Consider the following 113,426-nt stretch of genomic DNA (forward strand, 5'->3'; position numbering starts at 1 on the left):
AATTTTTTGGACTGTTCGACTATTCAGACTATTTTCCAGATCCTGCCAAGTCCAAAAAATCAGTTGTTGACTGTGGCGCCACATCTCCGTAGATGAGGAGGGCGAGAGCTAAGTATGGGCGTTGGATTCCAAGATTGGGCACCAAGACAGTGTTTGATAAACTTGCGGGAGCCCTGCCGCATTGCCTAATCGTGGAGCATTAAAGGGAAGCTGAAGCACTTTTCGAAAAAATTGAGTTCCACGCGGCATTTTATAGTTCTTAGTCCGCTGAAAATGAATATCGCATTCGAAAAGGGCGGAAATAAACGCAAAAAACTGTTTTTTGGAAGAAAATGGGCACCCGCGTCTCAGGGTGCCGAGCGAACGCCGCAAATGGCCGGCATCGTTGTGACGTCATCTACGGGGATATCTGGCCAGCACCGACTGCGTTGCTGCGTAGCGCGTTTCTTCAGCTGGCTTGAGAACTGCGTTTTGCAAATTACGGATCCGTCGTTCACCAAAGCGCGGGCCGAAAAGCAGTAAGCGAAGCAGGACGGCCGGCAGACTACCCGTGAATGGCGTCACTTCCGCCAGTTCCTTCCCCCCATTCGGTGCTTCCGGAGGCGAAGAGGGCGTGTCGGCGCCGGGTTTTTAACCAGCGATTGCGGCTCATTTTGCGAACAGAATCGAGAAAAAATTTACACACATGATTTTCAAAGTCCCTTCTTCCCAACCACAGCGTTTCATGCAATTTGAAAACTGTTTCAGCTTCCCTTTAAGAATTCCACCACACAGATGGACTGCGTTGTGGTGCTGAATCTTCTTCCCGTGCCCAGCTTTCCTGCACCTTAGTGTTCCTGTACTGCCAACTACTGGAATCTGTTGACAGCCTGTATCAAACACCGTGTAACTCAATCTGGATATTTTCATTTCTAATTGTGAGAGAATGACAGAGTCCACTGACAGACTTAAAGACAAGGAGTCCAGTTTTCTAGGCCCACTATAAACACGTCTTTTTTTTTTTAATCACGTCTGCTTTTAATTCTTGTTCTAGAGAACTTTCAACTTTTTTGACTCAGTTTGACTGTGAATGGTTGACTCAGCTTTTGCGTTGCGTTTTGTATTGTTTTGTTATGCGTTTGGCCCCGACCCTGCTTTTAGCTTCGACTTTTACTTAGTGTTCGGTGACTATATTGTTATTTTCGTTTCCGTTTTGCCTCGTGCTGCATTGGCGGCAAAGGTCGCTGACTGATCATTTTCCATGCGTGCACCTTACGGTTCGTCGTGGTCCTCTCGGTTTTATCGGTTTTTGGCTGACATTGCGTTACCTAGATATGTATCACTTTGATATTGTGTACTTCGTTTTGTTTTTTTGTATTAGATAGTTGAACGCGTTTGCTATTTTCCTGGTCACGTGGGTGTTGGACTGCGTTATATAAGCTGCTCATCTTTCTGAATAAATGTGTTGGTAGTCAGCGCCCTGTCCTGTCCACTTCTGTTTGTCCTTGTTTTTTCGCGCTGCATTCTTTTACCATGTTCACTGACCAACAAGCCCAAACAGCCGCTTTAGTCCACTGATGTCCTGCATGAATGTGTCAATTACAAAGAACCTGTTTTTCCTACTCACTGTAGAGTTGTACTTGTAAAATCCCTCCTGTGCTCACACCTTCCTTTGACTATACTCTGTTCCATACATCAGTCGCAATGCTGTCAAAGGTATGGAAGCTGCATGAAAAACTAAGGGGAGGCGTGTTACTCCACACTTGCTTAGCAACCGAGTGGTCCAAGGCACAAGAAGCACAAGGCACAAGCACGTCATCAGCATTATAAGCGCATTCAATCAAGCTCATCACAAGTGTATCATGTTATAAGCCTGGAGGCAAACTATTTATCATTTTTCGCTCACAACAAACGCACTACTTTTTGATCGCGGATGTAGGCAGCGCAAATAAGAGCACTAGCTTTGACTATGTTGCACCTGATGTGAGAAAATGAGTAAAGCTCCCGACTGCCAAACAAAACCAATGGGGTGAACTGAACATTCAAAGTTTCCGCGGTACTTTTTGATGTTTAGTGCCATGCAGCACATTGTAGCAACCGCATTAACTAGAAGCATTTTGCAGACTGATCGAGACAGCGTGGGTCCCGATTTTGCAGCAGTCATAAAAGAAAACTACACCCAGCCTTACTTGAACTTTGTGTCAGTTATTCGAAAATTATTCCAAAACTTGATTACATATGCAATTCCTTTCGAATAATTTAAAAAAATGCACTATGTATTCATTCAGCTAATCAAATAGGAAGACATTTTGATTTGCTATTTAAAATTTTTTGCACATTTGCACATCCCTCCTTAAAAGTAATCACTGATCATCACTGAAGGTGTGCTGTAGGACGCACACTGCCTGACCACAATCAGTAGCTGATGGAGGAATTTTTTGAGTAAAAGCGCAGGCATGCAGGGATGGACTGGGATCAATGGCGTGAGTTAGTAAGCTGATCAAGTTTGACGAGAGCCACTGGACTGCTTTCAGACAGGAAAAATGGTTGCGATGTTTTCTGAACCCATCTCACAGCCACTTGCAGTGACGGAAGAGACAGCACCTGTCGGGCCTTGGCACAGTAAGGATTGTAAAGAAAAGGATTCTTGGGAAGCTGCAGTGCATTTAGCCTACGTGTCTCTCTTTTGCCACATTTAACACTGCACTGCCCACTGTGCATCACAAAGAAAAAATCAGCAGTTCTTTATCTTTTAATGCAATAGCATTTATGTTGTCATCTTACAAAAATTTCGAGCTCCTCTGTCACAAAATTCTTTGATTGGTCGAGAGGGTTGTGACATCATAACACCATGTGGCCACCAGTGGGCCAAATCTGAAAACCTGAGGACCCCGAAAATTTGGAAGCAGGCCCACACTAGGAAATGAATTAAAGTGGATTAGTGGGTCAGATTAGTATAATCTCAAATGATAATCCAACAGACTGTATTCGAACGTTCTAGAAAGTGATTACTTAGACATATATAAATAAAGGCAATGGAACCGGTTGCAAATGGAGTTTTGGCAGAAAAATTCCAAGAAGAATGCTAGACACTCATTGTAAACGCCATAGCAGGTAACCTACGTGCTATCGCATTTTCTTCTTTAAGAATCCGGTTAAGAAGGCTCCCACGTTTTCAAAACACTAGAGCAGTGTGCTGAAAAAAGAAAATCACGACAACAAATTAACCCTCTACCCTCCTTCTTCATTGCAAAGACAGAGACCTGGAATGTCGTTGGCAGCCAAACTGGTGAACTTTGAGGGATCTTATGGCTTTCCTTATCATTCCTCCTTCAGGCAATGTACAGTCAGGCTGGAATGAAACGCAAACATAGCCTGTGAACGAAACAAAATATCTTACCTGCGTGCTTTCAGCTGCACTTTACAACTAGCCTGATGCATGTTTCTGGATAACGGGTCTGCCAAAGTACACAATCATAAACTGGTTGAACAGGAATATCTTGCTACAAAGTAGAAATGGTTGTGTTTCATTCCAGCCTGGCTGCACACCCTGCAACAACAAATGGCCCCACAGGCCACATCAGGACACTGAAGCTGCACTTCCAGACATGCGGCTGTGCTCAGTAGACAGTGAGGGACGCCTCAAACAGCTTGGTCAGGTCTTCCTCGGTGTGCGTGCGCGGCGACAGGCGGGTAACACGCTCCTGCAGAAGCCAAGGAAAGATAAATCACACAACAATCATTCAGTCAAACTTCACCATTTCAAATTTTTGATAACTCAAACTCTACTGCTTTATTTATTTTTTGCTGCACTAGCACTTATAGTGGCCATTCCCGCATTTAGCCATTGTCTGCTTGTGTGTTTGCCTGTTTATCTGAAGCCGGTTTTGTGGCAGGCTGTTCACCTGCCCACCGAGTTGTGGGCACCCCTCCCTGGTACAGACTGCTCGCCTGTGAGCAACCTGCCCACTGTGTCAGGCGGCAGCGCAATTAATCGTGAGTGGCTGCTCGTGAAGAGCAGCCTGGATCGCAACCCAACCCGAGCAGCCCCGAAGGCAGCACCTGCCATCACAGGGCAGTGGCGCATCGCTTGACCACTGTGCCAGGAGTGCTGGGAAGACTCCCAGGGATCTGTATGAATGTAGAGAGTGAACAATTCCGCACATAGGGAGATTAATCCATTATTGCTACCCGAACAGCTGCCACCATTAGTGAACACTGGATCTGAGCACTGGAACCGAAGTGAAAACGCAACTATATATAACGCATTTAATTCGCATTTGGCCTGACTACGCAAACCAGTCATATTTTCTATTTAGACTTCACCCTGCAGTGCCAATTAAAGGGACACTGAGGAGAAATTGAATTTGGCTTGTATCGATAGAATACCAGCTCCTAAACGTGGAGGCTAACTAAAAGGGTTCAGCTTAAGTTAAGGACAACGCAGCGAGCCATGGAAAAAAAAAAGTGATAGGTGAAATGTTACGAGACCGAAAGTGGGCAGAGTGGGTGAAGGAACAAACGTGGGTTAATGGCATCCTAGTCGAAATCAAGAGCAACAAATGGGCATGCGCAGAGCATGTAATGCGAAGGCAAGATAACCGCTGGTCCTTAAGAGTAACGGAATGGATTCCAAGAGGAGACAAGCGTAGCAGGGGGCGGCAGAAGGTTAGGTGGGCGGATGAGATTAAGAAGTTTGTGGGCATACGGTGGGCGCAGCTGGCAAAGGACAGGGTTAATTAGAGAGACATGGGAGGGGCCTTTGCCCTGCAGTGGGTGTAGACAGGCTGATGATGATGATAATGAAACACAAAAACATCACTCTTTCTGAGGAGCCATTCGAGAGAATGGGAAGCAATTACGAACACAGGCTACAGCGTTGGCGAGGATTTTTCTCATACAGTCAGAAATGTTCGCAAGCACCTTCTTGCATTTGCTAAAAAACAATTCTGGATATTATAAACTATGCTACAAGACTTTGCAGATGGATTCAAAACATTACAATTATGATGAATCATCAGGCATTGTAAAGTAAAACGTGTAGCAATTGTGAAATCGGACAACTGTCCGTAAACCGCCGCGCACTGCCGTCCGATCAAATTTTTCTTCTTCAGTGAACTATACTAACATATGAAGCTTCCTTCCGAAACTTGCTGCCTTGTCAAGTCTTGTACTATCATCCCAGAGTAATGTAAAAATCCTAACCAAAACGTGGCTCACGGATGACGTCACTGACACTGAATTTTTGTTGGACTTACGAAATTTTGATGTTTTTAGCAATGACCATACAGGTGCACAAGGCGGAGGTGTCCTTGTTGCGGTTGATCAACAGTTATCATGTTCCCGTATTAATATCAATTCAGGACTGGAAATGCTATGGCTTATGTGTTGCACCGTACCGAAACCGTCTTACTGGGCGTATGTTACAGACCTTCAAAAAATAATCCACAGTTTCCTTGCGAACTTAATAGCATATTGATCCACCTCAAGTCTAAATACATCAATGCCGAAATTTTTCTTTTCGGAGATTTCAATTACCTCGACATCTGCTGGGAAAACTAAACGTCCCTGATGAGTGCCTCCGAATCAACAGAATTTTTGGACGTTTGCTCATACTTAAACCAATACTAATTAGTGTCCCAGCCAACATGTGTAGCCCATGGTGCCTCAAATATTTTAGATCTGGTACTAACCGCTGATCACCAAGGTTTATCATCTGTAACCAACTTATGCGAAATTAGTGACCACAAAGTTATTCATGTCATCTTTCAGTTGGCTCCTGAGCTGCGCCAGATGCATAACAAAACTGTCAGACTTTACGATCGAGGCAATTACAATGCAATCAACAATGAGCTGGAAGACTTTCTGGTGGAGTTTCAGTGTGTACTACACGATCGCACTGTTAATGATAACTGGTTGATATTTACCAACAAGTTCACTGAGCTAACTCACAAACATATACCTCAGATGGCCATCCATGCCAATCACCAGGAACCATGGTTCACAAACAGATTGAAACGGTTAGAAAGAAGGAAAAAGCGTCTTTTCTGAGCGGCAAAATTAAACCAAGGCACATGTGCTTGGAACAGATTTTACGTAGCCGAGGACGCCTATTATACTGCTATTCCAGACGCTGTGAGGTGCACAAAAGATCCTCGGAGGATATTTGTGAACGCAGTGCGTCGACAGTGGTGCATTGAACAGCGGAGCTCTGCGCGTGCCAGCCCAGCGGTGCACGTGTGCGCGTGTGAAGGGTGTGTGCGAAGCAACGGCGACAAGGAGCGTGGTGAGCACGAGCAGCGGAGAGCTGACATGTAAAAAAACCGAGGTGTGAAGGAATACAGCGCAGCGGAGGTCGGGTCATTCAAGCGTGGAGGTGGCAGCCATCGGACGTTGGGTCCGGGCTGCCGTGATCTCCCTTGGATCAACGACGCAAGCCTACTGTGTTCCTTACAAGTGTGGAGGTGGCAGCCGATGGACTGAGGGTCCGTGCTGCCTAAAGGCACCCTTGGATAGCCTGCTTTGAGCCTCTGGCGTTTCGTGACACCGTCGACGGGACCTGGCTACGTTTTTCCTATTGCTGCCAAGTTCTTTGGGTTCGTGACGGGAGACCAGCGGCATCTCCGTGTTCCTCTCCGCTCCTAATACCACCTGGCTCCTTTTCGCCGCTTCCTTCGACGCATTGCCAGCAATGCGTCACACTACATCGACCCGACCCGCGTTCACCCTGTCTGCAAGGCATCCCCACTTCATCTGGGACGCTCAGTACCTAGTGAACTCTTTCCTTTTATTCTGTAGTGTTGTGACAACACTTGTTGAGTGTGTGTTTTTCTTGTTGCCGTGTGGGTTTCTTATTGGCCCCTTTTCCTTTAAATTATAAATACGGCTTCGTTTTGTTTTGTTTGATATCTTTGTTCACTTGTTCGAACGCAATAGTGTTCCCCTTCGGAAAGTCGGGGACGCGCTACCAATTCGCGACAGACGCTAAGCAATCATTCTTCAATCTTGAATTGCTTCAAATCCTTGACAACAACCCCAAACCTGTCACACACCGATACTATTACCCTTACTGACACAGTGGGCGAGGAGGTCAGTGGTGCTAAATGTGCTGGAATTTTCATCTGTTTTTACTCATGAAGCTGGCCTTCACTGCTTACTACTGCACTTTCCCCTCTATCCTGTCTGTCGTTCTCTTATGATGGTATTTTGACTCTAATGGAAATAATGGTGGCATCGATGAAATCAATTCAAAACTGTTAAAAAACACTAAGTACATCACTGCTGAATACCTGTCATTGTTGTTCACACAATCCCTTGCCACAGGAAGCCTACCGGATGACTGGAAAGTGGAGAAGGTCATTCCAGTACACAAATCAGGTTACAAGCAATCTCCCCTTAATTGTCACCCCATTTCTCTAGCCAGTGTCTCCTGTAAAATCATGGAACGTGTCGTTTACTTCTAAATTAGGAACCATCTGGATAATAACGAGTTTTTTCATCCTTCACAGCATGGCTTCCGCAAACGCTTTTCTTGCGAAACCCGGCTCATACTTTTCGTTCATGATCTGCATACTAATCTTGATCGTAATATCCAAACTGATGCCATTTTCTTAGATTTTGCAAAAGCCTTTGACACAGTACCTCACGCACATTTACTACTAAAGCTAGAGCAGCTAAATTTAGATCCTAACATTCTTGCTTGAATCAAGGAATTTCTGACAAACCGCTCCCAGTTTGTTTTCGTTAACAACCAAAATTCTAGCTCTCTCGTAACATCAGGCGCCCCATAATGTTCTATCCTTGGTCCACTGCTGTTTCTAATCTACATTAACTATTTAGCAACGCATGTAACATGTAATGCTTGCATGTTTCTTGACGACTGTGTCACTTATTGCACAATAACTAACATGTCCCATCAAGCAGCTCTTCAAAATGATCTTAATCACGTTCATTGCTGGTGCGACCAATGGCTCATGAGGCTAAATGCTAACAAATGCAAACTTGTCTCCTTCCACCGCTGCCAAAAGCCCCTGGTTTTTAACTGGGGAACCACGACAAGTGGTAACATCGAAAAACTTCATATACTCCAAAAAAGAGCTTTGCGGGCATTAGAAGGACTTTATAGAATACCGTTAAATTTGCCAACTGCTCCACTCTTCAGAAAATATGGTTTACTAAACACTAGGCAGATTTATAACTTTTGCCTGCTAGAGCGTATACAGATATCGATTATATGGCACCACCAATAATACTCCGACAACGAGATGCCCCTTTCGCAAAATAATGAAAGTATTACCAAGAATCCGTACAAACTACGACAAACAGAGTTGAATTATCAGGTAATAGCTATTCTCAATATGTTTAGCCTTAAAACTAAATTTTTACCTTTTCCTTAATGGTTTTAAGAAAAAAATCAAGAGGTATTTCTTAGAAGCTGACCCTCTATTAACATGAAAATTTCAGAACGTTTTCTCGTTCTTGGCGTACATTTGTTATTTTTTTAAACTTACTACTCTTTCAGTCAGTAAATATTCACTGTTTGTATGGTTTCTGTTTTCAAAGCAGTGCTTTTTCACCTGCTTTGTATAATGTTATCACCACTATATTATATTTATTGTCTACCTCATGTTCCAATGACGTTGTCTCTAATGCAGCGCTTTTTTATTTGCATTTTTGTTATGTCATTACATTTTCATATATAGATATATTTATTTCCTGTGTGTTATATACCGAGCCCACACTTTCTAATGCAGTGCTTCGCCATCTCGTTTTGTGTACATAATGTCACAAATTCTTTGTATTTTGTTGCCATAATATTATTACGTCTGTATAAGTTTGGTATGTGTTGTGCACCGGTGCCAGTTTCAGGTGCCAAGACCTCGTCAGGCCAATTGCCCTTTTGTTTCCACTCCCTCTTTCTGTTCTAAAAAAGAAAATAAAATTTAAATACTATGCTATCCTCAATTCTGCTATTGAACTTGTACAATCTTATAAATACCTAGGCGTAACCTTAAGCAGTGATCTTTCCTGGCGCACTCAAATCACTAAGCTCATATCATCGACAAACTGATCTCTTGGATTTCTGAAACATCACCTATGTCATGCACCACCTCACGTGAATCTACTCGCCTATAAGTCGCTCATCTGGTCCAGGCTAAAATATGCATCTCCTATCTGGCATCCACATCAAATTTATCGAGCTAGCGCCTTTGAAGCCTTGGAAAAAATCGTGCTGTAAGATTCATTCACTCCGACTACTCTTTCAAAACCAGCAGAACAGCATTGAAACTTCAGTCAAAACTTTTGAACCTACGTTCTCGTCGTCATATAGCTAGTTTTTGCCTGTTCCATAAGATATTTCACAGTTCGCTTAATCATTCCCCATACCTAGCACCACCTTCACGCATATCCCACCGCACAACTCATCCATTTCATGTTGCTCAACCGCTCACTAGAACCGCCACATTTGCTGGCTCATTTTTTCCCGAACAGCTATCATCTGGAAAGGCCTTCCCCACGTCACTGCTGCCATCACCTGCCCATCGACGAGTGTTCCTCCTCACATTAAAAAATTGTAATCTTCACCTATGATATGTAACCCACCCTTTATGTAATACCCCGAAAGAAGTCTTTAAGGCAATAAAACGAAATGAAACGTAAGTTCCTTAAGTGCAATCTGGTAATTTTATCAATCACCCAATTAATGTGCTGAGTGAATGTGAGCTGTTTGTTTGGCGGCAGTAATACTTAAGTACTTTTTTCACACATTTTCAAGTAAATTAGCTCCAACTGTATATGAATGAAAGCTATTCACTCTTTTCGTAAAAGATGTGGTATTATAGCATTGTTAGTTTTTAGCAGCAGCGCCCAAAATTGCCACCATTCAGTTATGCATTTTAAATCTTCCTGCAGGATTTCTGTATCGTGGTTACTTGATACCATTCGGTAAACCACACAGTCGTCGGCGATTAATCTAATATGAGAACAGATATCGGCTGCAATGTCATTGATATATATTAAGAACAGGAAGGGTCCAAGAACAAACCCTGTGGAACCCCAGATGTCGCATTTATGTTTTCCAACTTACTGCCACGTACAACCACATAATATTTCCTTTCATTAAAATAGCCTTCAATCCCACTGAGAACTTTGCCATCAATTTGTAGGGCAGTCATATTAAATTTTAAGAGCTCATGTTAGACAGAGTCGAATCCTTTTCAGAAGTCTAAAAAATGGCATCCATTTCGAATCCGTTTTCTAAAGCTGTGCCTATATCATGAAAAGTTTCTACTGTGAGAATTCTATATCGTGGAAAATCTCTGAAAGGTCTGTTCTTGCTCTACTGAAGTCATACATATAAAGTGGCACGTTAGTTTCAATGCAATTTGGTTCCGCCTAGAAGCTGAACAGCGGTGCCATGTGTGACACCAGAGAAGAGTAGTGCCACAACCAAGAACGCAGTTGCATACCATCCTGTGAGAAAAGTGGCACTAAATTTTGGTGGTTGTGCCCAGCATATTAAAGCAGGATTCACGCCTTCTGTCAGCTGGCATGACTGGCCAGCAAAGTCTCATGGGGCCTGTGCACTGACCTGGGGCAAAGTGCCCTTGACCAAGGCGGGTATGTCGTCGGTGCCATAGCCCAAGGCAGTGAGGCCATTGTCCACCTTCATCTCCTGCATGTACTGACGCAGCACGTCAGCCAGGGCACGGCCAGCGTCTGCCTCCTTGAGGTTGGTGGCATCTCCCCCTGGAATTCACAGCTAACCTGAGCACACTTTGGTAAAGCATGAAAAAAAATTAGGAACCTTCTTATTCACTTTTTTAAACAAGAAAAATTGTAGGCGAGGCTTAAGCTCCGCCTTAAAGGTGTACTGAAGAGGATTCTGAGCTCATCTTTTTACCGCGGGAACACGATCTACATGCTCAGAGCATTCTTAGAAGCTTCGAATTATTGCCCTAAGTGGCCGATTTCCCTATTACATGTATGTTGATGCCAAACACAAGACCCGGGACACCATCCTGCCTTCCGTCGTCTTCTCCTACAACACCGCAGTGCAGGAGACCACCCAGATGACGCCTTTTAGGCTCGTCCATGGCAGGGGGGCAACGACCACGCTAGACGCCATGCTGCCCGACGTTACCGAAGAAGAGAACGTTGACGTCGCCGCCTACGTTCAACGCGCAGAAGCTCGAAGGCTTGCCCGATTACGGATCAAAAACCAGCAGCGGACCAACGCCAGATGCTACAACCTACGAAGACGCAACGCGGAATACAAGCCAGGAGACCAAGTCTGGGTTTGGACGCCCATTCGCCACCGTGGATTGAGTGAAAAGCTTTTGCGCCGCTATTTCAGCCCTTACAAGGTTCTTCGTCAGCTAGGTGAACTGGATTATGAAGTCATCTCAGACGCAATGACTGCATCCCAACGACGCCGCGTATGACCAGAAACTGTCCATGTCGTCCGTCTGAAGCCCTATTATGTGCACTAAAGGAGGCTGCATTTCCACACTCTGTGTTTATTTTCGCACGATCCATTTTATCTGTAGCTAGCCGCATTATTTGTTTTAATGCATCTGGTTGATGCTTCTTTGAGAGGGGAGTAATGCCCTAACCTCTCGCCGACGTGTGTGGTGCTTGTGGCCTAAAGGCATTTTTTACATGCACCGTTCTAACTATTCGCGTTCCTTGCTTCTCTTTATGTTCCTATATTGCATTGTTATATTTTTGTGACCTTTGTTTTTCCACATCAACCTTGTATATGCTCCCCCCTTATGTAATACCCCAACAGGGGCCTTTAAGGGACAATAAATGATGATGATGATGATGAATCTTTGCAGTGTCTGCTCCTTCTTCAAATCTGCCGCCACGCCACTTTATAGCTTTGTTTGCGACGAAAGACGCGACTAGATTTATCTCAATTGATCGCACCCAGGCACAGCTGATTCTACGTTGTTCCGGAATGTTCTAGTAACTTTGCACGCTTTATCTCGAAAGTTCACTTTCAGTTTTGAGCACGGCCGACAGCGGCGGGCATTCTGTTCGCTGACCGCCGAGCACGCTTGTCGCTTCGCCGCCGCCGAGTGTTTTAGTCCATTTTGGGTGCAAGTCAGCCCAAATAAAAAGTTTTGGTTAGACACCATTTTCGCAGCCTTTCTGCTCTCTGGAGTGCAGTCACCATTTCGTGACAATAGTTTTTTCTTAACACATATTCAATATTCGATTCGATATTCGAAGCCACTTTTTCAACATAATCATTACTGATTCGTAGTCTAAAATTTCAATATTCACACACTGCTAGCTCACAAAGAAAAAGAAAACGGCACGAAAAACGGGGACAAAAGAGAAAAAAAACACATAATTAAAAACTTTGCGCAGAATAACACAGGACGGGAAGGAGAAACACGCACACACACACACATGAGCGCACGTGTGTGTGTGTGTGTGTGTGCGTGTTTCTCCCTCTCGTCCTGTGTTATTCTGCACAAAGTTTTTAATTATGTCGCTACACCAACTTGCCCAACGTTCTACCCTATTAAACAAACACGACAGGACTGCGCTGGTCCTGTCGTGTTTGTTTCTCTTTTGTCCCTGTTTTTCGCGCCGTTTTCTTTGTGAATCATGAACCTACTAACCCAAACTAGGGATCGAACCGCTAGTTAAGACGCAGGATGAGGGCAGGGTGGGTCAGGGAACAAAGGTGGGTCAAAGACAATTAGATATGCGGCAATATTAGATTATGCGGCAATAATTTGGGATCCATTCACCAAAACAAACGTAAATAAAATTGAAAAAATACAAAAGAAAGCAGTACGTTTTGTTTACAATAGCTATGGACGCACATCAGTAAGTGACCTCTTAAACAGGGCTGCTTTAATATCTATAACCGAAAGGAATCACGTTTCTCGACAAGTTCTTATACCAATTGGTCAAAGGTCATTTTAAAATTAACATTGATGGACTAATATCTTTCTCTTCAGGTTATTCTACAAGACAACGTCACAATCTTACAATCACCCCTTTCACCCAGCGTAATAACTGCTTTAAATATTCTTTTTTTCCGCGAACAGTAACGGAGTGGAATCAACTTACCAACGACGAAGTCTTACAGCTATCTGTAACATCATCCATCGGCAACCTCAGTGCACAATAATGTCCTCTGTCATGCATTCCCGGTTCCCATTTTTGAACTGAATTTAATATTGTGATCGTTTTGGTGCTCTTTCTTCATTTAATTAATTCCCTGTTGACCATGTTCACTGATGACTTGATAGTAGTGTATTTATATGCCCCAAACCTTAGTGTACTTTTTTGTTGTGTTACGTCATTGAGCCTTTCATTTTTGCTGTTGTGTTTTGTTGCTTATTATTAATTTGTGGCCTTTGTACTTTTTTTTCTTAATATTTGTACTTACCTATTTTCTGTATGCTCACCCTGCGAAAATCCCTTCCTGGGATTGCAGTATTAATAAATAAATAAAGTAAATAAATAAATAAATAAATAAATTCTAGTCGAAATCAAGAAGAAATAGGCTTGGGCAGGGCATGTAATGCCAAGGCAAGGTAACTGATGGTTGACAAGGGTAATGGACTGAATTCGAAGAGAAGGCAAGCATAGCAAGGGGCAGCAGATAGAAAGGCGGGCGGATGAGATTAAGAAGCTTGCAGGGATCAGGTGGCCACGACTGGCACAGGACAGGGTTAATTGGAGAGATATCGGAGAGGACTTTGTCCTGCAGTGGGCAGTAGTCAGGCGGCAATGATGATGAAATTATGTGACTTAATGTACCAACATGGATAAACTAGGATAAGAATTTGATAGCGCCAATAAAATTTGGGAAATTGTTGTGCGTAAGGCCGACTTGAAGACCTGTGTTTATAATCAGGTTTTTACAAACAGGTGGTCTTGCTTAACCCGAGGTACATCTGCAGCAACAGAAATCTATCTGGCCATTACTGACCAGTAACTTTTTGCCTGTTACTTGCCCGTGTGATGTTCTTGGGACTGTCTATTTCTGAGGACGAACATGGTCTGCCTTTTTTGAAAACTTTCGAAAGCGCTGCGACAGGGGACACAAAGAGAAAGACACGAAGGACAAGCGCTACTACCAACTGAAGTTTATTGGAAAACACAGAAGGTTAAATAGCTCACACAAGGCAGCCAGCTGCGCATGTGCCTACCCCCAAAATGACAAAAAGAATCACTGTTGAACCAAGATACCAAGATATACAGTGATTCGTTTTGTCATTTTGAGGGTAGGCACATGCGCTGCTGGCTGCCTTGTGTGAGCTATTTAACCTTGTGTGTTTTCCAATGGAAAATTACACAGGAAAATTACAAAAAAACCATTATCACGATTATAATAAAACCCCAGATCATTCAGCCCGATCACAGCTGAAGGCAGATCCGTGACAAACCAGGTTTCTACCATAAAAAAAGGATCGAGTATGTAAGCTTGCCAAGACATCGTCAAAAATTATTATTTATTGTCATTACAGGTACATCTCCAATACACATAACAGTGTATTATGAAAAATCCAGGCGCTAACAAACAACAACACAGAAGGAACACAGCGCTTATCCCCTCGCTGTGTCCCTTCTGTGTTGTTTGTTAGCACCTGGATTTTTCATAATGAACGTATACCAACTAGCTCAGTTTTCTGCCCTGTTACATAACAGTGTATTGCCAGTCGTAGCTGCTGAGTGGCCAAACATGCTCCACTCACTGAAAATGATGGGAACATCTGCTGGTGCACTGAAAACAATGAGAAAATTATAGGAGTTGGTGTCAAAAGCAGAGCTAGAATTTAGAGTTGGGCCAGTTTACCATTCTTATCATCAGAAGATCTGCAAATCTGGACGTGGCATCAGCCCAGTGGGTTCAGGACAGTTTGGTGTCACGCAACTTGTGCCCTACTACCATGCCCATTACCACCACCAACACACCACCCAAGTGGGGAGAGACAGACAGACTCACCAAGGGCCTTGACAGCCTCGACATGCCGCTCCGGACACATGCTGGCCGTGAACTCAAAGACAGCCGGGGAGGTCATCACCACAGACAGGCCGTGTGGCTGCAACAGGGGAGGAGGTCATTGGCACCTTAGAGCCAACAATTATGCATGAATTTCTGTTATACCTACATCAATAAGTCAGGTGTTGCAAATGAGGTGCAGTTAGGTACAAGTCACTGCACGTCAGCTGCTTGGTGTCCTGCATTGCACTACTGCATGGCAGAGGCAAAAGGCCAGGAAATACAGCACAAGCAGGCCACATGTCAAGGAGAATGCGTGCAATTGACAAAAATGCGAGTGCTACATACGATTCTCATTCAGTTAGAGCTAACAATTATGCATGAATTTCTGTTATACCTACGGCAATAAGTCAGGTGTTGCAAATGAGGTACAATCGAACCCGGATATACCAAACTTGGGTATTTTGGATTATTTGCTATATCGAACACACAGATTATCCCCTTGAAAATCCCGTGGAAAAGTAAAGGAAAAATCACGCAGTATATACGTGGACCTACAATTTAGCCGGTACTTCGATATACTGAACAGCATGCCACACCTCTGCAAGCGGTGTTTCTCCTAATGACGCTCTTCGATCACTTTTCGCGCGGAAACGCGTCGGCTGCGCGGCCTAGGGTACATGCCGGCAACGCCAGTTCTGTGAAGCCGTACGACGAGGTGAAAGTGGCATGTGCTTGAGGGTCGCCTTTGATGGCTTGTTCTCATTTTCCCACACCACATCGCCATCATGTGGTGAAGCCAGCCCAACTTAAGCCTAGCCGCCCTGCATCTGGAGTACTTCCGCCCTCTTCGCTGTGGAAGGTGTTGCAGAAACCAACTGTACCTTTATTTTCATATTCGGATATTCTATATAATATACAAGTAACAGGACTAGACATGATATGCAATGGCTAGTTCCAAAGAACCACCTGCTGTGGCTTCGATGCAAAGCAGATTAGGCCTATCAATGAGCGCTAGCACACCGGTGGACGTCACGTCGCTACAAGAAGCACGTCACTAGCGTAGGCACAATGTATTCTTCCTTCTAGGTTAGAGATAAGCTTATCTATCACTATTTTTATATATAGCGAATTATCGATATAACGATCTGTTTCGCGCGATCCCCTTCGAGTTCAATATATCCGGGTTTGACTGTACTGAACACACCTGGTTAGGACGAACTGCAATAAAACCCGTCTAAATAGACCCCGTTAATCCGGAAACCAGGAAAATTAGACCTGGCGGCGTGCTGTCTTCGGCATTTAGACTGGCTCCCGAATGAGGGTTGCGTCGCGATGTGGCCCAAAAAGCAAGTGACATTCAAATAGCCCTCCTCAAAGACATAAGAGCGCAAACTGGCAACACGGACGAGGAAGGGAACAGGACGAGCGCTACACTTTCAACACGGTTTATTCAGGGAAGAGCGTATATATAGCCTCTGACCTTATCCATGCTCTTAATCTCAATTTGACAAACATCTACCTTTCACAGATATGCCTCAAGAAACATCATTTCACTGTGCCGGATAATAAACGAGATATCACTGATGCAATTGTCACCTCGTTTCTTGATATAAAAGGCTTCCACGAGCTCACGTTCGGTCTTATCTCGGCTTTTCAGTAGCAGTTTGCATTCAGGCAGTCGGGGCTTGCAGATTATACGTTTCTCTTTCGAGCATGCTTGGCAGTGGTCTGGAAGATGGGCTCCTTTCTTATTCAATGAATTCTTGTGTTCAAGCAGGCGCTCATTAAGACATCGGCAGGTCTGTCCAACGTACACCTTCCCGCATGTAAGCGGGAACTCGTACACCACTCCTTTCTTGCAGCCAAGAAGTGGCGTTCGGTGTCTGATGGCGCACTTTTGCATTTCCTTTCTCCCAATACGTGAGCACATTCCGGCTAGTTTTCGCGGCGCTGAAAATACCACGTTGACGCCGTACCTATTGGCCACCTTCTTGAGATTATGAGAGGTGTGGTGTACGTAGGGTACACGGCGCCAAATATTTCTCTTCAATTGATCTTCGATCGGGGTACTGGCAAATTGCTGTCGATGAAAAGGACCGTGAAAAGACCGCCTTCGTGACGCATGATGGCTTATACCAATTTAAAGTCATGCCATTCGGACTCTGTAACACGCCGGCTACCTTTGAACAAATGATGGACTCCCTTCTTCGCGGCTTTAAGTGGTCGACCTGCCTCTGCTACCTTGACGATGTTGTGGTTTTCTCGGCTACTTTAACCCCGCACCTCCACCTAATATGTTGTGGGAAAGAATATATTTACAGCTATGTACACCAGCGAAGGAACAGCTACGAGCGGCACTCAGAACACAGTCAGAACTTTGTTGTCGTCTTTGTCTTCGTCCTCCCGTTCACTCGCTCAGTCCCGTCAACGCCTTCCCGCTTCAATATATATCTTTTAAAAGATTAATTACTCCATCTTCCACATCCAATGTGCCCAGTATGTCCCATAAATCCTCTTGAATAATGCTGTCGTAGGCTCCTCTAACATCCAGAAATGCTAGCCATAGGGGCCTGTGTTTGTTTTCAGCAATCTCTATACACTGTGTCAATGAAAACAGATTGTCCTCTAACCTCCTTTGTTTCCGGAACCCATTTTGTAGCTCCCCTAGCACCCCCTCGTTCTCCACCCAAGTCTGTTCTTTATAATCTGCATCACCGCCCTGTAAGCCACAGATGTCACTGTTATGGAACGGCAGTTACTTATGTCAGTTTTGTCCAATTTTCCCTTATATATCATGTTCGTTCTACTTAATCACCATTCATCGGGGACTTTCCCATCCACTATCATTTTATTCACCACCTGTATTAATGTTTGCTTGGATTTTGGCCCTAGCTTCTTTATTACCATAATCAGAATACCATCTGCTCCTGTTGATGTGCCACTAGGAACCTTCTTCTCTGCCCTTTCCCACTCTCTTTGTTCAAGTGAAGCAATTGCAGTAACCGGCCTGTCATCCTTCGAAAAATTCTGAGCAATATTTCTTTCTTTAAATTTTTCTGTCATCCTTGTTCCTATGTGTTTCATTGCTTCATCCCCTTCTAGTCGAATACCCTGATCTGTAACAATAACCCTCTGCACTAGCCTTGTCTATTATTACTCATAGTCTTAATACTGCGGACGCCAGTGCACAGAGCCCTCTCCAAGCGACTCCTCATAAATGGTCAGGCAGGATGGCAAGCTTCGCCACTGACTTGTGTGCGTCTGCGCCACCTGCACGTGAAGGGAGCTTGTTTTGTACACACGCGCTCGTTCTTTCTGGCTCGCGCATCGAAGCCATTGTGAGAGGAGCCTGTTTCGCTTGTGCATGGACGCTGTTGTGAGAGAAGAGCACGCCCGCTCGAGAGTTTTCCTCGCGCTTTGACACCATTGCGAAAATTTTTCACGCACTCTCGTGCTTTAGACAGGGAGCAGCTCGTATGCGCGGCGTCAAGCAAACAGCCCGGAATGTCGCTGTTCTCGTCATACCTAGTTTTGTGCCCAGAGCGCATAACCACGTGGCGTACGAAGTGAAAATCTGAAATTAAAGGCTTTCTTCGAACGAAACTGCGGCACGAATGCATTTCGCTTTGTTTTTCTTCGTGTCTTCAAATTGTGCTTGCTCAGATCGATCTGCTTGCTTCCGCCATGCGTGCTAGTCATACGTTCCTGCTACCTTTTTCTTTTCCCTTTCCGCAGTGTTTCAATGGCTTTGGCGATAGGCTGCTCACCCCAGTGTCACAGGTCGAGTCCCGCCGTGTTTAGATTTGTGCGAAATATGAAACTGCATTTCGCGATGTCGGTGCACGCTAATGAATCCCATTCTGCTGAGTTTTAGCATGGGCGTACAGCTGATGTGACCAATATAGTAACTGTGAGGTGCACAAAAGATCCTCGGAGGATTTGTGAACGCGGTGCAGTGACAGTGGTGCGTTGGACAGCGGAGCGCTGCGCGTGCCAGCCCAGCGGTGCGCGTGTGCGAGGCGACGGCGACAAAGAGCATGGCAAGCACGAGGAGCGGAGAGCTGATGTGTCAGAAAACCGAGAGGAAGACAGAGCAGCGGAGATCGTGTCATTCAAGCGTGGAGGTGGCAGTCGTCGGATATTGGGTCCATGCTGCCGTGACTTCCCTTGGATCACCGACGCAAGCCTACTGCGTTCTTTGCAAGTGTGGAGGTGGCAGCCGATGGACTAAGGGTCCATGTTGCCTAAAGGCACCTTTGGATAGCCTGCTTTAAGCCTCTGATGTTTCGTGACGTTGTCGACGGGACTTGGCAACGTTTTTCCTGCTGCTGCTAAGTTATTCGTGCTCTTGACGGGAGACCACAGGCATCTCCCTGTGTTCCTCTCCGCTCCTACTACCACCTGGCTCTTTTCCGCCGCTTCCTTCAATGCATCGCCAGCGACGCGTCGCACTATATTGACCCACGTTCGCCCTGTCTGCAAGGCATCGCCGCTTCACCTGGGACGCATAGGAACCTGGTGAACTCTGCTTTTATTCTGTAGTGTTGTATGCATGTTGTGCGTGTTTCTTGGTGTTGCCCTTTCTTATTGGCCCCTTTTCATTAAATTATAAATATGGCTTCATTTTGCTTTGTTCGATCTCTTTGTTCTCTTGTTCGAACCTGCAAGCGATAGCGTTTCCGTTCGGAGAGTTGGGAACGCGCTATCAAATTGCGAAAGTAGCACATTACCGTTCCTACCGCTGTCGCGCTTGCCCAGCCGCTTCTGCCATATGGTTGCAGTTACCGCAGATACCTAATAAAAGATATCTTAATTCAGAGCCCTTCAATACGGCTGTGTGCACAATCTACGTACATCCTTGGGACGCTAAACTCCCAAACCACTGGCACGCCTCAGTTTTCATGCGCATTGATGGGGCACGCAACGCCACAGCGTGGCCGCCCGAGGTCTACAGTCTGTGGTCTGTAATGTGCAGAGAGACGTTGCTACCGCGTGTGGACACAAGGTTAGTTCACATGTGGAATGGTGTCTGCGATCTTCGCCTTCGCAATTGTATGCGCTGCCAGTTTACATGGTGTCGGTCGAGTAAGTGCACATACATTAAGGGCCCCTGGCACTCTCTCCTGTTGCCGCAGGCAATGGATCATTAGTACTATGTTTTAATCAATACTGCAGCACCCGATACTGCACCGGTTCTTCACCTGCATTAAACAATTCCTGCCACCTGCCTAATTTCTATTGACAGCACACACGGCAGTAAGCAAATGCGTCATTTGAGGGAAGCCCACAAGACACGCAAGATGCTTCCCTGCCTTTAGGCAACCACGGTGCCGCTTCATCATCGCTAAAACTGCCCCCCATTGGACATAATCAGGCATGTGCTCTCACTCGCCACGCCCGCGAGGAGATGAGAGCACGGGCAGGCATGGGCGCAAGCAGCACGCAGAGCAAGAAAGCGCGCAGCACGCGAACACTGCCTTAGAGTGTCGCGGCACAGTCGTGCCCGATCAGCGCCTCAGAATTCCGCCGCTAGCGGAGGCGCACGGCGCTGTCGTCGCGCAGCAAACTTTAGATTGGGGTCCCTATACACAAGAGAAGATTAACTCTTCCGATCCTGAGGTTGTCGTCTGGCACTTGGCAACTCAACAGAGAGAATGAGTGTAAGAAGGTGAAGAGAGCAGCGGAGACGCCCGAACAGAGAGAGGAATGGCTTGCCATACGAGATGCCAGACTGCAGAGCGTAATAAACGGCAAATAGCCGCCGAGATGGAGTCCCATATCTCTCATTGCTAAACATACAGAGACCACAAGCTCAGCCAGGGAGACGTACCTCTCGCTACGTATATCCTGGCATAGCCGAGCTAAGCCACTGCTATTTTTTTCACCTCACGCAAAAAATGTATGCCTGACCTTCAGGGCCAGTGTTCAGCATGTTCACGTTATCTCGACGCGATTGGCCAGCGCCGCTGGCTGCCACAAAATTGCCAGATCGCGTCAAAGTGAACGATGCTAAACACCAGTGCCACGAACGCGTCTGACCACGCGCGTTTGTTTATGATGGAAGGACGGACAGAGGTATGATATGAAATATCGACCCTTCCAAAATAATCTGTTGAAACTTTTTTTTCCCGCGTAATGAACCTTCCCCCCAAACTGATGTCAACTTTTCTAGAAAAATTGTGGGTTCATTACGCGTGTATATAGGGTATTTTGTGGGTGCACTACTTTTGCAGCCTCCGCAGCACTGCCTTGCCACGTATGAAATGGTGTATAGCAAAACGTTTATACTGTTTATACAAATGTAGCACACAATGCAAATGTGTCATCTTGTTGGTCAAATTTCTTTATGTAGCTTCGCATTCCAGGAGACACCCTGATCCCGTTTCAAAGAGCAGGGCGCTGCCTCTTGCATTGTAATAGAACGATTCCTTCTTGATTTGCCTTTTCCATTTTCTATATAGCTCCACAGTCTGCCTTTTTCCATTGAATTAATCCTGTTCTTATTGTGTTTTTGACCTGTCATTTAGACCTCATTATTTCTCCATCCTTGTATCCTGCACACTTACTGGTTAGTTTCCTAGTCCTTTTCCGCCACTGTGAGTGAATGCTCCTTTTGTACAAGTATTTGCATACCTTAGCTGTCTGCTTCTAATTTCATCAGGCATTCTTCATATAGTATTCTAGTTTTATCTTCCTGTGCTTCAAACGATGCCAAGCCCATGTCCCCCCGTACTGCCTCATTTATGGTTGTGCGTGTTTAAATGCCACATGGAGGAGGAGCAGTTTCTCATTGAACAGGACTACATATCTGTTATTGAAGGTGATGTTTTTTTTCCATCATAATCATTTTCTGCAGAAACTGATGGAAGCCTCCCACATGTGCGTGAGCAAGGAAAACTGTCAGTCAACCGTCGGTGGGGTAGACATATGTGCGTGAGCAAGGAAAACTGTCAGTCAACCGTCGGTGGGGTACACTGATACAAAATACGAAATTTTAGCCTCTTCGTTTACGTATCAATGATAACTGTGCTACAACGCTTATGATCTTTGTATTCTGACACCTGCTGGTTGGCGATTCAATCTTTGGACGATTGCTGCTTTTCGCTGTTTTTTGTTCAATTCATTAGCATGTGCACCTATGGGAATAAGTTTTCAATGGCAATTTTCAGTCCTTTGTCCATTTGTCTCACAATACATAGTCTGCTATGTAGAAGTAGAAATAAAGATGACAGAGACCACTTTGGCTGAGTGTTTCTGGTGACACACGAAGCTTCCATTCCCCTGCGGTCGCTTCCAGCATACGTGGACATCGGAAATGTCCCATTCCCATCTGATGCTGTAGACAGCTTCACGATTACTTTCAAATACATCTGCACTTGCTTGTTTAATATAAGAGGGCGGGACAGGTTGACTTTGCCTAGCTCTATTCCCCTATCCTGCGGCAAAGAATATGCTGGACAGACAGGCCAATTAGTGAACAAAAGACTGCAGGGGCATTATCTGAATGTGAGAGAAAAAAAATCTAGCAACCTGGCATTCACATTTGTGACTGCTCACCCTGCAAGCGCAGTCTTTCAAACTTTGCGAACACAAGGATCATGGCAAAAAACAAGAATCAGCTCACTCGCAAAACAATCAAAGCAGCCATCATTGACAATCCAAAAGCACGCTGCGTTAGGTATTCCTGTCTGGGTCAACATGATTTTATTGCATTCTAAGCCATCTTCAACCCTTTCCACACCTCTTTCAGTTCTCATCTTGGCTTGTTAATTATTGCCTCGCTTATGTCATCCTTTTACATGCTTATAGCGCCTCACTGAACTTTGGATGCATATGTTGGTTGTTGGCCCACATTCCTTTTATCTGTTTTTTTACTGCTTCATGAATTCTTTGCCTCATCTATGCCATCTTTTTACCTCTTTTTATGCCTAGTTTTTAGCCTTGTTATCCTGGTTACTGTGTTAGTCATTGGCATTTATTGACCAAGACTTGACTTTTTTCTTGCAATTTTTTTTCGTGCTTTCTTTCTTTTTGATGGCATTGAGCACTCCGAGATTGCCTTATCATCATCATCATCATCATTTATTGTCCCTTAAAGGCCCCTGTTGGGGTATTACATAAGGGGGGAGCATATACAAGGTTGATGTGGAAAAACAAAGGTCACAAAAATATAACAATGCAATATAGGAACATAAAGAGAAGCAAGGAACGCGAATAGTTAGAACGGTGCATGTAAAAAATGCCTTTAGGCCTACAAGCACCACACACGTCGGCGAGAGGTTAGGGCAAAAAAAAAAAAAAAAACATGTCAACCCAGGTGATCTAACAACATCGCCTTAAACCTTGTCGCATCGTGCACATTTGTTAGTGAGTCGGGCAGAAGGTTCCATTCTTCAATTGCGGTCGGAAAGAAGGACTTGTTGAAAGCATTGGTGGAGCCATGAAGTCGTTGGACGCTATTTGAATTAAAAAGGCGGCGCGATGTACGAAAGGGAGGAGATATGAGGGAACCACGGAGATAGGGGAAATTGAAGTATAACTTATGGAACAAGCAAAGGCGCGCAACTTTTCGTCTGAGAGCTAAGGAAGTGAGGTCAAGTGATGATTTAATGGAACTTACGCTGGAATGAAAGTCGTATGTTGACGATATGAAGCGTGCTGCACGGTTCTGGACGGCTTCGAGCATGTTAATTAGGTAGGACTGATGGGGACTCCAGATCGCGGATGCATACTCCAGCCTACTGCGGACAAAAGTTTCATATGCCAGTTTACGTATGTTAGCGTATGTGATTGCTGCAGACTGTCCTCTTAATATCTGTCTATGTTGTAGGTGCACTTGCTCATCAATGTCCTTCTGTGAAATATAAGGTACGAATCAAAACACACCCAAAATGAAGATGATAGTTCAGAGCAGTTGTGCATCTGTGCGCCCTCTCTGTGCAAGTGCTGTGGTTCCATTATGACTTTGAGCAACAAAGTTCAATAGCAGATACTATTCCTACACCACAACATGCTAATGCTCATCCTGTGTAGTCTGCAGCAGCTTCCACAGGAGCCTAAAACATCTTTGGGTGGCATCAAAGAGGTGCATTCACTCTGCACTAGAGCCCTGACAACTGTCACAAGTACGTGCGTCTGCTTGCGGGGCATGGGCCATCCATTTGGAGAAAGAAGCAAGACAACCAGAGAGGCAACCCTAAGTTGCTCCTCTAATGGCCAATGCAACTCACAATGATGGGGTGGTCGGTGACATACTCGGCTGCCTTGTAGTCTTTCACCTGGCCAGCAATGGGGTAGGACATGCCGTGGCTGCCCAAGGGGGGAAAAGCAGAGACAGCCTTAACCTAAAAACAAACGCAGTCCTGCACCAGTGGGCATCGTTTATCTACTAGGTCAAGCAGGAAGGGCACATAAAAATAAATACAACAGTGGCACTAATGACAAAAGCTTGATAATTTGACCCCATTACTTCAAACTAATGGTGCAGTCTCAGCCAACACTCATATAAGCCTATGGCACCGAATGTTACTAATTCGGATGCCATGGGACTCAGAACGATGTAAGTTCAACAGGCTCCTGAAAGAAGGTCGTATTCAAGTATGACCGGAGTGGCCACGTGATTGTCTAAAGAGCCAAGTCAAGTCTGCATATATGCTGCAGAGTCACCTGAGCATCTCTAACATGTGTGTGGTGGTAGGCGTGACGGGGAACAAACAACACAGCCTTTAAGGTAGTCCGACCATCCAGTTTCAGTTTCGCCCTTCTGGGCTTTGCACCAGCCCAAGGTCGTGGCGGCTATTGGCCACACATCAACCCAGTGTGCCAAAACTGCCTGCTCTTCACTTGCAGTCAGCCGTTTGTGCCTGACATGTGGCGCTGCTGCTTGTGAGGCTCCACCGCTACTACGTCGACCACAGAATGCCGTGGAGGCCCTTACCCTCAGGGAACAGTTCTGCTTTGACTCTCGACAGTGTGCACGCAATAAAGCACTGGTGGATATGTGAAAAATAGCCATCATTGTCACCCAGTGCTCATCTGGAAAGCAGGCAACCATTGCTCGATCTTTCACCAGTAACTTCGCTGTGATTGAAGCATTTCTTGGCAACTTTTTGGAGTCAATCAATAATTCATGCTTCTGAACAATTCAAACATTTCTTCCAGTCTCTTGGAGCTGAAATTAACGAGCTTTCATTGTAATGGCAAAAAATAAGCAGACAGCCTGGAGGTGACACTCCCTTGGTGCTACAGATGCTAGGACAGGCATGGGCACGAGAGCACCACTGGATTGTACAGCATGTTCACACACCATGCACTTGGCAACAACCTGCTTGGCACTGAAGAAAACTACTCGCTGTATCTCTGAGCGATGCAAACAGCTGCTTGAGGCAAGCATAGTCTCCCTTCCCCGAGTACCACCATAGATTCCACCTGTTCCCTTTAATCAATACCAGTTGTTGGGCGAGTTGGTGCTGACGATGATCCATAACAGCTCAACAGACGGGACAAAGAACAGGAGACACAACACACAGCGCTGACTCACAACTAAAACGTTTATTGGCTGCCAGCCAGTATAAATACTGGCCTGGTGGCCGGGAAAAGAATACAAGCACGCTTGACTTGCGTGATATCAAGCATCGCCAGTTCATCAGGCACGTGTCAACATACAAGAGTCATCAGTGCAAAATATCACCCCTACAGCAGGCACGAGTTTTCATTCACAATCAAGGTAGCGGGTTTCCTTATCCGACAAGGCTACAGAGGGAGTGCTGATACACTGATCTGAAGTCCTAGCTATCAGGTGGGCTTCCATTATTTCCCTAGTTAGCGAGTCGCGGTTCTTACCTAATACAGAGCATTCCTTGTAAAGGGGAAAACAAGTTTTTGAGTCGTCGTTGTCTTCCTCGTCATCGTCATCTTCGTTGTCTTTGCAGTTTCTGCAATGTTTTGCTACGTGGCCTGTGATAGCGACACGAGAGACATTATATTGGTGCTCCTTTAATCTTACGTTAACACATCGGCCAGTTTGGCCGATGTAACATTTGCCACATGACAGAGGTAGAGAGTAGATGACCCCTTCCCGGCAAGGCACGAATTGCTTCGCGTGCCTTATCAAGCAGCTGCGTGGTTCCCTTCCTACTGAATTTACTTTTTTGACCAGGCTAGACAGTCGCTTAGGCGCCGAGAAGACAACTTCGACACCAGCATGTTTCCCAATTCTTTTCAAGTTATGCGAGACTTGGTGCAGATACGGTACTACGGCAATCTTTCTTTTCTTTTCCTCCTGTCTCGCTTCACCTATCTTATCCAGTCCGACCTTTTTCTTCAGTTTTTCTGCAACAGAACCCAAAACGTCTGCATGGTAGCCAGCCTTTGACAGGCGGTTAAGTTGGTTGCAGAAGCTGCGCTCCAACCTGTGCGCACAAGATTTCATTACAGCGTTGTAAAGCACAGAAAAAGCGATCGCTCTCTTCACCAGCTTTGAATGAGCTGATGAAAAAGGCAAGATTGGCTTTGCACCACGGGGCTCAAAAGCCCAACAAACATGTTTTCACTGAGGCAATGAGAGGTGCTTAGTCTCAGTCAATGGCATGTCCTGCTGTTTCACTGTGCTCAGCCAAAGCATAAATGTAGAGCAGCTGTTCGTAACATAAATTTGATGCTCTTTGGGAATTATTTTACTTACTTAAACTTATTTATTTCAGTATGTATGAATCGTCCAAATGGGCATCAGCGTACAGGGGCAAACAATGAGTTGCAAAAGCACTGTAAACAAATGTAAACACAAATATACATAGCAGCAATGTAGCTACAAACCCTTTTATGCACTTTGGAAGTGGCGTCCAATGCCTGTAAACTATGCAATATCAACTGTAATGTATAAAACTGCAATAGCGCATAAAAAAAATCAAAGAAACAGTCAACAGTTTATAGTACACGGTACGATTATAAATCATGCAGTTTCTGTAAATGTGTTTTAAAAGTGGCCAAAAAGATATTGTCATCTAATGCAACTATTTCGTTAGGTTGTCTGTTTCATTCATATATTGTGCACGGGAAAAGAAGGTGATTTAAATACAGACGTCTAACAGGAAATGTCTCGTATTTCACAAATATGGTCTCTTCGAGAAACGTGTAACGTATATGGGAGGTGCTAGGTAAATTTCACGGTCAATGCAAATTTTTTTATTCAGAAAGTCATTTAATCTGAAGAAGGTGTATCCAAGCCTAGCTGCTCTTTTAGCACACTGACGCTGCTGTGACTATCATCATCCTGACTACGCCCACTGCAGGGCAAAGGCCTCTCCCATGCCTCTCCAATTAACCCTGTCCTGTGCGAGCTGCGCCCACCCTATGCCTGCTTACTTCCTAATCTCATCCGCCCGTCTAACCTTCTGCCGCCCCCTGCTAGGCTTGCCTTCTCTTGGAATCCACTCCGTTACCCTTAAGGACCAGCGGTTGTCTTGCCTTCGCATCACATGCCCTGCCAAAGGCCATTTCTTCCTCTTGATTTCGACTAAGATGTTATTAACCTGCGTTTGTTCTGCACAATTTTGCATTGCTTCCAGTTTCTTCACAGGGGTTTTAGTAGCCGGATGTCACATTGTTGTTGCATATTCTAAAATTGAACGTACGTTGGGTATATAGAGAACTTTTACGTCACTAGGTACATTGCAAATTTGTTTAAATAACGTTTAGTTTTGAGAGCATCCTTCAAAGCTACATAATCAACATGCTTGTTCCAGGCTAAATTATGGGAAAAAAAAACACCTCAGTATTTAACGTCCTGATAAGTGGCTATTGATGAGAGCTCACTGACTTGGTGCCACCGGAAGAGCAAGGATGCTCATCCATTACTTCTTGATTGCCCAGATTGCCCTGTCGTCAGCTGGGTTCGTCGATGGACACTCTGCGCATGCTTGCCCAGATGCGAGCAAACCGCTCAACTGATAGGCTTATCATCGACGGACCACAGTTGCCACTGCTCAATTCCCTTCCATGCGTGCTATGCCCATACTAGCTGACCCAGGCAGTGACGTCATCAGAAGCACATCAGCACAGCTATATAACCAGGAGCACCACCAGCCATGCCTTCAGTGGACTTGGTGGCACTGGAAGAGTAAGGATGCTCATCCATTTCTTCCTGATTGCCCAGGTTGGTGATAAATACTCAATCTCTTCTATTCGAGATGACTCTGTTGCTTTGATGGTGCTACCAAGTCCGCAATTTCTTGTTTCTACATTGATTGATTGCTGTTACTAACATCTGGTGATGTAGAACTGAACCAGGGACCGGGTACTGATTCAGATTGAGACTGTAGCTCTAATATTGAAATACTGTACTGAAAAAAAAATTCTCAAAAAGCAAGCAAAAACCAAAAAAGTTTTGAAACAAGTAGAATCAACTGTGTGTAGTATCCAAGACAGGATCGCAGTTATTGAGACAGAAATGAGTCGACTTAAGCAGTGTGAAGATAAAATTGCAGAGTGCGACGCAACCTGTAAGAGTACTAGTAAACAGATGCTAGAGTTACAGTAGTGTTGAAATCTGGGTCAGTTGGTACATGTTCAGGAGTAAAACCAGTCAAAAGACGGAACACAGCGAAGAGACGAGGCATACACACGACGACTGGACTAGCAGCTGTGCTTTATAGACGAAAACAGTCTCCCAGGAACAACTGTGCTTTATACACGAAAACAGTCTCCCAGGAAAAGTGGCAAAGTTTGCGCAGCTCAGTTAACAACAATCTAGATCTAAAGATAAGCTGTGATCTAATGCCGTTGCAAAAGGAAGCTTAGTTCCTTCTGCATGAGGTAGATAGAAAAACTGCTGATGCAATCATCTCCTTGAATACTAATGAGGAAGGTAGACTATTTGGAGAATAGGAGCTGACGCAACAACCTTGTCATATACAGCGGAAAAGAAGAACCGGAGGAAGATGCAAAAACACTAGAGGATGAAGTCAAACAAGATATTTTCAAAGAGGTTCTTGGAGTTGACGTAGTGCCAATAGAAAGAGTACACAGAATCGGCAATCACCAGAGTGACAGCTTCCGTCCGATCACGCTGAGACTTTTTGATTTTTCAGAAAAACTAAGATTTTGTCTAACGGCTTCAAGCTGAAAGGATCAAATATTTCAATAGCTGAAGACATTTATAAAAGGATAAAAGACATGCGCTCATACCTTTGGTGTTTCACAGCAGATGAAAGAGCAAATGGATCGAAAGTGACTCTCAAGTTTGACAAGTTGAAAATGGACGCAAAGTTGTACATCTGGAATTCGCAATGAAATTGCAGAATGGAGGCAACTCGTCCGAGTACTTCTACCCCTGGCAAATCAAGAGTTCAAACTGAAAAATGACAAGGTGACAATAAAGTTCTGAGAGTTATATCGTTTATTGGGCGAAGTGTACTAAACAAATCCGATCTTCTAGAACGCATAATACTATCTCGTCAGCCACACATCCTGGTTATTACCGAAACATGGTTGCATGCAGAGATGCAGGACTCTGAAGTTGTCCCACCATCGTACAAGCTTATCCGCAAAGACCGAGGTGCAAGAAGCGGAGGAGTAGCAATTGCAGTTAAAAACAACATTACATTCTCCCACATGGATGACATTGATAGACACGAAAGTGTATGGTGTAAATTAGAATACGTGGGCAAACACATACTGCTCGGAGGTGTATATTGACCACCGAACTCTCCCACCGAGCATCTCGAAGTAATGCACGACCATTTGATACAACATACCAATTCAAGATCAAAAATAATCATCACAGGAGACTTCAACTTACCTGGAATTAATTTGTCAGAAACGTCCCATGACAACAAAGAAGTGAAAAGTGCTGAAATGCTGTCATTAAGTGTATTTAGTTTCCAGTTAAATCAATTAGTTAACTCTGATACTCGAACTGTCGGCACATGCCCTTCTCTGCCTGACCTCATGCTCCGTTACCCTTGAGGACCAACAGTTATCTTGCCTTTGCATTACACGCCCTGCTCAAGCCCATTTCTTCCTCTTGATTTCGACTAGGATGCCATTAACCCGCATTTGCTCCATCACCCACTCTGCCCTCTTCCGGTCTCTTAATGTTACACCTACCATTTTTCTCTCCATGGCTCGCTGCGTTGTCCTTAACTTAAGCTGAACCCTTTTCGTTAGCTGCCACGTTCCTGCCCTGTATGTGAGTACCAGTAAGATACCGCTGTTGTAAACCTTTCTCTTGAGGGATACTGGTAAACTGCCATTCGTGATCTGACAGAACCTAACATAAGTGCTTCACCCCAATCTTATCCTTCTAGTTACTTCCTTCTCATGATCCAGATAAGCTGCCACTATGTGCCCTAAGTAGACCTTTGCCACTTCCAGCACCTCGCTGCCAATTATCTGTGCATTATCTTGTGTATGATGTCACCGAGTATAGGAGCGATTGTTTCTAGAGTGCAGAGCTGTAAGTACACTTAAGGAGTCTATGTAAATAATACTGTTCGTGACATTCTCGTTTACTGTTATTTCTACGGCCACACAGTCTGTGTAACATTCTGCAGTGAAGATGGATGCAAAGATCAGCTAAATTGGTGATTGCAGGCATTAGTGGCAGCATAACAAAAAATTTTGGCACCACTTAATACACCTTAAGAGAGCACTACGATAGCAGTATGTTCTGGATCCACTGCGCATGGTTGAAATTTGATGAAGATGATGACATGCAATGCACAGCGCAAGACAGTGGCAGTTAAACCAGAGGGGTTATCGGTTATGGTGATAACATAGTGCAGTCCCCGTCAATGCTGGAGTTATTCGTAACCGTACTCAGCATCAGGAATCGCTGCATCTGTGGTAGCCACCCACACTTAGCGCAAGGCTCCACGATCGATTCCGCCAGTTCGGGGCGGGGGCACTTCTGTCCGCGGCATGCAGGCCTCCTGCAGTGCGCGACAAGGAGTTTCTTTATGCCGCATGGCTACGCACTTTAATCCAGGGCATAAGGACAACGAGGGCTTACTGTCGGCCAGCTGACGAGAGAATCTCCCGTGTTCCCCGTCCGGTATGTCACTATGCACATAGCCGGCACACAGCCGGCACATAACGGCCCATAGCCCGGCCACATGCGAGGGCACTGTTTTATCGCCCTGTATCTTCATTTGCCTCTTACTGCTGGGTTTGTGACTGTTTGATTCTGTGTTCATTGCTTTGAGCTGTGCACAAGCCATTATGCCAGCAGGCAGGGAACCACATAACATGGGTCTTGGGCAGGAGTGGGGCGGCGATGTGTGTTGACTTCTATTTGGAGTCAACCTTTTTTAGTCAGTCAGAGATGAGAGTTGCACAGTCGATTTATATGTGGCAATATACCGCATACATTGCGCATTATGACATTCTCAGAGTTTTTTTAGGACGTGTTCACGAAATCTGCGTGTAATTTGTGCACTCGCTTTATGAAGCCTTAATTTTAGATAAAAAAATGCGTAAATTATGCGAGTAAGTACGATAAAATTTTTCTGAGCTGTCAGCAATTAGACCATGACCAGCCGTCTAAAGTTCCTCATTTCACCAACATGGGCAGTGTGACGGCCTTGAGAAGGTATCTTATAGACCACGCGGGGATATCTTGAGGGTTCTGAATAGCCTGTTATGTGCACCAGCTGTTGTTTTAGCTTGCCGGTAGGTACATGACAAATCTGCATACCATAGTCATTGTGTTTTATGGGACATAAGCAACTAAGGCCATCATGCGCCAAGCACAAGGTCCAGGCTCCCAACAAACCAAATAAAGACCTCAGGCTTCTTCTCAGGAATGAGAAAGTGGTTGAGATCTACTAAAAAACCAGCAAAGCAGCTGGTCAGAATTTACAGTTTTTCGAAAAATCCTGTCTCTCTTAAAAAGTTAAAAACACAAGACTTCTCAACGATAGCATTGTCTCCTAAAAGCAGTGCTGGATGAAATGGAATGTATTCATCACAATATTGAATAAAGTGTTTTTTTCATAGTTTTTCCAGTTTCGCAAAAGATAATAAGATGTGGTTAACCGAAAGTACACCTCCGCATTCTTCGCAAACAGGTTTGTCTTGTTTTGTTAGCAGAAAGTTGTGCGTAAGGTGAGTGTAGACTATTCAGAGATGGCATAATATCACTTCCTTGAACCGTTCCTGGTGCACACATGACTTCCATTCACCTAAAACTGGGTTTAACAAGAGTAGTTATTTACGGCATTCTTAGACGACCGCCATTTTTCTCTTAATTTACGTAGTACTAAGTTGATGCAATCCTTAAAAGGTATATTTATTTCTCTTATTTCCTTGCCGCGAGCTTTAGCAGCGCACAAATCTGCTTTCTCGTTGCCTTTTATTCCCACATAACTCAAGACCCAGCAGTTTTATGTTTGGTCCTTGAGCTGTGGCAGTTTCTATGGTAAGTATGATGTCACCACCTAGAGGGGTGACTGCATTTCTAGAGTGGACAGCTGCAAGTACACTTAAGGGATCTGTGTAAATAATACTGTTCCCGAGTTCTCGTTTACTATTATTTCTATGGCCACACAGTTTGTGTAGCATTTTGTAGTGAAGATGGATGTGCACTGTGGAAGTCGTACTGTCTTCTCCGACTTCTCTCGCACAACTGTGCTTTCTACGTAAAAATCCGGTTTTTGAACCATCAGTGTAAAAGTGCGTAAAACTACTGTATTTTCTTCAAGTGCAAGGAATTCTTGTATTATATGTTGTCGTGGAGTTTGTTTTTTATGGAACTGTGTAAGATTGAAATCGCAGATTGCAGAAAAATTGCACCATGGAGGCAGTGGATGTCGTCTTCCAGCAATGCCAGGTAATGTGTCTAGTATACGCCAAGGTTTTGGCATATCTCTTCAAAATGCAATAGCAGTGGCCTGGTACTTTGCGGTTTGTTGTTAAACAGTGTTCTAGATGGGCACTTTGTTACTATTTGGTGACAGACGTGTTTAGGTAGCGAATGGATTTTCAGAATGTATGAACATGTGAGCTTCGTTCTTCTGTTTATAAGTGACGGTTCTACATGGAGACTGTTTATGGGTGATGTTGTGTATGCGCTGGTGGAAAGACGTAAACCTAAATTTGTACTACAAAGCAATAAATTTTTAAAAGACAAGTCCTGTTGGAACCCCAGTGTTTTCGCGAGAGTACTTTTAAAGCTTTCTTTTTGAGGGTGTTTATGTGTGGCAGGAAAGTGCGTTCTTTTGTCAAAAATTATTCCTAAAAATTTGTGCTCATCCTTAACTGGTAATGTGACTTCGTTCAGATAAAGGGAGAGATCGGTGTGCAGTCCTCTTCTAAGCGAGAACAGAACCTCTACCGACTTTCGCATAGAAAACTTGAAACCATTTTTATTTGCCAATGTTAGCTGATTTACTGTCAGCTGTATTTGCCTCTCACACGCTAGTGAATATGAAAGCAATCTGGAGATCGTCGACATAGACTGAATACATGATGGACTTTGGTAAGAAAAGAGTAGTGTTTATAATGCACTCCTGAGGCACACGGTTCTCTTGAATGAAGTTCTTAGAAAGAGTGGCACCCAGGCGTACTTGACATGAACGGTTGGATAAAAAGTCACTTAAGCATATCAGCACCCTACCAGGGAAGCTGAGGTCTCCAAGGTCCCGCAGAATGCCAAACCTCCATGTGGTGCCATAAGCTTTCTCTAAATCGAAAAATACTGCAAGGCAGTGTTGTGCGTGTATAAATGCTTCTCGGACTGTGTTCTCAAGGCGGTCAAGATGGTCAGCTGTAGAGCATGCTGTTTAAACCCGCACTGACGGATGTCCAGCAGATCTCGAGACTCTAATACAAGCATTAACCTAATGTTCAGGACGCTTTCAAAGGATTTGGCAAGTACACTTGTCACGGCTATAGGCCTGTAATTGCCAGGGGAGTTTGGAACCTTTCCTGGCTTCAACAATGGTACAATAATGGCTTTTTTCTAAGCCTCCGGTATCTCTCCTGATACCCATATTTTGTTAAAAATTTCAGACGCGAGTCTACAGCGGGTTCGGACAGATGGGTAAGCATTTCATAATGAACATCATCTGGTCCTACAGTCCGTTTACCGGAAGAAAGTACGCTGTTAATTTCTTGTTGTGTAATTGGGCTATTATATGCTTTGTGAGCACTGCCTATTGTCGTCAGTCTGTTTTTCAGCTGTGCTTTTATATTTAGAAATGATTCTGTATAGTGAGAGGAACAAGATACAGTGGAAAAATGTTCACCTAATATATCTGCTTGGCTTTTTATATTTCTCTGTACACGAGGGGCTGTCAAAAGAGGAATCGCGAATGCGGAGTAGCAACCATCTAGTTTGTGTACTCCCACACTTTTTTTGATATGATTTGGCTGTTTATGGATGAAACGAAACTCTGCCATGACGCTTTTTCGACACTGCAACATATGTGCCGAGCTTTAGCTCTTGCTTTTTTAAAGTTTATAAGGTTCTCCTGCGTGGGGTACCTGTGAAATATACCCCAAGCTTTATTTTGTTATTTTTTTGCTTCTTTGCAATCTCGTGTCTACCACACTTTATGGTTCTGTTGTACTATTCCTGAAGATTGAGGGATAACCAAGTGTGTGGCAGCAAGAATACAATTCGTGAACTTTTCATTTATTTCACTGACATTAAGATTTTCTAAAAATTTTTTCTAAGGTGGCTTCTGTTCTAAACAGTTGCCAGTCTGCTAAATAAAACTTACAACACCATGGTTTTGCCTGCTGACTGAAGGTGGGGATGAGAGGCTGATTTGTGGATGAGAGGCAGATGATCGCTTCCATAGGGGTTGTCTAAAACATTCCATTTAAAATCTCTATAAACAGATGGAGAGTTAAAAGACAAATCTAAAACGCTCATTTTTCCTGAACCAGGAGAGCAATAAGTAGGTTTACCGGTGTTCAGTAAACAAATATTATTGATAGTACAAAATCCTCAATGACCTGACCTCTGCTATCGGTTTTCTCACTGCCCCACAAACAAGAGTGTGGATTAAAATCTCCAACTACCAAGTATGGCCCCGGTAGCTGTTCTAAAAGGTTCTCTAATTCATGCAGTGTTACTCTGAGGTGTGGTTGAAGATATATGGAACAGAGTGTAATGGTTTTGTAAGCAGCCACAGTGGCTGCTATAGCTTCGAATCTAGTTTTCAGTTTGAGCTCGCAAGCTGCTACTACAGGATGCACAATGATGCTTTCGCCTCCCTAGAGTCTGCTCGCCCCCTATCGGTCACGGCAGCATACAGTATATTTATTTAGCACGTTTGTGTGCTGAGGACCTAAATTGGTTTCATGTACACATAAAGCAACAGGAGAAATTGTGTTTAAAACGTCTTTTATGTCGTTATAGTTATTTAAGAGTCCTCTGCAGTTCCAGTGTATTACGAAAGCCATCTTAATGTTGTGTGTCTGTGAAGAAACAACTAGATTAATTTGGATTTGGCCCCGTGACTCAGAGCCTCAAATTTTTTTATCAATCCAAAAAGCTCCATCGTCTTTCCGACGTGGACGGCATGGGACTGCCTTGGGTCGTGTCCATCGCCTCTGCAGAGGCGCTGGACGGCCGTTAGATTTCGATCTGTGGGAGGAGGTCTTGAGGCCCGCCGACCCGGGGGTCTGCGTGGCCTCTTTTGGGGGTTGGCGGAGTAGTGTTAGCTGCTCCACCCGGGGGCGCGGATGGCCCCGCCACAGGTTCACTGCAGCAGCACACCATAGTCATTGAAAAATTTGGGACACTTAAGCTCTGCCTAAGGGTGCGACGCAATGGCGTTAATGGGTCTCTTCAGGAGCCTGCGGTCCTCTTTGCACGTCACTTTGTAGGCACAAACACAGTTCTTTCCTTTTGCCATCACATCTCAGCACACTCATTCCAAGCCTTTACAGCCTTGTGTCTTTCGTAATCGAAGCGTACCTCACCAGATCAAATCCTGGCCTCTCTTTAGAGGCGCAGCCCGCATCTCGCGTGCCATGTCTTGGCACAGCGGCGTTCTCCGTCATGCTCGTAGTTCCGCTGGTTGCCGTATGCCGGTGCCACTACGACATGCCATGCGGGTTTTGGTTGCTTATAGGCATAGGCTTTTTTAATTGCCGACAAAATTGGTGACACTAACAGTTAACCATCATCATCATCACCATTTATTTATCCCTTAAGGACCCTTCAGAGGTTATTACATAAGGGGGGGGGGGGGGGGGGATATGTACGCAGGACAATACAAGAACAAAGCCAAAGAGGTTGAAAAAAAAGAAAAACAAATCTAGTAAAACATACATATAAACATACAATGCGGGCAATTAGGACGACGAATACAATCAGTAACATCAAATGAGAACAGTTACAAAAAAAATCAATCGCGTAGAGAATGTTAATTAGATATTGCCTGCTGTGTGCTTGTTGGTTCGAACTGAATAAAAGTGGACCTAGTGAATGTGTCGTGGTCTTTGACTATGCACGCATGAATAATTATGAGTATGCCAATTTTGAAACGGGACCCGATAACAATCGCGTTCTACTCTATAAAGCATCTTTAATTGACTGCCATGAGTGGTGGCAAAAGAAGCGCCAGCTATGTTGTCATCATCATCATCAGCCTGACTACACCCACTGCAGGGCAAAGGCCTGTATCATGTCTCTCCAATTAACCCTGTCCTTTGCCAGCTGTTCCCACCTTATCTATACCTGCAAAATTCTTAATCTCATCCGCCCACCTAACCTTCTGCCGCCCCCTGCTACGCTTGCCTTCCCTTGGAATCCATTCCATTACCCTTAAGGACCAGCAGTTTTCTTGAGTTTGCATTACACGCACTGCCCAAGCCCATTTCTTCCTCTTAATTTCGACTAGGATGTCATTAACACACGTTTGTTCCCTCACCCATTCTGCCTGCTTCCGGTCTCTTAATGTTACACCTACCATTTTTCTTTCCATTGCTTGCTGCATTGTCCTTAACTTCAGCTGAACCCTTTTTGTTAGCCTCCACGTTTCTGCCCCGCAGGTGAGGACCGGTTCTTGAGGGACATCAGTAATCTGCCATTTATGATCCGAGAGAAGCTTCTTTAATATGTGCTCCACCCCATTTTTATCCTTCTAGTTATTTCCCTTTCATGATCCGGATCAGCTATCACTATCTGCCGTAAGTAGACGTATTTCTTAACCACTTCCAGCACCTCGCTACCTACTGTGAACTGCCGTTCCATTGCTAGACTGTTCAGCATTACTTTAGTTTTCCGCATGTTAATATTTAGACCAACCGTTCTGCTCTGCCTGTCTAACTCATTTATCATGCTTTGCAGTTCACCTCCTGAGTGACTCAGCAAGGCAATGTCACCAGTGAATCGCAGATTATTTAGGTATTCTTCATTTATTCTAATTCCCAACTGTTCCCAATTCAGGCCTCGGAATACCTCCTGTAAACAGGTGGTGAATAGCATTGGCGAGATCGTGTCTCCTTGCCTGACGGCCTTCATTACTGGAATTTTATTGCTGACTTTATGGTGGACTACGGTAGCTGTGCAGTCGCTATATATATCTTACAGTATTTTGACATAAGGCTCATCTACACCCTGATTCCGCAATGCCTGTATGACTGCTGAGGTTTCCACTGAGTCAAAAGCTTTCTTGTAATCAATGAAGGCTATATATAGGGATTGGTCTACTGCCTCTACCATTAACGCTCTGATTACATTGTCTAGTGTATAAATTTGTGTAGAGCTCTTCGGCTACATTAACTATCTTATCCATATTGCTAATGACATTGCCCTCCTTGTCTCTTAACGCATACATTTGGTTTTCACCTACGCCTAGTTTCCTCTTCACCGCTTTTAGGCTACCTCCATTCTTTAGAGCACGTTCGATTCTCTCCATATTAAACTTCCTTATGTCGGCTCTGTTGGACTTATTTAACTTCGATAGCTCTGCTAGTTATATTCTCTTTGTAGGGTTAGACGCCCTCATGCTTTGACGTTTTTTAATCAGATCTTTCGTCTCCTGAGATAGTCTGCCGGTATCCTATAGAACCATTCTACCGCCTACTTCTACTGTGCACTCTGTAATGATAGCTGTCAGATTACCGTTCATTGTATGAACATTAAAAATCGTCTTCCTCAGTTAAAGCTGAATATCTGTGCTGCAACGATATCCTGAATTCCCCTTTTTCGTTCTCACCACTAACTCGTTAATGGTCTTCCTCTTCACTAGCTTCTTCCGTTCACTTTTCAAGTCTAAGCTAATTCGAGACCCTACCATTCTGTGGTTGCTACAGCTCACCTTTCTGAGGACGTCCACATCCTGAACAATGCCAGGTTGAGTGGGTAGTATGAAGTCGATTTCATTTTTAGTCTCACCATTGGGGCTTTTCCAGGTCCACTTCTTGTTCTCTTGTTTGCGTGCGGAAGAAGGTATTCATGATCCATAAATTTTTTTCTATCTGCGAACTCTACTAACAGCTCTTCCCTGCTATTCCTAGAACCTATTCCATAGTTAGTCGCTTACCGCCTGGTCGCCAGCCTGCTTCTTGCCCACCTTCGCATTGAAGTTGCCCATCAGTACAGTGTAGAGTGATTTTACTTTACTCATTGCCGATTCCACATTTCACAAAGAGAAGTGGCGGTCTAAAACTTGCACCTAGCGCCTCCAGAATGCAAAGGCGGGTGCTCTACCCCAAGGCCACTGTTGTAAAGTGTGTGTAGGCATGGCAGCAACATTGGATGCCCCAAAAGACTTCAAGGCTTGGATAACACTGTAACTGCCCTTGGCACCCTTGGAAGCAGGTGAAATATGAAAAGGCAATGGCATTAGTGCACTACCTGTGCACACACGGGTGGGACACTAATGCTTTTTAATGACGATGATGACGACAAAATTTTTATGGGGCAAGGGCAGCTTTGTGAGAGCACCATGGCACAAGATATTTCTCTTTACAAGAAGTGGGGTTAAAGACCCACTTTCTGTGCATTTCACCCCAAAGGAGCCACACACCAGGCCAACGGAAAGCTTGTACCCACTGTGTCGCCAGGGGTACCAAGTGACACTTGTGGATTGAACTTTACAACTCCTGCATGCGAGGTGGATGTTGATATGACTAGGCCACCGCTGCTATAATCAGCTTTTAAAGCGAAAGCTTTACTTCTCCCCTCCGTAGCTTCTTCGTCGTGTGCACGAGTTTGTCCTTCAACCGAGGAGAAACCAAGTGACAGCTATGACGTCACTCTGCCGCCGCCGCCGGCCTTTGTTTCTATAGGCCGTCGGCGTTTAATGTGTTCATTGGCATTGGTGTTGAAAACGTTCCAGACGCCCATGATTTTGAGGAAAGGAAGGACGCATAACTGGCTCCCTGGGTCAGTGGATGCGTCAACTGCCTTTTGAGGTATGTAGTGGTGGTGAGAGAGAGATCTGCGCTGCAGGCATTAGCGCTGACAACGTTGTGGCAGAAATGCTGCACTGCAGCTACAGGCCACAGCGTTGAATGGGTGACCAACCTCTCACGATCAACCATTAACTGCCAGGGTGGCAGGGTGGGTGCACTGCCTGCCCAGTGTCCGGAACGCACTCAACGTTACAGATGCCAAGCCGCGTCTACTTGCCCGATACACCACAGTTTTCCCTCTCTAACCGGGTTTAGCAGTAGTTAAACCGCAGCTAATTTTTTTACCTTCACGCACATTCATTCCTTGGTACACACATTTACCTGCTCTGCCCCCTCTGAAAGGTAAGCCACATAGTATACCCTGAGGGTGAAATAATTAAACACAGCAGGGACAAAAGCAACTGCAGATTGGCTTCATGTCCTTCAGACCGACGTAAGCAGCCTTTTCCTTGAAGGGCTCGGAACCTCCAAAGTACTGCCAAGAGAAAGGTTGGGTAGGATTTTAAAATGCAAGGCCAACCCAAAGTGCTGTCATCATCCGTGGGAACACAGAAATGTGAGCCCCTGGCAGTGGGCCAGACACTGAAACCTTGAACAAAGGGTAGAGCACATCACATCAGAGCCAGAATGGCATCTGCGTGAATAGAAACCATACAACATGTGCGATGAAGAGGCCACTAGACATGTTACCACAGTGAGAGCTTGGGTGAGGCTGGTGCTCAGTGTGGAAAGCGTACTGCATTTATGTCACCATGGCTCTAGTGACTGCCTCTTGTGTTAGCATGGGTCGTTGGCGCAGGCGTGATGCATAGCCCCAGCTTGCAGCACTTTTCATGCCCACCTTATTTAACAACAGGCGACAGTATTCCAGCCGACACACCACACCTATTGTCTCCCTCTGCCTTCCTAACACTCCTTTATGTGAAAGTAAAACCTCGTTAAACTAGTTGGCCCAAGCTTGGAAAAGTATGTACCAAATGCTAGTACGGCTTAGCCGAAATGGCATAAAATCACCTACTTACCCTGTTTACTTGCGTAACCTGTGCATGCACATCATTTCTTTAAATTAAGGCTTCAAAAAGGAGGCGCTGAGTTGAGGATTTGACTTTACTACTTTTAAAACGAAACTATTGTTTAAGCAGGTAAGTTTTAAAGAGGAATTACTGTATTATGCCACTGACGACACTGTAACCGGGAACCATGGTCTTGACAACCACTGCTGTCAAACACAGTGCTCAGCATTTTGCTGATACACACATCAGAAGAATAGGCCGCATGCAGCCAGCTGAGCACGAGTAAGAGCGTTGCTTAAAAGAAGGGATAGAAAAACAACGCAGCATAGCAGATGCAATGTGCCAGCGTCAGATAGCCAAGCTGAGCGCTCGGTTCCTGCCTCGCCTGCTCCACTGAACACCAGAGTAAGCAAAAAAATTGCTGGCGGTTTAGCATTGTTAACCATGAAATATTATGTGAAAGCAGGTTTTTGCAAGTGGACACCAATGCCACGTATCTGAAAGCACGATTGAAAGTGCATTTCCTTTCCTTTCGGGACTTGAGCACAGATGGAAGTTGATGAAGACGACAACATGCAATGCACAGCACGAGAGTGTGCTGCAGTTTAGCATGAGGCGTGATCGGCTGCAGCGATAGCAGAGTGCTCTCGTGCAGTGGCCTGCAAAGCTGATCTGTTAGTGCTGCCATGGCTTCGAAAACCAGTCGGAACAATATTTATTTTATTTCTCCAGGTTGGCCAAGGTCATCCTCATTCAAAGTCCCGTTTATTTCACGCCATTTCCCTCATTACAAGACTGACTTCAGAGGCTTCACCCACACACCGGCATATTCCAGGTTAAGAGGCCTATAGTGCTGTCGCACTAGAAATTTCTCCACCCCACTGATGTGGAGAGAGTTGCCGACAACTTCCACACATGCAATCCAAGGGAGTAAGACCACGAAACAAACATCAGAGCTGAAAGTGAAGCCGAGAAAAGAGTGCAGACAGGAACTGCAAACGCTTTGAAATCAGGCTGGGGCTTGTTGAAAGCAAGAGTTCCATGAAAGAATGCACTCTGTCATGCCTTTGTGTACCATCTGTAGCATTCTAGTCATGGCTTTGCCCCATTTTTCCAAGTTGAAGCACGTGCAGGTCATTTGAGGAGCTGCCAGTGTCTAGACTGGCTGGCACATGGCAACAATGAAAGACTGCCCCATACACTGCAAGCACCCACAGAGGTGCACCATGACAGGACTGAGTGCCACAAGTGAGAGAAGGCAGCAGGAGGAACCAGACTGCAGTGCTCACCAGAGGTGGACGCCAGCGTTTCCAAAGCCAATGCCAGCATAGACACTCGCCAGGTGCATGTGGGAACGGGCCTCCACGTCCCCCTGGTCATAGACAGCCCTGCGCAATCAAGAGGAATGCACCACTCTCCCCAACCTACACTAAACAACACATGCACAAGCTACTTCACGCAAGTAAGCAAATTATAGCAATAGGTATTTGAGCCTGATTCTCAAGACACTGACCTAGTGAGGAATCTGCAACGCCACACATGTCATGCCCCTGTGTTCCAAAAACTGGTTCTTCTCCATCATTCAAAAAGTGAGTTCTATATGATACCATTCATCAACACCACCACTGCCACTACATTCACTGCACGACATGGGGCTGGTCCTCGCTGGTCTCCAATCAACCCTGCTTCCTTCCTAATGATCCACTGCATTATACCCCATGGAACCATCCCCCCTACGACGGTGTCCAAATACTACACTAGGGTGGCCCACACCCACTCGGGGTACAATTAGGCCATGCCTCATTTTCCTGCAGAGCACCAGCTGTCACGAAGGAAGCTGTCCTACCTTTTGAAGTACTTGCAGATGATGCGCAGTGCATACAGGGACCAGATGTCACTGATGGGGTTGCTCCCCTGGTAGGCCGGTCGCTGGATGGGGTTGGGTGGGCACGGAGTGCGCTTGTTGAACGGAATGGCCGTGTACGACTCCAGCGCGTGGCTGCACAGGAAAAGGGTTGAGGATGGAATCATCCCTTATCGTGGCACACAAAGAGATGTCGGTCAACCAGATTGAAGGCCCATTCACAGATGTCGCGCCTGACTGTGCACAGATGCTAACTGGTTTCCTTTGCAACCAGTACAACAGCATCACCAAGACCTACCTCTCGCTTGGTCAGCTGCCAGAAGGGCACTGCACTTTGGCAGTACGCTTTGTGGTGCCATCTCTAGGCAGTGGCACTCACTACAGTACACATTCAGTCAAGGCTCTGTGCAGGTGTCGAATTAGCGATGATGAAACAGCCCACCTTTGGAAAGGTGCCAGAGAAAATAACAGTTGAGAAGAAGCAGATGCGCAGGTTATGGCAAGGGGTAGAGTGTCATTGTTCACTCTCTCCACCTCCTGCCAGTGCTGCCACCAGGCACACCAATGCAGTCTGAGCACCCCCAACGCTGGGCACAGTGCAAGGATGTATCCCCTTGAGAACATGCACATGGCGCACTTGTTCCCCTTCCTTCCCGGCAGAAGGACATTATCCTACACAAGATCTATTGACGAGATGGGCCTTCTTTGAATGTTTCATTAATAATGATGATGCTGCACATGATCTTTCGCTGTAAAAACATATCCACTGTGAGTGCCTGATTTGAGTACAGGTGCAATCTAGATGCACAGCGGTTTGTGCTGGCTGGGTGCCTCAATCACCTGGAAATCACGCTAAGCATCAATGAACGGCTATTTAGAGCATCGTGAGAAGAATTGAGGCCCTGGTTACAGCAATGTAATATGAAATCTAGCAGCAGCCGGTGCGGTCGAAAACAACTCCTGCAGGTTACCATGGCAAGCCAGTGTTAATAGTGCTGCGAGGTGTCACTGCACAACACTGTGGTCCTGCAGCGACAGTCACTCACAGTGACACCACAACTGTGCTGGAATTGCTGGTGCAATACCTTCATGGCTCCTTCAGCTTCTGCTTGCCTACGGTGCATCCCTGCTTTGGCTCAGTCTTGGTGGTGAGAACCGCAGGGACCTTGACGGCTGCTAGGCCCCACTGTTTCAGATGGGTCATCAGGGGCAAAGATGCGAGATAGATGAAATTGTCTATGACATATGCTTTACAGCCTTCCATAAGGCTCCACAATGTCACAGGCGGTGTCCTTGGGTTCGAGTTTGAGTTTAGGGCATTTTAACGTCCCAATGTGACTAAAGGGCGGTTCACATGCAAGCGAATTGGCAAACAGAGCGAACAGCGGCGCGGCGCTGCGAAGCGGTTCGCGAGCTTTCGTTTCACATGCATCGCCGCTCCGCGTTTCCTACCGCTGCAAAAACCAATGTTGCTGGCAAAAGATATGCGCCTGCAACCGGTTTTGGTGACCTGCAAACACCAAAAAAAGCGTAATATAAAAGCATTATTTTGTCATTTCTTTTCACAGTTTATTTAAATAAATATAATTATTATGTTTTAAGCATTAAACAGCATTTTATACAATTTCTTTTCTAAACAAAAGTTTGTACGTGCAGCGTACAAACTCGCGTGGCAACGCCGGGCCGTCATTGGTTGAGATGCGGTGCTGCCGCGTCGCCGCAGCGAAAATTTCCAACTTGCCCGAACCTCGCCGCTCCAGCCGCTGGGGCTTCCTCCGCCGCTTGAGAGAGGGTGTATGCGCCGCGGCGGCGGAGTTCGCGAGTGGTTCGCTTGCATGTGAAACGGGCTTAAGGCTATGAGAGATGCCGTAGTGAAGGGTCCGGAAATTTCGACCACCTGGGGTTCTTTAGTGTGCACTGACATCGTACAGTACATGGGCCTCTAGAATTTCGCCTCCATCGAAATTAAATCGCCACGGCCGGGATCTAACCCGCATCTTTCGGGTCAGGAGCCGGGCGCCATAACCACTGAGCCACCGCGGCGGCACCTGGCAAGCTTGTGTCTGCAGGTTAAATGTACGAACGATTTCTAATGCTAAGTTTAGCATTTGTGCTGCACTTTGCGCATGATGCGAGTACTTAAAGGTGTACTAAAGGGGAATCTGAAGTTGTCATTTTATTGCAGGAACTCGATCTACAAGTTCCGACCGTTCTTAGAAACTTCGAATTATTGTACTGTGTGGCCGATTTCCCTGATTTAAATCAGATTGAACGTCCCGGCTCCCGTCTTTTTTTGAACTCAATGCTGAAGGTAGGAGGAGTCAAGCAATGCGTTGAGTGCCTTTCGCCAGTCCCGTGGCAGCTTCGCTTTCGTTTTTTTTTTTTTAGATTTCTGTGAATAAATAGTTTTAGGTGCACACAACATAGCCGCAAGTAAGGCCCGCAGAAATAGAAATACGCGTGGACTCTGATTTACGTATCATTTCACCGATGGCAGAGCGGCAAGCCGCCACAAGACTGGCTGAAAGGCACTCCATGCGTTGGCTGGCTCCTCCTACCTAAAGTGTTGAGTTAAAGAAAAAGGCGGGAGCCGGGACATTTAATCCGATATAAATTAGGGAAATCGGCTGCATAGGACAATAATTCGAAGTTTCTAAGAATGCTCGGAACGTGTAGATCGAGCTGCCGTGGTAAAAAGAGGAGTTCAGATTCCTCTTTAGTGTACCTTTGGTTTGGTTTATGGGGGTTTAACGTCCCAAAGCAACACAGGCTATGAGGGATATCTTTAGTGCACCTTTAAAGAGTAAGTACGCAAAAACTTTAGTTATATGCAGGTTTATAATGCATAATTGACTACGGTTATCATGTTCCAAACACAAGGTTAAACATTGTTTTTTCAAGTGGCTAAAGATTTTGATATTAATACCCGACTTAAAATATTGGCATTCCCCATAAACAAAAATATGTGGGAAACAAAGAAGTGCTTGTTAACAGCAACAATAGATAAAATGTGATGTATTAATTGCAATGTATTAATAACTAGAAGGATAAGAATGGGGTGGAGCGCATATGGCAAGTTCCCTCATATCCTGAATGACAGTTCACGAATATCCTTCAAGAAATAGTGTACAATAGCTGTAAGTTACCAGTACTCACCTACGAGGCAGAAGCGTGGAGGCTAACGAAAAGGGTTCATCTTAAGTTAAGGACAACACAGCGAGCCATGGAAAGAAAAATGATAGGCGTAAAGTTTAGAGACTGGAAGCAGGCAGAGTGGGTGATGGAACAAACGTGAGTTAATCAGTCGAAATAAAGAGGAAGAAATGGGCTTGGGCAGGGCAAGACAACCGCTGGTCCTAAAGGGTAACGGAGTGGATTCCAAGAGAAAGTAAGCGTAGCAGGGGGTGGCAGAAGGTGGGCGGATGAGATTAAGCAGCTTGCAGCCATAGGGTGCATGCGGCTGGAGAAGGAGAGGGTTAATTGGAGAGACGTGGGAGAGGCTTTTGCCCTGCAGTGGGTGTAGTCAGGCTGATGACGATGGTGATGATTAATTGCAAAAAAAAGTAAAATATTTTTTTCCTTAGTTCTTCGCGTTTTATGCGTGAGAATGAAATGAGGTTTACTGTGAGCTCTTTGCCACACATTTCATGCACGTCACCACTGAGCCAACGCGTTGTCCTTGGCAGGGCGAGAACAGTCCCAACGTCAAGGCTATGGTGGCAGGTGTGAATTCTTGGCTGAACATGTAAAAAGCCTTGCCCTACATATGACGGTGATTAGAAAATTGGTGCACACAACTGGACTCGAGAGGAAATAGGAGGGGAAGGCAGTGCCCGTTGTAGAAAAAAATGAAGTTCACGAGGGTGTTGTTGTGGGCTAGTTGGTGTAATATGACAAAAAGCTGCAGCATAACATAACATGACATAACATAACTGTAACATAACAGAAATTCAGTTGTTAGACATCGCCTGTGTCGTTCATCTCTACCTTGTCCTTTGCTTGCATTGTTCCCCTCTTTGTCAGTTACACCAACTAACCCTTGCAGCAGCACCCTCGTAAACTTTCGGACTTTGCTCCTCTCTAAAAATTCATCACAAACATGCATTAGGCCACTGCAAAGCTGGCGGCTTGATATAAAAGTAGGAACAAATCCGAATTTTCAAAGTCTGAAAAATTTCCTAGCGGTTGCGGTCCTTCGGACACAAAACATGCATGTGACAGCGATTATGGTTCACCTGTACTGCATGCAGCAAGTTCCCTTTGCAGAAAATAATGCAAACAGAATTCGGGACAATTTTGGAGAGAATTAAGGTTGTCCTACATTGGGAGGTTTAGTGAAAATTTGGGATAGGTGGCAGATGTGGGTGTGCGCAGAATGAATGGTCGCCACAGTATTGACAAAAATGAGCTGTAACGTTGCATACCACAGATTCAACCAAGGCATAGCATCATGCTGGGAACACATTCCATGTATGCCCACAAATGTACAGACACAACATAATTCATTGCTGACATGGCCACAGATAATTATAGCCTCCCCATCCCAGAATGCATGCACTGCTTTAGTACTTACTCGCAATACTACTCTGTACAAAAAGATAACACAAAAGTCCAGACATTTCTCGGGCCACAAGTACTTGTGGTAACTCTCCCACAACCTACTGTATTTACTCGCGCAATTTGCGGCCGCGCATAATTTGCTCACCCCCAAATTTTTACCCGAATTGAAAAAAAAAAACATTTATGTGCATATTTTGCGCTCCCTGTTGCGGAAGCGCAGCAGCATGTACCACGCGTGTGCATGCAAGGCAGGCTTGGGAAGATCTGCACCACGTGTGGCTACGAAAGGCAAATGAGTGACGCCAAAAAAGTCGGTAAATCATTTGTAAACTGCTTCCAGTAAAAATAAGTCAATTGCACACTGTTTACCTAGCTTGCTCACGCCAGCGATTGCTTTCCTGTAAGACAGCTGAGACAGGAAACTTCCAGTAACCTCTGAAGCATGTGTCAAGCCAAAATCCAAAACTACCAAGTGATTGGCTATTCTGTTTGCTGCTACTCAGCCAGGCCACATGAGAGGGCGCTGTTTTATCGCCCCGTATTTCCATTTGCCTCTGACTGCTGGCTATGCTTGTATCGCTGCGTGCTTACTGGTTTGAGCTGCGCGCACGCAGTCCTGCCATCACGCAGGGGACTATGTAACGTGGGTCTGGGGCCAAGACAGGGGGTGGTATGCATCGACTAATAGTTGGAGTCAGCTTTTTTTGTGTCCAGGGAGTGGAATGAGTTGTGATTTCGACTATGTGGAAATATACCATGTACATTCCCTTTTTGAAGCCTTAATTTTAGGAATAAAAAAAGGGAGCAAATTATACGAGCAAATACGGTATATGGAGTCCATGGTAGAGAGAGGGCACGCAGATGGGTTCTTGACATACACAAAGTGAACAAGGGAGGGGAAAGCCTCTCGGTGCTTACCAATGTTCCAACAAGAGGACTTGTCTTGTGTGTTCGGATTAGAATGGTAATCGATATTTCTTGACAAACTTCAGTTTTCAAAAAATTTTTTATATGTGACGGGCAAATTTGTTGACACAAAGGAATCGTACTTAATTTTTCAAGAAATACTGTAGTTTTTTTTTTAAACATCGCATATCACAAGAGACTGAAAATGTGGCTTCGGCTGTTTTGTAAAATCGCCTGTTTAATCTCTGCATAAAGGAAAAACTTTGTGGAACCCGAGTACTTTTGCAGTAATTGTATGCAATCTTTTCTGTTGGAAGTAGTGCAAAAACATATTTTGGCTCCTATAGTTTTGCAACAAAAAATCACAAAAATTATGGAAAAAGTAACGTATTCCAATAATGGCAGTTTTTAGGACAACAACAGGATAAGAAGGAATAGGAACTTGAGGCTGAAATATTTTCTCAGTATTAATTTTTACTGCCATCAGACAATATTTGCACTTCTAGACCAGTCAGATTATTTTTAATTGGGCACTGAAATCATCTGTAATTTAAAAAATTTAAAAAAATGCAAGCTTTGACAGAGATTCAAAAAACATCAACGCTGATTTTACTAAAAATTTTCCTGAAAGACTTTTAGGAGCTGGCAATTCTAGATTGATAAAAATTGTGGTATAATATTGTTTCGAACTATAAAGTTAAATGCCTAAAGCAAACTATATATCGTTCAGTTATTATTACTGGATATTATCTATTAAATATAGTAATGGTCACTAATTCTCCAATATTTATTATCGTATATGTTATTATCCAATATTTTCTAAAACAAAATTTCACATAAAGTTTTTTAAGCACGTACTATAAATTAATTTTCAGAAGAGTTCGAAAATTTTTTTTCTTCCATACACTAGCTCAAACATAAGGGGTGCTTGCAATCAAATTTTTATTTGTATTTCAAATTCCTCCATTCTGTGATGTTTGTGATACTTTTGTTGTTTGGCACAGCGATCTGCTCACCTGTATGTAATTTAATATATGCCGTTGTTTTTTTTGTTCATTTGTTTGGTTAGCTATTGTGCTAGTGCAAGAAATTACTTGTGTAACACTGCTACAGGCAGAATCGTATTCAAGAGTTTGAATTGTGTTTTGCATTATCATGCCTTATTGCTGAATTTCCCCTCCTGCTTGGGACAGTAGGAGTAAAAATAAATACAGTAGAACACCGCTATAGTAAACTTGAATATAGTAAAGTGAAACTGCAGTCCCATTTTACCTCCCATAAACGACTGTACATTTTTTTCGGTTACAGTAAAGAGGGTCTGGCCGTGGCGACGTACCTCCTGCGGAATGATGACAACGCGGCACGCGCGAGGCCGACATTCGGAGGTAAATGCATACTAAAGACGATAAAATGGCGCTCTTTGAGATAGCTTCGCCACCAGACTCAGAAGCCGTGATTGTGAGGCAAAGCGTGCAGAAAAGAAAAAAAAGTAAAGCGGGCTATGAACGCAGAAAAGAGGAGGCGCAAGTCGCTGAAAAAGAAGGACATTAAAAATGCGGTGAAAGGAAGAAAAGGGGGCGACCATTCGCAGCACGAAGCACAGGGAAGCGGCGGCACTGCGCGAGCAGTACCGCAGCGCCTCGAATGTGTCGCGCGTAAAACTGTTGCCTCTTAAACAACTCTGAGGCTGCGGAAAATGACGGCGTGTTCACGCTAAACTTCTGTTTTCACATGAAAGCAAACTCGCGTTATATGCGTAGCCGCATTGTATTTGTGCAAATGCACTACTTCCTCAAGACGTAAACAAAATCGAAAACGTGATAAGATGAAATGTGATAAGTCAAAATAAATAATTATCACATAATGGGACAATAAGAGCGGATGGAGGGTATTTGTGAGTGTTTCTTTCATAAACCAACACTGTGTTTATTAAGCAGCCAATAAATTACCAGAGAGCATCCTCAGAGCCATGCCATCAGCCATGATCAACAACTGATATAGTAAGGATTTTTGCTGGTCAGAGTCACTTACCGTATAAACAAGCGTAAGGGCCGCACTTTTATTCCAGATTTGAGGGCCAATTTTGAGGGCGCGGCCCACACACGCAATGTGCGAAAAAAATTTTTTTTTTGAAGTCCAAACGCAGCAATCAGGGAGAGAGAATAAACTTTATTTGAGTCTGAAGAAGAAGGCTACCTTCTGGCACAGCTGGGCTACTGTCGCTTGGTGGCCTTAAACCTCTTGGATCTCGGTGACCTGGTCAGCTCCCCCTGCAAGCAACTTTTGTTGCCACAGGTCCGAGCTGCACAGTGCGGTCTCCCACTGCTCCTCTGTGGTTATTTGGCTGAAAGGGTTCTTACTGCAGGCCCACATGATGTGGTTGAGGTAACATACTCTCCACAGCTTTTGCATTCTGCAGAGTATATATCTGGGTGAATTTTGGCTAGTATTGCGGGGCAGGGAAATGTGCGTGTTTGGAGCTGCCTGAGAGTGGTTGCTTGCTACTGCGTGAGCGTGGGGCTGGGAGAGGGATATTCCATTGTGCTCCTTTGATAGAAAGTCGTGATTTCACCAAAGTTGAGTAAGTAGATGATCCCTCGCTGATCTTGCCCCATGGTTTGGGAACACGCCTGGTCCTGCCCGGATAGTTAGTTCTCGGGCAATGTTGTTGACCTTCACGTTTCCTGGGAGGCCTGAGTGTGCGGGGGTCCATATTAGTTTGATTTAAGTTTCTGGGTGGTACTTGCTAATTAGTTTTGCAGATGGGGGGTGTGTACTCTGCCTTTTATAAAGTTATTTATAGCAGTTTTTGACTCGCTTATTATGGTCTTTTTCTGCCAGACTTTTAAACACATGGCATATGCTATTGTTGCTTCTTCTGCTTCTTCTGGACTTTTCGCTGGTATGGTCGCAGCTGCTATGCGTCCTCCTTTGTTGTCAGCTATAGCCACAACATATGCCTCTTTGTGCCTGTATTCGCCATCGTCGACATACAGCCCTGACTTGTTGTCTTTAAGTTTACTGTGCATATTTGCCGCGCAGGCTTTCCTTCTGCTGATGTTGTGCGAGGGGTGCATGTTTTTTGGGAAGGGTGGTATTGTGATGCCTCCCCTTATCTCCCCATCGAGATCCATGATTTGAGATGAGTTTTGCCTGCATTTTACGTTAACACTTTCTAGAATTTTTCTGCCGGCTACAATTTTGGATAGTCGTGTTATCTGTCCTGTCAACTGCGCCTCAATGAGTTCTTCCGATATATTGATCACGCCTAGTCCCATGAGCCTAGTTGCTGGGGTGTTGGGTGGTAATCTCAGAGCCATTTTGTATGCCCTGCGTATTAGAGCATCTATCCTTCTATCCTATTTCTTTCCTTTTGCGTGAATCTGAGATATGGGAGTGCGTAGCATATACGGCTGAGCACAAAGGCTTTTCCTAACCTCATCGTTTCTTTTTCTTTTAGTCCTTTGTTTTTGCCGGTGACTCTCTTGATGAGCCTAGCTGTTTGGTCAATGCAGTTAGTCATATTTCTGATGAACGTGGAGTTTTGCCTATTGCTTTGCTGTCACATTCCCAAGATCCTGACTTCTTTGGCCGTTGGTATGTCAAGACTGTCTATCCTGAGTTTGATTTTGTTCTGATGACTTTCCCTGCCCATGGGGGTGATGATGAGCAGCTCGGATTTGGAAGGAGAACAGGCCAGTCCGGCTTTTTTAGCAACTTCAATTACTATGTTGGCACCTGCTTGTTACGCTTCTACTTTCGCGTTGCTGCCTTTCTTTATTCATAGCGTAATATCGTCCACGTACATGCTTTGATATAGGTTTGGTATCTGTTTTAATCGTTCTGGGATCTCTAGCAAGGCTAAATTGAATAGGAGCGGTGATTGTGCTGCCCCTTGCGGGGTGTCCCTACTGCCCAGTTCTATCGTGTCTGTAGCTAATACCCCTGTCACACGGGACTTCTTCACGGCCTTTGCCGTAAAGTTGTCTTAATGTACTAAAGGAGGAAACCGAAAAGGAGCAGCGGCGCTGCTACACGGCAAATCCAAAGGAGCTAGAGCGCGGCCTCCGTGAATGCCAAAAGTCACCGCTGTGTGTGAAGCGGCACTAGTAACATTATGAAATTAAAGCAGACTTTAGCACTTCAGCTAAGAGGATAAGAGTGCTTTCGTGTATGTTTGAAAAAGTAGCTACCACGATAATAAACGAGCGTTCTGACGGTGAGAAACAGATATTTTGAAACAAAAGTTTCTTTTTTTTTCATCGTTCCCGGTCCGACCACAGTAGGCGCATTTTTCCGTTCTGCTCCTTGTTGTGTGTGAGAAGCGTGCTTTGTTGCTTATGTCCTTGTGCGTATTTCAAAGAAATTAGGTTGTGCCTGGTTAGCGTGCTGCCGAAATCATGAGCGACGAACCGCAAGATGTTAGAACGAATTGTGTAATTGCCATGAAGAGCAAACGAAGAAAAAACAGCAAAGCGAGAAGCGCAAGCATGCGTGTGTCGATGCGGCTGCTGAAATGCGTTCAAGTCCTTTCTTAGCAGTGTAGATGTCTTAAGTCATCCTCCTCTACGGTTAAGTGCACTGTAACGCAAAATTGACCATTAAATAAGATTCTTTTACGTTTTCAAAACTAAATATTGCGTCAATTTTTTATCCTTTGAGCTCGCTAGCTGGCGCTGCAGTCTGGGTTGCTCCTTTAAGCAACTTTAAGGCCGCTGTCGGCAGCCTTTGCGGCTACGGACCCTTTTTCGCAAAGGTCTCGACACTTTTCCGTGTAGATGCACGTCAGGTGCCTTTGGGGCAAAGGACCTGAATTCCTAAGGCCTTACATGTGCCCGTGTGACAGGGGTATAAGTCTCCCATATTGACGATTGCTTGCCTGCTTGAGAGGAAGTCTTCAACGTAGTTGTATGCTCTTTTGCCTGGGTTGATAGCCTGTAACCCCGCTAGCATGCTTCGTGTTCTACATTGTAGAAAGCTTTCGTCAGATCCAATGCTAAGGTGGCTCTGTCTTTAGCAGGGGTATTGGGGACCATAATGTATTCTTTGAGCTGCAACATGACGTCCTGCGTAGATAGACTGGGCCAGAAGCCTACCATGGTTGCCGGTAGAAGCTCGTTGCCTTCTATGTGTTTTGTGAGCCTGTTTAACACTACATGCTCCAGTAGCTTCCCTACATAGGATGTCAGAAAGATTGGTCTAAGATGTTCTAGGCTCAGCAGTTTGCCTGGTTTCGGAATGAGGATGATTTTCGCTATTTTCTACGAGTTCGGTAATTTGCCGCTTTTCCAGCACTCGTTCATATAGCAGGTGAGTGCTTCTATGGAGTCCTCATCTAGGTTTCTCAACGTCTTATTTGTGATTCTGTCTAGTCCTGCTGCTGCTGATGCGGTTTTTAGTTCCACAGCCGCAGCTCTGACTTCCACTACAGTTAGGTCCACGCCTATCTCGTTGTTTTTGCTGCCTTTGTACTCTGGTAGAGTTTTGCACGGGTGTTGGGGTATGTATATATTTTTTAGGTGTGAAAATAACTCTGCATCGGTTCCTTCATACTGTTGTGAGATCATGGTCAGTCTCTTATGCATTTCAGATTTGCTAGCGTTTGAATTAAGCAGATGCCTTAGAAGCTGCCAGGTTTGACGGTGGCCTAGTTTGCCTCTCATTTGGCTGCATATTTGTACACACTTCTGTCTGGTTAGTTGCTCGCTGTGTTTCTCGATACTCCACTATTTTGAACTTGAGCTTACTGTTTGTCTTGTTCTTCTGTCGTTTCGTGGTTATTGCTACTCTGCTTTCCCAGAGTTTCACTAATCTACTGTCTACCTCAACTTCTTGTAGCTCCTCTGGGATTTTTTTGGTACACGCCTCTATGTCCTTTGCTAGCGCAAGCGACCAGGTCTCGATATCCATGATCTTCAAAGGCCGCCCGGCTTGCCGCTCTTGTCTTAAAGTCCTTATTTCATCCCAGACAGTTATGCGACGTGGCTTTTTTAGCCTAACCTTGGGTGTGCCTATGGTGGTAGCAATGACGTAGTGATCACTACCGAGCGTATGTTCTGTTCGCCTCCAGTCAGCTTTGTGTACCCTGCAAGTAAACATGAGATCCGGATTAGTGCCTCTGGAGACACTGTTGCTGATTCTGGTGTAATAATTCAGGTCGTTCAGGACCGTCATATTATTACGTGATGGCAAGCAGGTGAAAGCACAACTACATGACAGATGGCGATGGAATGATTTAATGGCGGCGGACCTAGCGCGAGCGCTCCGTGCCGCGCCACTGCCCACTTTGTCGTCTCCTGGTCCATGACACTACCCGGGGCCACCGAGCGATCGTCCCGATCGCGCGAACTAGAAGAATGTCCGTGAAGACCAAACGTAGGACGTGACGATGGGCGTGACAGGAGCGATGAACACAGAAGAGAAGAAGATGCAGGGCTTGCCGTCACGATGAAAGAGATGAGCAGATCATGATCAAATGAGCTCTGGTCCAGGAAGCTTCCGGGCCGTGCGTAGGTCACCTTGAGCCGACGGCCGAGGCCCACGAACACACCGAACGGCATGGGCAGGGGCTGTGTTCGAATATGTTGGCGGCTTCTGGGGTCGGTGGGGTCATAGGTTCCAGTTGCGGCGGCGTTGTCATGTCGTCGTGTCTTCTGGTCGGGGCGGGGGACGGGGCTGGGGTGAATGGCGTGGTCGGTTCTGGCCTGCTGGGCTGGGGCACTGCTGGACGGTGCAGAGAGGAACATACGACCGACGACCATGGCACAAGCAGGACGCCGAAGCTCCAGGACCACGATAGGGATGAACTCCGCACCTCCACCAAATGTTACGTGACGGCAAGCAGGTGAAAGCACGACTACATGACAGATGGCGATGGAATGATTTAATAGCGGTGGGCCTAGCGCGAGCGCTCCGTGCCGCGCTACTGCCCACTTTGTCGTCTTCTAGTCCTTGACACTACCTGGGGCCACCGAGCAATCGTCCAAATGGCGCGAACTAGAAGATTGTCTGTGAAGACAAAACGTAGGACGTGACGATGGCCGTGACAGGAGGGATGAACACAGAAGAGAAGAAGATGCAGGGCTTGCCGTCAAGATGAAAGAGATGAGCAGATCATGATCAGATGAGCGCTGGTCCAGGAAGCTTCCGGGCCGTGCGTAGGTTACCTTGAGCCGACGGCCGAGGCCCATGAAAATATGTTGGCGGCTTCTGGGGTCGGCGGGGTCATAGGTTCCAGTTGCGGCGGCGTCGTCATGTCGTCGTGTCTTCTGGTCGGGGCGGGGGACGGGGCTGGGGTGAATGGCGTGGTCGGTTCTGGCCTGCTGGGCTGGGGCACTGCTGGATGGTGCAGAGAGGAACATACGACCGAAGACCATGTCACAAGCTGGAGGCCGAAGCTCCAGGACCAGGATAGGGATGAACACCGCACCTCCACCAAATTTACGTGACGGCAAGCAGGTGAAAGCACGACTACATGACAGATGGCGATGGAATGAATTAATGGCGGTGGGCCTAGCGCGAGCGCTCCGTGCCGCGCCACTGCCCACTTTGTCGTCTTCTAGTCCGTGACACTACCAGGGGCCACCGAATTAGAAGAACGTCCGTGAAGACGAAACGTAGGACGTGACGATGGGCGTGACAGGAGGGATGAACAGAGAAGAGAAGAAGATGCAGGGTTTGCCATCGCGATGAAAGGGATGAGCAGATCATGATCAAATGAGCTCTGGTCCAGGAAGCTTCCGGGCCGTGCGTAGGTCACCTTGAGCCGACGGCCGAGGCCCACGAACACACTGAACGGCATGGGCAGGGGCTGTGTTCGAATATGTTGGCAGCTTCTGGGGTCGGTGGGGTCATAGGTTCCAGTTGCGGCGGCGTTGTCATGTCGTCGTGTCTTCTGGTCGGGGCGGGGGACGGGGCTGGGGTGAATGGCGTGGTCGGTTCTGGCCTGCTGGGCTGGGGCACTGCTGGACGGTGCAGAGAGGAACATACGACCGACGACCATGGCACAAGCAGGACGCCGAAGCTCCAGGACCACGATAGGGATGAACTCCGCACCTCCACCAAATGTTACGTGACGGCAAGCAGGTGAAAGCACGACTACATGACAGATGGCGATGGAATGATTTAATAGCGGTGGGCCTAGCGCGAGCGCTCCGTGCCGCGCTACTGCCCACTTTGTCGTCTTCTAGTCCTTGACACTACCTGGGGCCGCCGAGCAATCGTCCAAATGGTGCGAACTAGAAGATTGTCTGTGAAGACAAAACGTAGGACGTGACGATGGCCGTGACAGGAGGGATGAACACAGAAGAGAAGAAGATGCAGGGCTTGCCGTCACGATGAAAGAGATGAGCAGATCATGATCAGATGAGCGCTGGTCCAGGAAGTTTCCGGGCCGTGCGTAGGTTACCTTGAGCCGACGGCCGAGGCCCATGAAAATATGTTAGCGGCTTCTGGGGTCGGTGGGGTCATAGGTTCCAGTTGCGGCGGCGTCGTCATGTCGTCGTGTCTTCTGGTCGGGGCGGGGGACGGGGCTGGGGTGAATGGCGTGGTCGGTTCTGGCCTGCTGGGCTGGGGCACTGCTGGATGGTGCAGAGAGGAACATACGACCGAAGACCATGTCACAAGCAGGAGGCCGAAGCTCCAGGACCAGGATAGGGATGAACACCGCACCTCCACCAAATTTACGTGACGGCAAGCAGGTGAAAGCACGACTACATGACAGATGGCGATGGAATGAATTAATGGCGGTGGGCCTAGCGCGAGCGCTCCGTGCCGCGCCACTGCCCACTTTGTCGTCTTCTAGTCCGTGACACTACCAGGGGCCACCGAATTAGAAGAACGTCCGTGAAGACGAAACGTAGGACGTGACGATGGGCGTGACAGGAGGGATGAACAGAGAAGAGAAGAAGATGCAGGGTTTGCCATCGCGATGAAAGAGATGAGCAGATCATGATCAAATGAGCGCTGGTCCAGGAAGCTTCCGGGCCGTGTGTAGGTCACCTTGAGCCGACGGCCGAGGCCCACGAACACACCGAACGGCATGGGCAGGGGCTGTGTTCGAATATGTTGGCGGCTTTTGGGGTCGGTGGGGTCATAGGTTCCAGTTGCGGCGGCGCCGTCATGTTGTCGTGTCTTCTGGTCGGGGCGGGGGACGGGGCTGGGGTGAATGGCGTGGTCGGTTCTGGCCTGCTGGGCTGGGGCACTCCTGGACGGTGCAGAGAGGAACATACGACCGACGACCATGGCACAAGCAGGACGCCGATCCAGGACCAGGATAGGGATGAACTCCGCACCGCCACCAAATGTTACGTGACGGCAAGCAGGTGAAAGCCCGACTACATGACAAATGGCGATGGAATGATTTAATGGTGGTGGGCCTAGCGCGAGCACTCTGTGCCACGCCACTGCCCACTTTGTCGTCTTCTGGTCCGTGACAATGTGTTATTTGAATGGTGTTGCATAATTTCCTGCCCTTTGGCACGGCTGTTATGTAACCCCATGCTTGGTGCGGGGCGTTGAGGTCCCCAACCACGACTACTGCGTGCTTTCCGGCTTCTTTCACAGTTAGTGCGACCAGTTTGGTGAATCTATGATCCCTGGCTCTGGGGGGTACTGCACACGTTTAGGACGTATAGCTTGGAGTCCCCTCTCTTCTGTGGGAAGATCGCGACTAGGTCGTGCAGTATGTTGACGCTGTCGAATTTTATGCTTGTGGTTGGTATATTTCTTTGTACTAAAATTTCTGTATTCGGTTGATTGTTTTCACTTTGGAATGTTTTATGCCCGGCGAGCTTAACTGGGTCCATTGTCTCCTGGAGGGCTATCAAATCTGGCTGTTTTCAGAAGAGCGTGTTGTCGGGCAAGTTGGCTTTGCATGATATGGAAGAAGTTAGCACAAAACTTAGACAGAGACCGAGAAGAAACACACAAGACGACAGACGAGCGCTACTACCAACTGTTTATTGGGGCGTAACACCCGGAATATATAGCCGAGCATGCAGACAGTTGGAGGCACACACGTCATACACCAGCGTTGTGACAAGGCAAAAGCGTATCCAGAAACGCACATTCAGTAGAATAAATCTGCAAGGAAGGATCACTCGCGCAGCGATCAGATAGCCTTTTGATGTGGAAGGCCTCCAGCACAAGCCGTGCTGTAGCATTGGCGCTCCTGCCCAGAATCTTAGTTTTCTCAAAACGTGCCCCCCGCCGCGGTGGCTCAGTGGTTAGGGCACTCGACTACTGATCCGGAGTTCCCGGGTTCGAACCCGACCGCGGCGGCTGCGTTTTTATGGAGGAAAAACGCTAAGGCGCCCGTGTGCTGTGCGATGTCAGTGCATGTTAATGATCCCCAGGTGGTCGAAATTATTCCGGAGCCATCCACTACGGCACCTCTTCTTCCTTTCTTCTTTCACTCCCTCCTTTACCCCTTCCCTTACGGCCGCGCTGTTCAGGTTCAGGTGTCCAACAATATATGAGACAGATACTGCGCCATTTCCCTTCCCCAAAAAACCAATTATTATTATTATTAGTAACACCCCTGTAGCGCATTTCACATAAGAAATGCCATGTTTCTTTTTGCAGCCACCCTCACAAACGCCAGTAATTACTGGCGTTTGTGAGGGTGGCTGCAAAAAGAAACATGGCATTTCTTATGCGAAATGCGCTACAGGGGTGGTGTACAGTGTACCCTTTTCTTGTGGGTCTTCTTATGTAGGTCAAACTGGCCAGTAATTACTGGCGTTTGTGAGGGTGGCTGCAAAAAGAAACATGGCATTTCTTATGTCAAATGCGCTACAGGGGTGGTGTACAGTGTACCCTTTTCTTGTGGGTCTTCTTATGTAGGTCAAACTGGCCGTTGCATTAATGACCGGCTACGGGAGCATGACAGAAATTTAGAAAACAACGACACAACGGCTAATACTGTACGGCATATTTCTTCCTGTGACCGCACGTGTAGGGCACGTTTTGAGAAAACTAAGATTCTGGGCAGGAGCGCCAATGTTACAGCACGGCTTGTGCTGGAGGCCTTCCACATCAAAAGGCTATCTGATCGCTGCGAGAGTGATCCTTCCTTGCAGATTTATTCTTCTGAATGTGCGTTTCTGGATACGCTTTTGCCTTGTCACAACGCTGGTGTATGACGTGTGTGCCTCCAACTGTCTGCATGCTCGGCTATATATTCCGGGTGTTACGCCCCAATAAACAGTTGGTAGTAGCGCTCGTCTGTCGTCTTGTGTGTTTCTTCTCAGTCTCTGTCTAAGTTTTGCGCTAACTTCTTCCATATCTGGCTGTTTTTCTTGCGCTTGGATGTGGAGCTGCACATTGCTTCATTTCCTTTTGAACCCTCTGCAGTTCCACTGCCAAATTATTACGTTACGGTGTCTGGCCATTTTGAATATGAAAATTGCTGCCCGAGTCTAGGATAGAGGCACGAAGTATGCTTCTAGGACTGTGATTTGTGGAGTTGGACAACGCAGGCGTCACGTGCATTATGCTGGGATGGGGCGTCTGGCTGTCTGCTAGGATATCCTTTTGCACTGCCATAATGCTCACCAGACCATTTCAGAATTCTTCTTGCATTGCTGCTATTCTTGCATCATGTTCTGCTCTCAGGCAGCTCAGTGCTTCACCCACGGCTTTTATGGCCTGCGCTGTTTCATTCCTTAGCTCGGCTATCGTGTTTGCTAGGCTGTTATTGGTGTCATCTGTTTGCATTAATGATTGCTCGGCTTTGCTAGTTCTCGTTTTCTTTGCTAGCGGTGGTGCTTGACTTTGTCCGTCATTGGGTTTAGCGCGTGTCGCTTCTAGGGATGAGATTATGTCTCTTAGCTGTTTTCTTTAGAGCTTCGTTCTCTTTGTTGCTGATTTTAAGCTGGCTATCTAATTCGTTTACTCTTTTCGTTAGAGTGGATATCTGATTTTCTTGCCCTAAGAGGGGTCTACTCGGAGCGTTTTGTGTGGAGACCGCGTCTGCCCAGCTCACCTGCTTGGCTGTATGGTTGCTTGGCGGGCTAGTTGGTTCATATCTAACATGTGTTGCAGCGCGAACCACAAGAAGGGACGACGACAGACAGAGTGAAAAGAGCGCTGACTTCCAACTATTTATTTTCCTGATAGGCCACGCATTTATACACATTTGAACCTTCAGCAGGAAAGGGCAGGCAAAGCAATCAGCATGAAAGGCATAGGAGATTAGGACAATCACCATCGATCCAGAAACTTCAGCTCTTTCTTGGTTAGAACAACTGATGGCATGCTTACACACCTGTCCTCTGCACGAGCAATACCTGCCGCCTCTATTATCTCCCTAACACACTGATCATTGTGTCGAGCAACGATTGTGCTTTTTTGGAACGCAGGCGCGCAAGGTTTTCTGCGGCGACGTGCAGACTCATTGCCACAATTACGACAGTGCGTGCTAAGATGGCCCTGGTCACCATCATTTACATTCTTGTTGTGTTCCTTCAATCTGGTATTTATGCACCTGCCGGTTTGTCCAATGTATTCGCGTCCGCAGGACAACGGAACGCGATATACGACACCATCGTCGCAAGTGACAAACTGATTCTGGTGTCTAGTCATGCACGATTTTTCCTTTTTGCTGTAGCACGGGTTAGTCTTCTTGCACAGAACTGATAGTTTGAGTGGGGCCGAAAACACAACATTAACGCCTACGCGCTTTCCAATCTTCTTCAAGTTGTGGGAAGTCTGGTGGATATACGGAATGACTGCCACTTTTTTGCGAGCATCCGGGCCTGTCACGGCATTCTTTTCAGATTGCCGGACGTTTTTCATTTTCTGGAGCAAGCCCTCGGCCACAGAAACCACAAGGGCCTCCGGGTACCCTGCGTCAGACAGGCGTCTATTTTGCAGGGCTAGACTTTCTTTGATCATATGGTCGCAGGACTTAGTCAGGGCATTTACAAAACAGTGCTTTACAACGCTGCGCTTCACAAGCTTGGAGTGGGCAGACACAGCGGGTAATAAACCTTTTTTCCCCCGTGGTTCATACCCCCAACAAACATGGTCATTGCAAAACTTTAGTCTTAGTTCCAAAAATCTAATGGAATTGTTGCTGGGCAGTTCATGCGTCAAAACTAAAGGTGCTAAGTTTCGCTTGAATGTGTCAAGCACGTCTTCGGCTGTTACATGAAAATCCGCATTGGTGTTGTCAGTTATGATTAAAAAGTCATCTACAAATCTAAAGACTTGGACAACACTTGTACCTTCGAGACATCTTTCAATCATTCTGTCATGCATGGCTAAAAACAAGTCGCTAAGGACCGGGGCAATACATGATCCAATGCATATTCCGCGTTTTTGCAGGTAAAAACCTTTGTCCCAGGTGGCAAACGTAGATCGCAGGTACACATCAAGCAATTCTAGAAAGCCACTAACATGTAACCCACAACTGTTCTGGAACGAAACGGCACCCATCCTATCAATGGCCTGTTCAACACATGATAGCAGAGCATCATGCGGCAAAGAGTAAAAAAAGGTCTTTTACGTCTATGGAAAAGGCAGATACATTTGCAGTCTTATGCTGCCGCAAGTATTCAACAACCTGTTTGGAGTTCCTAACAAGGAATGGGTCTTCAATTGTTAGCATGGCCAACTTATCCTGCAGAAAAAGAGCTAAACATTTCTGCCACGTTTCCTTTTCTGAAATAATCACATGAAGTGGGCAGCCATCCTTATGTGTTTTTGCGGAAAAGAACATGTCTAAACAAGGTTTCTTCTTGTCCTGAATTTGCTTGACGAGTGCTTGCAATCCTAACCGCTTGCACAGTTTTTTTGCCACGGCCTTAGCTTTCTTTAGTTTTAATTCGTTCATTCTATTAAAATTGCTCTCGATAGCTTCAGAGGCTTTCTTTCGGAAGAGGTCATGCGGAAAAACGGCAAAACCACCCTCTTTATCAGCCGAAAGAACACAAAGTTGGTTGTTGCACAAAAAGTCAGATACAGTTTTTAACAGCACAGTGCGTCTCGACCTCACTGAACGCTCGAGAACATCCACTCCCTGGGATATACAGCTGCTCTTCTGATCTTCCGGTGCAAGTCTTGCAACTTGTCTGACCATCGCCAACTTTTCTGGCGCATTCATCCTAGGTTGGACGGCACACTTTGGCCCGAGCTGTAGGGTGCGTAGAATATCAGCCGGAATATCCGCGTCACCTTCGATGTGAACAGGGTTGCAGGGGCTCACCTTATTCTTGACGGGCTGAAGAGTACGAAGCCAAGGTAGCAAGCCATGCCAGCGGACCTCCGTCATCTGATCGATGTTCCTACGGCATTCCTGCCACATACGTGCAGCTGAACAGTAGGAGGCAGCCCTGTTCACTTCTGTCTGTCGTCGTCCCTTCTTGTGGTTCGCGCTGCAACACATGTTGCTTGGCTGTGTCGTTGCCCCTGCCGCCGTCGGGTGCACCTTTTGACCTGGACTTGTACTCTGGCCTAGATCCTGACCTGCTCCTGGATCCGGATCTCGACCTGGATACGGACTTGAGCCTGGACCCAGAGTTGGAGCTGGTCCTTAGCTTTTTTCCAGGGCTGGCCTCGGTTTTGTTGGCTGTCCTCGTTACGTTGCCCCAGATCGGCGTGCTCCTGACCCGAGATCTTGACTTTCTCGTTTCGTTGCCATCAGGCCCCACCGCTGTCCCAGGTTTATTGGTCTTCCTTTCCTTGCTGCCCTGTATAGACGTCCTCGTGCTTCTTGGTTTGAATCTGAGTTTGCACCTGCTAGTTCCCGTCTCATGCTCTCCACTGCACACAATGCATAGCGGGTTGCATTCATATGGGTCTGGGGTTCTTGCTTGCCGCATATATGACATCGTTTCTGACCCAAGTTTGGGCATACATTGGGCCTATGCTCGGTTTTCCGAAAGATATTGCATGCTAGGACCTTGTGTCTTAGCGGTCTGCATCGATAAGCTGTATTTCAGTAATGGACCCAAAATGAAACATGTATGCCGTCAAAAGTGATTGCAACTGAGTTGGACTTGCCCAATCGCCTTGCTCTAAGTATCGGTGCCGTCCTGTTGTAGTCCACCAAGCTGCGGGTGATGTCTTCGGCAGTGTCGTATTCCGGTATGTTGAAGATGACCCCGGCAACAGTGTCGTGGGGTGCCGTCACATGAGTGACGATATCGAGCATTTTGTCGTTCACCTTGATTTGCTGTATGCCGGCGTGCTCACGAGGATTAAGTTGGATGTTGCGTTAGGCTTGATGCGGTCGTTTTGCGCTTGCACATGGCTGAGCCCTGCTTCCTTGATTCGGCGAGCAGAGTTTGACTGAATAGGCGGGGACCCCCTCTGGGTCTGAGCACTATCTTGAGGTCTTCCTTTGGTAGCTGCGGGGCCGGTAGACCCTTGCACTTGGGTTTGTTGAGCTTGCTCGATTGGGCGTCGGCGGCTTTGCTGGCTGTCCGGGCTTTGTTAGCCTCCGTGGCGGCCTGAGCTGCCCTTGCCCGAGTTTTTTGGCACGATGCACAGGAATCCATTCTGGCAAAGCGGCGTCGTCGTGCGAGATATTATCTCCCTCCACTAGCGCCTTCATCGCTGGCCTTCGGTAGGCTCTGCTTGCTAGGCCTTCTCCACGTTAGGTTTAGCGCAGCACGGTCTAGTCGGAACACAAAACTTGGTCTAAATCGGCCGCACAGCACTCACAAATCACCAAAATTGATTCACGTGTTACGGGTGTCTTCTTGTAGCACTGGTGAGTGAGATTTTGGGTGGATCTTGTCATAAACCGGGCACTAGGTGAAAAGTTTGCAAAGCTCATACGGAGCACGTCCGATCGCTCCGGCCCCCTAGTGGCCAACCCACCAATCAGGGAATGGGCGGCATTTATTCTATGCTCAATCGTCACTCGCGGAATAGTCTGACTCCGAGCAGGTGCTGTGCTCTGGAGCATGCTAATCCTACAAGAAGTCGCACAGCACATCCGTTGTCAACGTTTAACCGTTGTTCCGTGCTTCCATCACTTAGTAGAGCAGCTTTTCTTCCAGTTCAGGAAACTCGCATGGCTTTCATCGGAAAGCATGCTTTTTGCAGCTTGTGTTCCTAAATTAATGCATCCCTTTGGTTGCACCATCGTCGGACGCACTACTCGGCCACGTTTAATTGCCTGCCCGTAGGGAATTGAGCTATCTAACCTCCCACGTGCCTTCCAGATAACTTTTGTTGATTGATAAGTAGTTCATCGTTTGTATTTATACGCTTTTCGTTCTTCAATAAAAAACCAGTTGATAGTCAGCGCCTGTTTGTGCTAGTCCTTCGTCTTGTGTCCCGTTCGTGTTGCGCTGAGAGCGAAAATGCCAGTAGCACGCTTGACGTGTTCGACAGCAAACTCCCAGCTGTGTAACTATTAAGGTGCTTGCCCATCGTGCTAAAACTTCAATGCTCAGCGGCAGCAGGTGAAAGCCACAACTACGGTGAACTATCATGCTACCCATAAAAGGCTGGAGCTGGTGATACTGATGATGATGTCCTCAGGCTTAATGGCACATACCCACGGCGGGGGATTGGCCAGCGTGCATTGCTGATACAAATGCACACATGGGCAAGGAGTGGAGTAATTGTATAATTTTGTGACACTGATATGGATAGCAGGAGCTCGCGACAGAGTAAAAGTTGACGATGATGATGAGCCGCGGCCTCGGGCGCCATCCGTGGGCGGCACCTGGAAGCCCCTGTGTGCATGTGTCGACTCTGCGATCAAGCGCACCGTTGCTCGCTGCCGGAGCTGATCGCGGAGGCCACGGCACGTGCATTTCAAAGGCTATTCCCATGCGGGGTCGTGGAAAGTCTGGGTGCGGCTCTTACACGGATATTGAAAATTGGTTTTTTGGGAAAGGAAATGGATATTATTTTTTTAAAGACTTCCTTTGAAAAAACAGGGCGCGAACCACACACAGGTGCAGTTCTTACATGCGTTTATATGGTATTGCTACTTTCTTGTGCCTCATGTGACCTAAAGGTCAACTACCCGTCACAGCCATCGTTTGGTTGATGAAGCCAAAACCGAAACACCGCCAAGAAGTAATTCAGTTATAATTTATAAATTATTTAGCGGTCATAGATGCACATCATGTGGTGATCCATGTATATTATTGTCTAGTGCATAATTTCAAAGAAGAAAATATGAAAGCAAAAATTTGATGTATACAGTCCTTTAAACTAACTTGCACTTGTCACATCAGTTAACTTGCCATTTGCTCCTTATAGAATTAACAGCCAGCACGCAGAAAAAGTCTTGCACAAAGCCATTATGCTGAAAGGCGCATCGAGAGCTGGGTTGCAAAACTAAGTGCAGCACTATGCGGCACGTCACTACGGCATGCCACCATGCAGTGCATGCTAGGCTGTGAACGTGCTGACTACGAAAGCGAAGGGCATCCCTTGTTTTCAATTACGTGATGAAGTGGCGCTTGCAGAGGATAGCAAAATAGGAAAAGCTGCGCCCCCCGCCTGTGTTGCTGCAGTTGTTTCCTAGCACCTGCCTTCATCCTTCACAAATATTGCCTAGAAACTACGTATATTTGGTGATAGAGAACAAGAAGAAATCTTATGAGAGAAATAAGATGCGAAGCCAGCCCTTGCAACCGCATAATGCACACCGTGGACCATGCACAGGGGAAACGAAATCATGCCAACCACTTGTGCGGTTGGTGACGTGGTTGGCATGGTTTCATTTTCACACCTTTGGTTTGCGATAGTGCTCAGGCCTATCACGGGGTTTGCAGTCCGATGAAACTGACATGCAAGAGCACAGCGGGCTACGTGCCACAGTGAATGCTGCGCTTGGAGCAACAGCACACAGTCAATGCTTTGCTTTCAGGCACATTAGGTAGCGTGAAAGGGGCGTTCACGATCGCGTTGCAGCTAGAGTTGCCGCTTTTGTACTCGTTTCACGAGTTGTCTTTCCGCATTTTGTCGGCACCGTCATGTACCTTGGCCCTCCAATAATCAACTGTCAACATCACTCCTCCAGTCACGAAGTACCTGGCAACCTTATAGAGCTTCATGATAACATTCAGTAAGATTCTTTGTTATGCAAGCATTAAACAAATTGTCATACAATAAAGCTTCCATAGTTCGAATTCCATCAACTCGAAATCCAAGATAATTAGAAGAATTTCTGTGGTCCTGTAATTTCTAATGCGAATATGACTAGATAATTCGAAGCGGCGGCATGCACCAGCCTGGTTATTTCAAAGATCTGAGGTGCTATCTCGGCAATGCCCAAACCTGATTTCGCCGCAAACTGGTAAAGCAACGGCCCCTTGGAGCCAGAGTTAGCACCGCGGAGCAATGCTGATGCTTGATATGCGAAGCGCCTCAGCCTACTTCCGGCACAAAAAAACCAGTCTATGGTACGGTTTGTGAACCGCTGAAATGCGTGCCTGTGCTTGTCTCGCAACGGGTTGACTGCACAATTTATTTTTCTTTTAGTGGTGTGTTGTGTTAGAAAGTTAGGTTACCGTCATCTCTCCATATGTGGGGCCTAAGGTAATTTTGGACGAGCAGTGGGTGCTTGCTGTGCTTTCTTTTCTTTTTTTTTGCTGTGTTTGGTTAATTCGAATATTTTTCGTGGTCCCAATGACTTCGAATTAAAACGCTTTTAATGTATTACATTTTGTTCACTGTAAACAAGGTATTAGCTAATCTACAACAAGGTTACTACCGCTAGTACCGCATAATCCTCTTCCTTCCTTATTTAAAGTCTGAAAGGACTCACAAGTATATACTAAATTACCATATAAACACATGTAAGGGCCGCACCCTGTTTTCAAAAAGGAAATGTTAAAAAAAAATTGGCTGTGGTTTAGCTCTGGTTAACCCTAGTTGAATTGTGAAAGCTTCGTTTCCTCGGCACATCATCTATGCAGCTTCTCATTCCGGCGCTCTCTTGCATCTATTTCGCGCTCTCCATAACGACTACAATACACTGAGGCAAAGCGCATATACATATACCCCCCGCGAGGCAACACCTCCTCTCCCTCTACCCCAGCGGAGCACATTTGGTGCAGCGAGCGGCAACAGCAGTGGCGTCGACGGTGGCGCCATCTGTTGGAGCGCAGCTGCGGCGTTGCTAGGCAACGGCGGCTCAAGGTTGTTCGTGGGCCACGGCATATGACATACGGCATACGGCGCGACAAGCCGAAATGGCTTGCTGGCTGGAGTAGTAAAGCTTTCGCTTTAAAAAAAATCCCTGTAAGGGCCGCACACGAACTTTCCATGACGCATGCAGGAATAGCCTTTGCGATGCACGCACCGTGGCCTCTGCGATCAGCTCCGGCTGCAAGCAATGGTGCGCTTCATTGTGGAGACTGCACATATGCACAGGAGCTTCCAGGTGCCGCCCACGCATGGCGCCCGAGGCCATCATCATCGTCAATTTTATCCTCCGCCGCAGACTCCTGCTATCCATATCAGCATCAGTATCACCAGCTCCAGCATGAGCTCCCGCTTTTGTGGCTGTCAAAGGCACGGGAGTTGTGGTAGCGTGTTAGTTCACCGGAGTTGTGGCTTTCGTGTGCTGCCGCCGAGGTTTGCAATTTTAGCTCGATGGGCAAGCACTACTTTAATAGCTACACAGCTTGGAGTTTGCTCTTGAACACGGCAAGCATGCTGCGGGCAGGAAATTCGACATGGCCGATAAGTGCGTCCGACGATGGTGCAACCAAATAGATGCATTAGTTGAGGAACACAAGCTGTAAAAAGCATGCTTTCCGAGGCAAGCCGTGCGAGTTTCCTGAACTGGAAGAAGAGCTGCTCTGCTAAGTGATGGAAGCACGGAACAACAGCTACGCATTGGCAATGGATGTGCTGCACGACTTCTTGTAGGATTAAGAGTGCTCCAGAGCACAGCACCTGCTTGGAGTTGGAGTACTCCGTGAGTAACGATTGAACATAGAATAAATGCCGCTCGTTCCCTGATTGGTGTGTTTTTACTTATAAAGAAAATTTTTTCGCATACTGCATGTATGGGCTGCACTCCGAAAATTGGCCCTCAAATCTAAAAAAAAAAAGGTGCGACCCTTACACACGGTATGCTCACAATGAGTGGGAACAAAATTTGGAATATACCCATACCTTTCAACTGCAGCACATTGTGAATAATTGTTTGATTTAGTGCAACCTGCACTATTATTTGAAAAGAGTAAAAATATTTGATTCTATTCGCAAACCATTTTTGTTATTGGTATTTTCTTCGCAATCAAAAATTTGATATTTGCGCACCTCTAATATTACAGTTGTGCCTTGTTTATATGGACGCAGAATTGTTCATGAAGCGAGTCATCCATAATAACGAATCTTGAAGGAGAAAAAAGCATGTTAAGAAAAAACATCTTACGATTAATGTCTGTAGATACAAGGCAGGCAGTTCAAATAAGATATAATTTTTAGAACTACAAGTGCATTATTCTAGCCACTGTTATCTTTAAGATACTGCAATGCAGTCTGATACGCCTGGTGCATGGTTCATGAGACACACAAAAACACCTCCTGGCTGTATTGCGCGTCTCATACTACGACTGTTCGCATCCCGAATGCAGCCGAATGCAGCTTTCAATGTAGTACAAGCTGCATAGACAGTTTCTCCCACAGTCTTTCACGCAATGCGGCAAATAATAAGACGTGTTGTCTGGGCAATGTAAACCATGAAACCACAGGGACAAAATTTATGTGGCAGAGTATATGTTAACTCTCTACTCCGACAAAGGAGCCACTGCCACTGACAAGTTCAGACTCCTCTGAAAGTAACTACATGTTTGGAAGAATCTCCCCACAAGCAGCACGGATTCTGCTAAATTATCAGCCCACGCGGCGCATTCGCCTAATCTGGACGCCTGCTCATGCTTCCCTTGCTGGTAATGAGGCGGCTCATAACCTAGCTTGAGAACTGTCCCGCCGAGCTGGGTCGTGCAGCCCACCCGCCCTATACTCTGGCAAGGACAGGTTGTTTTCTTACAGAGAAATCCTGCAGCACTACAGGCTTGCAAGACTCAGATTCCCCCCAGCAGATAAAACGCTCTCCAAGCAACAGGCCAAAGCCTGGCGTAAACTTCAAACTAACACCTATCCAAATCCCCAATTGTGTAGCTTCTATTCGGAAGGACTCTACTCAAACAAATGCAAAAATTGTGATGCGAAAGCCGATCTAAATCATATGATCTGGAACTGCCCGCAGTCCTTACCCGCGAGTCACTTCATTACCGACTCTCCTCATCCAGCAGATCAAGCTCCTCCAGCTGGCTGAAGACGCCGCCGCTGCCCAAGGGATAGCGGCCGCCGTTTAAGCGGGGGGCGACTTCGTGTCGCTCCTCTATATCCGCTGGAAATAAAGTTTCACAACCAACCTCTGAAAGTGGATAGGGGCATTTCCCACCCCACTTCGTTTCCTGACAATGTTAGATAGTTTTTGCGATAATAGATGTTCGAAAGCTAACGCATTAAAAAAGGCCATTACTCAGGTACTTCCACTTTCGCGTTGCCTTTTTTTGCTGGTGTCTAGCATCCAAAATACAGGAAAGTAAAGATCTGGTTTTGTTCTGAACACTTCCCATTTTAACAAGGCAAAAATAGATGGGACCCCTTGGCCTGCCTCCATTTTCACCTTGTCCACTGTCTGGAGAGCAATTCCCATACATTGGAAAAGTTTGGTCCCCAATTTGGTCCCCAGTTAAACTGTCCATAATTCAAGTCGTCCATATTAACAAGGCATGACAGTATATACTAAATGTGAGTAAACGTAATCATCGTACTATTATGCACTCTGTCATCACTGAATCCATAATTTTGCTAGTTGTCATCCCTTTGGCTTGCCCACCCTCTTCTCTGTTGTCACTTTCACACTGATGTCCTATTTTGCAAGCATAACTCTGAATCAACAATACCTGCACTTATCATCATCATCATCAGCCTAACTACATCTGCTGCAGGGCAAAGGCCTCTCCCATGTCTCTCCAATTAACCCTGTCCTTTGCCAGCTGCGCTCACCGTATGCCCGCAGACTTCTTAACCTCATCCGCCCACCTAACCTTCTGCTGCTCCCCACTACGCTTGCCTTCTTTTGGAATCCACTCCGTTACCCTTAAGGACCAGCGGTTATCTTGCCTTTGCATTACATGTTCTGCCCAAGCCCATTTCTTCCTTTTGATTTCGACTAGGATATCATTAACTCGCGTTTGTTCCCTCACCCACTCTGCCAGCTCCCGACTTCTTAACGTCACACCTATCATTTTTCTTTCCAAGGTTCGCTGCGTTGCCTTTAACTTGAGCGGTACCCTTTTCGTTAGCCTCCACGTTTCTGCCCCGTAGGTGAGTACCGGTAAGATAAAGCTGTTGTACACTCTTCTCTTGAGGGACATTGGTAACCTGCCATTCATGATCTGAGAGAACCTGCCATATGCGCTCCACCCCATTCTTATCCTTCTAGTTATTTCCCTCTCATGATTCGGATCAGCTGTCACTGCCTGCCCTTCCAGCACCCCACTGCCAATAGTGAACTGCTGTTCCCTTGCTAGGCTGTTGAACATAACTTTGATTTTCTGCATGCTAATTTTTAGACCCACTGTTTTGCTCTGCCAGTCTAACTCACTGATCATGATTTGCAGTTCACCTTCTGAGCGACTCAGCAAGGCAATGTCGTCAGCGAATCACAGATTACCTAGGTATTCTTCATTAACTTTTATCCTAAACTGTTCTCAATTAACGCCTTGGAATACCTCCTGTAAACAGGCCGTGAATAGCATTGGCGAAATCGTGTCTTCTTGCCTGACGCCCTTCCTTATTGGAATTTCATTGCTGACTTTATGGAGGACTATGGTAGCTGTACACTTCCTATATATATCTTCCAGTATTTTCACATAAGGCTCATCTACACCCTGATTCCGCAATGCCTGTATGACTGCCGAGGTTTCCACTGAGTCAAATGCTTTCTTGAAATCAATGAAGGCTATATATAGGGGTTGGTTATATTCTGCGTCTTTATCACCTGACTGATAGTGTGAATATGATCTATTGAGGAATATTCTTTAGGAAAGCCTGCCTGATCATTTGGCCGAATAAAGTTTAAGGTTGCCCCGACTCTATTAGCATATTTTAACAGCGCAATAAAACAATGCGACACAATGAAGAATGAACACCACAAGCGCTAAGTGAGCACCAGAGATCCCGAGATAATGGGTCATCTTGTAACCTTGCCAGTCACTGGAAAGAAGGTACATGTAGCCCTATGGTTTCAAACACCGTCATCTTAGGTAAACATAATGACAGCCTAACGCGTGAGATATAAGAGGCTTTTCACATCAGCTTGGAATCAGATAGTTGTATTAGCGACCCTTCTGTCAGCTAACTGATAAAGGGATGATGTACTTATCCGGCCAAGGGTTGTAGCTTTCCGCTCATGCCAATTGTCACCGTTGTGGGCATGATGATAAGCTTTTGTGTTTTTTCTTTTGTTTTCACTCTCGTTTGTGTTTGTTGTTATTTAAGAGACCTCTGCCGTGAATAAAAATCTAGTTGCGAGACAGCGCCTGTGGTGTTCATTCTTCATTGTGTCGCGTTGTTTTATTGCGCGGTTAAAATATGAATCAGTACCAACTTGCCCAGTTCACAGCCTTAATGACTCTATTAGCGATTACCTCAGTAAATACCTTGTAGGCAACGGACAATAAGCTGATCGGTCTGTAATTTTTCAAGTCGTTGGCGTCTCCTTTCTTCACAGTCACACAGTCCCAGGCAGCGATCTTGCACGCAGCGCAACCTTTCCTTCCAATTCTGGATACGCTGCGGTTCGCATATCTCTACCGTTTTCATGCGGATGCATTCGGCAGTCACAGGCAGCGATCTTGCATGCAGCGCGACCTTTCCTTCCAATTCTGGATATGCTGCGGTTCGCATATCTCTACCGCTTTCACGCGGATGCATTCGGCAGTCACAGGCAGTGATCTAGCACGCAGCGCAGCCTTTCCTTCCAATTTTGGTTACGCTGCGGTTCGCATATCTCTACCGCTTTCACGCGGATGCATTCGGCAGTCACAGGCAGCGATCTTGCACGCAGCGCAACCTTTCCTTCCAATTCTGGATATGCTGCGGTTCGCATATCTCTACCGCTTTCGCGCGGATGCATTCGGCAGTCACAGGCAGTGATCTTGCACGCAGCGCAGCCTTTCCTTCCAATTTTGGTTACGCTGCGGTTCGCATACCTCTACCGCTTTCACGCAGATGCATTCGGCAGTCACAGGCAGCGATCTTGCTACCGCTTTCACGCAGATGCATTCGGCAGTCACAGGCAGCGATCTTGCACGCAGCGCAACCTTTCCTTCCAATTCTGGATATGCTGCGGTTCGCATATCTCTACCGCTTTCGCGCGGATGCATTCGGCAGTCACAGGCAGTGATCTTGCACGCAGCGCAGCCTTTCCTTCCAATTTTGGTTACGCTGCGGTTCGCATACCTCTACCGCTTTCACGCAGATGCATTCGGCAGTCACAGGCAGCGATCTTGCTACCGCTTTCACGCAGATGCATTCGGCAGTCACAGGCAGCGATCTTGCACGCAGCGCAACCTTTCCTTCCAATTCTGGATACGCTGCGGTTCGCATATCTCTACCGCTTTCACGCGGATGCATTCGGCAGTCACAGGCAGCGATCTTGCACGCAGCTCAACCTTTCCTTCCAATTCTGGATATGCTGCGGTTCGCATATCTCTACCGCTTTCACGCGGATGCATTCGGCAGTCACAGGCAGCGATCTTGCACGCAGCGCGACCTTTCCTTCCAATTCTGGATATGCTGCGGTTCGCATATCTCTACCGCTTTCACACGAATGCATTCGGCAGTCACAGGCAGCGATCTTGCACGCAGCTCCACCTTTCCTTCCAATTCTGGATATGCTGCGGTTCGCATATCTCTACCGCTTTCACCCGGATGCATTCGGCAGTCACAGGCAGCGATCTTACACGCAGCGCAACCTTTCCTTCCCAAATATGAATTGGATACGCTGCGGTCCGCATATCTCTACCGCTTTCACGCGGATGCATTCGGCAGTCACAGACAGCGATCTTGCACGCAGCGCAACCTTTCCTTCCAATTCTGGATACGCTGCGATTCGCATATCTCTACCGCTTTCACGCGGATGCAGTCGGCAGTCACAGGCAGCGATCTTGCATGCAGCTCAACCTTTCCTTCCAATTCTGGATATGCTGCGGTTCGCGTATCTCTACCACTTTCACGCAAATGCATTCGGCAGTCACAGGCAGCGATCTTGCACACAGCGCGACCTTTCCTTCCAATTCTGGATATGCTGCGGTTCGCATATCTCTACCGCTTTCACACGAATGCATTCGGCAGTCACAGGCAGCGATCTTGCACGCAGCTCCACCTTTCCTTCCAATTCTGGATATGCTGCGGTTCGCATATCTCTACCGCTTTCACGCGGATGCATTCGGCAGTCACAGGCAGCGATCTAGCACGCAGCGCGACCTTTCCTTCCAATTCTGGATACGCTGCGGTCTGCCCACAAAATGATGTTTTCTTCTCGTTCTGCCTCTGCTAGTACTGAATGCTCTTTTTGGATACTCCAAATTCGTGCTGTGCCGCCAGGTTGCCATGAGCTTCCGCGTACTCAATCGCGTTTTTCTTGAAGGCGACGGTGAATTGCCGACGGCTTACGGTCATTTTGAAACAAAATGTGAAAAAACAGCCTCTAACCAAAATAGCTTTGCAACTACGGAAACGCAAAATGGCAGCACTGCTGCTGATGGCGATGGTGATGGAGGGACGCTGTTGAGTTCAGCCGTTCCGCAGTTTTTCTGCCAATGACCGGTATATAAGATGGGGGTCCACTTTTCACCATGTTTTTTTAAAGAAAGTTCGACCTATATTTCAGTTTTTACGGTAGTTTCTTCCATTCCCTCTTTAAGCCTAAGATAACCCATGACCTTACCATTCTGTAGTCGCTACAACGGACCTTTCCAAGGACGTCGACATCCTGAACGATGCCAGGCTGAGTGCATAGTATGAAGTCGATTTCATTTTTAGTCTAACCATTAGGGATCTTCCAGGTTCACTTCCTGTTCTCTTGTTTGTGGAAGAAGGTATTTATAATCTCTAATTATTTCTATCTGCGAACTCTACTAATAACTCTTTCCTTCTATTCCTAAAACCTATCCCATAGTCGTCTACGGCCTGGTTGCCAGCCTGCTTCCTGTCCACCTTCGCATTGAAGTCGCCCATAAGTACAGTATACTGCGATTTTACTTTATTCATAGCCGATTCTGCATGTTCATAAAAACTTTCAACGGTCTGGTCATCATGGCTGGATGTAGATGTGTAGGCATGCACCAACTTCAGCTTGTACCTCCTATTGAGCTTAATTACGATAGCTGTACCCTCTTTGTTAATACTGTAGAACTCCTCTATGTTGCCAGCTAAATCCTGATTAATGAGGAATCCCACACATAGTTCTCGTCTATCTGCTAATCCGGGATAGCACAGTATGTGCCCATCCTTTAGTACTGTATATGCCTCACCTGTCCTCCTAACTTCACTAAGCCCTATGACATCTCATTTAATGCCTGCTAGTTCCTCAAACAGCACTGCTAGGCTAGCCTCACTAGATAAGGTTCTAATGTTAAACATTTGCCAGGCTAATTCAGACCCCAATGGTGGCCTGTCCGGAGCCAGAGCTACCACCTTCATACTCTTTCTGCATAGTTTTGGGACCCTAAATAAAAATAGAGGAATCTCAGGTTTGCAAGGGTCAGCAATAACATTTGGACCAAAGAGCTTTTGCTGTAGCAGGGAAATCTGCGGATGAACAGTGCAGCAAAGAGACACATTCACTTTTGCCTAGCCAGCTACCAAATAAAGCCTTCGCTTCCCAGTTGTGGCCCCTGCCATGAGGCCGGCAGCTAAGTGTTCACATGTGAAGAGCAGTAAGACAAGAGTTGCAGATTGGGCTAGTGGGTGAACATGCATTGTAGAAAAAAAAAAGGGGGGGGTGCTGCACTAACAGATACAAACTCACTATAAATTTAATTACCAAGATCACAGAAAATGCAACATTGTGAATCTAAGGATAAAACACACGTCCAAATGGCCGTCAACACCCTGTCGTCACAGCTCATGTGGCATCCAGAAATTGTGCCTTGTGCGCATATCCTGCCAACCTCAGTCAGTTTTTTCCACACCTGTTAGTGAGGTACCCTTTTTTTTTTTGTGCAATCAGGACAAGAAAACGGTGCAGTCAGCAGCTAAGGAGACTCACCAGAGCACGTCGAAACCACTATAGGCAGCAACCCTCTCGGGCATGTGCAGTGCATGCAAGGGGTCCACAATGCCCAACGTGGGCTTGAGTGCCCGGTGGGCAATGCCCGTCTTGGCCCGCAGCGGCAGGTAGTCAAAGATGGCCACCCCAGTTGTCTCACTACCCGTACCGGCCGTTGTGGGCACTGAAACCAAGCGTTGGATTAGCAAGCATGAGGGCTTTTAAAAGAACTCTACTGTCCACTGCTGGAGACTAGCATAAAAATACAGGCATATTCTTGTAGATCTTTCCCTACAATAAAAAAGGGCTGAACTCATAGTTTTCACAAGAATTTATACTTTAAATTGGCAAAGAAAGTCAGGCTAGGGATGACGGCTGTGCGGTGCTGTGTCAAAACTTCCTTGCTCTCTAGTGCAGTCGGGTTAGCAAGCATGAGGGCTTTTAAAAGAACTGTCCACTGCTGGAGACTAGCATAAAAATACAGGCATATTCTTGTAGATCTTTCCCTACAATAAAAAAGGGCTGAACTCATAGTTTTCACAAGAATTTATACTTTAAATTGGCAAAGAAAGTCAGGCTAGGGGTGACAGCTGTGCGGTGCTGTGTCAAAACTTCCTTGCTCTCTAGTGCAGTCGGGTTAGCAAGCATGAGGGCTTTTAAAAGAACTGTCCACTGCTGGAGACTAGCATAAAAATACAGGCATATTCTTGTAGATCTTTCCCTACAATAAAAAAGGGCTGAACTCATAGTTTTCACAAGAATTTATACTTTAAATTGGCAAAGAAAGTCAGGCTAGGGGTGACGGCTGTGCGGTGCTGTGTCAAAACTTCCTTGCTCTCTAGTGCAGTTGGGTTTCATCGCCTGCAGTTGATATATTAATGCACTTTATGAATGAACTGAGTACAACAAATCACATTATTTTGGTAATTTTTGCTGGAAAAAACTTCAGGTGCCTTAATCCATCACTGTTCCTTGCATGTTTTCACCATGCTTTCTCGTCATCTCTCCTAAAGTTTTCAAAAAAGGCAGACTGCCACCAATGATGCTGCCGGCAGTAACATACTATGCATTGCCAATTTCAAGGCTGCTTTTCAGCACTAGACACGCACTGCTAAATGAACTTGTGAAGGCCAACACTTAAGAAGTGCCTGCCCCGAGTTCTGCCTTCTTATCTTTTCCATAATATTATTCTTCCCGCTCCGGGTTCTCTATGCAATGGCCGCAGTGCAACTCACCCCGCGGCATATTCACCTTTGCGTCTACACCCCACTTGTTCGTTGTGCAAACAGCAGAAAAGCCATCAAACGTCCCATGCATTCATCACCTGTCACCTGTGTACACAACGTGCACATAACTATTGACCCATTCTTCCAGCCCATCAGAAGTTACAAGGGCAGACTGCTGTGCGAGTTGGTGCATGTTTTTAACATGGAAGGTGTGAGGAAAATGAGACCATTAGCACACTGTATCATGTGCTGTTTTCATAACACTTCGCACGTTGAAAACAAGCACCACCTCTCCCAACAGTCCGCCATTGTGAAGTAGCTTTGTTGTACAATGGGCCCAGCTATTTGGCGATTAGAACTTGAAGTAATTCTTTTCGGCTGAATATATCACGGGCTGCCTGAATTTTCGGACATCTTTCAGAGTCCACAGTGAGCCCAAAAATATTCGGTTGGAGACTATGGTTTTATGGGGGTTTAACATCCCAAAGCGACTCAGGCTATGAAGGACGCCGTAGTGAAGGGCTCTGGAAATTCCAACCACCTGGGGTTCTTTAACGTGCACTGACAGCGCACAGTATAGGGGCCTCTAGAATTTCGCCTCCATCGAAATGCGACCGCCGCAGCCGGGATCTAACCTGTGTCTTTCGGGTCAGCAGCCGAGCGCCATAGCCACTGAGTCACCGCAGCGGCAGTTGGAGTCTACATTTGCAAGAAGATAAAACGGCACCGGGTTTGTGCGATCATGCACCCCTACTGCAGTGTCTGAGAAGACGAATGTAATAGCTTAAAAATAAAACTATCAACCCTTCTGAATGCACTTTTTGTATATGCCCCTGCCAAAGACACTCAGTGCAGTGAATGCATTCAGCAGTAAATATGCCATTGACACCTGTGTCCACACAGTAACTGCTATACTACTAGGCAACAACTTTTAATGCGCTAGCATTATAGTCAGATACAACTCAAGAAGGAAGAGGCAAATGCCCCTCAAAGGAGTCCCTCCAGCCAATGGTGTTGACCGATTCTCCCCCTCTCTGCTTTGACCGATCCCCTTGGACCTAACATATAGGGACATGTATTAGGTTGGGGCAACCTAAAAAGATTGAAAAATAATAAGCCCCTGCCTGCACCATGCACTGATGTAAAACAGGCTTAATACAATTTGAAGATAAAAGAAAAGGCCCGAGGGCAATGGTAATTTTACCACCCACAGGTGGGGAAAATGGGAAAAGAACGAGGGGGAGGGGGAGGAAAAGCTACATAGCGACCCACAGTGTGACGAAAGTGGGACGACAAAAAAGAACGAAAAAGAAAGTGTCCCTGCCCATACCACTACCCACAGTGTGACAGCGTAAAATTGCAGGGTGTGGCAGATGAAATGGGGATAAGCACAGCTTAATCAGATTAACAGCGACGTCGTAAGAACTGGTCGACGCCATTGGCTGGAGGGCCTGCTTTTTGAGGGGCATCTGCCACTTCGTTCTTGACTTGTGTCCGACTATCGAAGCCTTATGATGAAAAAAACAAGGCGCAGGTAGTCATAAAATTCACTGATTAGTCAAGACAGTGATGATGTCACAGGGTCAAGTGACATGGCCAAGCTCTAATTGGTTGATGGGGTGTTTGACATCATGAGACCCCATTACAGGGCCAAGATGGCAGGCGCGCTGGTAAATGACAAGGTCGAGCACCAGTTAGTCACCGGGGTGAGTGACGTCATGAGGCCACGTGACATGCCTGAGTTTGCAGGTGCATTGGAAGTTCGCAGGTGCACTGGCCACGTGAAATTGCGGAGCGTGGTGGTGGGCTCAGCAGTAAATGAAAGCTGCACTTGGTTGTGTCCAGGCGTGTCTATACAGCTCTGCACATCAGGTGGGCATCGAGCTGGAATCAACGCCATGTGTGTCTACAGTAGTGGCAAATCCCCACAAGGGGAGAGCTGACCATGAAGTATGTCGCTGCAGATGGAGCAATAATGGCTGCACAGGCTCCCGCTCAACGTATTCATCAAGCAGCAGTGACGGAGGCACAGAAACAGGCCCAGCAGACTTCAGACTTTAATGCCATCGCAATCTCGACACATACTGTAATCAAGGATCCGTTAAATTGGTGCCGAAGCGAGAGCCAAAACACGCCCTCTCTTTCTATGTAGCGGAATAACTGAGTATAATATGAGGGTTTTTTCCAGACTTTAGCATGTCAAATTTTCACCTCATATTACACGTGGATCCGAAAAATCTTTAGGCAAAATCTGAAGTTCCGATTTTGTTATTATTAAGCGCTATCTAGCGGGAGTGTAGGTTGATAGTTTCAATTTTGACAACCTTTCACTATGCTGACTTCACCTTGCAGTGCCCACCCTACCAAAGGCAAGACGATCGCACCTCTCATGGCAATGGGACCGCAAATGCAGTACTCAGCTGCTTTTAAAAGGAAAGTAATTATGGCTGCTGAAAGCATTGGCACCACATGAAGCACTGTTGCGTAGACTGAATGAGGCAGGGAGAGCCTGCAGTTACTGCTGCCAGACATGGGCCTCTGTAGCCACACTGTGCAGTTGAATTGCGGATGCTTGGGCCAGCATTCCCGGGGAGTTTGTCGGCACTGAAACGTGTTGCTATGGAAATTTATCTCTAACAATGGCCTCTCAGAAGACCATACACCTGACAATGATTATCACTAAAGCTCTGACTCTGGACACTTCTTAACCCTGTGCGCCCACACGCATGATGGAACCGTAGCAAAGTGGAGTTATGGGCCTCTCTTGCCCTCGTTTGTCTTGCTCTAAGCCTACCTGCAAATCATGATGGAACCGGACCGTGCATGCAGATGGGACACAACAACGTCCGCAAGAGAGGACGTTCGGCTTCCACGACTTCTGGAACGAGTTTTCAAGCTGACGGCCTTTGCATACTATTGTATGCGCCACCTTGTAGCGGCTGCAGCAGCATGCGTGAAGAAAACGAAGAACCTTAAGCACGAGCCAATCGGAACGCTGGAGGCGTCTTGCTGGCACAGCAGCCTACGCTATGCTCTGGGGCACTCTCAAATAAATGTGGCTGCACCACATCTGGATCCTTTGTGCGTCACATAGTTGGTGACCTAGGACAGCCTGAATGCCCCCACAACCAGAGCACCGAAGCTGTAACTTCGAGTTCCTGCCTTGCCATGGACCTACCGCAAGATGAGTGGCACCCGATCCCGTCCCAAGTACAGCTGTGGCCATTCCGACCACACAGCCACATTGCTTGGTTCACGTAAGTGGAGGCCCAGCTATACGTCTACGGCATGTCATCCCACATTTGGCAGCTCCTCCTCGTCAAGTGGAAGTTGCCCGCCAACATCTTTGACCAGCTTGACCTTCCACCGCCGGACGACCACCTGTTCGATAGACTGAAAGAAGCTTTTTTCCGTTTTTACGGCGCTCCACTCCGCTACCCCGCTGCAAGCAATTCGCCACCTAGTGAGGCAACTAAAGCCAGTACAGCCGAAAGCACCCGTCCAACAGCAGCTCCAGCTCAGCCTTGCTCGCAAACTCCCGTGAGTACTCTTGCACTATTACCGGATGAGGTACCACTCGCCGAGCGCCCCATCTCTTCGAGTGGTTTTCTGACCTGTGGATCCCCTTCGCATTCCACGCACACGTCGTCGGCACCTCCGTCCCTGCCTCCGGCGCGGCCCACTCTGCCTCCTGCTGCCAGCCACATGCACGCTCAACACTGCCCAGTTGCACCGGACAATCAGCTTGAATCGCGCCACGCCGCTTGCTGTACATCTCACGACGTAAACCATACCTGTCCCACCGTGACAGCCGCGACAACCAGTGCACTTCCTGTTTTCCGTGAGGCGTCCAGACACCACTGTGCGTCTCATTCACCGCAGCCGGTGGCGTCTGCACCATCCCTCATGGCCATTTGTGACCATGACATCCCCTACTTTTCCTTTGCCTCTAGTGACTACGCTGCTGTTAGCTCACCGTTTGCTCTCTTCAGTGCGGCTGGCATTCATAAGTCGCCTACCCCGGCTGTGTCTCCATGCCTTGCGACAGTTCAGTGCATCAGAGCCCGTGAGAGTAGAAGCCAGCAGCAACTTCAGCGACATGCGAAGTTTTTGCGTCGCTGGCACAGCAGCCAGCTAGTACGTACGTTCAGGCCCCCCCGCTGCCGACCACGTCGCAGTCAACCTCACCACCGTGTACTACGCACTTCATTGCATGGATGCCGCACTTCCCGCCACTGGCTTACAGCTTCCTCCATCTACGGGACTGTGTCAAGCCCATCACCTGCCCAATCCAGATCTGCGATGTCAGGCAGTAGACGAGCCAACCGGTTTTGCTTGGGCGGCAGCAACTACTTGGTTACTCTGTCCGCGCTTACATTTCGTGGCAAGCGTCGACCACTGCGAAGTAGTCAGGCTCGCCCTCCTGAACTTGCACTGCCTACCTGATGGCCAGCATAGAATTATACCCCTGTCACACGGGCACGTGTAAGGCCTTAGGAATTAAGGTCCTTTGCCCCAAAGGCGCGTGACGCGCATCTACATGGCAAAGTGTCGAGACCTTTGCGATAAAGGTCCGTAGCAATAAAGGCGGCCGTCAGCGGCCTTAAAGTTGCTTAAAGGAGCAACCCAGACGGCAGCGCCAGCTAGCGAGCTCAAAGAATAAAAATTTGACGCAATTTTTAGTTTTGAAACCGTAAAAAGATATCTAATTTATCTTATTTAATGGTTAATTTTGCGTTACAGTGCACTTAAGCGAAGAGGAGGCTATGACTAAAGACATCCACACTGCTAAGAAAGGACTTGAACGCTTTTCAGCAGCCGCATCGACACACACGTGCTTGCGCATCTCGCTTTGCTGTTTTTTCTTCGTTTGTTCTTTGTTGTGTGCGTGTTTTGAGTTTGCTTGTGTGCACAAAGACACAAGCAACAAAGCACGCTTCTCGAACACGATGAGAAGCCGAACGGAAAAGTGCGCCTACCGTGGTCGGACCGAGAACGATGAAAAAAAAAAAAGAAACTTTGTTTCAAAATATCTGTTTGTCACCGTCAGAACGCTCGTTTATTATCGTGATAGCTACTTTTTCCAACATAAACGAAAGCACTCTTAGCTGAAGTGCTACAGTGTGCTTTAATTTCATGTTACTGGCGCCGCTGCACACACAGCGGTGACTTTTAGCATTCACAGAGGCCGCGTTCTAGCTCCTTTGGATTTGCCGTGTAGCAGCGTCGCTGCTCCTTTTCGGTTTTCCTCCTTTAGTGCAATAAGACAACTTTACGGCAAAGGCCGAGAAGAAGTCCCGTGTGACAGGGGTATTAGTGATCTGAACTTGACTGGCCTTTCACATCTGTTCCTTTTCGTTTAGTGTATGTGCTCCCTTATGCATTCTTCCTTCAGTGCGTATCTTCTCGCGCAAACTCCTTATTCGCGATGGGTGGGGGCCTCTGTAGCGCCACCTTATAGCAGCCGTAACGGCACGCTTGAAGAGAACGAGGAACCTTAAGCACGAGCCAATCAGAACGCTGAAGGCACCTTGCTGGCACAGCAGCCTGGGCTACGCTCTGGGGCACTCTCAAATAAATGTGGTCGCACCACATCTGGATCCTTTGTGCGTCACACTATCATTATATAGGGATGAAAACTTTTTTTCTGTTTCTGCTATCCCCAAACTACCCCTCGTATTATATGTGGGTTTTTACAATAGTCCCCGCTTGCCATTAGTGTTAGTTTTCTCTTAAAGCACAGTTATATTGTGAGTATTCATTATTTAAGGAATATTTCTAATATAGCTACCAGCTTTCAATCTCGAAAGTAAAAAAAAATGAGTTTTCTTGATTACCATGAGCGCTCTAGGCACGTCCAGTTACAAAGCCTCCATAGATGGCAGCAGCTGCCTCAGTGGAGGAATGAACGTGCCGCAGAGAGAGCAAAGAACCAGGCAGCGAGGCGCACGGTAGTGCGCCCGAACTGTTAGGCAGAAAAACACAGTTATGGATGCTTCATCCTTGTAGCCTTCCCTCATTGCCCAGCAAAAGTGTCACTGAGTATAGCACACCACTGGCAGCAAACACTGGCCAGTTAGGCTGATGTTGGGCCCATGTCTGTCACAATTAAAGTGCTCAAAAAGACACTTAACCCCTTAACCGTTTTGGACGATCTGCGCTTGTCCTTGCCAAACCGTCCCCAAACCGTTTTGGATGAGTGTAGCTCGTCCTCGCTGAATAGGTTCTTCCCTTCAGCGTTTCGGACGAGCAGTGCTCGTGTGTGGCTTAGATGACATTTTGATCGACATATGGCAGCACTGACCTGTTAATTTCGTTTTCTTCTACCACATAAACGTTTCTTTCATATGGCAACCTGGGTTTTAAAAATGGCATCCGGCGGAGGCGACGTGTGTATTCCAGGCCCATCTTCTCGGAAATAACACTTTTCTTCGTTTTCATCTTCAGACGATGGTGATTCAGACACCGAAGTGTACATTGTTTCAGGGAACGATGACGACAGTGATGACGTACTGAGCAGTTCTTCCAATGATGGAGAGGGGCCAGCTCAGAAGCGAACTTTGCGCCGCGCGTCAGTGGATGAAGATCGACATCAGTAACATCCCTACGCGACCCCCTCGGTTTTCTTTTCTGGCAGTTCCCGGTAAGACGTTCACTATAAGCTCGCCTGATGACTTGCTTGAATATATTGAGTGTTTCCTCAATGAGAAACTCATTTCAATGGTGGTTGAAGAAACTGACCGCAACGCTGCTGAGAAGGTGAAGGGCTGCCGTTCGCATGAGCGCTCCCGCGTCAAAAAATGGGTGCCAGTGACTGAGGAAGAGATGTAGGTGTCTCTTGGTCTCTTGCTGTTGCAAGGAATTTGGTGGTTGGTTTGTGGACGGAATGGTTTTCGTGCAAGAGCTGCAACAAACCGCTATGCATGATCCCTTGTTTTGAAGCTTACCACATCGTCCCGAAGCTTCCTTGGGGAAGCAATCAACTGTTTGTCACCACAACTCAGTGAAAGAGTTCAGAAATTGTTGGCTGTGGTCGTTTTTTATTTTTTATCGCTCATTACCAGCAGGAAGTTGGTTTTCTCTATTGTGAGAAATAATAAACTTGAACATGCTAATTTGACTTCGTGTTTCCTTCAAATATTTTTTAAAGATTGAATGCATGCTTTTTATTGCAATATTAATCGAAATCAGGAATAAAAAAAATAAGCAGTTAAGTAAACAAATTCGTTGATATAACAAAATGGTGAAGGGGTTAAGCTCCACTTTAAGGGTATGACATGACAGCATTAGTGGGTTAATGCATAAGTGCCATTGGTCATTCTATACTTAACATTCATGACCCCTGGGGCCCTCATATCCCTCCTGGTGCAGTGGTTAAGCGAAGCACCACTGTCCCAGCAGGTGGCTGTTTCGAACACAGCCACTGGTGGGGCTTGTGAGACCCAGCCTGTCATGACAAATCAGGGGCTTGTGAGACCCAGCCTGTCATGACAAATCATTAACTTAACAGCCACCTGCCACCTAAGTTGCTTTTTCTGGGGATTTTTCGCGGATTTTTTTTGCTAGCGGCCAAGGACACTGGCACCGGCTTTTCTGCGGCACAGAGCCCTTAACACTACCAGGCTAAAAGTTTCTTTGTAGAAGGGTTGTTGCTGTGCTGCGCCAATTTAATTTCAAGCCTTTCAATTAGCATCCAAGTTTCAGCCCGACAGGTGAGCTTTGTACAGGAGCGGTTAAACGGCCATAAAGGCTTTTTTCCTTCTCGCATACCTCGGTGAAATTTGGCTCCCGCTGATGCTCCAGAACGGAGTGTTTCTGACCACCTTGATTAGACTGCTTCAAGGGCAGCTCCAACAGCAGTAGCTGGCGTAGATCGTGGACAAAGGCCCAAAGGACAAAGTGGATGAACAAAGCCCCCTTACCTTCCCCTTTGTCGACCAGCCCGAGATAGCTGCCTGAAATAGCTGTGTTTCCCACTGCTTTTCATCCGTTAGCAAGTAGGTAATTCTAGGGCATTTCTGACAGTGGGCCCCCTCAAACTCAGACTGCTCTGGAATACCCGCCTGTTTTGGTTGCCTGATGACGGCAACACGATCTGACCGCCCAGAAAGCACAGTGCTGGCGCAATCTGGAAATAGAGTGGTGGCCAGTCGGGAGTGCAGATGAGATCGATGGCCTGCTTCCCAGCCAAGGAGCCATCGCCTAAAAAGAAAGCAGCTCAAAAGCAGGACAGAATCAGAGATGCACAGCAATACCTGCATGAACCATGACATGTCAAGTTTCCAGCACACAAGGTCAGAGGTGCCCATAAAGTTACCAACATAAAGGCCATGCCCCATTGCCCGCAAAGCAGTGGCTGTAGAAACAGAAAGTTAACAGCGTGACAGCATGTACTGAACTCTTTTCCTTGGTACCTCAAAATGAAAGCTCTGTGTGCCAAATTGCTGCTATGCGACACCACTGACCAGGAAAAGCTCAAAGTGCATGAAGTGGTCATAACATGGAAGTGCACACCAGCCTTGAGACACTCCTTCTCAATGATGTGGCACTAAATACCGACTCACAACACACTCTCTGCAGCCCAGTGCACCACAGCACTTGCTGCTGGGCTGGCGGGCTTGTATCTGCTCTGCAGGAACACAAATGAAAGCAAGCCATAAAACCTACAGAGGATGTTTACTACATTCAAATCAGTACGAAAGCACAGATCTGTACTATGTAGAAGATGACGATGAGCGCGCAGTGCCGCCAGACAAAGCAGATGGCAGCTGACGAAGACGACGCTCTGCAGTCCACAACACGAGAGTGTGGTGCAGTTTCACACAAGGCGTGCTCAGCTGTGGTGACAGCCTAGTCGTCTCGCGCAGTGGCCTTTGAAGCTCATCTATTCATGCTGCCGCGGATTTGACTCCCAGTCGTGGATATTGATGTGATTTCTTTTCCTGCCTCCTTTTTTCTATGCTCCCGAGGAGATGCACGTACAAGATAAGATTTTGCTAGGCTCTGAACTTCCGGATTAGTGCTAAAAACCAGTGAAGAGTAGCGCTTGTTGTCTCTGTGCAGTACTAAAGAGCACCCAGTCCACAAAGCTGGTTCCAAACCTGAGACAGCTGTACTTGCCATGATAAGCTAAGAGTCCTTGTTTTAATGCGACAGCATTAAGGCTCCTGTTCTGCAGAAAATCCAATCTCAGCGGCGGCATTGTAAGTGTAAAAAACCCTGGAGAAGCAACCTAGGTCGCGCGACCTTGTGTAGTCATCTAAGCCTGCCCATTGAATTGTGAACAAACTGACTACCATGGTAGGTGGCATTAAATAGGATCGGTTGCAAGGGGCTGCTCGGGAAGAGCAACCTGGGCCTCACAAGCCCCACAGGTGGCAGCACCTGCCATTGCAAGGCAGCGACCGCTGCACCACTGGAGTGGTCTGAGGACTCTCAGGGACTTATGAACGTAAAGTCGAGAATAGCAAAAGTCATTAACGCTACCATGTCATACCCTTATGGCAGAGCTTCCCCTCCAAATTTTTTTTCAACCAGCAGCTCCCTTGAAGGGAGTGCACCCTCAGGCGGACACATTAACAGGTGCTCCAATTTGGCCAGCAGGGCTCCCTCCAGGATGGTGGACTGAACAATGCAAGAACACAATGGCCCAGCACAAATGACAACCAAAAGCAGTCACCTGCCACCAGTGGCTTGAGGTTGGACGGGATGGGGATGCCACGGCCTATAGGGGCGTTGACAAAGTCCAAGAAGTCCCGGTCCCGGTTGCACGAGTACAGGTTGGCCGCCTTGCATGTGTCGATAGTGGAGCCCCCGCCCACAGCCAGGAAGGCATCATACTCCCCACCACGGGCAAACGCTATGGCCTTCTGGAAGCTGCATGCAGAGGCAACAACCCACACCAGAGCAAACGAGAGAGGAGAGGTCACCAAATGACAAGGCACAGCTGCATTCAGTGACGTTCGCTTGTGAAAATCACAAAAAAAGGATGCACCCAAAGCGTGCAGCACAGCTCATCCAAGTATCCAACAATGTCCTCTCTACTGTTGGTGCTCTCAGATTATTCACACATGCATCAATGCAGTGGTGTGCTTGTTGGGACGTCGTTATCTTTGTGTGACTCCTTTACATACTGAATCACGAGATTTGCTGCATATCAAGGTGCATGCCATGCTGGAGGAAGCAGCGATTCTCAACATCTTGCTCCACTGTTTTTATGAGTGGTTAAAAAAATCACCGTCACAAAAAAAAAAGAGAAAATTTACATGCAGTTTTCTAGCTTTAAGTCAGACTGAGCAGCATGTTCCCGAACAGCGCGAAAGCATTTGAAATGGACGTGCGCATCCATCGTTAGCAGGATAACAATGGACAATGGGTGTAGTAGGCAAACAGCATTATGGGACAATAAGAACAATCACGCAGCTGACTGGCTGCATTTTTATTCTGCCTATGTCCTCACATTTGCCTCTATTCAAGGCAGAAAATAAATCTAGGTTTTTGCTCTCATCTGTAAGACATAAAAACATGGACTATTCTAAGAGGGCAGCTAGATACTGCAAAGCATCAGCATTACAAGCACTGTTGACTAATGATAAAAAATAATAAAGTAACTTTTTAATGAGGTATTTTTTCTCGTACTGTAGGCCATCTATTGTTATTTCTGGTTTCTGGAGGGCAGATATGAAATAAGTTTCTTCCAAGTTTCTTTAACATCTTCCACTGAACAGATGTGCATTATAACGGCACTTTGCGTGTTTTAAACACTTATCCAAGATATTTATCTATTTTTTAAAAGCTTTTAGTACTTCAGGCTCAAGACTCTCAAGGATGTCATAATACAACCCGGCTTTTGCCTTAATCAAGACTCTCAAGGATGTCATAATACAACCCGGCTTTTGCCTTAATCATTTCAGGCAATTTAATCACCATCCAGAGCTAATGTGCCCACTTCGTTTTAAAAATTTTTTTGTATTGAAAATGCTGTTTATATATTGAACAAAACTGCTAAATAAAACGGTCATATGTCTCAGTGGGTGAAGAACGACAAAACAGGTCGTCCCAGTGTGTGACACCTACTTGTAATTCAACAAAGCGCAGTGAAAGAAGGTTGCATCTTGTCATCGCGATTTGAGATTTCTTGCTATGCACTGTCTAGAAGTGACGAACACCAGGAGTGGATATAGCGTCCAGCATTTGCTGAATGAATTCAAAGCAACATGGAATCTGTTCTCTAGTGGAGTAATAATTGATGCTAGCAGGGGCTCCCTCATATAAAATCTGATATCAAAGGCTTACATAGGGGGCCCTTTTCATAAGCCCGATAAGAGTGTCCTAGCCTCTGCCCAATAAAGAACATCGCAGGCTTTTCACTGCTTCTAGCTTACCGACACTTATGAATGAGCACCCCGTCTCTCGTGACGTTTCTGGGTCACTACAGATGCTGAATGAAGCTTGCATGCTTGTGTCGTCTGCCTGCCTGCAGTGCGAACAGCACACACACACACACGTGGACTGGGATTGCTGCCCTCACCTCTCGTCGGTAGGCTCGATGCAGACCTCGCTGAAGAGGCTGTAGTTCACCTTGTGCCTGTGCAGAGAGTCCAGGGTGTCCCGCACAGGTGGCAGGCCCACCAGGTTTGGGTCTGTCATGAGACACACATTCTTGGCACCCAGGTTGTTCATGTCCTGCGCCCCCCAACACCCCAAAACAAGCGTCATTCATGCACCAGTTTCATGGTTGTATTTCGTTCATTTATTTCCAAATACTGCAAGCAGCAGAGGGTTACTAAAGTTAAGGCATTTGACCCCGCTCAAAAGTGCCGCCATCTATACCCTCAACAACCAGATCAGGTAGGCGGCTCCGTTGCTCAAATGACTGCATACTGCATTTAAATGCATTGCATTAATATAAGAATTAATAACGCAATGCAAAAACCTTAAAAATCAGTGTGGCAACATTCTGAGAACAGAGTCAAATTTACTGATAAAAGTGCAGAAAAGGGAAAGAAACTGCAATCATATCGCTGGAAGATGAAACGAACTGCTTGCTTCTGCACAGCCTCAAGTTTCCTGATTTCGGTTGCAGAGTCCAAGCTCCAAACCACTGACACATGTTCAAGAAGACGGATTACAGATCTGTACATGAGAAGTTTTGTTTCTTTAGCGGCCTGAGACAATGTACAACGTAGATACCCAAGTTTTTTCAAGGCTTTACCACGGATTGAATTAATGTGTTCAGACCATGACATGTTATTCATAAAAGTTACTCCAAGGTACTTGACATTAGAAATTCTGTTTAGCAATTGCCCATTTAAAGAGTAATTGAAAACTGATGGAGGGTTTATTGGTGAAAGCAAAGACAACAGTTTTCTGGAAGTTTGAACTCATCTGCCACTTGTCACACCAAGCACAGAACTTTGAGAAGGAGTCAGTAAGGCTGTTGTGGTCCTGACGGTTATTAGCGGGAGTATACAAGATGCAATCATTGGCGTAGAGGCGAATCTGAGATGTGATGTTGCATGAAAGGTCGTTTACATAAAGCAAAAAGAGTAGCAGGGTGATAATAAAGCGTTAGGGATCTCCAGAAGCTACATTGATGGCAAAGGATTCGGCGCTGTTAAAGGAAATTAACTGTGAACGTTGGGCGAGGAAACTGGAAATTCAATCAACTAGGTAAGTGCTATTTAAAACAGAGTGTAGTTTTTTTAGAAGTTTGCAGTGATGTACTATGTTGAACGCTTTAGACAAATCTATAAATATGGTCTCAACTTGACCACAGAGATGCAAGCACTGAGAGATATTGTGTGTGAACTCTAGCAGTTGTGTTATTGTGCTAAACCCTTATCTGAAACCATGTTGAACATTGAATAATATGTTAATAGATTCAAGAAATTCCATTATGTGCTCATGTATATGTGCTCCAAGAGTATACAAGACTGGGATGTTCCTGAGATAGGCCTGTAATTACACAGTTTATGATTACTGCCCGACTTAAATATGGGTAGCACGTCAGGTAACATCCAAGATGAGGGTACTACAGAAGATGAAAATGATTTCTTAAAAATAACAGTAAGGTAGCGGAATGTCCATAATGAGTAACGAACCAGGAAACAGTTGAATACGCCATCAGGGCCAATAGCTTTTTTCGTGTCCAAGCTCAATATCAGATTTAACACTGCATCTAGTGCGATTGTGATGTCATTTAGGGAATTAGAAGGTGCAGCTAAGTCAAAACGTGGAACATCACAACTGTCCACAGCCAAACCAGACTGAAAATAAAGGCCGTGGTAACATTTATGGGATTGCTGTTTAGGATGCCATCAATTGTAAAGGAATTCTGGAATGAGCTAGTGGGCAGAACTGACCTCCAAAACCTATCTGGCTTTGTCGAGTAATTGCTGCAGTTCTAAGCGATTAAAAAAATCCTTTCCCAAGTTCATTTTTTTCATCATGGGTAAAAACCGATGCATGCATGATTTAGGCTTATGGAAGTTTATAAAGTCCCAAAGCAACTCAGTCTACAAGGAACACTGTAGTGAAGGGCTCTGGAAATTTTGACCACCTGGGGCTCTTTAACGTGCAATGATATCACACAGTACACGGGCCTCTAGAATTTAACCTCCATCGAAATTTGACCACCGCGGCTGGGATCGAACCAGCGTCTTTCGGGCCAGCAGCCGAGCGCCATAACCACTGAGCCACTGCGGCTGCTCTATCCATGATTTAACCAGTTCTTCAAAGAAGTTAGATCATTGACATCACAATTTGAGCGAAGTGCCGCAAATTCATTGAATGAGTCAGCTAAGGTGTCTTATTATCATCTGCACGGTTGAAATCAGGAAACGTTGCATATCGAAAAAGGTGTTTGAGAACCGTATAGTAAGGGATACCAGAACAGCCTTGTGGCCGGAAATACCTTCCATTACATCACATGTAAAGCCTTTATCAGCAAGATCAGCACTAACAAATACTAAATCCAAAGTAGCACCTAGTCTGCCTTTATCATTTACTAACTGTTCGAAAGACAAGGAAAAATTAATTATTTCTCTATTAATGCATGGATACCGACCAGAAGATGATAATGACAGCCAATGAATGCCGGGGAAATTGAAATCTCCCATGCAAGTGATGTTGGACTTCTCCATATTGTGGTAGTATATGAACCAGATCAAGCCATGTAGTGCATCTACAGAGGAACTTGGAGGACAGTAGAAGACGCCTACTGCAAATATTTGTTTGTTTAGGTAGAGTCTACATCAGACTGTTTTGGCATCCAGAAGTGAAGGCAAGACGTGGGAGCAGCCCGCTTAGTGGTTAATTATCGCTACTTGCAGGACCAAATAAAGTTTTCCATCCAGCCATCCACCACCTCTGATGTCCTGGTGGTCGGCTCTCACCAACACATAACCGGGGGGAGTAATTTCTGAATCATAAATGCCCTCATGTAAACATGTCTCTGCGGCACCCACTACACCAGGAGAATGAGACGAGATAAGGGACAGAAAAGACGGGAATTTATCTACAAGAGTTCTGGCGTTTAGATATAAGATTAACAGGTTATCAGAACAACATGTGGACTGTCACTCAGAGGGTGAGACAGGAGAGGGACGGCGTTTCAATGTTGTTTTCAGTTCTAGTTTTGTTTTCATTCAGTCGTTCACGTAGCACCACCAAGAGGCAGTACCACGATCGTGTAAGAATAAAAAGGGCATGGCACGAGCAGTGCATGTGTTGTTTGCACTGTGGAACGCGGTGTGTGCTCTTCAGATTGTAGCTGTTGACGGCGACCGCTGTGTTGGTACCCGTCTCAGCAAGGGCTATCATTCCTGTGACAAGTGGCGACGAGGGAAAAACACATTCAAGTTCATGTTTGACCACCGCCCGCCCACTTCTGTGCACGTGACTTCATTCTTCTGCTATGGTTGTCAACTCGCAAGAATTCCGTCATGCCAATGTTCGGCAACCTCGAAGTGTTCGACGGAGGATGTGGAGATGCGTGGCCCTGATACGTTGATCGCCTTAAAGCTTTTTTTGACACGAACGGCACTGCAAAAGACAGTCTTCTTCAGTTGCTGTGGACAGAAAACGTATGCTCTCTTGCGGGATCTCATTAAGCCTGCCAAACCGCAAGACAAAGTCAAAACCTTGCAAGATGTTCTTTCTATTCTGGGAGACCATACTGCCCCAAGCCATCTGCTGTCGTGCAGCGTTTTTGGTTGAACACACGTGTTAGCGTAGAGGGCGAGTCTGTCAGTAACTTTGTGGCATCTCTCAAAAGCCTTTCTGAGCATTGCAACTTTGGAGCTGAGCTTAGCAACATGATGAGGGACCGCATCGTGTGCGGCATCAATGATTCAGCCGTGCAGACGAGGCTGCTCGAGAAAGCAGACCTTACGTTTGAAGACGCCGTAAAAACTGCACTTGCAATGGAAGCTGCCAAGAAAGATTCTGGCGAGATAGCAAGCTCAAGCAGAAATTCGCTTCCCACATATCAAGTCACGGCATCCAAGGGGCGTCTCACATGCTACCGCTGCGTGGACGAACACCTCGCGACTCTGTGCAAGCATATCGGCAGTACGTGCAATTACTACAGGAAGCATGGACACATTGCTCATGTGTGCAACTCGAAGAAAAAGCAGGGTTCATCGTGGAAAGGAAAGTTCACAAAGCCACATGCGTGCGCACCTCCGGCCCGCAAAACTTCATGTGGAATGCATCAAGTCAACGCTGTTGACAACGGCGCTTCTGACGATGTGCTTGACACGTGGCCAGTCAACACCGTTGCACCTTCGCCACCCATCATCGTGACTGTCAGCGTTTGCGGTAAGGCACTCGATATGGAGCTGGACATTGGTGCGAGTGTTTCCATCATGGGAAAAAAACTTCTTCAGAAGCTGCTACCATCAGTACCTATCATGCCATCTGACGTACTCTTGCGAAGCTACTCTGGCGAGCTCACACCGGTTCAAGGTAAAACAGATGTCACAGTGCAGTTTCGCGATAGAAAAGCAGTGTTACCTTTGTTCCTGACTGGGGAACGTTCACCTACACTTATGGGACGAAACAGGATTCAAGAACTGGGCATTGACGTTGCTCTAGTCCAAGCTGACGTTCATGCTGTGTCCGATGTTGAGGGCCTTGTTCAAGCATTTCCTAAGGTGTTTGAGCAGTGCCTTGGAACTTTGAAGGGTCCAAAGGTCAAAATCAAGGTTCTGCAAGATGCTGTACCCAGGTTTTTCAAGGCACGCCCACTGCCCTTCGCTCTCAAGGATGGGGTGTCACAAGAGCTTCAGCACCTACAGAGGGAACGCATCCTGGAGCCAGTTGCTTCTTCGGCATGGGCTGCACCAATTGTTCTAGTGGCTGAGAAGGATGGATGCATCAGGATTTGTGGAGATTTCAAGGTTACCATTAATCCAGTCACTGTGGTGGAAAAGTACCAGATTCCAAGAATTGAGGATTTGGGGGCCAAGCTGTCAAGAGGTGAAAAGTTCACCAAGCTGGATTTGAGCGACGCCTACCAGCAAATGGTTGTTGATGAAGACTCCAGAAAGTATGTCACAATTTCCACACACATGGGATTATTCCAGTACACACGTCTTCTTTTTGGCGTGTCATCGGCACCAACCTTGTTCCAAAGGGAGATGAAGAACCTTTTCCGGGGGCTGCCACATGTTGCAGTATATTTCGATGACATCCTTGTCGCTGGCTCGAATGATGCAGAGCACCTTCGCAACCTCACGTATGTCCTGTCTCGACTCCGTGATGTTGGGCTTAAATTGAACTTCGACAAGTGCCATTTTTTCGTAAAACAAGTTGAATACCTCGGACACATCATAAGCAAACAAGGGCTGCCTCCAAGTTTGAGCAAGGTATCTGCCATCCTTCATGCACCTGCACCCCGTGACATCAAGGAACTCCGAAGTTTTTTGGGACTTGTGAATTTCTACAGGCGTTTTCAGCCAAACCTTTCCGGACACCTCTGTTCTCTGCATTTGCTTCTCATGAACGAGAAGAAATGGGTGTGGGAAAAAGAGCAAGAAAACACATTCAGAGCAGTGAAGCAGTTAATAGCGTCAGCTCCAGTCCTAGTGCATTTCGACCCAGAAAAGCCATTGTGTCTCAGCTCTGATGCCTCCCCGTATGGGATTGGCACAGTTTTGGCTCACCGAGAATCTGATGGTTGAGAACTGCACATTGCTTTTGCCTCCAGATGTTTGTCTCGTGCAGAGAAAAACTACAGTCAACTTGACAAAGAGGCACTAGCCTTCGTATTTGGTGCTGAAAAATTCCATCAGAACTTGTGGGGCATTTCTTTCACTGCTTATACGGATCATAAGCCATTACTGGGATCACTGAGTGATGACAAACCCGTTCCAGAGTATGCATCACCAGGACTAGTCAGGTGGGCATTGAAACTTTCTGCATAGAAGTACAAGCTTGTGTACAAGCCTGGTCTGGACATGGGCCATGCAGATGGCCTCAGTAGGTTGTCGTTGCTAGGAAACAACATGGATCCGCCTACACCTGCTGAAATGTTCATGCTTGAACAAGCATATCCAGGATTGCTGTCACCTGCCACTGTGGCACAAGCTACTAAGAATGATCCACTCCAGAGCCATGCAGTTCCCGCTGTCCTGAGAGGGGATGGACTTCCAGCAAGACCAGAAGGAAATCCATTCACAGCAAGGAGCAGCAAACTCAGCCTCCATGAAGGTTGCTTGCTGTGGGGTTCCACAGTTGTTATCCTAAAATCCTTGCAAGCCAAAGTCCTAATGCTACTCCATGCTGGGCATCCTGGCATTGAGAAAAGCAAGACAACTGCTAGAAGCCACGTCTAGTGGCCAGGAATTTATGGCGACATTGCTAAGAGCGTGAAGAGCTGTGCAACATGCCAAGCTTACCTGCGTACACTGCAACGCATTCAGCATATGCCATGGCCATTTCCGCAGAGGTCAAGGCTTCACATAGACATTGGGGGCCTGTTCATGGGTCATACTTTCCTGGTCATTGTTGATGCCTACTTATAATGGGTCAAAGTTTTCCCAGTGACGTCAATGTCAGCAGATGTTATCAGTTCATTCCGAAGAGCATTTGCACAACATGGAGTGCCAGACCTCATCGTACCAGACAATGGACCTGCCTTTGCAAGTGAGTAACATTTGAAATTCTTGACACATAAGGGAATACGTCACATACTTGTGCCTCCCAACCATTCAGCTTCGAATGGTACGGCAGAGCGCGTCGTACAGACTGTCAAGAACAACAGCAAGAAGCCTGGACCTGGATCATCTCAAACTCAGACTTCACGGTTCTTATTTCTTTACAGAACCACACCGCATGAAGTCACAGGCAGAGCACCATGTGAAATGCTCATGGGAAGGATGTTCAAGGCACCCTCGGATGTTCTTCGCCCAAGTCTATTGAATACTTCAGTGCTGCTGAAACAGCTTAGACAGAAGCTGCAGGCCAATAATGGGTGCCGTTCTTCTTCATTGCCAAACAAGAGAGACCACGTATTCACAAAGAACTTCTGGCAGGAGCCGCCGTGGGTACCTGCACATGTTACAAGCACCACAGGTCAGTCAGCAGCTACAGTCTCTCTCAGTGACGGTACTGTCTGGCACAGCGACCACCTTCGCCCTCAATCCCAAGATGTCTCCTAGCCGACCGCTGGGCCTCCTGTGACACAAAACGCTTACAGCCATCCAGCAACTGTGCGTGACACTGACCTTGCTGTTCCTGCAGACTCTGAGCCAGCCTTGAGTGAGACTAGCGGCATAGAAGAGACAACTGTGAATGTGACTAGTGGCACAGAAGAGACTGCTGTGAACTGTCATAAGTCAGCGTGCAGCACGCCTCAGCTGTGAAGAAGCACTAGAAGCCGCAAGCCAGTGCAGCGCTACTCGCCATAGTGCTCTCCTTGGACAATATAATGGGGGGGGACTGTTACAATGTTTTCAGTTCTAGTTTCGTTTTTATTCAGTCGTTCACGTGGAGCCACCAAGAGGCAGCGCCACGATCGTGTAAGAATAAAAAGGGCATAGCACGAGCAGTGCATGTGTTGTTTGCACAGTGGAACGCGGTGTGTGTTCTTTCCAGTGTAGCCGCTGATGGCGACCGCCGTGCCGGTACGCATCTCGGCAAGGGCTATCATGCCCGTAACAGACGGCACAGCTGCTTTGTAGCGGGAAGCAAAGCACCTCACAAGAGCACTGGATGTAACATCCTAGTTATAATAGATGCCATCAATATAAAGGTGGTCATACCGCATCTTGATTTTAGAACCACTAGAACGATATGGAGCTGATGCACCCTAGAGTTTCTTGCGGACTGAAAGAACCCCAGCTGAAAAATCTTCCGTCACAGACAAGTATTGTTCAGTCTTGATGGACGTTGTGGTGCAGGAGGTAAGCAATATTCACGTGGCAAGCTCGTTTTGTGGCTCATGCACGAGAACTTCAAGGGGGAATGTGGCAATTCGAACTAGTATTTTCATTATTTGCACACAAAATGTAATCAAATTTGGTACATATATGCAACTTTTTATGCAGATTTCAGAACAGCATTTATTTTAAGCTAGCTGTTAGAGCTGCTGAGCAATGAAAATCAACACCCTTGTTGAGTCATCCCCAGGCTATTAAACAATTAAGGATAAAGTGCACAAGTATGTAATGTTAGCACATTCACAAGGCCTTGTTCAGTACAGTAAAGCTATTACAGTAGAATCTTGGATAATATGAATCTCACGAGCTCCCGGAAAATATTCATATCATCAAAAATGAAAGAAATCAAAATGCAGCGAAGCGGGAAATGCAACTTTTTGCAACTGACGAAACAATTTACAGCCACACACCATCGCTCACTGACTGCAGTGCTTGCTGCGTGATTGGTAATCTCAGCCGGCTATGTGTCACCGCTCACTTGCAATGTCAGCAACGTGCAAGTCACGCACTGCTGCTCACTGCATACCATACGACTGGCGACCGTGCGTAAGAAGTGTGCAGGCAGTGCTTAGCGCTCGCACATTAGTATCATCCATAGTGGCTGTTCGAAACACCCAAAATTCTGCATGTTGTATACAATGCACAGGCGGTGAATAGCGTTGCCGAGATCGTGTCTCTCTGCCTGACACCCTTCCTTATTGGAATTTTATTGCTGACATTATAGAGGACAATAATAGCTGTGCAGTCGTTATACAGTCTATCCCGGATATATCGAATTATTGCCTATATCGAACAGTTGAAAAATCTCCTTGGAAATCCCATGCAAAAGTATAGCGCTATTGTTCGCGTATATAGAACTCCCATGCACCGGCATATCGCTGTATCGAACTCCGTGCTGAGCTGCACCCCAGCAAGTGCGCTTCTCCCACCATACCCCACCCTTGCAAGTGCGCTTCTCCCAGAGCATCCCACCCCCGCAAGTGCGCTTCTCCTCACAAAGCTCTCGCGATGTTCCCGCGATCTCACACGCGCCGCCCCGCACTCTGAGAAAGGGGCGTGTCGGTAAAAAGCACGTGACGAGGTGCACTTGGAGTGCGATTGGGTGTGAAAGGGAAACGGGAGGGAGAAACCACGCTGACCGCAGGCGCCCATTTCCTGTGTTTTGGTTGGCTGACACCGCTGGCGCAGCGAGCCGAACGAGGTCAGTGCAGCTTGGGCTTGTGGTAGTGCGGTGCCTCTTTCGATTCGCTTTGTTCCTTTTATTCACGAGGCCAACGCGAAGGCTTGAGACTCGTGTGGTGTAGTGCGTTTTAAAGCGAAAGCTTTATTGGCCGCAAATTCGCGATTTCGCCGTGGCGGTACTCCATCGAGGCACGTGACGTCACAACGCGCGCCTCGCCGCGGAAGGTTACCGTGCTTCGCGCGCTCACCGCGCCATCTGGCATGACGTCACACAGCGCCGCTCGCCGCCGCCGCCGCCGTTTGGTAGGACGTGACACCGCGTTCCTCGTCGTTGCTCTCGACTCCGCTCGCTTCGACAGCTGCGTCGCATGCGCGATAAGATGTCACAGGATTGAAAAGGAGAGCTGGCGTGCGCCGCAACCACAGTTGAGGCGACAGTATGGACGGCGACAATTCTGATAAGCGGAGGAGGCCTGGAATCGACAGCGGAACGAGATGAAGAGGAAACGAATCGCCCAGGAAACACGAACAGCGCGCCGAACGACTGGCTAAACGCCGCCGTGAATATGCCACCGCGAGGCAGGCACGTTTAACGCCCAGTGTTTCGACCGCTAGCAGCAGCGACAGCAGCCGGAGGAGAGACCTGAGCCTGCTTTACTGAAGACGGCGGCCCGTGACGAACGATGGAATGCAACCAAGATACTTCAGCGGCGGGCTCAAGAAACCGAAGAACAAAGTGCCAGTCTAGAGAATAGGCATAACAGTGACGCGACTCCTTCAATCCTTAGATAGCCTCCGTGCTGAAATCAAACATGGACCTACAGGTCATACTGGACGTTTATGCCTCGCTTCATACAATGTGGTATATGTGAACAAGGCCAACCGGGGAGTTTCACACTTGCTTTCGCTACATATATCCTGGCATAGCCGAGCTAAGCCACTGCCATTTTTTCTTTCCGCTTTTGGCACGTGTTTCGGAGCCATGGCCACGAAAAAACGCAAGAATTTGGATTTTTCAACAAAGGCGAACATCATTCGATGGGTGGAGGCTGGCGAGAAAAAGTCGTCGGTCGCCGCGGCATTCGGAATTCCTTGCAACACCCTAAATACGATCCTCAAGAACAAAGCCAATGTTAAGCTGAAGGCAGTGCAGTCCAGTCGCCCTGGAGCGTGTCGTGTGTGCGTCCCAACCTTTGACAAGGTCGAGAAGGCATTGTACACCTGGTTTTTGGAGACACGTGCCAAGAACATACCTGTTGACGGCCCAATGCTCATGGAGAAGGCCAAATGGTTTGCTGTGGCCTTCGGAGAAGAAAGCTTCACTGGTGGCATTGGTTGGCCACAGCGATTTAACAGTCACTACAGCATCGTCGGAAATGAAGTTCGACAAAAGCATTTGTTGGGCGAGTTGGTGTTTACGATGATCCATAACTACAGCGCAAACGACAGGACAGAGATGAAGAAGGGACACCACACAGCGCTGTGTGGTGTCCCTTCTTCATCTCTGTCCTGTCGTTTGCGCTGTAGTTATGGATCATCGTCGGAAAGACCCTTTTGGGCGAAAGCGAGGCGACTAGCACAAGTCACATAAGGAAGTGGTTGTCCGAAGAGTGGCCAAATATTTCCGACAGCTTTTCGGCGTCACAATTATTCATTGCAGATGAGATGGCACTGTTTTGGCAAATGCTGGCAAACAAAACTGCATCTGAAGGGCACTGCATGCCATGGTGGAAAGAACAGCAAAGTGCACATATCGATTTTGCTTGCTGCAAATATGGATGGGTTATGCAAACTACGGCCGTTTGTTATCGGAAAGAGCAGGTCGCCACGCTGCTTTAAGAACGTGAAAGGCTTCCCGGTTTGATACGCATCCAATAAGAAAGCTTGGATGGCACGCGATTTTTTCGTTCAGTGGCTACAGGCGTGGGATGCCGAACTGAAGAAGTCTGGCCACAAAGTTTGTCTTTTTCTTGACAATTGTTTGGCCCATCATGTCATCTGCCCATTAAAGCAGATCACCCTCAAGTTTCTGCCGCCAAACACAACGGCAAAACTTCAGCCTCTCGACCAAGGCATTGTGAAAGCGTTTAAGGTTGGGTACAGACGACGACTGGTGCAGAGGCTTCTAATCGACCTTCGATTAGGAATCAAACTCAAGGTGGACCTCCTCGGAGCCATTCAAATGCTAGCTGGTGTCCGCAGAGCAGGCTTTGTGGTAGCCGCAGACGACAGATGTCTTGACAGTGAAGACGATGACGCTGGATGCCTGGACAGCGAATTTCGCGAGCTCTTGGCATTCCCAGGCGGCGTCACAGCACGCGATTTCGTCAACGCTGACGACGGCGTGCAAGCTGTAGCGGATCGTGCTGATGTGGAGATTGTGGCTGACATCAAGGGTGACGAGGTCGCAGACTCGAGCAGCGGCGAAGGTTCCGACGAAGAGGACCAACCACTACGCACTGCAGCTGAACCTGCGCTTTCAGTGTCATTCGCCGCTGTTGTGGCACAATGGAAGGAGCTGGCCTTTCTCATTAGGACACTGTCAATAAGCTTGAGGACAGCTTAATGAACTTGATGGTGCAGAAGAAAAAGCAAGCAAAGGTCACAGATTTTTTTCTTCCAAAATAAAGTGCTGTGGTCATCGCGCTGTGTTCTTGTTTTTTTACGCGCCTCTGAGGCACAGACCGGTAAGTTCCCATTAGTCACGACATCTGGAAACTGCCTTGAGATGTGTGGAGTTGTTAGAGAAGCTTTTGACATACATATTTTATATTTCGAATTATCGATATATCAAACTATTTCGCGATCCCCTTCGAGTTCGATATATCCAGGATCGACTGTAGATATCTTCCAGTATTTTCACATAAGGCTCAGCTACACCCTGATTCCACAATGCCTGCATGACTGCTGAGGTTTCCACTGAGTCAAATACCAATATCCCTCACGAGAAAAGTACACAACAGCTGTATCTGAACAGTATTCGCCTATGGGGCATAAACAAGGAGGCTAACATGAAGGGCTCAGCTTAAGTTACGGACAGTGCAGAGAGCTGTTGAAAGAAAAATGTAATGTGTAACATTAAGTGACCAGAAGCGGGCAGAGTAGATGAGGGAATAAACATGGGTTAATGACATCCTAGTCGAAATTAAGAGAAAGAAATGATCTTGGCCAGAGCATGCAATGCGAAGGCAGAATAACCGCTGGCCCTTAAGGGTAACAGAATAGATTCCAAGAGAAGGCAAGCGTAGCAGGGGGTGGCAGAAGGTTAGGTGGGCGGATGAGATTAGGAAGTTTGTGGGGATAAGGTGGCCGCAGCTGGCAAAGTTTGGTTTATGGGTGTTTAACATCTCAAAGCGACTCAGCTATAAGGGACGCCGTAATGAAGGACTCCGGAAATTTGGACCACCTGGGGTTCTTTAACGTGCACTACATTGCACAGTACATTGGCCTCTAGAATTTCGCCTCCATCGAAATTCGACCACTGTGGCCGGGATCAAACCTGCCTCTTTCAGGTCAGCAGCCGAGCACCATAACCACTGAGCCACCATGGTGGCAGCTGGCAAAGTTCAGGGTTAATTGGAGAGACATGGGAGAGGCCTTTGCCCTGCAGTAGGCGCAGTCAGGCTGATAATGATGATGACAGCATGCCACCGGAGACACAGACTAGGCCACCTCCCTGCCATGCATGGCTATCAATAGAACCTTTCTACTCTTGCTGCTCACTCACAGGGTCATGTCCCCACTACCCAACACTGGTTTTGTTTCGTTCAGCCTTGCACAGACAAGTGGGGGCTACCAATAAGAAGCATAGTCGATCTCTAAGCAGTGCACACATGGTGTACCGACAAGACACACTGCCAAGGCAGTATCTCACTGCCTACCCACAACCTCATTGCACAGTGAGTGCTGAAATGTGGTATAAGACAAAATTAAGGCTACTGGCCCATGTCACCTGAGCACAAAATAAGGAGAGACGTCAAAAAAAAAAACGATTTCTCCATCTTGCCTTGGTGGCATGTGCAGTTGGGAATGAGTGCAACTATGCTTCTGTGAAGCCTTGAACAACTCATCACATTTTGATGTAAAAGAGGAAAACTCCCTGAAGGGGGAAGAAGTGCCCACCATGCCAACTTCACGAGTCACGCCAGGTCCGTAGCGGATGTTGGAGCACGCCATCTCGAATGCATAATCACTTCTGGGCAGGTCCACCTGGTGGTCATGGTGGCTGTCTCGAACACCTGTACAACAGGCAAGAGAAGGGGGCTTGGGAGGAGTGTACATACAGATGCTCTAAACTGGTGTGCACAATGACACTGCACAGTCCTTGCAGGCCATCACAGGAGGTGCACAGATGCAATATACACCGACAGCGTTGGCTGCCACCCACGCCTGGCACAAAGTACCAGTCAAAACTGCCCTTTGTTTATCTGACACAATGGATCTTTCTCTCTGATCTCATTCAGGAGTAAATTTTATGTAATTAGCATACTAGCATGCCGTTCATTTGCTTAAGCATGAACACGTGTGTTCAGTTTCTTGTTGCCTACATGCTTTTAGTTGTTCTCTTTATTCCTCAATGACAAGAGGTCACATTACAGTATCTACTTCAAGATCTCTTGCACGCAATTTGCTCTACAGCTACCATCAGAGATAACAGACTCTCAACTGCATGCACCAGACTGCTGCATCAGAGTTGGTAGCAATGCTTGCCCCCTATCCATCATTTCAAAATTTTTGCCCCAAAACAGTGAAATCCATTTCATCTGGGACTGACAGCCTTAGCACACACTATACTTAACGTTATAGCTTACAGGTATCCATATATCCTAACCCCCTCATAAAAAAAAAACAAAAAAACATCCGCCAACATTGTCTTGATCAAGCTATCAGCAGGCACATTTGCAAAGAAGCAATGACCAAAAAACAGAATTACCATTTATTTCGCTACTGAAATTAAGCCCAAGTTAACTGCAGTATGCAGCACACTGGTCTGACAAGCAACTCATGGGAAGAGTCAAAAAAAGTTTCGCACTGCTTTCAACAAGATGAGTAAGGTATAGACAAGGCATTTCTGTAGCCTTATTGTGCTCAGAAAAAACAAGAACTCAAACTTTTCTACTCCTGTAAAGACCCAGTAAAATGAAAAAAAAAAAAAACCTCATTATCTAGCTTCATGAATCGAGCGTTTGATGGAAACTCAAGTGGCTGCTAAGAATGATCATGAAATCTAAGGTTTGACGAAATCTCGTCTGGTCGGGTGAATACATTGGCGAAAATAATGAAGCGCCGACCAAAAGGTGTTGTCAAGATGGAAGGACGTTTCGACTTCCACACGGAAGTCTTGTTCACTCTAGACAGATTGTGGACGGTGGGGGTAGGTCTGTTGGCCGGACTCCCTTTACGGCCAGGTAGCAGTCTGATTAGCTTCTCTTTGTGTGTGCGCCCACGCTGACCAGACTGTAGACTAGCTAAGAAGTTCGCGTGCAACTGGATGCTGACGAACTCGTTCGGACACTGGTGTTCAAGGCGGCGACGGGCAAAAAAGGCTTAGTTCTGAAGGTGCCTTATTGAGTCCTTGCACTCCAGGATTCTGGCTTGAAGCAACTGTCGTTCTGCTCTTGACACCACGCTATGACCGAAGGGCGTATCGACCGGTCGTAGCAAGCGGAGGGACCGCGGGGTTAGGTTCCTGGCTTTGCATATGAGGTTGAATTCTAGATGAGCCTTGAACGCAGAAAGCCAGACGGTTAGCGAAACGAACTGGCGCACTTGAGTGATGAAATTCTGGCCATACGACCGTCGTAGCATGATGAAATCTAAGGTTCGACGAAATCTCGTCTGGTCGGGTGAATACATTGGCGAAAATAACGAAGCGCCGACCAAAAGGTGTTGTCAAGATGGAAGGACGTTTCGAGTGAACAAGACTTCCGTGTGGAAGTCGAAACGTCCTTCCATCTTGACAACACCTTTTGGTCGGCGCTTCGTTATTTTCGCCAAGAATGATCATGGCAGAAACACCAAGTGCCAGTCACTCGTTAGAATTTCAAATATGTTTCGGCTCCACTGAGCAAGCAAGTGGATCGCATTTTGTGTATTCCTTATAAAGATAATCCAGTGAGTACGCAGTCATCATTCAGCTGTGAAATCATGTTTGACTCTTCCTGACCCTTTGTACCACAGCCCACCAGGCCTTCCGGCCCTTTACTGTCTCCCGAAGTTCACACAATTTCACCTTCACTTCATTAGTGATGCAATCTGGCCACCTCATCCTTTGCCATCCCCTTCTTCTTGTGCTCACAATCTTTCCCAGAATCAGGGTCTTTCCAGGGACTTCTCTCTACGCATTAGGTGGCCACAGTCTCTGAGTTTTAGCTTCAGGATTTGGCCTTCCAATGAGCAGGCAGGATTGATTGTCACTAGTACTGACTGATTTCACCTTCCTGTAGTCCAAGGAACTCTCAAGAGACTTCTCTAGCCCCACATTTCAAAAGCATCAATTCTTCGGCGCTCGGCATCTTTACGGTCCAACTCTCACAGCCATACATTACCGCTGGGAAAACTATAGCTTGAGTTATACGAATCTTTGTTGGCAAGGTGATGTTTCTGCTTTTTAATACACTGGAAAGGTTTGCCATAGCTTTCCTACCAAGCAGCAAGCAATTTTTTAAGTTCATGGCTGCAGTCACCATCTGCGCCAATCTTGGAGCCCAAGATAAATTCTGCCACTGCTTCTATTTCTTCCCGCTCTACTTGCTATAGGAGGGGATGGAGCCTGATGCCATGATCTTAGTCTTTTAGTGTGCAAGCACTAAGGCTCCCAGTCAAAAAAAATATCTGTTGTCTGTTTTCAGCCAGCTAGACCTGCAGAAACAAAATAAATATTGCCGCTAATGCACCGCACCTGGGTTTCTAACCTGCTACAGCACGAACAGATCAGCCTCGCTGGCTACTGCACAAAAGCACTATGCTGGCATCGCAACTGATCACCCTTTGTGTTTATCTGTCACTCTCTCGCACTGTGCATTCCATGTTGTTGTCACATTCCATCCGTGCGCAGTGAATCCAAAACACACCGCTATCGCTTGGCCCTCTTTGTAAGGTGACTTAAGCAGTCCCAGAATTTTATAGTGCGCTACCACTAAATTTAATTGGTTTTTGGGGAAAGGAAATGGCGCAGTATCTGTCTCATATATCATTGGACACCTGAACTGCGCCCTAAGGGAAGGGATAAGAGAGGGAGTGAAAGAAGAAAGGAAGAATGAGGTGCCGTAGTGGAGGGCTCCGGAATAATTTCGGCCACCTGGGGATCTTTAACATGCACTGACATCCCACAGCACACGGGCGCCTCAGCGTTTTTCCTCCATAAAACGCAGCCGCTGCGTTCGGGTTCGAACCCAGGAACTCCGGATCAGTAGTCGAGCGCCCTAACCACTGAGCCACCGCGGCGGGTACCACTAAAATGCTCAAACATCGATTTTGCCAATCTTTGCCTGAAGCCTCACCTTGAAACCCTAGCCTCAAACCAAAAGCGAGATGAAAACTGATGTGCTAGCACACATGCTTCGCATTTGGCCATGTGAACGAAGTGAGCTGCAATTTTTTACATGTTGAGTTTCAAGCCAGCTTTTGCACTCTTTTCTTTCACTCTCACTGAGAGGCTCTTAGGTCCTCATCTCTTTCTGCCTTTAGAGTGGCATCATCTGCACATCTGAGGTTGCTGATGTTTCTTCTGTCAATCTTCTCTCTGGCTTGCAACTCATCCAGCCTGGCATTTTTCATGATGTACTCTGCATATAGGTTAAATAAGCAGAGTGGCAATATGCAGCCTTGTCGCACACCTTTCCCAATTTGGAACTAATCAGTTGTTCCATGTCCGGCTCGAATTGTTAAAACGGATGAACAGGCTTGTTGGTAGTTCACTGTGACAACACAGTGCAGACAAGACGAGAGAGGAATACGATGGCACGAACAATGTGTTGTCTGCGCTGCGTTGTGACGTCTAAATGTTGCCTCTTGCCCCATATATAGGTTCCTCAAGAGACAGGTCAGGTGGTCTGGTACTCCCATGTCTTGTTTGTTGCGATCTACATAATAAAAAATTTAGCAGTCAGTGAAGCAGGAGTAAATGTTTTTCTGGAACTCTGATCCTGTCTCCATGATCCAGTAAAGGTTGGCAATCTGATCTCCATTTCCTCTGCCCTTGTGAAACCCAGCCTGTGGATCCGGTACTTCTTAGTTCGTATCGTAGGTTGAAGGATTTTGAGCATCACTTTGCTAGCACGTGATATGAGCACAATTTTACTGTAATTTGAACATTCCTATGGCACTACAACAGGACTTGTCGGGCTAGTTGGTTGATCATAATGCAAAAAAGACGAACTGCGCAACAAGAACACGGACGAAGTGTGTGTCTGCGTTAGTGTGTGTCTGCCTCCCTTTCGTCCGTGTTCTTGTTGCGCAGTTCGTCTTTTTTGCCCTATGGCACTGCCATTCTTTTTAATTGGGATGCAAACTGACCTCTTCCAATCCTGTGGTTGCTGCTGAGCTTTCCATATTTGCTGGTGTACTTACTGAGAGCAGAATTTTAACAGCACCACCTTTTAGGAATATATAACTCAGCTGGAATGCAGTCATCATTTGCAGTTCGTAATGCTGCTTAAGGCCTACACAACTTCACTCATTAAGACATATGGCTCAAGGTCAGTGATCACCACATCTTAGTGTTTGTCATGCACATTCGGGTCTTTCTTATATAACTCTTCTGTGCATTTTTGGCAACCCTTCATAATCTCTTTTGCTTCTGTTGGGTCCCGGCCTTGTTTGTCCTTTTATCATGACCATCTTTGCACAAACCATCCCTCGATATCTCCAATTTTTATACAGAGATTCTGTCTTCCCCATTCTATTGTTTTCCTTAGTTTCTTTGCATTATTCACTCAGGAGGGTGTTCATGTATTTCCTTGCTATTCTCTGGAAACCTGTATTTAAAGCTGGTAACTTTCGCAATCAGTACGGCCTGCAACACAACACATGCGGCGACACCAGTGGAGTCTATGCTTTGCAGAAATGAGCCGCGATAGACATTACAGAAATCCCTACTTTTCTATGAGCTAGACAGTCAACTTTTCACTACAATGGGACTTGTACTACTTCTGCTATCACATTCAGTGTGTCACAAGTGAAGCTTAGCATGGCTGTGAGCAACTCTAGTTCAGCAGGCAACATTGCATTTTACTTGTCAGATCAGCTACAAAACAAGGCAATAAAAATATTCCAAACTACCACTTCAATTTTTTGAATTTGCTGCATACACACACTGGCAACGAGAACAGCACATAACAGTTGCAGAGCGATGACAAGAGTTAAGTATGCAGCTTAGTAAGGTTCGACAACATCGATGTGCATGGAGTCAAGAATGACTGTTTAGCCCGACAGTGCAGTTCCACTCCAGTGTAAAATGGTGACAGCCACCAGATGGGACTACCATACAGGCCACCTTCAAGGAAATGTGCGAGCTTACACACCCAACAAGCCAGCAGCCACAACATTTGTCAGCTTCCTTTAACGCCGTTGCGGCATTTGTGACACTTAGGTGCACACCCCCTCTCTCGAGGAGGCGCTGCCGAGGTATCACAAAGGGGGTCGGTTCATATACTCATCAATAACAAATGCAGTCATTGCCTTCTAATATAAGCTGTCACACCACCTATAATTTCAGATGGCCACGTGACGGCAGCCATGGTCGTTAAAGCATTCCAGCCCACAACAGTTCAGGAAAAAAAGGTACCTGAAAAAGTTGTATTATGAGAAAGATGATAGGCAATCTATAACAGTGCAGTGCGGTAAGATATGTGGGCTGTTTGAACACATTAGACAGCTATAGAAAAACTAGTGGAGCAAACAAAGGCTGGCAAAGTGGCAGTGAGCTGCGAGGCTTTCAAGACCAGAATTTGTCTTCAGAGATGAAACACTGATGGTATATGAAAATGCAGAATGAACAAAGCAAATTGTTTTTCAACTGATCTGAGTGCATTTGTTACATATATTCGGTGCGCGCTCCAGACGGGACTGGTGTACTCAAGTTTAGGTCTGTTGAGGGTTCTGTAAACCAGAAGCTTCACAATAGGTGATGTTTCATGAATCCTAGAGATCTGCTGGCAGATGATATAATTGTGGCAATATGTGCCTGCCAATTGAGATCATTGCAGAGGGTGATACCAAGGTATTTAAAACAATTGGGCACTTTCTACAGATCAGTTAGCAACAGTATAGGAAAAAATAAGGGGGCTGTGTTGACAACAAAATGAGGAGAGTTTACATTTGTTAATTGGGCCATCATTAAACAGAGGTTACACCATTCATAGACACGGTTAAGGTCACTTTGGAGAGCCATTGATCAGAAATGTTAGTTACAGTAAAATATATGGCATAGTCACTTGCGAAGATACGAACTTTAAACAATACATTATACACACGCGCGCACGCACACACGCACATACATAACGACAACAGCAGGCCGAGCACAGATAACTGTGGGACGCCCGATATAACAGGTAGAGCACTTGAACTGCAATTGTTACTAGAAACAAACTGAAAGTAGCAGCTAGAAATTCTTTAATCCATTTCAGAATATTAGGGTGCAAATTTACAAGGGCCAGTTTAAGTCATAGGTTCTGGTGTGATGCCTTGTCAAATGTCTTCCCAAAATCTAAAAATAATGCATTGATCTGCAGGTTACTGTCAAGGTTAGCATGCAAGTTGTAAGTGAAGATTGCCAATTGGGTTTGGCAGGAAAGCCCCCTGCGAAACCCGTTTGAGCCAAATGAAAGAAATTGATGGAATCTAGAAAGTTTATGACATGGGAATAGATGACATATTCCCTGCTTTTACAGGGCGCATGGGACAATAATTTAGCAGAGAAGCCTTTTTGCCTGACTGGTGTGTCAGAATGACCCTCCCCACATTCCAGTCGTCCGGTAGGGTTCCTGCTGAAAGAGACTTTGAAAGCAATAATGACAGATGTATGGTGGAAATGTGTTTGGTGATCTTCTGAGGTGATCTCGTCTACTCCAGTAGGTGATGAAAGTTTAATTCTGCCATAAAGGTATTGCTGGTAGTGTTAGAAGAGGTGTAGCAGGCAACAATGAATCATTTGAGTCAGTTAAAATGAATACATATGCAGAGTTAAATATCAGTAAATTCAGTATCACTGGTCTCCTTCACCGCAGCATTAATAAAAGTGATGGCATGAGCCGCTTGTGGGTTTATTATGCATTTCCCTTATTGCCAGGTGGTTGAACATCACTTTACTTTTGGTCATACCAGTTTTTTAAGCTTTTCACTACTTCCTGCCCATTTAGGCTGTCTCCCTGCAGCATATTACAAGTACTTGATCAGAGTCCCATTCCCACGACTGCCACTCCCAGCAATGAATCAAATAGACTCTCATAATCTATGGCTGCAACTTATTCACAATGTGTCAGACCCTGGTACTGCTTATTTGTTACAGAGAGAAGAACCAGGAATGAACAGAGTTCTGCTTGGTCAGCGATGCGTAGCTTGCTTTTTGAAGAGACTAAGAACAAACATGTTCTCCATCCCTTGGATAGGATGCAGGCAGGAGACACGATCTCGGCAATGCGATTCCCTTTATGTTAACAAGCGATATTCCAAGGACTGGTTTGTGAACAGTTGGGGATAAGAGTTAACAGAGAACACTTAAGTAATTAGCAATTTGCTGATGACATTGAATTGCTAAGTCACTCAGGAGGTGAGCTGCAAAAGCATGAGCAATGAGTTTGACAGGCAGAGCAGAACGGTGGGTCTTAGAATTAACATGATGAAAACCAAAGTAATGCTCAACAGTCTTGTAAGGGAATAGCAGTTCACAAATGGTAGCGAGGTGTTGGAAGTGGTAAGGGAATACATCTACTTAGGGTAGCCATTCACCACTGATCAGGATCATAAGAGGAAAATAACTAGAAGAACAAGAATGGGATGGAGCGCATATGGCAGGTTCTCTCAGATTATGAATGGAAGTTTACCAATATCCCTCAAGAGAAAAGTATATAACAGCTGTATCTTACACGCACTCATTTATGGGGCAAAAACGTGGAGGCTAACAAAAAGGGATCAGCTTAAGTTAAAGGCAACACAGCAAGCTATGGAAAGAAAAAATATAGGTGCAACATTAACAGTCTAGAAGAGGGCAGAGTGGGTGAGGGAACAAACACAGGTTATTGACATCCTTGCTGAAATCAAGAGTTAGAAATGGGCTTGGGCAGGGCGTGTAATGTGAAGAAAAGGTAACCGCTGGTCCTTAAGGGTAACAGAGTGGATTCCAAGAGAAGGCAAGTGTAACGGGGGGCTGCAGAAAGTTAAATGGGTGGACGAGATGAAGTTTGAGGGGAGACGGTGGGCACAGCTGGCAAAAAGAGAGGGTTAATTGGAGAGATACGGGAGAGGCCTTTTCCCTGCAGTGGGCTTAGTCAGGCTGATGACGATGATGGGGTCTTAAATGTGCAATGTTAGTGCACATTTAAGTTGCCCAGGTGGTCGAAGTTATTCTGGAGCCCTCCACTATGGCACCTCATTCACTCCTACCTTTCTCCCTTCCCTTCATGTGCAGGTGGGGTGTCCATCCAGAAGGAAGAAAGTTACTGCGCTTTTCATTTCTTCAAAAACCGATATAATTGTTATCGAGGAAGGCTGACATTTCCAGGATTCCCACACCTTAGCACTCTTATTTCACCATATTTCTCTCGTCAATACTAACACAACTAGATTTGCCTCGAGCTGGAATTTTTTGTTGCCACTAATAGAGACTAATTACAGAAAGTTGACTGCTAATTTCACACCTTTATAGATCTGGAACATCCAGACATATATTAAACAATCTCCTTCATTAAGCACATTCAAATTTTGCTGTGCGATGCTGCTAACGTATGTATTCTTTTATGTGCCCATTGAAAGAAGATTCCTCAACTAATTGGTGCTTTGGGGCCTCCTCCTACATTACATATTTTGTATGTCACAATCAGTTGATCAAAACATTGAAAAGCAAGCTTCCAGAGATTAAACACTTGCCTTGCATGTATGTCTGTACTTGTGTCGGTAAGCACGAAGCCCAAGAAAGCAATCGCCCAGTTCAGTTAGTCATCATCTCGTGCACCTGTCTTATTCGCAGGTTCCATGGCCTATAGGTGGCACATGCACAAAAATCAAATATGGCTACTGGGACGCTGATAAACCGTCACCTCTTTAGTGTGTGCTGGTGTGTGTACGCTGTGCACTGTGCATTAGATAATCGAGTACACCAGTACGTTTAATGATGCCGCTGCCATCTGGGCGCCGTTGTCTTTAGGCGATGTAATGAGGCATGTTGAAGTGGCTGAGACGTGAATCCAGTGCTTGGCAGAAGGCGAAAAGATTCTGAATGCTGGACACCTAAGGTATTAAAGTGTGCACGACTGAATGCGCGAGTGTGCAAAGGCTTCGTCTAAAGACGTTGCACATGCAACAAATGCCGCATGTAGTTGAGTTTGTTTACAATTCCATCAAAGTACGCGGATTATCTTTACTTTTCGCCATCGAGGTGGAGGCATTAGGCCCCATGTCAGAAAAAAAAAAAAACGAGCTTTCTTGCCTTGCATTCGCGGTATATTGAAATATGTTGCATGCGCATGTCCCCAGCGTACGGCATGGGCAGAAAAGGCTGCATGATGCAAAATAAATACATTTACAGGTGCTTCCAGCACAAACTATTACTTTGTAATAAAGCAAACTTCGCTTTTATTCTTCAAATGATGCTCTAGGGATGCATATTTTCTCGGCGTAAACTGATGAGACTGCATAGTAGATGCATTGAATCTAGGCATCAACACCAAAGGTTTTTTAAAAGGCAGATGCTCTTTTGCCTGTCTCATGCCAGAGCACAACAGCAAACGCGACTAACCCACTACAGTACACGGTCCCAGATAGCATCACATGCTCACTGTTGACTGATATGTCAAGAAAAACTGCGCCACCAAAAGTGGCTTCATTTATCCATGTCAGCATGCACTTCTGCTGTACGTCGCTTTGAGTGTTTCACAAAGACATAATACTGACCTTCTTCCACACAAAAACCTGTTTGGATAACGGGAATAGAAATGCGTATCATGCGCTGAAATGCTCGTTCCCGCAGAGATATGTCGACTCAAATTTTTTTTTTACTGGTGCGGCTTCAGAAAAATTGTCTTCCACGAAATGCGCGCTGTATACTGTCATCTTCTGTGTCAGCTTTCACGATTCACAGCTTCACTGTCCATTCTTTTTTCAAACGAGGGTGCTTTGGAAATGAATGCAGGCTTATTTCGTTGTGAACGGCCTTGTTGGTGCATTGTGGTACACTGCACATGTGGTTGCTCCAGCATTTTCTGTTGATTGCAGGAAACACCACGACGAGCAACCAATCTGCACAAAGGCGCACACACAAACACACTGCACTGCCAGCAACCACAGTCGTGGCGTTTCCTCTTTTCACCGTCGTGCGGCGCCAGCGTCTGTGGAGCTTGCGAATTCTACCCAACAATGCATCTCATGTGCCAACTTCTAAATACATCTCGAGAGCAAATGGGCTGAATGGATGAGCTTGGTACCAGGGAATCCAAAGAGCAGCAAAGATCAGGTGCCTCCTGATCATGTCTACCTGAAGGCGACTGAACGCTAGGCTATACTTAAGTGGTCATTAGATCCCTGGGTCTCATGGCTGCAGATAACGAGTATGTGGATTCTCAATTTGTACACTTCTGTCCTCCACGTTTCTGGGAATTTGGTGCCTATGTTGTAACGGCTAGTGCTGCCTTCCTAACAGACTATCCCTAAATGAATTTAAATCTGACAAATGATTACCGACTCAAACCAGCAGAATTTTTTTTTTTTTACACATGCTGCTGTATGCCAGCCTGACAAAAAAGCCGCGCGAGCACAGCAGTCAATGCATAAATATTTTGCTGCAGTAGCACAAAAAAGATGTGTCCCTGGAGGCCGTCGAGTGGCGCGCCACATCGGTTCCTCACCTTGAACGGCTGAAACCGCTGCGTGAGCTGGACACCGGCATCTGGTCGGGGCGGAAACAAACACAGATGAGCAGCGCGAAATGGAACGGGAATAGTGCACAAAGCTACTCAGAGAGGCGGTGAAAGCTGTGACCGAGCTTTTGTGCAGCTCGAAAAGACCGCAGCAGAGAAGCACGTGCGCGCCGCCAATGAGAAGCGGAACAGGATCACGCGACACGCCAACGTGGCGCGAATGATGCCCAACAACACGCAGCATTGCAAAGGCGGTCGCGCTGCTAACACGACCGCCCGCAACCGCAGCCAGAGCCTGGGGCGGCTGAGCGCCTTAACATTTATTTTGATCTCGAAAGGCTGAGATGTAGTACTTGAGAGGCCGAAGGCACGCAGACCGGGCCGCGGGCTCTCAAAACGCGCAGGCCGCACGCGACGTGCGACGACATTTCAATGACCACTCACGATACTCGGGACACCTGCTGCAGCAAGTTGACGACACGAAGAGCGTTGGCCATTGAGACAGCGGAAGCCTCGGCGATCGCACAGAAGCACGGTGAGCACGGCCAAGTTTCCCGAAACCACCTCCCAGCACTTGAGCGAAGCGGAACTCACAAGGTTGATGCACGCACGACCACTACACCGCACAACCCAACGAGGCACTGCACACCCCTAGAAACAATGCGCACGACAAGCCATACACAAAACAACCACACACGTAAAGCACGACGCGCGCACCGCCAGCCACAATGCGCACACGACGGTATGCTACTTTTCAAGCACAGCGTCACTCGGCGACTATGCACGGATCTTGTGTTCACGTGAGTTGGAGAGTTACACGTGACCTTGCACCGGCGCGCGTGATTTGAACGGTGCTGACAAGTTCGCGAGGTGGTGGTGGTGGTTAACTCTTTATTACCACAAAATGGAAGGGATTAGCTGGGGCGAGTCCAGGCTGGCCTCCAGTCGGGGCCGACCTCTTGAGCTTGAGCGATGAGGGCCAGATGCGTTGCTTTTCTTGTCCAATAGCTTGTCCCATTCCTCCAAGGCCGGATTAAGAAAAATGGGGGCCCTGGGCTAATGCGCATGCAGGCCCCCTTTCCCCATACTGCCCCCCCTTCCCCTATCACCTGCTACGCTACTTGAAATATGCCATGTTTAATTTTAATTCCACAAATTAAAGAGAACGAAGTGCGATCAACGGGATTATTATTATTGTTATTATTATAAGGAACACAACAAAACTTGCTTGAAACGCGTGCTGTTGTAAACACCAACACATATGTTCACTTTGTGATTAATCTGCATTCTGTTTTCAGCAAAAGCTAGGCTCTAAGGAAAAGTTGAGTGCACTCAAGACGAACAAGAACGCAGAAAAGACAACACTGCTCAGATGTCGATCCTCCTGAAGCTAGGCTTTGTTTGCATCACTAAGTTTAATCCCGTGAGGACACGCATGGTTGTATCCAAAACATTCTTTATTAAAATTCAAGCATCAGACTGCAGTAATCGCCATACACGATACTCTATAAATATGCAATAGATATATACAATACTTACGGCAATACA

At 46.5% G+C, this 113,426-nt stretch overlaps 1 protein-coding gene across 1 annotated transcript; it reads right to left on the minus strand.

Moving 5' to 3' along the window:
- Positions 1–2,713: 2,713 nt before the first annotated feature.
- T3dh (Type III alcohol dehydrogenase) lies at positions 2,714–112,685 on the minus strand. Its single transcript, XM_077660755.1, has 12 exons — positions 112,323–112,685; positions 111,867–111,907; positions 100,930–101,045; positions 87,711–87,865; positions 85,860–86,056; positions 74,955–75,138; positions 42,191–42,343; positions 41,634–41,732; positions 24,187–24,265; positions 14,957–15,053; positions 10,571–10,728; positions 2,714–3,683 (listed from the first exon to the last, which is right to left on the minus strand). The coding sequence occupies exons 1-12, from the start codon at positions 112,373–112,375 to the stop codon at positions 3,600–3,602; spliced, it is 1,416 nt and encodes a 471-aa protein (XP_077516881.1). The 5' UTR covers positions 112,376–112,685; the 3' UTR covers positions 2,714–3,599.
- Between the last annotated feature and the right edge of the window lie 741 nt (positions 112,686–113,426).

Source organism: Amblyomma americanum, chromosome 4 (assembly GCF_052857255.1).
Source record: "Amblyomma americanum isolate KBUSLIRL-KWMA chromosome 4, ASM5285725v1, whole genome shotgun sequence".
Classification (NCBI taxonomy): Eukaryota; Metazoa; Arthropoda; class Arachnida; order Ixodida; family Ixodidae; genus Amblyomma; species Amblyomma americanum.

What these genes read in the sequence shown, in the direction of transcription:
- T3dh (XM_077660755.1), bottom strand. Translation starts at nt 112,375, where the DNA reads ATGGCCAACGCTCTTCGTGTCGTCAACTTGCTGCAGCAGGTGTCCCGA. An exon ending in AGCGGTTTCAGCCGTTCAAG is followed by an intron (nt 101,046 to 111,866) that starts GTGAGGAACCGA and finishes CCTGTTGTACAG; the next exon opens with GTGTTCGAGACAGCCACCAT. An exon ending in TCAAGGGCACTTTGCCCCAG is followed by an intron (nt 3,684 to 10,570) that starts GTCAGTGCACAG and finishes TGGCTTCTGCAG; the next exon opens with GAGCGTGTTACCCGCCTGTC.